The following is a 143002-nucleotide window of genomic DNA, read 5'->3' as shown; positions in this document are numbered from 1 at the left end:
AAAAGCGATAAAAATACAATTGACGTGATACAGGACCTAGTACAATTGCTACCACAGGCAGAAAAATCATGAAGTGGCCCACCAAGATCCTCAGCAATTTTCAAGCGGTCCATGGGGTAAAACAAGTTTGGGAACCTCTGCTTTAGCCTATGCCACAACTCTGAGCTTTTAGGACAAGTCACCCCCAAAAACCCAGGAAAACGACGTACCGGACGCTCCTCATGCTTGGCATGTACTTCAATGTAGTCACCCATCACCTTCACCTTCAACTCCTCAGGTGAAAAATGCTTCACATCCAGCAACACAGAGAACTTGTCTTTGTCCAACTTCACCTGGGCAGAAGGAAACAATAAAATCAGAGTTTAACCATGCTTCTGCAGTCCAGCTGGATCTACATACTGCGATGCTATGGTGGACAAGCCAACACCATCTTATTGCCTTCTTTGATTCATTTAACTTATATCCCCCCATTCCTCGCGAAGGAGTCCAACTTCAGGTAGGTACAGGGCAGGTACCTACACCACACTTGCTAGCTAGTACTGGCCATCATTTGAAGAGGCCACCTTCTGGGCACAGTCTAATTTATTGAACTGACACATTTACACAAACACACATACAATTCATAAGCGCACACAGAAAAAGCAACCTTGCAATAACAGCAGCAGAAACTTTTGGCAGCACAACTTGCAGCAAAACTCATCAGCGTAGCCCCTCAAAAGACTGGAGGGAAAGTATTTTTTTTACCTGGCCCCGAAAGATGCCAACAAAGGCACCAGGTGGACCTTGGTGGCTCACAGGACCGCACAAGAAGCAAACTTTAGTACTCATAGATCTCCAGCGCCTGAAGGCTGCCAAGGTATTTCTGCTCAGAACTCTGGAGAACTGCTGCCAGTCAGAGTTGGCAATCGTGGACTACTACAGGAAAGGGGAACCTCAGGTGCGGGGGCTAAATGGCCATCAAGACTCCCAGGCTACGCTCCTCACCAGCCCTGGTTTGCACTCTCAAGTGCTTTCACTTGGCTGGAATGCGCCCTTGAACGGTGGCAACGTCACAGGCTTTCATGAATGCAGGATGGAGAGACAGATACGAGATGCATGTAGACCACTGTACAAAGACTGAGAGTCGCCCGCTATTGCCTACTGCTCCACTCACCGCCAGCATGTGGCCCCCAGGTAGGTGACCACAAGGCAATGCAGCCTTGAGCTCAAAAAGGGTATCTGCCCCAGGCCTATTGAACCAATGGCTTGACTTAGTGAAAGGCTGTGCTTGGGACTCAGAAACCCAAATTCCATATCAAGCAGCATGCATGGAAAACCTCAGGCAGGCCTGGTGGCCAAACGCAGCTCTCCAAGCCACTTTATCTGGCCCTCTGGACTCCCCACACCCTCCTTGAGTGTTTTTGCCTGACTGGAATAATGCCTCTTGCATGCCTGGAAGGAGAAGAATGCAAGAGTGTGGGCAGAAACTAGCTGCAGTCCTAGGTACACTTATTAGGTAGCAATTCCCACTGGTATCAGTGGGACTGCTACGTAAACATGCATAATATCCTCATTGCAACCTTGCTACGTTTGGATTTCTTTTGAAGAAGCATGCCAAAGCCCTGCAAAAAAACCAAACATTACCCACAAGCACAGTAGGTTGGAAATCTAAGACAGCAAGTGCCGTAATAACACATAGTCCAGAGGGTCTGGATAGCCGGCCTCAACATACATGTGAAGCAGCAGCTTGCTTTCCTCTTCCCTCCCCATTCCTTTTTCCTTTAATATTATGTCTTATTAGATTGTGATGCTGCAAATAGCAACTATCTTATCCAAAGACTGGAACCTTGGGCCCGGGAGCCAAGTGCAGCCCTCCATTCAGAACACACCCCTTACCGGCCCTGCTTTGTACCCTCTTTTGAGTATTTTTGCCTGGCCAGAATGCATCCTTGAACTCTCATAATGGTTTTTGCTGCCCGGGACGGACGATAGAGCAGGTCTACAAGTGCATGCAAAAACTAGCCTACTGTACAAAGTAAAAGTCACCTTCACTGCTCTGCCCATTCTTGCTGCTGGCATGTGGCCCCCAGAAGGCTGTCCAGAAGGGAATGTGGCCCTTGGGCTGATGATGGTTCCCCACCCCAATCCTATCTTTTAATTTGATCAGTGCTTAGAAAAAAAGTTAGGCACTTTTTAAAGTGCTAAACGGTAAGGTACAGCCAGCTTACAGTCCGTGAGTAGCAGTCATGTGAACCACCCACATCCCCCAAAGGCTAAACACAGCCTTTTAGAACACAGAGGAGAATGCTCCCTATTTTATACCCTTCCTTGCTGGTGTAGGAGCATGCAACTTTTCCACCTAGGACCACTCTATATTTAGATCTGGTGCACTAAGAACACAAACAATCTCCCTGCCAAGGACCATGACAAAGCACATTGCAAAAAGCAAACGCAAGACAGAAAAAGAAAGCGTGCCAGTAAGTTTTGGGGAGTCCAGCAGCAGCAGAACAAGGCCAAGATTACAGAGTTCACCCTCAGACAAGGCTCTTGTACGAGAGTACAGGATTAACACTGCAGCCATTGACATTCTGCAAAGAACCTCCTCTTTTCCCCATCTTATTGCATATTTGAGAGCGAGTGTGGTGCAGTGATTAGAGTGTTGGACTAGGACCTTGGGAGACCAGGGTTCAGCTCCCCGCTCAGCCATGAAACTCACTGGGTAATCTTGGGCCAGGTCTCCTCTCTCAGCCTAGCCTACCTCACAGGATTGTTGCAAGAAACAGGGAGAACCACATATGCCACCTTGAGCTCCTTGGAGGAAAGGCAAGATATACATGTTACAATATTACATGTTAATTATTACTTATAAAGTAGATTACTTAAGTCTCTGGGGAGGGACCACAGCTGCTTTGCATGCAGGAGGACCGAGCTGCAATCCTTGGCACCTCCAATTACGAATGCCAGCAACTGGTCTGGAAAAAACTATTTGAATTTGCCAAAGCTGTGCAGAGCTGCTATCAATAACACCCAATGCTAGGGTAAATGAGACAGCACATCTAATACATGGGCTATCTATACTTATGCAGAAGCTTCCAGGTTCAATCCCTGGCACCTCTATTAAAAAGAAAGCAGATCAGATAATGGGTGATATGGAAATCCATCTACCCAAGACCATGGTGTGTCACTGGCAGTTAAGAACAGGCAATGCTGGGCTAGATAGAAAAATACTCTGATCTGGTGAAAGTCTGCTTTGAACGCTCCCATGATGGCAAATAACTCAACATTCCAAGGCACCTGTGGACAGAGCTCTAGGAGGACGGGGCATCTTCTGCCTAGCCAGCATCTCAGGGGGGTTTAGAGCTTAGAGGGACGAGTCACGCATGCCAGCCCCTTCCCTCCAGGACAAGACAACCCAGCTGGCATTGTCTCCCCCAGAGGGCCAGCCAGAGCTGGCTGAAGAATGTTACCATAATAGGTAGCACAGCCCGCCAGTCCCTTGGCACCCTTTCCTATTTCAATCGCTCACCTTCACCAATCGGCAGCAGCGCCGCTACTTTCTAGTCTCGACCGTTCCTACGGGACGCTCAACACACTATTCCCACAACATATCCTAAATTGCCAAAGGCTGCCAGGAGTTAGTACTCCTACTAACTTTAATACTAAGAAAACTTCCCAGCAATCCCCGACGAGGCGGGGACCTGTTCAAAGTTGTTCAGCCACAAGCACTCTGCACATACTCAGAGACACGCATTCAAACCTAGAACACCCTCGAGTATTACGAAACTATCTTTCCAAGCTTATTTTTACAATACCTAACACACACACAAAAGAACTAAAGAATCACCCTACCTCCGAAAGCCCCGTGTCTGGAATATTTGGCATCGGCAAGTTAGGCATCTGCAAGTTGGGCATCTGCAAGCTTGGCATACGCATGTAGTAAGGGCTGAGCGTGGCGGAGAATAAGTCGCTCTCCAGGAGCCCCTCGCCGAACCTCTGGTCGAACAGACGCGGAGGAAAGAGCGAGGGGAAGTGACAGGATCGGCGCATCCAAGGGTGGTGGATGGCAATATCCATGGCGCAGGCAGGGAAAGACAGAGCAGCCAACAGATAACAGCACACGGACCACAACAGCACACTCAGACGCCGAGCTTGGTCCGCCGCGGCGTTTTTTATACCTGGGGAGGACCCGCCCCCTTGGAAGCCGCTAGAAGTGCTCCAAGTCTTCGGAACAGAGCGAGGGCGTGGAGGGGCGGGACCTCGGGGACTCGTTTCTCTTTATGCTCCGCCCAGACGCTCCCGTGTCAGCCAATGGGCTGGGCCCGAAAAGGCAGAGGCGTGTTAGGGGGATTGATTGCTCAGTGGCACTCGAACGAGAAGTGACAGTGGGTCTGGATCGGCTGCGTCTGGTCATAATTCTATTCTAGAACGGGCTTAAAAAGAAAAGAGCACGAGGGATCTAGGTGTTTCTCGTGCTTTCCAGGCTTTGTTCCCCAAGAGCCACATACGTTTATTCCGCTTTTGTTCTGCTTTAAACAGTCATGGCGTCCCCCAAAGAATCTTGGGAAGGGGCGTTTGTGAAGGATGCTGATTGCTGTTGGGAGGCCCCCATTCCTCTCGTTGTTGTTGTTATATGCCTTCAAGTTGATTTCGATTTATGACGACCCTATGAATCAGCGACCTCCAATAGCATCTGTTATAAACCACCCTGTTCAGATCTTGTAAGTTCAGGTCTGTTCTGTGTGTTCTATGGCTTCCTTTATGGACTCAATCCATCTCTTGTTTGGCCTTTCCTCGTTTTCTACTCCCTTCTGTTTTTCCCAGCATTATTGTCACGTCTTCTCATTATGTGTCCAAAGTATGATAACCTCAGTTTCATCATTTTAGCTTCTAGTGACAGTTCTGGTTAAATTTGTTCTAACACCCAATATTTGTCTTTTTCGTGGTCCATGGTTGTGCAAAGCTCTCCTCCAACACCACATTTCAAATGCGTTGATTTTTCTTTTATCCACTTTTTTCACTGTCCAACTTTCACATCCATACACAGAGATCGGGAATACCATGGTCTGAATGATCCTAACTTTACTGTTCAGTCTTTGCAGTTGAGGATCTTTTCTAGTTCTCTAATAGCTGCCCTCCCCAGTCCCAGCCTTTTTCTGATTTCTTGACTATTGTCTCCATTTTGGTTAAGGACTGTGCTGAGGTATTGATAACCCTTGACAAGTTCAATGTCCTCATTGTCAACTTTAAAGCTACATAAATCTTCTGTTGTCATTACTTTAATCTTCCTGACATTCAGCTGTAGTCCTGCTTTTGTGCTTTCCTCTTTAACTTTCATCAGCATTCATTTCAAATAATTAGAGGGGCTCACTGTTAAACCACTCTGGCAGTTGTCGTTCTCTGACAGGAACAGAGGTCTCCTAACAACTCTCAGCACCCTTTGCAAAAAACTACACTTTGCCGGATTCCTTAGGGAAAAGCTGTGACTGTTTAAAGTGGAGTAACAGTGGAATAAATGTATGGTGTTCCTGCCTTATGACAGACAAACCAAGCCCCATAACACTGTTTGTACAAGCGGGCTACTTGTGAGTGCAATCTAACTGTAATGTGTGAATGTGACACCTGGTTAGAAAAAAAATCACAAGATTAATTTGTTTTCCTTTTGTGTGTCTTGTTGCCCCTCATTTCAGATGTTAACTTGACACACGGGAAAAGCAAACAATTGTGAGACGAATTACACCAATTGAAGAAATGGGGGATCCCCATTCCCCTTTGAAAAAGGATGTGGTCATGCATACACCATACATTTAAGGTGCATTCCCCTTCCAAAAAAATAAATAAATCCCAGGTTTACCCCTCACAGAGATACAATTCTCAGCATCCTTAACAAACTACAGTTCTTGGGATTTTGGGGTGTGTGTGTGCTTTAAATGTACTGTATGTTTCAGTAAGTGAAATAAGCCTTCTCAGGTCTCTTGAAGTTAATGTTTGTGTATGATGATGAGCTGTAGTTAGGGACTCCAACCTCTGCCAAGTCAAAGAAGAGAAATGGATCAGCGGCTTCCACCTTTGTGACCTGGAGATTTACATAGGTGCTAACTAAGCCTTTAACCCTAATTCAACTGTCTGTAACCCACATTCACTTGTTTCCTCCTCTTGCCCCTCCCCCCCCGCTTTGTTTCCCATTTGGCCTGAATAAAAAGTTCTGGAGAACTCGAAAGCTTGCACACTACTTTGTGAAAGTAGGTTTCACCTTCACCCTGCCTGCAGTATGGAGATAATACTACTGACCAATTTACAGGTCAGGATTATCCTAATTTACTTGTTAGGATTAGTGAAATAATGTCAATGACGTATTTTGAACATTCAAAACCATTACAGTAGGGCCCTGCTTTACGGCGCTTCGCTTTACAGCAATTCGCTAATACAGCGGTCTCAATTAGACACAATTAGACTAAAGCCCCACTCATACGGCGCTTGTTCCGCTTTTACGGTGGTTTTTGGGCATCGCACACCATTCTATTCAATGAGTTCCGCTTTACAGCGGTTATCGCTTTACAGCGGGGGTCCAGAACATAACCTGCTGTATGAGTGGGGCCCTACTGTATATAAAGGCTAGCTACGACCATTATTATTTTTATTATTATTTGCAAAAAATAATATAATAATAATAATAAAATTTTATTTCTAGGCCGCCTATCTGGCCGAATTAACGGCCACTCTAGGCGGCGTACATAGACTAAAATATAACATAGAGTAAAATATAACATATAATACTAAACAAAACCCCAGTAGTCTATAGACATCCCGAGCAGCAGGTTCACACACACATACACACACACGGTCTCTGGCCCCTTCAGCAGTTGCTGCTTTTGTAGCTGGAGAGAGACAGGGCCCCGCCCTTCCAGGCCAGGTGGAAATCAGCCAGAAATGCAGGGAGCAGGTCTTGCAGAAACTCACACAGGTAGATGGTCTCTGGCCCCTTCAGCAGTTGCTGCTTTTGTAGCTGGAGAGAGACAGGGCCCCGCCCTTCCAGGCCAGGTGGAAATCAGCCAGAAATGCAGGGAGCAGGTCTTGCAGAAACTCACACAGGTAGATGGTCTCTGGCCCCTTCAGCAGTTGCTGCTTTTGTAGTTGGAGAGAGACAGGGCCCCGCCCTTCCAGGCCAGGTGGAAATCAGCCAGAAATGCAGGGAGCAGGTCTTGCAGAAACTCACACAGCTTTATCAGAATAGACCTCAGACAAAATAGATAACAAATAAAAAGGTTGAAATCAAATGAATAAAACACCAGCACGCATATGTACAAATAAGAACCGTCCCTTCCTGTCATGGACACAATAAAGATTACCTCAGTCCATCACCAGACCAATAAAATTAAGTCTCTGTCATCTTTTCCTCCATCCAGATCAGAGTCCCCCAGGTCCAGACATGAAGTGCCCCCCAGCAAGTCCCAGAGCAATAACTTCACAGCAACCGTCAGCCAGACATGTCTTTGCAGTTCTGTGGGAGGATGGCCTTGTTCCAAGCTATGAAATGATTCAATAAAGCAATGCCAAATGGCATAAAATCTGTCTGGCGCTTCCTTGCCTCTTAACACCCGCAGATGATGCGTCAGTCGCTCTGCCACTGCTATATGCCAGATATTACAAACGATACCATAAGTCCAGGGCCAAACCCTCCAGTGTCTTCCACTTTTGTGCAATGGCCAACCATGCGTCAACAATCAGGAATGGTTAATGAGTCTTTGGATTTGATGCATGCATTTTTTTACCTTCAAACATGCGCAAAAGGAGCAACTGAGGGGTGAAGTTCACCTGCTCATTCAAAATGGTTAACCTTTTCCATGTCACTGCAGACCCCCAATGAACCCCTGTTGGGCATTCCCACCATAAATCATCCCCTTACTCCCACAATTCCTCCAGCAGTTCCGGGATGTCCCTACAATCATATGGAAAAGCTAAACCATCAAGGTATGTTATTAAGAGTGTTTTCCCAAAGTTATGTCAGCTGGTATAGCACAGTGGGGAGGAGAGCCTGGCTGGGAGTCCAGAGTCTGTGAGTTCAAATCCCCGCTCGTGTCTCCTGGGTGTCAAGGGCCAGCTAAAGATCACCTGCACAGTGAGTGGCTCAGGGGCAGAGCTTGGAAAAGTTACTTTTTTGAACTGCAACTCCCATCAGCCCCAGCCAGCATGGCCACTGGATTGGGCTGATGGGAGCTGTAGTTCAAAAAAGTAACTTTTCCAAGCTCTGCTCAGGGGTTATATGCCCTGCCACCTGTGCAGCCGTGGGCAAGCTGCATAGTCACAAGAAGCCCAGTTGCCCCCCAGTTGGCAGTTATGGACAAGGAAGGGGCTAACTTGTGCAGTTGTGGCAAGCTGAGCAGGCCCTAGCCAGCTGGGGAGGACTAGCCTCAGAGGGAGGCAATGGTCAACCCCCTCTGAATACCACTTACCATGAAAACACTATTCATAATTAATTAAAAAATATCAAAGGTACTCTGAAGCTGACTTCAGTAGTACAGTCTCCCAGATTTTGGAAAATGGAAATGGCTGAGAGGCAGTGACTAGTCCAAGGTCACCCAGTAAGCTTCATAGCTGTGTAGGGATTCAAACCCTGGTCTCCCAGGTTGTAGTCCAGCAATATAACCACTACACTGGCTCCCCAGATTTTGCCCCACCTATATTCATCGAGTATTTTATCTAAATCCATCTCCCATTGCATTTTTAAGACATGCAGCATCCCTGCTGAGACATCCACTAATGTGTCATATGACAATGATTTTTATGATATATGCCCCAAGCCTAACCACAGAAACTCTATTCCACTTGCTCTGTGTAGATACTTGCTTGCCTTTCCTCTGCTCAAGGCAGGACCCTGAGCTCACTGGACCAATCCTACAAGAACCAGATGCTCAACATAAGAAGGTTCACGCCCAACAGGATTAGCTACTTCAGCAGCCTCTTCACTTGTGCTGGATTGCTTGCAAAGGATCTTGGGGGTAGCTTTCATAAAGCAGGATAAACCAGAATGCCAACTGGGAAAGGAACCATACATTTAAAGCATATCCAACCCACATTTAAAGTACATGACTTCCCCCAAACAATTCTGGGAACTGTGGTTTCCCCCTCCCCGAGTTACAAATTCCCAGAACCCTTAACAAGCTACCATTCTCAGGATTCTTTGAGGGAAAGTCAAGTGTGTTGGATGTGCTTGAAATGTATGTTGTAGGTCTGCCCGCACTCCAAAACATTAAGCACGGTTAACTCATTGATTAAATGTAGGAATGGGGGGCCTGTGGCTCTCTAGATGTTGATGGACTACAATTCCAATCAACTCTTATCATCCCTGACTCATTGACCAAGTTGGGTGGGCTGACGGGAGCTGGAGTCCAGCAGCATCTGGAGGGCCACAGGTCTCTGCTATAGGGAATGCCTAAAACAAAATGAAATGTTGGGGCTTTCCAAAACTGAGGGTTTTTGTACACTTTTTAGATACCATTCAGGTTCTCAACACCTACATCACCCAGTTATTCCACACTTGACTCACAGCTGAATGCAATAATTAACTTGGTTGGAAAGTATTAGGGTTGCCAGGTTCCAGGCCTGAGACTGATCCTGTATCTTTAGGAGAAGACAAAGTCAGCCAAGTGCAGATGTTCTTGCAACACTGTAATGGGAAAAACCACAAGGTGGAATTCTCCCTTTCCCCTGCACAACTTTTAAAAATACAGAAGACCTCTTGGAGGCTGGGCCTGGGAACCAAGAGGTCTTCTGTATCTTTCAAAGTTGTGCAAGGGGAAGGGAGAATTCCACCTTGTGTTTTTTCCCATTATGGTGTTGCAAGAACACCTCCACTTGGCTGACAATCTCTTCTCCTAAAGATACAGGATCAGTCTCAGCCCTGAACCTGGCAACCCTAAAAGTATTGTGTTTGAGCTTCCCTCCTTGGTATTCAATCTATGATGATCCACAGATATAGGAACCAGCCGACAGATTGGCTAAATTGCATTCTGAAGTGCTTCCCTCTTTGCCGCTTAAATGCAGCACTCATCCCGGTCTCCTACCTCCACCTTTTGCTGAGCACAGTTAAGTCTTATCAAGTAGTGAAATTGGGTGTGGTGGGTCCACCTTTCAAATCCCACATCACCTGTGAAGAGGGTTAGCACCCCAATCTCCCTTACAAGGTCTTTATTAGGATAATTGCAGTGGCACCTGGTGGCTCCGATGTCAGTGGGGCAGTGAATCCGCTCTGGATTTTAGTCTGAACTTTCAAGGAGCTGTCCAAGGTGTTTCCAGAGGATTCACTATCCTACTGACATCAGAGCCATCAGCCTCTACTGGATAATTGATATAAGAATAGTAAAATAATACTTTTTTTTTGTATGCCAGAATAAACATCATCTGTGATATAAGAGCACAATCCAACCTACGTTCAGCACCTTTATAGTGTTATTGATTAGGACTTATGGTGACCCTATGAATCAGTGAACTGCAATACCATCTGTTATAAACCACCCTGTTCAGATCTTGTATGTTCAGGTCTGTGGCTTCCTTTATGGAATCAATCCATCTCTTTTTTGGCCTTCCTCTTTTCCTACTCCCTTCTGTTTTTCCCAGCAGTCCCTGCCAATTTCAACTGGGATAAATTTAAATATATACATAAATGTTCTTATTGAAATCATTAGGGCATGCAAGAGTCCCCAAAGCATGTATACTTAAAAGTGGCTGGTTATACATTACCTGCAGATGAATGCAGCTAAGAGCCCACAATGCAATCTGAAAAGTAAAAAAGCAGCTTGGAGAAGGCAAAAAGCAGTAAGCAGCAGGGTAGGGGGAGGAAAGAAAGAGGATACTTTTTCCCAAGCCTAGGAGCTTATGTACAGCCATACTACCCTGAACACACCTGATCTCGGAAGCTAAGCATGTCAGGCCTGGTTAGTACTTGGATGGGAGACCACCTGGGAATACCGGGTCCTGTAGGCTTAGAGGAACACAAGGGTAAAGCAGCTCTGAATACCTCTTACCATGAAAACCCTATGAATATATCCAAAAGATTCATAGGGTTGACATAAGTCATAATCGGCTTGAAGGCATATAACAACAAAAGGAACTTATGAAAGCATGTATAATGAAAAAGAAGGTGATGCGATCCTAATGCTGGAACATATATCTGTGTCTTTTTGAGAGGGGGACAAGCTTTATCTATTTATTACTAAATTTGTATCACACCCTTCCTCTCAAAGAAGCCCAGGATGACAAATGTCAAAATGTTAATACAATGTCAAGTGAAATAAAAATACATTTTAAACACTGAAAAACAATTTAAAGCCATCTAAACACATTTCAAAACATTCAGAGCATCTAAAAGCAATCACAAGTCCTCACAGTTACTAATATCAAGGTTTCCATAGCCAGTATCCATCAGCCATCATCAAATGCCTGGGTAACCAGGAACGCTTTAAATTTCTCCTGAAAGTTGCTAACGAGGGAGACAGATGCACCTCACCAGGGAGGGCATTTAACAAATGGGGAACCACCACTGAGAAGGTCCTATCACAGCTCAACACCAACCAGGCAGCAGCCAGAGGTGGTGCCACCAGCAGGGCCTCTCAGGGCCCGAGATGGTTGATACTGTGGGAGCTGTTCCTTTAGGTACTTGGGTCCCAAGCTGTTTAGGCTTTGTATGCTAGCATTGACTCCTTGAATTGGTCTTGGTAGCTCACTGGCAGGCAGTGCAGAGTTTTCAAGACCAGTGATGCATGATCCCACTGGGCTGTCCCATTTACCAATCTCTCCACTTTATCTGTCTTACTTGAGAACTCAGAGTCTCCCCACACACACACTTCATGAGGATATAGTGAATTTTGAAACTCTGAATACATGTATATTTCAGGGATGGGATCTGGCCTGGCCTGACAATAAAAATACCATAAAAATGTGGTGTTGGTTTATAGAGAATGTTCTGATTTGAAATGTTTTTTTTTTTTATCCTTAACACATTTACACCCCACCTTTCCTTCAAGGAGCTCAGGGTGGTTTACAGAGTTCTTCCCCCTCCATGTTGTCCTTGTAACAACCCTGTGAAGTAGGTTAGGCTGAGAGGTAGTGACTGACTCAAGGTCATCCAGTGAACTTCATGGCTGAGCAGGGATTTGAACCCTGGTTTCCCAGGTCAGAATCCTAGCCAAGGGAACAGCTTAGTAGCCGCTTATTATTAGTTTTACATTTATATCCCGCTTTATCTTTAAGGAGCTCAAGGGGCAGACATGGTTCTACTCCTCCCCATTTTATCCTAACAACCACCCCACCAGGTAGGTGATGCTGGGAGACAGTGACTGGCCCAAGGCCACCTAGTGGGCTTTGTGGCTGAGTGGGGAATTGAACCCTGGTCTGCCAGGCACCTGGTTGGCCACTGTGAGAACAGGATGCTGGACTAGATGGGCCACTGGCCTGATCCAGCAGGCTCTTCTTATGTTCTTATGTTCTTAGATCCTACTCCAACACTCTAACCACTACACCATACTGACTGAGAAACCACACCACAACCTCCTTGTTCGCTTACTACAAAGCTATTGTGCTGTTTCCATCAGTCAGACCTTGCCATGCATATATTCTCAGAGAGTTTTAAAGAGCGGCAGCACAATTCTGAGCAAGGACTGCTTGTTCAGCTGCCGCTGGGGCAAGCTAGGGCAGTTACCAGCTTCATGAGAAGGGCTGCTGGAAACAGCCACCCAATTATGCTCCAGCAGGATCTAAGAATACAGAAGAACAAGGTACTTTATGTTTAGACTATTCAGTTGGGAAAGGGGTGTGGGCTGTTACTAAAACTCCTTCCCGATTACATCAAAAGGCTGGGGTGATGTTCTCATCTCTGTTAAATTGCAGGTGTGTTGCTGTTCCAAGTATATAAGCTGAACAAGACTTTTCCCTTCCCCGAAGAAAAAGAAGCTCAATAATTTTCCTCTACTGACAGTTCCTCTCCCACTTCTCCCCCCCCCCCGATCTCCCATCTTTTTCTACTTCTCTTCAGTTCCATTCCTATAACGGGGTGGGGATTAAAGCACAAATACAAATATAAAATCAACTAAAAGCCAGAAAATTATAGAAGCAGCATAGAACAGTCAGCAGGATTTTAACAAATGCACCTAAAAAGCTTGAGGAAATAATTTTTAAAAGTCTTTTGCCTAACACTGAAAGGGGAAAAAAAAGCAGGCACATGACAAACCCCTCTGGGGTTCTCTTTTGGCAGGGACAGTCCCATAAATACTGAAAGGTAACTTCATTAATTGATGCAATCTGCTGCCACAAGATGCAGAGAAGGCCACCGCTTTCAGATGGGATTGGGAAAGTTTATGGAGAACAGGGGTATCAGCAAAGACATAACAACCAAGTGGAGCCTCCAAATGCAGAGGTAGTATATCCCTGAATACCAGTTGTGAAGTATTGAAGGAGAAGGAACAACAGAGGAGGGCTGTTGGCTTTGCATGCTGGTTGTGGGTTTTCCCAGAAGCATATGGCTGACTGCTGTCAGAAACAGGATCTAGATCAGGGTTAGGGGACCGTTTTCAGCCCAAGGGCCGCATTCCCTTCTGCACAAGCTTCTGGGGCCACATGCCAGTGGTAGGTGGAACCAGAGGCAAAAGCAGGTAGAGCAAATAATATAGATCCTACCTTTGTACAATAGGTTAGTTTTTACACACACTCGCTGTCCTCCATCAAGACAGACGAGAGGCGATATCAAAATTCAAGGACACCTTCCAGCCAAGGAAAAACACTCAAGAAGGACGGAAAACAGGGCTGATGAGTGGAAGGGTAGCCTGGGGAGAGTTCTGAGGGCCTGACAGAGAGACCTGGAGAGACACATTTGGGCCACTGGCCTGAGGTTCCCCACCACCACTTTTGGTCCGATTCAGACTTGTCTTATGTTGTGTATGGCCACCTATACAAGGGACTGGAGATACATTTGTTTCAATATCCATCCCCTCCCTAACACCACCACCACATGCACAAAGCAGTCTAGAGCAGGACTCCCCAAATTGTGATCCAGTGGTCCACAGGCTTCAGTCAGGTGGCCTGCAGTGTGCCTGAAGAACACCTACAATTTGATTTTTGATGGAATTCAATAAATGATGGAATACAATAAAAAGAAAAAAATATAATTAATGGCATAGCACATTACTGTTGCTACAACAGGCAGAAAAAATCATTAAGTGGTCTGCCAAGACCCTCAGCAACATCCAGGTAGTTCATGGGGGGGAGTTTGGGAACCACTGGTCTAGAGAAGGCAAGGAGGAGGATCTTACTACTCAAGTCCCCAAATAAGAAAACTATGTATCAAAGACAAGCAGGCTTAAAACACCTAGCAGCAGGCATTCCATCAGGCTCTGTTGAAAGAAACAGCAGGGCCGCTCCATCGGCTCTGTTGAGACTGAGATCATACATCTTTCATTCTTCCTCTGAACTGTTTCCAGCATAGCTGGTGGTTATTAGGTCCACAGGTTTCTAGTGTTTGATTCTGAGGTTTAAATTTTTTGAGGTTTAATGTTTCAGAGTTGTGTATTTTGTATATTTTTATCTTTGTAAGCCTCTTTGAGACCTAGATGGTGAAAAGTGGGTGTATATGTAATAAATTTAAAAAAAAAATTAACTTTAAGAGTGAGTGCCAGAGTTTGCTTTCCCCCCCCCCTCCTTCCTCCCTTTTCTTTTTGTGTCACGTCTTTTAGATTGTAAGTTTGAGGGCAGAGACTCCTGGGTTTTGTTTCATTTTTTTTAATTGACCTGTGAGCCAGTGTAGGAGCCTTTTGAGGTTGAAAAGTGGAGTAAGCAGGAACTTCCTTCTCTGTATCATTCATTTCTTCCTATTCCACAGAGGTTATGAAGCGGCAAAATTTGTAGATGACACAGAATGGTTTCCCAAGACAAGTCCCAGATCTGAGCATTTTAGGCTGCACTCCTCACCCCGCTTACCTGGGAGAAAGCTCCATGGAATTCAATAGGAGTTACTTTTGAGTAGACATGGTTAGAGAAGCATAGGAAGCTGCCTTATGTTGACTCAGACCATTGGTCCATCTAGCTCAGCATTACCTACACTGACTGGCAGTGGCTCCCTGGGGTTATTGGCAGGGGGTCTCTCCCAGCCCTACCTGGAGATGCTGGGGATTGAATCTGGGACCTTCTGCATGCAAGGCAGATGCTCTGCTTTGCCCTTCCCTAAGGGCTAGGACTTCACTGTTAGAGCATGAGTATCTGTATGATGTGACAAGACAGCAGGAAAAAAATATATCCTTCTTTCCTTTTGCCTGAAATATCCCAGATTATCCCAGAGAAGGGTGTGGTAGGTAAGTCATACTTTTATTTGTCTAGTTACAAGCCATAACAAAAGAGAAAGTACATTTAAAGCTGAGCCACAAATTTAATTTCCTAGCTTAATCTTAATTTCCTAGCGGCTGGCGCAAACACACAAAATAACATAGATTTCATGATCAAGCAGCAAAGAGCATATAGGAAACTCACTAGGTGTGACAAAATTGTTCCTGCAACAAAACTCAGACAAGTGTTCTTTAGGAGGACCTTTATAAAGAGGACATTGAGTAATGAATAATATTATCTGTAACTGTTTCAAAACACACCAATGCTGTTCCAAGGGTAATTTCTTATAATAGCTATTCAAAAAAGCAGAGGGCATGACATTAAATCTGAGTTCTGTTTTCCTAAGTGGAGCAAAGGTAATTAGATCCAAATAGTTAGCTTTCTGATTACAGTAATACCTCAGTTAACACAATAGATACGTTCCAGGACATTACTTCTTTAACAGAAACTTTGGTACCAGAGGTAGGAATAACATGGAAAGAATAGGGATAAGTTCCTACATCCGCTCATAGATGGTGGGGGCAGCTTCAACAGGGACTTTAAAGGGTCTTAGTCCCTCCCCCTCCCCCTCCATTGTGGCCCACCAAGACCATCAGTGGTTGCAATAACGGACTGGATGAAAGCCAATAAGCTGAAGCTTAATCCAGACAAGCCTGAGATGCTGTTGGTGGGTGGTTCTAGATGGGGTCACACTCTTTCTTTGAGGGTTCTTCTGGATCCATTTGCTGTCACATGAGGCACAATGGCCTTGGTGGTGCAGAGTGCCTTCCATCAGCTTGGGCTGGTGGCCCAACTATGACCCTATCTGGACAGGGCCTTGACTACAGTGATATATACAGTGACCTCAAGGTTTGATTATTGCAATGCACTTAACATGGGGCTGCCTTTGAAAATGGTTCGGGAGCTTCAGTTAGTGCAGAATCTGGCTGCTTGACTGTTAATGGGTTCAAGGCAAACAGATCATATAACACTAATTCTCTTCCAGTTGCACAGGCTGCCTATACACCTCTGAGCCCAGTTCAAAGGGCTGGTTTTGACCTATAAAGCTCTTTGCGGGTTAGGACCCCAGTATCTTCTGGAATGCCTTTCCCGATATGAAACTTCTCAGACCCTTAGGTCTTCTTCTGAGGCTCTTCTCCAGGTCCCACCGCTGAGGCAGACTTGGAGAGTGGTGACAAGGGAGAGGACCTTTTCAGTTGTGGCTCCCTATCTGTAGAATGCGCTCCCCAGTAAAGTCCACCTGGCACCTTCGTTGACATCTTTTTGATGCCAGGTAAAGACTTATATTTTCCCCAGGCTTCTGATAGACTAAAGTGAGACTGTGTGTTATTAGCGTGCTGCCAAAGCTTCCAGTGGCTGTTATGGGGGGTTGTTGCTGTTTTGTTTGGGTGGGAAGGGCCGCAGCTCAATGGTACAGCACCTGCTTTCAATGAAGAAGGTTCCAGGTTCAATTCCCAGCAACGCCAGGTAGAGCTGGGAAAGATCACTTGCCTGAAATCCTGGAGAGTCTCTGCCAGTCAGTGTGGACAATACTGAGCAAGATGGAGCAACGGTCTGACTAGGTGTAACACAGCTTCCTATGTTCTTATGTTTTATGGTATAATATATTTATTTGTGTTTTTAACAGTGTCATAAATTGCTTGGAGACCTTTGTGTTACTCATTAGGAACAACAACAATTTATTATTATTATTATTAAGCAATTTTCAAGTGGTCCATGCACAAATAAGTTTGAGAACCACTGGTTTAGACATACTGTGTACACATCATACATTTAAAACACATGACTTCCCCCAAGTAATCCTAGGAATTGTAGTTTGTCAAGGGTGCTAGGAATTGTATCTCTGTCAGAGGTAAACTACAGTTCCCAGGATTCTTTGGGGGAAGTCAAGTGCTTTAAATGTATGGTATGTAGGTGGGATCTTAGGCTGCAATCCAATACTCACTTACCTGGTAGTAAGTCCCATTGAACCCAATGGACCATACTTCTGAGTAGACATGTACTGGATCGCACTGTTAGTCAGTTGGCTATCAAGGTCTCTGGGAAGTGTATGTAAAACAGCTATTCCCTTGCTGGAAGTTTAAGGGTGAGCCATAAATGACAGAAACCAAATGTAAAGGCAGCAGAGTTAGCATTCTGCTATGAACATTTAAAAGCCAGACTTGTATTTTAGCCTGGACAGAAAGCCAGCACACATTTGCAGGGACATTAACAGCAGGAGTGCCAACAGATAAAGCCAGCGGTTTATTTAGAAAGGGGAGCCCTTTTACTTTTACAGAAAACATCACCCCTCCCCCCATCCTTTTTCCTGCCCCCTTCTAGGTTACTCATGATAAGCTGTTAGGGGCTTACACAGGCCTGCCCCCTTTCCACTCCATACATCTCAGAGGGTTATAAGTTCTAGTCCCAAAAACAAAACATTAAATGTCCTCAGCAGCCTCTCTTTTAATTTACTAACATACCTGGTTGTCCTCCAACAGTGGTATGCAACGCCAGCCCTACTCAAAGTATATCCATTGAAGTTAATGGACATGAGTAAGTTAGGTTCATTCATTTCAATGTGTCTACTTTAAGTAGGACTTAGTTGAATACAACCCTGAGTATGTAACAGCTCCTTTATTTTTGGTTGGACCTGTTTTGCTCCCAATTTGGCAGGCACTCAACCACTCAAGTTTGCTATTAGAGGGAATACTGGGAGATGGGGAGACAAGACGGCATTTCCAAAGAGGGGCAAAGCCACAAAATTCAGGACCCCTCCCCCTCGGAACCACTGAGTTTTGTGAACCACTGAGCTTTGAGAAGAAACCCCCCCACACACACACAAAACAGGAGAAACAACAGAGTCCTAGGTACCTTAAATACTAACAAATTTGTTATAAGAAATAATAAATGTTTTCAGTTTCTTGCAGCAAAACAAAAGGGCTTTGTTTTGTTGGCACCTTAAAGCCTAACATGGCTATCGCTCTGGAGATGAATGAAATGAGCATAACTGTGTGTACAACCAAAGGGTTAAGAGGCAGATTTCTGTGAGAGTCAGCAGCTAAGAGGAGATGGGATGACTCAAAGGCTCTTCCCCGGAGGAAGAGGCAGCTGAAAACATGTACTGGCTGCAAGTGGCAAGATCAAGTGACCAAGGAACAGGAGGAGAACACGTTGCCAGGGTTAGGGCACCATGACACCAATGTGGTGGGGTCTACCTTAAGATGGTGCTTTGCAGTGCACCCATTTACCTGGTAAGCAATGGTAGCTGGTGCCCATTAGAACTGGTGGGGCAGAAGGCAGGGAGGCCCAACAGTAGGTGGAGCCAGAGCCAATGACAGGCAGAGTCAGTTAGTGCTAGATTTGCCCCCATCATCCTCCCTGCTAAGTTGTACATGGGCAACGCTGAGACTAAGGAGGGGAAGTTGGCAGGTAGTGCCACCACCTGGACTGGTTGTGAGAAGGCAGGCAGGTGGGGGTTTGCTAAGAGCTGACTGAGGTTGGTGGGGCAGTGTCCCACTTGCCCTAGTAGGCCACCCTCCACTGTTTGTAAGTAAAGGGTTTTTAAATATATATTTAGTTTTAGGGCAAGAGGGATCCCTAAGGTTTGGCAACTTGCCCTATTAGAGAAATTGTCTCACAGGTTAAAATTAATTAGAGGACAACGTAAAGAAGGTTCATTTTTCTCAGTTTGGTTTAACTTTATTGACTATACTAATAGATGGGAATGTGGAATGTCGGTTTCCATAGCATATGCTTCAGTTTGGTTGCAACAGGGTGATTGACGGAAATGCATCATCTTGGACCAGGGATTTTTAGTTTTTGTTATTTGCTTCAGTTCAAACCGGCAGGCTGAGCCAACAGGACTCAAGTTCAAATAACTTAGTCTGGATCCAACTCAATAGGTTTACCAGTCATGTGACATTTAAAAGTACTAGCCCCAAAATAAAAATTAAGAAAAATTAAATTACCGTAGATTTAAAGCGCATCCAACGTACATTTAAATCATGACTTCCCCAAAGAATCCTGGAAACTGTGGTTTCCCTCTCACAGACTACAAATCCCCAACAACCTTAATAAACTACAGTCCCCAGGATTCTTTGGGGGGCATCATATGCCTTAATGGTGCATTGGATGTGTCAAGAACTTGTCAAAAGCTTGAATGTGACATGGCTCTTATGCATGGAATTGTGGGATTTCATCTTGTTAGAAATGAGGCCTCTGTGTGAGTAGACAATTTTGCTGTTTCATTCCTCAGCTGCAGTTAATTAGAAGATCTTTGAAGGCCCTGCTTATCTTTGGGAGTCTAGTAGTCAAGGTCAGCTTGGCCTGGGGCTAGAGGGGCGGACATGCCTGTTAGACCTCATAAGAAAGCCCCGATTGGCTAATTAGTATGGTCTGTTATTAAGGCCTTTTCCTTAAGTACAGAGAGAAAATCTTTAGCCTTTGTTCCCCTGGAATCCATCTTGCCTATGGGTGGATCTCCATGTGGGTTTCATTTTCATCTACTGCCCAACTTAGCATCTCTGAGGAGATGCTGGAACTCACAAGCTATTTCTTGTGAATATAGGTTAGCTAATTTTCTTATTTTGTTTTGTGATAGAACTCTTAGTCTATTTGTATTTTACCTGGCCCTGTTTTTGGTGTGGGTTTTAAGGAACCATATTGCGGCTATTAATTGTGCACTTATATTTTATTCAATAGCGCTTCTTCTTATTGACCTCTATGTGTTCATTATAGGAGGGGAATTTTGGCTCTGCATCTGGTACCTTGGCCACTGACTACTGTGGATTGGGTTTACTTGGGGCTCCAGGACGTGGAGTGCCTGTTTGGCTCTTCTCTTGTGGAATCCCTGGCAGGGTTATTCCTGTGCTCTGGGCTTCCCCTGACTCAGTGGTCAATCAGACTAGTGGGTGGTGGCAGTCTGCCTACCTTGCAGGGTTGCTGTAGGATTATTCATATTTTGCCAGGATCCATTGCCCTGGGTGGGGAGTTGGGTCCTGGGACTGCCCGGTTGGGCCATAACAATATGAGTCAGGAGGCCCATAGTGGTGGCTGGTGCCCATTGGGACTAGTGGGTCAGAAGGCAAGGAGACCAATAGCAAGTAGAGCCAATGAAATGCAGAGCCACCTCCTGGCTGTTGTAAGTAAGGAGGCAGACAGGTGGGGGCTGGCCGAGAGCAGGCAGAGGTTGGCAGGGCACTGCCCCATTTGGCCTAATGGGCCAGTGTCCACTAGAAACCCAGGTGATGGAACCAGCCACATGCCTGAAAGCTTCTGTGACTGGGCTCTGAGCTTCTACAGATGCTGCCACTTTTTATCTGGCTGGTGTACATCAATTCACTGACAAAAGCTGAGCACAGACACATCGCTTGCTTGTTCCTAGAGACAGCCTGGCAACCAAGAGGTCTTCTGTATCTTTAAAAGTTGTGCAGGGGGAAGGGAGAATTCCATCTTGTGGTTTTTCCCATTACAGTGTTGCAAGAACACCTGCACTTGGCTGACTTTCTCTTCTCCTGAAGATACAGGATCAGTCTCAGGCCCTGAACCTGGCAACCCTAGTTAACACACCCATCCCTCTTAATTGCTCTCTTGACATCACTGCTCTTCAGCTCACACCACCTTCCCCACCCAGACTGCACAGGAGAGAAAAGATACAGCAAGGTGCTGTTGCCTAGCAAGCAGGGATTCCACCCACCCCTTTTCTGAGACACCAAGATCGTAACCAGCGTGTGGGGAGGACTTAATTGAAAATGCAGAGCAAACTGTCTTGGCTCCAGGGAACACTGTACTCATTGTTTCCTCTACTGCTGATCACATCATGCAACATCCCAATCAGCTGACAGAGGTGTAGGAGACTCTTGCACGGCCAACTTTCCCCCTCCCTTCCTGGATCCACTTCTGTCCCTTTAAAATAGGAACTCAGCATGCAGATTTTTAAGCAAGTGAAGTTTTTTTTCTTGTTCTCACTTTTACCTCTATGCCAGGAAACCTTGATTTTAGAATCTAATGTTTGTATTGCACTTGGTTAACCCAATGCAGGCTTATTCTGCTTCAGTTGCTGCAAGTCGGGGCTCCACAACAAAGAGGCCCTTTAGGGTGCGATCCTAAAGCAAGCAGGAGGGGGAATCCATGGCCTTCCAGATGTTCCTGGACCACAACTCCCATCACCCCGACTAGTTGCCATGCTGGTTGGGACTGATGGGAGGTGGAGTCTGAGTTCCCCAACTCTGCTGTACAACTTACTTAGGGAGTAAGCCGCTTTGAACACAATAGGACCTATTTCCGAGTAAGCACACACAAAATTGCACTGTTCAGCAATGATTGCAGCCAAATCAGAGTAGAACTGGGCCTAGCCAGGCATTTAAAATGGTGCTCCCAAGAGGCACACGCATGAGTAAAGGGGCTTCATTAAAGGAGGAATCTGGGAATGAGCGAACAGTGTCCAAGGAGGAGGAAATAGCATTATTTATAGGCTCCACTCTTAGATTCTTAAAAAATCCTCAAATTGAAGTAAACATACACACACAACTATAGCCTTCACTGAAATCCACAGGACTTAAAGCAGGGACAGGAAAGCTGTGGCACTCCAGATGTCACTGGGCTAAAACTTCTATCTTCCATTACTACTGCCATGCCAGCTATGGCTGATGGGAGTGGGAGCTCACCAACACCAGGAGGGTCACAACTTCGCCATTCCTGGCTTAAAGTCTAGGTTGGTTCCAGCAGCAAGTAGAAACGTGTATGTGTGAATGGCATACACAGAGAGAGGGGGGCTGCATCTGGCCTACCTGCTATAGGTATGCAGCATCCAACCACTTACCCCACCCCAGGTGATGTAGCCAATAGGCCCAAAAGTTCCTTATCCCAACTTAAGCACACAGTTAAGTATTTAAGCCCCATTAACTCCATTGGTATTAACATATGTCAGATGTTTATTTCCAGTTCACTGGGTAAAGACACTATGTGAAAGGGTCAGCCTGAGTATGCTGCAGTGACCAAAACAAGCTGACAATACTAGGCTTCGGGGCATTGATATCTGCAAGTGGCAAGGCCTTTGGAGCTCCCAGACACCTCCGGCACTGCAACAGAAATTCACAAGTTTTCCCCCATCACCACTTCTCACAGGAAACTGTGCTACAGTCTGTGAGAGGTTGTTGACAACTTCTCCCTGCTGTCTTACTTCAAAGCATTAGTGACCAAAGTGTCTGAGAAAGCTGAGCATGCAAGTCTCAGCCTGGTTTGTCTTTCCTTCCATCTCATGCGATACTTTGGCTTTGGGGGGTGGTAGTCCCGTGAAACCACTGATGATCTATGTAGATAAGCACAATCTCTGTGAAGAACAGCATCGCTACCCAAGAAGCCAATTTGCAGTGACCAAGCAGCTGAGGCAGGGATAGCAGATGTGGCGCCTGGCTGTTATGATTGTGTTTACATCCTGCCTTTCCTCCAAGGAGCTCAAGGTGGCATACGTGGCTCCATTTTATCCTCACAGCAACCTTGTGAGGTAGGTTAGGCTGCGAGGCAGTGACTGGATCAAGATCACCCTTGTTGGACTCCATCTCCCATCACCAACAACCCAGCATGACCAATGGTAAGGGGTCATGGGAGCTGTAGACCAGCAGAGGGCACCACATTGGCTGCCCCGGAGCTACAGTTCGCACTAGCCAGATCCTTGATTTGAGCAAAAAGAGCCTCTCTAGCACCACCACCCCACCCCCAATTTCTGTCTACACCACCACACTGCGGGCAAGCAGACGTAGATAATCCCAGGTTTATTGATCACCTCTGGCACAGGGTGTGGTCAGGGCACATTGAGTGGAAGAGGATTCTGCATGGAGAGGCAGCCCTGCCACAGTTCGCCATGGCATAATCCCACTCTGGTTCTGTAAAAGGGGAGATCACAAAAATCAGCCAGCATGCCACTCGGGGAGTCCACACCCCATCAGTCACCCTAAAAGCTCCACGCTGATGCCATCAAAGGGAGAAGAGATTTGTCATGGGGTGCCCAGGGGGATGGTGAAGGAGAGGTAGTCGCCAAGCTCGCCCCACTCTGCCCGGCGTGCCTGGAAGATGCTGATCCACGTGGTGAGCACGATTACCCAGAAAAGAAGACCCACGGCTGAACGCTGGACATCTGGAATGAAAACAGATTGAAAACAAGGGCCACAGCCACCTCCATTTAAGCACCGCTCCCTGTCCTATTTGGCACTGCCCAAGCCAGAGGCCTGCGCTCTACCCCATTCTATCACATGCCCAACCACTTCCTAGGACCTGCACCATTGCCACAACTCACAGCGCTTGATCTGTAACTGCTCAGTGTACGTCGGCACCAGAAAGGCCTCTCGGAAAAACCAGAAGACGTTCACCAGCCACAGGAAAGGCAGCAGAGCAAAGCCACCTGGAGAGGAGAGAGAAAGAAACTACTCATGTTGATTTGATTCATTTCCTTCCAGGGAGGATGCCTTCACCTTTTCTGGTATTTTAAAAGAGGGTGCAACAATGAAAAAGGTCTGTAGCCCCCCAAAAGAGGCACTTTCCCCCAATTGCTTTTCCTACTGAAAAAACAGCTGCGTAACATGTAAGAAAGTAGGCAAAAATATAACATTTCCAATGAGACAGTAAAATTTGCACACATCAGTTCTTACGGCAGCAGAAATTCATACATTCTATGCATCTGAGCAAACCAGTGCCAGAAAACCTAGTTTAAGGAATCCATATTATTTATTTATTGAATTTATATCCTGGCCTTCTTCCTGAAGAAACCCAGGCAGACATGCAATGATGTCCACCTGCTTGTATGACAACTTTTGGTTTCTCTTTTCCCTCCAACTCCCTATGCACCCTCCACATCTGTTCCAAAGGGTTCCCAAACCCTCCAAAAGAGATTTTCGGGTGTTCACAGCGGGTTGCAGGGAGGAGAGACAGGAGAAGCTGCCTTGCATGAGCAGAGGCCCACCCCTTGACATTTTCATCCCACCCACCACCCACTCCATGACTTAAAAGTGCATCACTCTGTTATACTATGCAAACAGTACAGATTATTCTTAAAACTTCTAGACCACTTTTATACATAAATTGGATCCACAAGACTGCCTTGTGCACCATTAGTGAAAAAGTGGGACATACATTTTCATAATTAGATAAGTAAGGCAGGTTGCAATGAAATAAATGCAGCAAATTTGCTCACTCAGAGATCAGGATATTAGTGGTTGAGGGGTTAAAGTGTCATATCAGAGATCCAAGTTCTAATCCCAATTCAGCCATTAAGTTCACTAGATGATTCTGGGCCAGTCACACACTTTCATTTCAACCTACCTTACGAGGATTGTTGCTAAAATAAAATAGAGGGGGAGGGCATGAGAATTATGTACTCTGTCCTAAACTCTATGGAGAAATGGTGGCAACATAGTTGCAAAATAAGATTATTCTTTCACAAACACACACAAAAAGATGAACCCAACCAAAGTTATGGTCTTTCATCCTCAGGGTTATACAGCTGCTGCTTTCTAAGCCTTGGGAAACGTGGTCTTTCAAATGTTACTGGACTGAACTCCCATTGACCCTAGCAAGCATGGCCAATGCTCAGGGTCCATAGGAGTTGTCGTTCAGAAACATCTGGAGGACCACATGCTCCTAACCCTTGTTCTAGGTCAGGGGTAGCCAACATGAAGCCCTCCAGCTGTAATTGGACTCCACCTCCCTTCACCCCTGACCTCTGGCCATGCTAGCTAAGGCTGATAGGAGTTGGGAGTCCAACAGCATCTGGACTGAACCACCCTGATTACCCCCATTAGGATGTGGCAAATATTGAGACAATAAATTTACCTTGGATGGAGCAGGCGGATTTCCCAAGACCTCTTATATACCAAATTCATCATATCTCCAAGAACTTCATGAGACACTCCTGCTTACCACCCTTCCCAAAATAAACTTCTTTCAGCATCTCCTGAAAGCCTGGGTACCCCTCTGGATGTGCACTCTCTAGAGCAGAAGTGGCCCACAAGATATTCTCCAGATGTTGTTGAACTCCAGCTCCCACCATTCCTTAACACTGACCATGCTGGCTGGGGCTGATGGCAGCTGGAGTCCAACAACATCAGGAGGGCACCATGCAACCTACCCCTGCTCCAGAGAAACCCTTAGGGGCCCTCAAAGCCTGTTGCTTCCATCCTTCATCAGTGAGTGGAGATTTGAACCCAAATCCCCAACCGTAGTGGAACACTGTAACCACGACACCACTCTTGTTCAATGGTGGGCCCCCAGATGCTGTCGGACTACAACTAGCTCGGCCAAGGCAGACCCAAGGTTGACGAAGAGCGCACTCCACCAGGTTGTCTCTCCTTGAAACGCCAAGGGCCACACTCACCCAAGTAGTATTTTCTACAGAGGCTGAGCTTCTCCTCGTTGGAAACCCGCTCTAGGTTCATGGTGCTGCGCACTGCTGCCTCACCCCAGACGTGGGGCTAGGAGGGAGAGAGGAGCCTCGTATTCCCCGCTGCGCTAGAGAAGACAAGAGAACGTGGGGACGCCAGAAGAGCGAAGCTCAGGAGTTAGGCCCTCGCGACCCTTCTGCTTCGAAGGTAAACACTCATCCCCTGACTCGGGAAAGGGTTGCAGCTCAGTAGCACAGCATCCGCTTTCGCATGCAGAAAGTCCCTGGTTCAACCACCGATAACCCGCAGGACTTCCTAACCGAAACCCTGGAGAGCCGCTGCCAGCCAGTGTAGGCAGTACAAGGCTAATGGACCAAATGGTCTGATTCAGTATCAGGCAGATTCCTATGTTCTCCCCGCCTCCCAAAAAAGATGGGAGAGGCGTTGTAGGTTCCCCCCACCCCGCCACAAAAAAAACACTCACCCTTACAAGCAGCAGTTGCTGCTTCCTTAAACTGGGGATCCACAACACGGAACTTTGGGATTCGCAGTTAGCAGATTGCCGCGAAGGCTGCTGGGAACCGCCTCGCTCTTCGAAGCACAGAGATAGGAAAAGGGTAGAGTAACAATATAAACAGAGTAACCATACAAATAGCTAGAAAGGGAACCTTGTCATGCTTTTTCGTTTGTCTCTCCACACGCGTACAGGGCGGATGGAATATTTTAAAAAACCAGTGCCGATGGAGTACATTATCCCCATGTTGTGTATGTATGTATGGAAAGGGAGTGTGGCTGCAAGAGAGCCACTTATGACAGCCCTGCAATGTAGTTCATTGTTAACACTGCAAGTTAGAGACGAGGCTAATGTCGATTGGAATTTCCAGCCCAAAATCTTCGTCAACAAAAGCACCCCGCACAGATTGCACCAATCCCCCCCCTGGCCTAAATCCAGTTGCAAGCAGAAGCTTTGAACGCCCGGGATTTGCATGTAGATGCGTCGCGATTTTCGATGTTTGAAAGCAAAAATTCTACGTGCAATAAGACCTGAGTTACTTAAGGAGCACGACCTCCTGTTTTTGTTGCTACATTTTTGCTTGAGAAAGGACAACCGGCTGCTGTCACATGGACGCTAAAATCCTGAATATCCTAATTTGCTAACGGGCATCTATTTTTCCGACCTTCGAAGACGAGGTTTCCTGCGTTCAAAGACAACTCAGAATTGGCGTGTTGGTTTATAATTTAAAGTCTATGGTCCGAAACAACGCCCTGCGCAGAGCATGCTAGGATCTGTACTATTTGCTGCGGATAAGGGGAAGGGGAAATTCTGGGGTCAAATGCATGCCGGGAGTTGTCGTTTCAAAATTTAACCCTCTCAGTTCGCCAAGCCACGCTGCACAGACAGAGGGCAAAGTAGCGGCACAACCAGCTCTTTCTCTTTTGTGTTTTTGAAATAAAGTGATTTTAAAAATGAATCGCTGTGGTGAGGCGAAGCTGTTTCTTTCTATGACGCGTTTTAGCCAACGACTTCAAGAAGACGGTGAGAACTCGTTGGGATTTTCTTTACTGCAGAACTCAAGTCCTATGTGCGCTGTGTATGTGTACGTGTGGCGTGTTATGTGGGGTGTCTGAGCAGTGTGCAGGAGCATAAGGTGGCTGGCACTACCCACTTTAGCTTTGGCCACACCCACAATTCTGCCACGCAGCCCTCAGGTTTGCCGACAACAAATGCAGCCCCTCCCGTGGAAATAAGGTCTAGAGCAGTGACCCAATGAAACAGCATCTGAGAACCCCAAAAACCTATTGTCTTTTGTCCAACCTTACTATCACAATCTGATTTCAATACAGAGAATCTATGTCTGAGCATATGTGAAGTACATTTTGCTTAGGCTTCTCACCTGTTCCTTATTTATATATGTAAGATGCCCCATAATTTGAAAAAGCAATCTTAATCAGTAACAGAATTTTGCTTGTAAAGTTTTCATATGGCAACCTTTCCAGGACTATCTCCACATTTAAAGGAGTTAAACAAGGCTGCATTTTAGCTCCCACACTGTTCAACCTTTACATCAACTCCTTGGTCAAGAATCTGACTCAAATACCCTCCCATCATCCTATGTTGCAAACAGGCCCATATCCATTCTTCTCTATGCGGATGACGTAGTTTTGCTATCTCTCTCTTGTACTGGCCTCCGTCGCTTATTGAGGGAGCTCACAAAGTTTTGTGATAAAGAACTTCTGGTCGTTAGTCATGACAAATCGAAGATAGTAGTATTCTCAAGGAAGCGGGTCCAGCATCGTTGGCACCTGAATGGGCTTCCCATAGCCCAAGTAACATCGTATAGATATCTAGGGGTTACTTTTTCTTCCACGGGTTCCTGGCTCCCCCTAGTTAAAAGCGTTATCGCAAATGTGTATAGGAGCTCGAAAGCCTTACTCGCATTTTTCTATTCTAAAGGGGAACACCACGTTCCATCTGCCATTCGGGTATTCGTGGCTAAAGTTATTCCCCAGATATTATATGGCTCCCAGTTTATTGTTTATACCAAGTATCTCTCTTATGAAGCCGTCCAAACTAAATTTTTACAGTCCGTTGTGGGTACACCATCTTGTGTTCCTAATTTCTCATTACAATTAGAAGCGGGGCTTCCTTCGTTGGAGGCTCGAGCATGGATGCTCAGGTTGAAGTTTTGGCTGAAAATGCTGTTTTGCCCTGTAGGTTTGGCTCGGCTCATCCTATCGGATGTCTATCAGTTGAACTGGAAGAAATCCCTATGCTCAAAACTCTTGGGCTTGGGTTTTTCACCTGCAGCAATCCATGCATTAGGTTTCTCCAAAGCGAAGACGGCCATCTTCCAGCGCATTCTGGACATTGACCTTCAGAATCTGTCCATTGCTGGCGCCATGCGATTGCTTCCTGGGGAGGGTATCAGGCTGTTTAAATTAAAATTCTCGGCCAAAGCAATTTCTGTGACCAGAGATGGGGATTCATCCACCTTCATCTGAGTGAGACCTTTAAAGGAAAAGGACCAGTCTAAGGGGGACGGCTCTTGAGTATTAATCATCTCTGGCCTCTTATTAGATATGAAGGGGAAGAAATGTTATTTTTGGTTGATCTTTTTGCTCCCCATGCTGTATAGGGTCTTTGCCTGCCGTCTGAATAAGAGGGAAAGGGGAGGTCTGTTCCTTCCTCCTCTTTTTAGCTTTCTGTGAAGGTAGGCTTTCAAATGAGGATGGAATCCCTAAAGCTTTTCTTCCTTTCCTTGTTAGAGCCACTGAGGTTTAACAGCCTGGCTCGATCTAGCTGTGCTATATCCTCTGTTTGGGTGGTTGTCCTCCTCCATAATCATAAAAGAAAAGAAGAAAAAGTAGCACAGGCAGCTCTTTGAAGATGTCGACAGTGGAGGGAAGCCAAGGCCGTTGTCAGGGTGGCTTCTAATTATCAAGCTGAGCCTCGTTATCTTCATTCCACTGAGAGATATTGGAGGGAGGGAGTCTCTTGCAACTCGTTTGCAGAGATTCCAGCCTCCCACTATTGATATTAATAGTATAAGAGATAGAAGGATTCAATAGCGGTTGCAGAGAGATGGTAAAACTCACCCCGCGCCATTGAACACCAGACCGGAAGTCACCTTCAGAATCATATCTCACAAACCGCCCCTAACCCCGGCCTCAGATTCAGCTTAGGGGGGCCTGGGCCTGCTACATACCTGGTTTCCCTTCCCACTCCCAGACTTAGGAAAGCTTTTATGCTGGCCAAGTTCAATGTCCTTCCATCGGCTCTTTTAGACGGGAGATACCAGAAAATCCCATTGGAAGCACGAGTGTGCCCCTGTGAGGCGGGTGTTGTAGAATCGGTGGGTCACGTTTTATTAGCATGTACTTTTTATAGTGACCTTCGTGTTTCTTTTATCTCCCCGCTATTAAAAAAAAATTCCAGGTAGGGATATTATATTTTATACTAAATACCTATTGTCTGACCAATCTCCTCATATTACGAGAAAGGTAGTGAGCTTCTACGCTGCTGCTATTGCTCGCCGCAGGTCATTGTTAAACAATCAGCTGACATAGACCTGAGAACCAATTTTCAACTAGTCCTGGGTATTGTCTGTGTACGCTTATATAGTCCTAAGGTCGCTGTTTTAATGATGTTTTTTAATTGTATTTTAATTGTATTTGTATGATATGCTGGTCACTTGACCGTAATAAATCAAATCATCATCATATGTAACACATACCTGGCTTACGGTCTCACAATAATGTTCGTTATTCTGGAACTGTATAGGTGGTCACCCTCATTTCCCACCCAAAAGCCATCCCAGGCATTAGGGTGTTTGCAGTGACTATTCCCTAACTGTTGTATTTGTCCCTTGCTATCTATTTGCCTTTGGATTCCCCCCAATCCTTGTAGGAGCTTCCCAAAGTAAGGGGACACTGCCAACAAACTACACAGAAGTTCCAGAGGTTATATGGGGGGCGGTTGCACCCACTCTGCTGAAAAGGACTAGGATTTCCATACTCCTACTACATGTAGAGGCCATTACCCATGGGTCTTTGTAGGCTCCACTCTTAATGTACAGCTCAAATTCATAGCCAACATGGGCAGAGACAACTATATTTCTGGGGCGCCTATGCATCAGCTGCGGAACATGTAAGCCAGTCTGTACCTATAAGTTTTGAAATCAAACCATTTGATATTAAAGAACTGGATGGCCACTGTCTCCATTTCCAGATGGGAGTTTTTACACAGGCACACTTTTGTTTTTCATTCTTCAGGCTGAAGCTACTGCAATAGAAGCCATGTGACAGCCTCGTGTCAAAATTGCGTTTTATTTAAAATTATACCAACAATAATCCAACCCTTTACCGTCTGAGTTGACTGAGCATCTTAAATAAAAAAGTGCATAGAAAATAAACAGGTTTAGAAATTTGTACAAATATTTACATCCTCCTGGGTTTGATGGTTTTTTCTTCTTCTTCTTTAAAACAGAAAGCCTAAGCAGAGCAGGGGGGGGAAATCACAAAATTTAAAAGTACAAAATTAAAGAAAAAGCTGTTCTCACCCCACAATGGAGGGGGGAGAGGGGGTGGGGAATCAGGATTATGAAGCAGATGGGCACAAATAAGGGACAAGGGAGATACCTTTCCCACTCTTGCCCCATCTCTCTGCTTGTCCTAATTTCAAGCCACAGACTCAAAAAACACCAGGGCCGCTACCAAGAGCTTCCTCTCTTCCCACACTCATGCTCCTTGGGGACAAGTCATCTCCACACCTCAAGGAACCGAAGGGATAAGTCAGTCCTGCAGCAGCCCACTTGGAAGGATTGGTGAGGTTAAGCGCCCACTACACCCCTTGGTGTGCCCCCCTCACTGATGCCAGAGAGGGGCTGGGATGAAGGTATGGAGCTTAGAAATCTAGGTCAGGGTCGAGTCTTTTAGTTGAGGAAACGACGGCAGCGCTTAGCCCCACAGTTACAAGGTAGCTTGCTGCCAGCATCCTCAATGGGGAATTTGTAGTCATAGGTGAGCTCCTCGCCTCGGAAGATGCGCCGCAGGGCGAAGATGACAATGTGTTTCTGGCCCTCGACGTGGATGACCCGCGAGTAGCAGTTGGGCTCACAGGAGTGGTTGATGAAGCGGGCGGCATTGCCATGCATTGTGGCATCCACCACATCAAAGTCATCAATGCGGAACATGTAGCAGCCTATGCCCTGCAAGGATAAGAAAGGCAAGAGAAGAGTGAGAAGACTTGAGGAGCCCAGCTCCTCCTCCTCCTCCACTGGTCCTATGTCATTTCCCACAAAAACAGCCAGCTCCCTCCTTCCTTGACCATCAGTACCTTGCTGTCATAGTACTTTTCACGCTTGTCTGTGAGCACCGAACGGATGACAATACCAGAGTATTCAATCACCATCTCGCCTGCATCAATGTTGCGCTTGCAGAACAGACCCCGGCCATGGATGGCTGACCTGGAACAGGAAGAAAATCACATACCCAGTGTGAACTAAGGAGGAAGAGTTAACAAGATGGGCCAAAGGTGAGCCAGCCATTAGGTACTCTCTATACTGGAGTCCAGTATGGGGCAGGGGTGCTGTTCTGTATGAAGTTGCCTCTTTAGCAAGGTCCTGGGTTGTGGGTTCAGGACTCAAGCAAGAAGTAATTGCTCTGGCCATTACCTGTACACGCCCACAGCTTCCTTGGAGGTTTTCTTTAGGTGCCGAAACCTCATGGCCATGGGTAGCTCTAGGCTGGTGGCTCGCCTAAGGAAGAAGAGGAGGCCAGACTAGACTGAGAAACTCATACCAGAGGGACTTGCTATTTCACGGATGATGATGATAATAATGTTTATAATGCCCCTTCCACCAAAGGGCGGCACAACAAACATAAAATAAGAACAATACATAAATCAACATAACTCCTAAAAGCAACTGTTGTCATAAATGACACCTAATGCCATCATCAAAATGAAATAATGTATTCTCCTACAAACCAAGTCCCCACCCCAAGCCCTCTCAACCACAATCAATTAGCCCATTTGTTTACTCCGGCAAATAAAAAAGGAAGCTTTTCAAACCCTTCCAAATATGTGTTAAATCCTCCTCCAGCTGAAGAGCCACAGGAAGGCTGTTCCACAGACATGGAATCAACTCCTGAAAGGTTTGCAACCTTAACAGGACAGTTTGCGTCAGCGGAACAACCAGTAATCCCTGGCCCACAGATCTTGTATTCCTGGCTGGAACATACCCCACCACCGGGATGACAGATAACGGGGAAGATTGGAATGCAGGGCCCTAAAGGCAGGGACCAGAATTTTGTACCTGGCCCTAGGACCAATGAAGGGCCCTGTGGGAAAAGGTGAAATGGGAGTAGCAGCGAAGGTCCAGGACGACCCGAACAGAGCTGTTCTGGATCAAAATCAAAGGATGGAGAGGAAGAGGGCAAAAGACTATTGCAATAATCCAGACGTGAGGTAACCAGAGCCCGAACAAGAAAATGTGCAGTCTCGGTAGTCAGGAACCTGCAGATCCTACAGATATTCAAGAGATGAAAATTGCATGCCTTCACTGTCCCCCCAATAAAGGGGCATAGAGACAAATGATCGCCCAGTACAGCTCCAGGGTTTCTGGCAGCCAGAACAGGGGCCATCATATAGCCCTGAAGACACAGTGAAGGATAGGAAAGAGAAACAGAAGGACGATTGGGCTGAAAGACAATACTCTCAGTTTTTTCCATGTTCAATTTCAGACAATGTGCAGTCATCCACAAGGAAACATCTAAGAGGCAGTCCGTCACGGATTTCCACACATCATCGTTAATAAATTTAAACTTCAGAAAATCTGGGTGTCATTGCATAAATGTGGCACTGAAATCCCAGGACCAAAATCAGAAAACCAAGAGGGAGGGTACAGAGAGAGAACAGCAGAGGACCCAAGACCGATCCTTGAGGACCACTCACTATCAGTGGAAAAGCCTTCGAAACTGAGCCCCAAAATGAAACAGAAAAGGAACAATTAGATAAAAAAGAACCAAGCCAAGATAAAGCATTGCCTCTAATTCCCAAAGATGCCAACTGCAGCAGCAATAACTGATAGTCAAGTGTATTTAATGCTTTGGACAAATCCAATAAAATCAATACAGATATCTAATGCTGAGCTTCAGCCACCAAAATATCATTCATAACATGTGCCAGAGCCGTCTCTGTAGAGTGGCCTGGCTGAAATCTGGATTGAAATGGATCAAAGAGATCATGGGCAGTTAAAAAGGCATCCATTGGGAGGGGGCTACTCTCTCTAAAATTTTAGAAAGAAATGGGAGAAGAGACACAGGACGGTAACTAGCGCACACTGAGGGATCCAAGGAAGATTTCTTTAGCAGAGGACGAAGAAGGGCATGCTTAAAACAGTCTGGGAAACTGTTGGAACTAATTCAAGAGACTTTGTTCTGGGACAGATTTCCAGGAAGAGTCAGAGGGACAAAATCAGATTAAAAAAAAATGTTTAGGGTGGAGCATGACAGTTTCAAAAGTAATGATGCCGCAGAAGGACAGTTGAGTAGGACAAGACATCATCACACAATGTGGGATTGTACAGGAACGGTTCTTTTTTGGAGAGAACATAGGAATTATGCAGAGTCAGACCATTGGTCCATCTAGCTCAGTAATGTCTACATTGACGGACAGCAGCTCCCCAGAGTTTTAGGCAGGAGTTTCTCCCAGTCCTATGTGGAGATGCCAAGGATTGAACCTGGGACCTTCTGCATGCAAAGCAGATGCTCTGTCACTGAGCTGTGGCCCTCCCCAGTATATGTGGTTGGAAGCAGCTCTTTTTGGGTCAATGTGGCTATTTGCTGCCTCCACAGGTGCACTCCCTGATGCACAGAAGAGGCCTGGGATCATTGGGCTTCCTTGGCAGGCAAAAAGCTGATGCTGTGTTGCTGGAAAGCAGCTAATTGCCCTTTATAATAAATTAGGAGGGCTGAGAGACGACGACTACTAGGAAAGCAATGCTTACTAATACAGTAGAAATGAAATCTGGGCCAGGAAAGATGGGTCCCCTTTCTAAGTACTTGGAGAAAAATGATGACTTTGTAGTTCCCCCTTCCATTACTTTTACTCCAGCAAAGATTTTGGTACTGACATGATACAAAGATTACTGTTGGAAATACTTTACTATTGAGGTTCTTACACTCCTAAGACTCACTGGTGGAAGAGGAAAAGGTGGTGCCTTTAAAAGCTTCCGTTGCAGCACATGCAGTCTGGGTATTATCCAATCAACTTCATATTACCACAAAAACCTCCAAATGATGTGGAGTCTGCTCCAACTTCAGGACAGCAGAAGCCAGGTGCGTCTCCTTACCTGGTGGATTTGAGCTGCACTTCATCCTCTTCTTCATCATAGGGGCCTCCCTCAGGAAGCACACGATGCTGGGATGCCAGGAAGTTGAACATGTCAAAGGTGCATTTCCTAGAAAAGAAGGAGAGGACTGTCAATCTTAGAAGGTGGGTAGATTCCCTGTTCTTCTCCCTTTCAAACACCATCTGTAACCCACACAGGACCTGTGGCTCCTGCATTCCCTTCTACTCAAGAAAGAACCCCTTTTCACTGCAATACAACCCAGGCAAGGACGTGATTTAGGACTAAGGCGGGTGAACCTGTGACCACCCCGGTGATATTGGGACTACATTCTGATCTGCAAGCAAGCTTGGGAGTGTATTATTTTTATTTTCTTACATTTATATCCCACCGTTCTTTCATCAAGGAACTTAAAAGTGGCATATGTGTGGTTCCCAGGCGATCTCCCATCCAGGCACTGATCAGACCCAGACCTGCTTAGCTTCAGCAAGGTGGTGGCCTCATCTGCCTTCAGACTGTACCCTGGTCTGAAAACCATTACCACCCCCACCCCGAGGTAGAAAGCAAAGCATTGCTCACCTGACATAGACTTCAGCTCGGGCACAGCCATGAGGGTTGAGAGGAAGCTCCTCCTCCTCACCCTCATGTTGGTGGTACCGGAACTTGTATTTGTGGCAGGCCTTGGCACCATACAGCTGTTCCACCAGAAAGATGATGGCATCGTGGTGCATCCCCAGCAGCCGCACCCCATTCATCCCTGCCAGAAAAAGCAAGTGCCTGAGATTCATGTTGTCCCCAGCCCTTTCCCAAAGCCTCAGAACAGAACCTCCAAGATTCCTTTGGAGCAGCTCTTCTGGGGCAGGTTTATACTCCCCGAAATTATCCCTTTTTTTACCCCCTCATCAGCTCTGAGCCTGCAACTGAGAAGCCGGTTGACTAATACAGGTCGACGTGGGAATCACAAAGTAAGCCCCAACCACTACAGGACTCTCAAGAACATTGTAAGAGCCCTGCTGGATCAGACTAAAGGCCTACCTAGTCCAGCATCCTCACAGTGGCCAACCAAATATCTATGGGAAGTGTGAGTGCAACCTTATTACCTGCAAAGGACAGATGCTTGAGCCGAGCGTTGGTGCGGGCCTCCTGGATCTTCTCAATCACTGCTTTCCAGGCACCTAAATGTGGAGAACGCGTATGGGATTTACTCTGAAAGAGCCAGACACTGGACCCCCAAACACAAAATCATGAGAAGTGCATTACTGGGCAAGGAAGATCCAAGGTGCTGCTGCTTTCCATAGACTCTGCTGGGTTTCCTGAGCAAGGCACAGCACAACTGCAGTTTACATCCAAGAGAAAAATCCAGTCCAGTAGTCAACAATGGGGGTGGGGTGGGGTGTCTCTCTCCAGCCACTCTTTCTGGCAGCATCGCAACAGTCAGCCAGCTGGGAGGCTACTGGACCAAATGAATGTCACCAAAGCTATTCTCTCCTCCTTACCATCTATGCTGTCGGCCTGCACATTGAAGCCATCCTCGCTGGTGATCTCAAAGCACAGGTGGGGCTGCGTTTTGCGGGGCATCTCATTCTCTTTGTCCTCCTGGTTCAGATTGTCCTCGTCTGAGCTGGAAAGATCCCCTGGAGGCAAAAAAAAAAAGAGCAGGAGGCCCAAGCTTTCATCAATGCTGTGGAGTCACCATCTGTGTGAAAGGGCCTAATGTGGGGAAGGGAGCAGGCTTACAACAGGGAAGGTTTTTGTTTTTTTTAAAATAATCCAGTCTCACAAGCCAGAGCCTTCTCAGGGCCAGGACTTGCTTAACTTGCTAAACTCTAGGATGCAAGCTGGAGCACTACAGGTTGTATCCTTAACTCATATTTAAAAGTAGAGTTGTTGAAATTAACGTATAGGACTAACTGTTCATTAATTACAGTTATTTATTTATTTTATTTATTATTATTTGATTTATATCCCGCCCTTCCTCCCAGCAGGAGCCCAGGGTGGCAAACAGAAACGCTAAAAACACTTTAAAACATCATAAAAAGACCTTAAAATACATTAAAACAAAACAACATTAAAAACATTTTTTAAAAGCTTTAAAAACATCTTTTAAAAAGGGTTAAAAACATATTATTGAAGAAAACATATTAAAAGCAATTCTAACACAGACGCAGACTCTAGTAGAACTTGAATATAACCCATTCAGTTGTATCCAATGCTAGTCATATTGGGTTCAAGTAAGTCCTACTCAGAGTAGATCCATTGACATTCATGGCCATGACTAACTTAGGTTCATTAATTTCAATGGGTCTGCTCTGAGTAGGACTTAGCTGAATACAACCCTCTCTCTCTCCCCATATATAGTTTAAGAACATAAGAAGAGCCTGCTGGATTATGCAAGTGGCCCATCAAGTCCAGCATCCTGTTCTCACAGTGGCCAACCACATGCCTATGGGAAGCCCACAAGCAGGACCTGTGGATTCCAGCAACTAATATTCAGAAGTATACCACTTCCAACTATGGAGGCAGTCTACAGCCATCATGGTTAGTAGCCACTGATAGCCTTCTCCTCCATGAATCTGTCTAATCCTCTTTAAAGCCAACCAACTTGATGGCCATCACTGCCTCTTGTTGGGAGTGAATTCCATAGTTTAACTATGTGCCGTGTGAAGAAGTACTTTCTTTTGTCTGTCTTGAATCTTCCAATGCTCAGCTTCATTGAATGTCCACAAGATCTAGTGGTATGAGAGAGGGGGGAAAAACTTCTATCCACTTTCTCCATGATATTTACAGCATTTATATCCTTCCTTCCAGCAAAAAGGCTTTCAGAGCAGTTTACAAAAATCAATTGAACTCAGGTCTCCTTGGTCTTAGTCCAACACTCTAACTGCAGCAGCTCTTAGTTCTACACGCACAGCTCTTCACCTCCAATATAGCAAGTGTGGATGTTTTATCCTTGGTTCTACGTATCAGGAGCCAGCCCACAGCCTCCCACCTTAATACTGACACATTGATCTCCAAGACAAAGCAGGACAGGGCAGAGATCCCAGTACCTGCATATCTGTGCCAGACTGGTTCCAGCACAGGCTGTTGGTTCAGCTCCGGTGTTCCAGGATGGGAGTGTAATGCTGCCAAAGAGGGGGAGTGATCCATCGGAGACCTGGGTGGAGGGGTGGAGAGAAGGGCTGGTTAAAAGGCCTGAAAGAGGCAAGTACCAGGTTCCTGCATTCCCCAATCTCACACTCACAGCTCATTCTCGCCACCAGGGCCTGCCTCCTCTTTGAGTGCATCCAGGTCTAGGACACCCTTCGTTGTGGGAGTCTTCATCCGTACCCTCCCGATGCTGCAGGGCAAAAGGGCTGTGTTAGCACACGTGCACACAAAACATACTGACCCCTTTTTGCTAGGGGGCAAGAACAAAACCTTTTCTCTTCCAAGAAGGAAACGAACACCGGGGCTAACTGGAACAGAGCCCAGTATAGCTGTTTGCAACCTGCCGTGCAGATGCAAGCGACTGAGGCTAGAGACAGACAACAGTCAATTCAGAGTGTTGCCGGGCAGTTGGAGTTTTGCTGCTCAGCTGCCTTTTGCCCCAAAGTAAACAGGCCTAGCAGGTTTGGGTACCGTTTAACAAGAGGTGAGAGTAAGAGGAGAGAAATGTGCATAAGCACCATAGGAAACAAAAACCTCACTCGAAACACTTTCATTTAAAATATTTATATACTGTCCTTCATTGGAATTGCCTCCCAAGGTGGGTTACACCCACCCTCCCACCCATCCATCCACCCATCCATCCAGGTGGTGTATAATATTAAAACAAAAACCATTTTTTTAAAAAAAGTAAAGTAAAAACACAGATTGCCATGAAGGTGACAAAAAAAAAGTTTTCTCCTGGTGACCAAAAAAAATCATGTCAATGCCAGGCAAGGCTCCCTGGAGAAGGCATTTCACAGACTGGGGTGTGTGTGTGGGGGGGGGGGACAGCTGAAAACTGCCTCTCTTTCTAGTTGCTATCAACTTCACCTCTAACAAAAGGGGACAGAGAGAAGGTCGTTTGGTGCTGCTGATCTGAGGGTGCAGGTTGGATGGTATGGGAGAAGCATTCGGGAGATTATCAGATTCCACAAGTCCCTGGGGATGGATCCCAACTGAAAGGGTTCCTCATCCCCACAGTGAGAAACAGCTGCAGTAAGACTAAAACTTTAACAGAAAATGACCATGACAGTGGGTGAAATGCAACCTAACCACCGAACCATTCTTACAAGTTTATTGTCTATCTCTGGTTACAGAGAACAAGAACCAGAGTGTGGGACTCAAGACAAGATGGAAATAACAGTCCAGCGGATTTTGGTGCTGGTGAGATGGGAGGCAGTACTCGTCTCTGGAGCTTACCATACAACCATAGCTCTTCCTAATGTATACACACACTTGTGCACACACGAGTCCACCACAACCAGCAAATCTCAAGATTGTGCACATGAAGATCTGGTGTTGGAGGTATTACTTGCAAGCTTATGGTAGAGAAGAAATATTGTAGGTAACATCTCTTGCTAGACTTGTGGGAAGCCCTATACGGAGATGCTGGGAATCCCAAATCTTGCTGCCTCTTCCTCACCTCCCTAACGCAGCACTGAGCATGGCCTTTGTGACTGTGGCAGTATTCAGACCATAAGACATGCCAGGATCCACCCAGTAAAGCTGAAATGGAAATCTGGAAGCTCCAATTCCATTGGCAGCTGTAGTCTATGCCCCAACTAAACCAAGAATACAGAGGAGCTTTTGTGGGGGAATGCAGCATGGGGAAAAAAACATGGACTCACTAGTGGTGGCTACAGATCTCTTCAATCACCACAGCTAAGAGATGGGCTTCCTTGTCATAACTAGAGAGATCAGTTTATCATTAGCCCCATTAAATGTGCCACTCCCCCACCCCAATCATCACAACCTCTAGCCCTGAGACCTCAGACTACTAAATAGCTATTGCTTGGACATCAGGACTGTTCCTTCAAAATACTAGCATGGCCAGAACAAAACAATTCTTCCAGGCCTAGTACAATATTTTACTCAATGAATAACTGAGTTGCAACAGGGCCTTGTAAGGCTCTTTCATCCAATATTCTTCAGCCTTTTCAGATCCGGGACCCATTATTATTATTATTATTATTATTATTATTATTATTATTATTATTATTATTATTATTATTATTATTATTATTATTATTATTATTATTATTATTATTATTATTACTACTACTACTACTACTACTACTACTACTACTACTACTACATGTATATACCGCCTCATAGCCAAAGCTCTCTGGGCGGTTTACAACAATTAAAAACATTAAAAACAAATATACAAATTTAAACCCACATTTTAAAAAGCAATTTAAAACCACATGCTAAAATGCTGGGAGAAGAGGAAAGTCTTGACCTGGTATCTTAAACCCAAACATGCATTTGGGAACCCATTACTTTTAATATTTTACTGTGTATTTGCAAGCTGGTAGAGCTGCTGTTGCAATGCACCTTGGATCAGATCATGGCCTTGTAGTGAGTGCTGCCCACAGTCGAAGGTCAATGCAACCCTCTGCTCAATGCAAGAAATCCAAAGCTGAAGTATCTCTAACACATGTCCAGACTCTGCTTAAAGATTTCCAGCAAGGGAGAGCCCTCCCTCACTTCCCAAGGTAATTGGATTCACTGTTGAACTGCGCTGTTAACGAAGGTTAAAATTTACAGCCCTCTTGATCCCATTCCTAGCCATCCCCCAGGGATTCCACTATATATATTTTAGAAGTCCCATGCTATTGGGGGTGGGGGGAGTGTTGGTAGCTGAAACATTCCCACCCTCCCTGAATTCCCTGTGCTGCCCTGCCCATAGCAGCCTCATCAAGAGCCAATCTCAATTGTTTGGGAATTTAACTGTGATAATATGAGTTTAGAATGTGGATTTTGCTTTTTTTAAAAAAATTGTCCCAATCCCCTTGTTCCTCCCTTGTTTAATGTGTGGATCTCATCTCATGGGCAGAACTGATAATAGCTGTACTTACCCTGAGCCTGCTGTACTGCCAGAAATGCAGTTATTAGCCAAGTGATCTGTCTGCGATAAAGGCAGCGTTTCCTCTTCACTGACCCCATCCAATTTCACCTTCTTGAGAGGCATGCTTCCGACAAAGGTGGAGACTCTCTTGACACGGATGGCCGGGCGGGGGCCAGGCAAGGACACCAAGCCAGGAATGCTTAGCACTCCAGAATTCACAGCCATGGGCTGAAGGAGACACGTCTGCTGGAGTCCCAACGAGGGTGTCACCAGAGCTGGAGCACCCAATGCCAACTGACTGCCACCAATAGCCCGAGATGCGGTGCCCACAACATTCATCATGGGCACCATGCTGAGCACCGGACCGCGGATGGTCCACGTGGGCAAAGGGCTAGGAGGTAGGCCCAGAGGTGCCCGTAAAATGACTGTGCCAAGGCTGGGCATGGATGCAGGGGGTGGTGGTGCTGGGTTTGGTACACCCTTACAGCTGGAGGCCTGCTCCCCACCTTGAATGTTCAACATGCCTTCCTCACCCTGGACTTTCACACACACCTGCCCCAGCTTGTTCACAAGAATGATTCTGGAACCAGGTAGTTGCTCCTCTGGTCCCAGTATCTTAACTTCAGGGGTGCCTGGCACTTGGGCGCAGCCGAAGGTGAGGGTTGGGGTCAGATCCGGAGCAGGGTTGGGTCGGGCTGACTCGGTGCCATTGAGGCTAGCAGAGGTAGGGGGTGCTGCTGGTGGTGTTGGTGGCGGCGGCGATATTGTCTGGTTGAGGCAGGAAGACAATGGGCCCTTGCTCTCGGGTGCGTCCATGTTCTTCAGCACAAAGTCCACAATGTCGGAAGGCAAGTCCTCAGGAGCAGGAGCGGGGCCAGCCAGCTCTCGCTCTACCCTTGATTCTGCCTGCTTGCCCTTGGCTGGCGGATGCCCCCCCGCCCCATCCGCCTCACTGTCGGTGCCGTCGTCTATGCCATCGAGCTGGTGGATGTGGGGCAGGGGAAGGTCCAGCGGGTAGGGAGGTAGGGGCGGCTCTCGCGTCACCACCGTGCGTGGGAAGCGGAAGTAGCGGCTGGCCTCCCCTTCCTCCTCGCTCTCACCATCACCCAGACCATCCAGCTGGGGCAGATCCAGGCTGGGTGAAGGGCACGTCCGTGGAACTCCCAGCTCCTCTTCTTGGAAAGGTTCGTCCAGGAGGCTGTCGTCAAATTCTAAGTCGGAGACGTTGAGCTCAAATGCCAGCTCTGGCGGCACAGGCGGGGGTGAGGGAGGGGGTGAGGTAGGGAGGGGCCTCTGCCCCTCAGACCCGGCTGAGGTAGAAGTATGCCTGAAGCCACTCCCGGCCAGGGGGTTGTCTGGGAGAGGCGGCATTGCCCTGAGAGAGGTGCTGGAGGGACTAGTCCTATTAGCAGTGGCTTGCAGAGGCAGGGGGGACCGGCGGGTGCGGGGGACACTGCTTGGAGACAGAGGGCTGAGGCGCTGAGGACGGCGTGGAGGGAGGAAGTCTGGGTCGCCCACAGTCAGGATGTGGTGGGACATGGATGATGTGCTTCCTGTAGAGGAAAAAACAGGAGGAGCATGTCAAGGCAGGTGTAAGGAGAGACAGATGGACACACTGCCGGTGGTGACTGGAGCCCATGGGGACTGGCAGGGCGCAAGGCAGGGAGGTAACAGTAGGTGGAGCCAGAGACAATGACAGCAGAGTCAGGAGCTAGTTTTGTCCCCATCCTCCACCCTGCTGAGTTCTACAAGGGCAACACTGAGACTTAGGGCAAGGTCACCCCCTGGACTAGCTGTAAGTAAGAGGGCAGGAAGGTGGGAGCTGGCTGGGGTTGGTGGGGCAGTGTCCCATTGGCCCTAACAGGTCAGCCTCCCCTGCACTACCTACACAGGGAACAACTCCCCCCATGAGGAAAGGTTACCATGTTTGCAGCTTTTTAAATTAGGAAAAAACTCTACATGAATTAAGGAGGGACATGATAGAAAAATGTATACTATTACGCATGGTATGTGGAGAAAGTGAATAGAGAAGTTTTTCGCCCTCTTCATATTAGAACCTGGAGTCATGCAATGAAGCTGAATGTTGGGAGATACAGGACATCACAAAAATAGAGAGAGAAATCCCACAATGCTGAGAGAGAATTTATTTCTTAGGAAAGCCCAATGTGTTTTCGCCCCTAATGTACTGGGCCTTCGTCAGGGGCCGTGAAGAAGACAGTACACTACACCAATGCACAAAAATGGCAAATTATAAATCACAACAAAAATGCAGCATTAAAATACAAGCACTTAATACATCACTAACTAATCATTGGAAAATATTTTGTAAGTACTTGCATAAAAATTTCTGTAGAGATCTCTAGTAGCAAAAATGCTTAATTTTATAATGGCAGCTGCAAGAGGAAAACTGAAGACATACAGATATATATATATTGCAAAGCCTGCAATTTCAGATGTTCCTAATTTAAACTAATTAAATCTCTACAGACATTTTTATGTAAATATCTACAGAATATTGTAATTTATAATTGTCCATTTTTATGTAGTCATGTAGTCTTACTGTCTTCTTTATAGCCCAATGAAGGCCCAATACATTAGAGGTCGAAATGCGTTGGGCTTTCCTAAAGAAATAATTTTTCTCTCAACATTTTGGGATTTTTTTTTCTCTTTCTTTGCTGACCGTTTCTTGTTTCCAGTTCTTCTCCTTGGGAGATGGAGGGCAGACAAAAGGAACTGCTTCTTTGCACAGTGTGGAATTCGCTGCCACAAGATGTGGTGACAGTTTTAATAGTGACAACCTTAAAAGTGGATGAGACAAATTCAAGGTGGCTTTCAATGATTACAAGCCATGGTGGCTACATGCCACCTCCAGAATCAGAGGCAGCCTGCCTCTGAATATCAACTGCTGGGGGGCAAAAGTGAAGAGGGCTGCTAGATTCCTGCCTACTTGTGCGCTTCCCTCAGGTATCTGGATGGCCACTGTGGAAAATAGGATGCTGGACTAAACCGATCCTGACCCAGCAGGGCCCTTCCTACGTGCCCTCCAGTCACTTTCTGTACACCACTCATGGTCTTCTAAACCTTTATTGCCCCCCCCCGCTTGCTTATTCTGTTAATTGTTCAATGTTAGGCACCAAAGGTACCCTTTCTCTGGTCAGGAATTCGCTTCATCAAGAGGGCTACTTGATTATTTATTTATTTGATTGATTTATGAATTGCTTCCCATGAAACATCTCAAAGTGATTTCAACGGTACAAGCATAAACAGTATAAAAAAAATTAAAAACATTGAAATGAGATGGGGGGGATGCACCAAGACCCCAACCCCATTCTTCCCTAGTAACACTGGAAGCTGCCTTATATCGCCCCAAACCATTGGTTCATCCAGGTCAGGATTGTCTACGCTGACTGGCAGCAGCTATCCAGGGTTTCAGAAGGGTCTCTCCCAGCCTGCCCGGAGATGCTGGGGATTGAACCTAGAACCTTCTGCGTGCAGATGCTCTGCAACCGAGCCATGGCCCTTTCCTTCCCCAGTGTGACTTCTCAGGAACTTCCCTGACTATAGGCTGCTGTGCTTCTCCATGAGCCCTGCTCTTACCCCAAGAGTTGGGCAACATGGCAACCTGTCTTTGGCCCTGGAGCATTCTGTTGCTGGCCTTCATTTAAGACTGTGTGTGTGTATGTGTGTCACATAAGTTGCAGGTGTCCACCTGGAAGGTACTCACCAGGAGAAGGCAGTGGGCGGGATGACACCCCACTTATGGGCCGCCGAGTGGGGGAGTAGTTGGGCACTTTGATGCGAGCCCCGGAGAGAGATTTGGGTTTGGAGGCAGCAGGCTCTGGGGGTGGCAAAGGCCCTGGGTTCTGCGCAGGAGAGTGACGCTCCAGTGGTGGCATGGGAGGGGGCACATCCTGAAGGTGCTCATCTCCAAGATTAGGATCTGAAAACCAGGAGGTAATGTGACACAGACAGAACATGGCAATGGCAGCACTCAGAAGCCAGTGACCTTCATTGTGGGCTTTGTGCAGAGAAAAGAGAGCATGGAACAAAGGGAGTTGCGGTATTCCAGATCAGGTTACTTGCCCAACTCGTCTAGTCTAGTTAACTATCTACTTTAACTTGCACTGGCTCTCCAGGGTCTCAAGCAGAGGATTTTATACCTAGAGGCAACATAGCAGAAAGCCCCTCATCCACCCATCCCCAGTGTCACATATCTGCCTAACACTGTCCCACAAATGCCTGCGTGTCAAAGGGTTGCTTGAAGACAGCTGTGTGTAACTCTGTAGTTAGTAAAAGCCCAACTTCTCCATCAAGCAAAGTAGAATTCTGTGACCTGTAAACATTATGCAAATTAGAATGTGCATATATTGGCTTATGAATTCTTCTACTTGCTATGAGGAAGGGCAAGGAGCTAAGCAGGATCCTAAAGTCCCACCCTCTGATGGCCAAAAGCCCTGCTCAGCCTTGCCACCCTACCCTGGCTTCTGAATTTTCAACAAACATTGCATGCTTACAAGCCTATCTTTGCAGTAATAAGGGTTAGAAAAATAATGATACATTTTATATCACATTGTGCACGGTGATTTACAGAACACAAATGGACAGATCCTGACCCAAGGACCTTACAGTATATAGAAATGTGCTCTCACTCTCTCTCACACACACAATGCTGAATTCTACACCCAATATTAATTCTTCACGGGAGCACACCAGAGACAGGGAACCTGTGGCCCTCCAGTTGTTCCTGGACTATAGCTCCCATCATCCATCACAACTGGCCATGCTGATTGGGGCTGATGGGAGGTGAAGTCCAACAACATCTGAAGAGCCACAGGTTCCTTATCCTTATCCATAGCACTCTGAACTGCAGCAGAGAAAGGGGTCTAGTAAGCTACTTATCAAAAAGGGATTGTTACTTACACCGGGGAAGCAGCTAACTACGAAACTGACCTAAAAGACTTGCTATTGTCCCCTCGTCACCAGACCAGGCTGGCTTCAGAACATCCGTCCTTACAAGGGGGTTGGAAAGCTTATTATCCAAATTGCGTCCCTCTCACACATGGGAGGGGTGAGATGACATCCCAAAAGCTGGTCTACCTATACTTTTCAAACCATCTTACCCGTAGGGCCAGCAGGGCCATGGACAATCGTGTGGTTCTCTTCCTGCACTCCCGAGGCATCTGGCTCTTCTTGGCTCAGCTTCGGCCGATACTCCAGGACACGGCACGTATACCAGCATCGCTTGCGGGCATCCACTGTGCTCCAATAAATCCGGGAACACCTGCGGTGTGCATGGAAGGCAAAGGCAGACCATCAGACTCACCTTCTGGCTGTTCCATAGCCCTTGCTCCAAGCAACCAAGTGCCCTCTCCTCCTTGAGGGCAAATGGCTGTGCAGCAGGGCATTTAGATTAAGGATGAGAAACCTGTGGCCCTCCAGATGTTGCTGGACAACAACTCCCACCATCCTTGACCGCTGGCCATGTTGGCTGGGGATGATGAGAGTTGGAGCTCAAAAACACAGATGGGGCCACAGATTCTCCATCCCTGGGGCAGGCAATTTATAGATGGTTCACTGCCCTAGAGCAAGTACCTTGCTTGACAGTCATCATGGATGGGGCAAATTCTCCATAAACAGATTCTAAGTTCTGCTCCAACATTTGCGAAAGCAATTTGTTCACGTTTGACATGTTTCTGAGGATATCTCAGTGTTCCCCAGCCAACTGGCCTCCAGGGGTTTTGGACTGCACTTCCCATCAGCTGTGCTGACTGGGACTGATAAAACAGTTGTTCCAAAGCTACCTGGAAACCATGAGGACAGGGAAGGCTGAGGTAAAGCAATTCCTACAACTTGAGAGAGAAAAAAGTAACAACTTCCTTCATTTCTGCTACCTGCTCCAACACTCCTGACCAGTGGGAGGGCAGCAAGGCCCAGAGATATGCAGGTCAGCCTTTGGGTGACATTTGAGCTTTTTTGCCAGGTGGACACTGTGGGCATTTCTAAAAAAGCAAGCATTGAAAAGTCAAGGGAGGTACAAGCAGGAAAATGTTTTTACAGGTTGGGTGAAGAGCAGGTATATTTGCCCATCACTATAATTGCCAGGGAGGACATTGAACTTATCAAGGATTATCAATACCTTGGCACAATCATTAACCAAAATGGAGACAATAGTCAAGAAATCAGAAGAAGGCTAGGACTGGGGAGGGCAGCTGTGAGAGAACTAGAAAAGGTCCTCAAATGTAAACATGTATCACTGAACACTAACGTCAGGATCATTCAGACAATGGTATTTCCGATCTCTATGTATGGATGTGAAAGTTGGACAGTGAAAAAAGCTGATAAGAGAAAAATCAACTCATTTGAAATGTGGTGTTGGAGAAGAGCTTTGCGTATACCGTGGACTGCAAAAAAGACAAATAATTGGGCATTAGAACAAATTAAACCAGAACTGTCACTAGAAGCTAAAATGATGAAACTGAGATTATCATACTTTGGACACATAATGAGAAGACATGATTCATTAGAAAAGATAATAATGCTTGGAAAAACAGAAGGGAGTAGAAAAAGAGGAAGGCCAAACAAGAGATGGATTGATTCCATAAAGGAAGCCACAGACCTGAACTTACAAGATCTGAACAGGGTGGTTCATGACAGATGCTCTTGGAGGTCACCGATTCATAGGGTCGCCATAAGTCGTAGTCGACTTGGAGGCACATAACAACAACAACAATTGCCAGGTAATGACATAATATGAATGGGCTGTCAACCTTCCCCTGAACATCTCAGAAGCAGAAGCAGACATTTTAGCACTAAGACCTCAGGCAGAGACATGTTTTGTGCTTTTAAAGAAAGGCAGGCGACACCTGCTGAAAAACAAGTTCCCCAGGGGGCACTTGAGCAAGGATCTTTTGTCCTTTACAGAGACAGGAGACTCCTCCCAAGTCTGGCAAAGCACTGCAGAATTCAGTGGAAGACTCTTCTATGGGTCTCGCTAGATAGCACAACACAAGAAGTCAAGGAGACAAGACTGTTGGAGAGGAAAGGAGAAAGGCAGCTGGGGTTTCTGCAACTGTCCAGGTTATTATGAAGCTTTTATGAAGAATCTACATGGATGCCGATGGTTTCTAAGAGTGGATTATGACAGCCTGGAAACGTGTCTTTTAATAGATGATTTTGTGGCCAAAGTTTTTGCTGCTGTTTTATTGGGTCTGTTCCGTGGATTACTGTATGGCTTCTGTTGCAATGTATTGTTCTTTTTTTTCTGATGTTATGTCATGCTTTATGCTCTTAAAGTGTTGTAAGTCACTTAGAGACTTTATGTAGCAAGTGACTAATAAGTGGAATAATTTGCCACCCTGGGCTCCCTTTGGGAGGAAGAGCGGGATATAAATTTAATAAATAAATAAATGATGATGATGATGATGAGACTCAATGTGGTGTAGTCATTAGAGTGTTGGATTAGGATCTGGGAGACCAGAGTTCAAATTCCCTCAGTCAGTGTCACCTACTCTCAGCCTCATACTACACTGGGTTATTGTGAGGATAATATGGAGAATCATATCTGCCATCTTAAATGCTGCTATAATTTTTTTTTAAAAGCTAGCACTTTAGAAGCTTACTAGGTAGGAACCTGTTTTGGACTACAACTCCCATCAGCCCCAGCAAGCATGGCTGTACTTGCCTGGGAGTTGTAGTCCAAAATATCTGGAGGGCGCCAGGCTGGCAAGGCTGTTACCCATGTGGTGAAACAGCAGAACATAGTGCTATTACCCCCTTGCCTTAGAGCTCCAAGTCTTGTGTAACTGCATGTGTAGTAAGAGATATTAACTAGTGAGCAGTATGTGATATCTAGTTGGCCACTGTGAGTTATAGCACATCCCAAACCACATCCTAATGTAAATGGGCTGCCTTTCAAGTCGATCCTGACTTATGGCGACCCTTTGAATAGGGTTTTCATGGTAAGCAGTGTTCAGAGGGGGTTTACCATTGCCTCCCTCTGAGGATGAGAGGCAGTGACTGGCCCAGGGTCACCCAGTGAGCTTCATGGTTGTGGGGATTCCAACCCTGGTCTCCCAGGTCGTAGTCCAACACTCTAACCACTATGCCACACTGGCTCTCACATCCTACACAACCCTCATTCACATCAAGTGGTTAAAATGGCGATCAGTGCAAGCATTTTTCAACCAGTAAAATTAAAAAAATGAGGTGGAGAGAGAAAAGAGCCTGTAAGTAATTTGTCACGCCATGTGTACAGACGCATACACACCCCATACTTTGCATTGATCCATCTGGAATGTACACCACACCCTGGTTTCACACTCATAATCAGCATGGCAGATTATAATCTCTTTATCCATAAGAAATGTGCTTCAACACACATCTCCTTTCTTAAAAGACTTAAAATATTCAATGCAGAAGCCAAGGGCAGCTTCAGACCCTAAATACATTTTAAGGCTACCTCTTAAGATTAGTTTATATCCAGATATGCAAAGCATGAATACAGTAGGGCCCCACTCGTACAGTGGGTTATGTTTTTATACTGTTGAGAATTTTAATGTTTTAATGTATTTGTATGTTTTTATTCTGTACGTCGCCCAGAGTGGCTGGACAACCAGCCAGATGGGCGACTAATAAATCTAATAAATAAATAAATAAAATAAATGTTCCAGACCCCCGCTGAAAAGCGAAAACTCCATCAATAAAATGGAGCCCGACGCCCGAAAAATGCCATAAAAGAGGAACAAGCACCGTACGAGTGGGGCCTTACTCTAATTGAAAGCCGCCGTATTAGCAGAACACCAAAAAGCAGGCCACTGAAAAGCAGGGCCCTACTTTATAACAAACGTGTTTGCAAGCAGGCAAATCAAGGAGCTGCTCCCTGGCAGTGTTTTGTGTCAGTGTGTGAACAGCCAACACCCCCAGCTTGTCTAAAGGACACCCTAAGGTTAAGGTGCAAATCTGAGGTTAAGGTGCGAAAGCCTGAGCCTTTCTCAGATAGGGGAAATCCAGGAATCCTGTACACGCAGAGAAGGCAGTGGCCTCACCTTCCATGCATGGGGTATCCTTGGTTTTTGACTGCTGAATGTGATTTTAGCATGATTTTAGAGAAAAGCATGGGCTGAACATGATTTTAGCATGATTTCAGAACTGGGTCCTGCCCTTCAGCTTGGCCGGGTCAGAGTTGAATGAACTGCCATAAATGCTCTAAGGACTCCTAGAGAATTTTAGTTGGCAGAGAATTTTAAAGTAGCCTCTTATAAAAGGAGTTGCCCAGACCTTTTCTTCTGGTATCCCTACCAAATGCCATCCTATGTACATACATCCACCTGGCTCCATGGTGAAGATCCTCAGAACTGTTTGTACAGGATTATGATTTTTTGCCACTTTGATGGGTGCGAAGCTATAGCCAACTTAGAAGTAGATACTCACTGGTAGCCTACAGGAAAGAGGCGTCCCTCACACTCTGACAAATCCGTCAGCATCCCCAAACTGTCAATCTTCATAGAGCCTGAAAGCAGAAATACATTGAGCAAAGAGTCGGAAACAAAAGGAGAGGCAGCAGCATCAGGCAATGGGTTTGGGATGCCATTAAGGGAGGGAAAGCAGGAGAGAAACAGAACTTATCAGACCTAACCGACAGAGCCCACTAGGGAGTTCTGCTGTGGAAGCTTCTGTTTCAGTGGGTCTCGTACATGACAGTGTCCCAGTAGATGATGGTGCCCCGTGATAATTAATGTGCAGACACAGGGGAAGATAGGAAAGAGTCATTTAGATTTTCTGCCTCAGGTACCAAAATCTCTTTGCTGGCCTTAGTGGCAGTTGTGACAGAACACATGTATATATATGAAGTTGCCTTACACAGAATCAGACGATTAATCCACACAATTCAGTACTGTTTACACCTGGGATCTGCAACGTGGTGACTGTGGGCACCATGAAGGCCTCAGACATACACCCCTTTGTGCCCACCAAGGCCCCTGCTCCTCCCAATTTATTTTATTTTAATTGAGGAATTTTGGGGGGTTATTTGTTTGGCAGGAAGGGCACCACATGTTCTATTTGCCTGCGTTTTATTTGTTTTGGGTGTATGGGGGGTGTTTGAACATCACCAGTTTTTCTTCTGGGAAATGGGTATTTATGGTGTACCCAACAGTTTAATAGATTTCTAAATGTGGCCTCAGGCACAAAAAAGTTGGGGGGCCCTGGGGCTATACTGTCCAGCAGCAGTTCTCTCACACAATGGTCTTCCCTATTATTTCCTGGGGACTGATCCTGGGACCTTTTTGCATGCAAAGCACATGCTTGACTGCTGAGCCACAGCCTCTTTCCACCTGCAATGGACCTTACACCATTAGATAGGAAGAAATTATAGCCACTTTTGCTCATCATTACAAGTTCAGTTTAGATCACCATTGTAGAAATTAAGCAGAACACCTGCACTCAGTCTACAAGGGAACCAAAACTAAGAAAGCAAGTCCCTGGGTTTCATCACACACTGGTCTAGCCAAGATGCGGAAACATAAGATGGGGACATGCAGACAGGGGCTGGCTTGGCTCTCAATGGCACCCACTGAGTTCTATGGGATTGGCTGCAATATGAGGTAGTTTAAAGCGGACAATAGTCTCTCCAATCCTCCCAACCCCACCCAGGCACTGGAGCAGGGGTAGCTTCCATTCCAATGATTTCCAAGTTTAATTTCTCCCATTTAAATGAGGTCCTTCCTCTCTATCTCTCCTCGCATTTAGAGTCAATGGCAAGCACTTTGCTGGCATTTGATGTAATCAGGACAGCCGCCGCCAGAGCAGAGGTGTTATGAATATGAGTTGTAAATCTACTCTCCACTTACAGATCATTCCACTCCATCTTGAAACAAGCTGGCCCTCCTATTCCTTGCATGTTCAACAGCAGAATCGCCAACTGCTAGATGAGAAAAGCCTATCTACTCTGTATCTTGGGGCTTCCAAGGCAATTACCTATCATCATGTTGATGGTGTCTGGCTCCAGGCCCACCATGAATTTCCTCTTAAAACTGATGCCCTCAAAGTCAACGTAGACACGGCGCAGGACATCGAACCCATCTTCAGCAACTATCTCCTAAAAAGCAGACAACATAGCCAAATAATCCTCTTAATCCTATTCACAGATCAAGCATTAGAAGACAGCCCTTGTGAAATTGTTTTATGTCTGGAGTGGATGACTCCAGTTTTCAAGATGCAGGGCATAATAAAACTGTCCCACCAGTAAGAACGTAAGAAGAGCCTGCTGGATCAAGCCAATGGCCCATCTAGTTCAGCATCCTGTTCTCACAGTGACCAATCAGATGCCCAAGGGAAGCCTACAAGCAGGACCTGAGTGCAAGAGCCCTCTCCCCTTCTGCAGTTTGTAGCAACTGGTATTTGGAAGCTTACTGCCTATGACTAAGGCCATTGATAGCCTTAACTTCCACGAATCTGTCTAATCCTTTCTTAAAACCATCCAAGTTGGTGGCCATCACTGCCTCCTCTGTGAGTGAATTCCATAGTTTATGCACTGCATGAGGAAGTAGTTTCTTTCGTCTGCCCTGAATCTTCCAAGATTCATCTTCATTGGAGTTCTGATGTTACACAAGAGGGAGAAAAACTTCTCTCTATCCACTTTCTTCATGTCATGCATAATTTCATAAAATCATAGAATAGTAAAGTTGGAAGCTTATAAGGTATTGAGTCCAACCCCCTGCTCAACACAAGAATCCAGCTGAAAGCAAATCCAGCAGATGGCTGTCCAGCTGCCTCTTGAATGAGTCCAGTGATGGAGAGCCCATCATCTCCCTATGTAATTGGCTCCAATGTCATACTGCTCTGTTAGGAAGTTTTCCTGATGTTCAGCCAAAATCTGGCTTCCTGTAACTTGATTTCATTATTCTGTGCCCTGCACTCCGGAATGATTGAGAAGAGATCCTGGCCCTCCTCTGTGTGATAACCTTTCAAGTACTTGAAGAGTGCTATCCCATCTCCCCTCAGTCTTCTCTTCTCAAGGCTAAACCTGCCCAGCTCTTGCAGTCTCTCCTCATGGGGCTTTGTTTCCAGTCCCTGGTCATCCTTGTTGCCCTCATGTGAACTTGTTCCAGTTTGTCTGCAGTACTCAAGATGAGGCCTAACCAATGCCAAATAGAGAGGAACTAGTACTTCATGCGATTTGGAAACTATACTTACATTAATGCAGCCTAACATTTTATACACTTCCATCATGTCTCTAAACTAAACCTTTTCTCTAAACTAAAAAGCCCCAAATGTTGCCACCTTTCCTCATAAGGGAGTGGCTCCATCCCCTTGATCATTTTGGTTGCCCTTTTCTGAACCTTTTCCAGCTCTACAATATCCTTTTTGAGGTGAGATGACCAGAACTGTACACAGTATTCCAAATGCGGCCACACCATAGATTTATAAAATGGTATTGTGACATTGGCAAATTAGTTTTCAATGCCTTTCCTAATGACCCATGACCCACTCACCCAGAGACAACAGGAAGCCTCTTTGCCTCCTTCCCTTACACAGTCCCACTTACCGTCCCATCCAGGAGGTCAACGTGCTTCTGGCAGAAGACTTTCTTGTCATCCTGGAAGGTGCAGTGGCGGAGGCGAGCGCACATGAAATGGTAGTTGCTGAGACACGCAGACAGGCAGCAGCCGACGGTGGCCCCTGTGCGCTGACAGTGCTCACAGCGCTAAGGAAGGGACAGGCATGTCAAGGGCATGGAGGCCATGCCATTACAGTGGGGTGAGGGTTAAAGTGCATGGCACGAAGTGAAGACACAGAGGAGCAAATCAGGGAGCTGAAATGTCCCCAAGGAACAAGCTCATCCATCTGCACTGATTTGATCAAGATGCACTTTGTGTGGTATGTGTGCTCAGGCGTATTTGTATACACACATGCTTCTTGTCCCTGCCAAACACTCCATTCCTTCTCCCCTTTTCATCACCAAGCTCACCCTACATGTTGATGCAATCAGCTACAGAAAGCAGCAATGTCAACACGGCAGACTTGTTGCAACCATCTAGTTGCTTAATAATCGCCGCATGTTGCTCTCGCAGCAGTGAACACTTGGAAGCGTTTTTCAGTGCCATCCCAGAGGGGAAAAAGTGTTAATTCTTCATTCAAGTAGAGTTTCTGGATAGGAAGGTGGGTCTAGGGAACACATACTCCAATCAACATATGAGAATGGGCAGCTACACCACTACCACATCTGCAAGGCTATTCTACGCTGTGCACGTGTCTGGAAATTACTGGAGCAAAATTCAGCACACCAAGAATCTCAGCAATTGACTTTAAACAAAGATTTTTTAGCGCCAACAACTGCAAAAGTATGGCTGAAATACTGGGAGCGTCGGCTGAAGACAGAATGGAGCTCAGTGGGACTTTTCAGGAATTTAAAGGGGGGGTAGGCTAGTTCAGTGTTGCACAGAAGTTGTGGAGAATCTCAAGCTCAGGGCTGAATAACCTCCAGGCTTCTCTGTTCAACCCACAGGACTTGCCTGGGGCCATACCTCATCTGCCCTGGCCACAACCCTCGCAGGCCCTCTTTGAGTACCACTGCCTGGCTGGAATGCGTCTTGGAATTGTGGTAATGCCTCTTGCTTGGCTGGATGCATCTCTGTGCGCGCGCGCATGTATACGCATACACGCATACATCATCATTCATCATCTGACTTTTGTATGGCTGAAACAGCGCCTACTATACGAGGGTAAGAGTCATGCCTTTTGCCCACTTTTGTCTCCGGTCATGCCCACCACTGACTTGTGGCCCCCAGGAAGGTTGCCTACAAGGGGATGTGGCCCTCGGAATGAAAAAGGTTCTCCGCCCCTGTTCTATGGTGTCCTGCCTCTGCTATTTTTGCTCGTGTGACAGATTTCTGAAGTGGTCACGGTGGTCACAAGGAGGGTCTAGTCCTGCTCTTTTCTGATGTACTTTGCAGAATGGAGAGAGACCCGACTCACCATTTGCCGACCCCGGGCCACAGCAGCATGCACATTCTTCAGGGAGCCATCGTTCTCCTCAAAGACCTCGGCTGACCAGATGGCACAGTTGACATGAGTCCACTCATTTTGGCCGATGTACAGCAGCCTCCCTGCGTCCTGAAGGGTAGGTAAAGAACTTGTGTTAAAAGGAAGGGGAAGGCGACACCTCAGGATCTACCCATTAAAAAGGGATTTGCAAGGGATACAAAGAGCCATCTCTCTGAAATGAGGCAGGACTCGGAGGCTAGATTTCCTGGTTCTGTTCGATCCTCTCTTTAAACTACCTTCTCCACACTCAATAACACAAAGTCAGACTTGATAGCTCCCAGCATCCTCCCATGGTTCTTTCCTTATTCCCCCTCAAGGAAGGGCAGGTGAATTCCAATATCCAGTGGTTAGGACACTTTCCATTTCCCATCAATAGCTGCTAGTCCTGATGGCTACATACTTCCAGGTTGTGAAACATCATGCCTCTGAATACCAGTTGCTGGGGAACGACAGCACGAGAGAGGTCTATTGTGCTCATGTCCTGTTTGTAGGATTGCCAGAGACATCCGATTGGGCACTGTGGGAAACAGGATGCTGGACTAGACAGGACTTTGGGTCTGATCCAGAAGGGCCTTTCTTATGCTCAAATCAGAACAGGGAGGTCTAGTCTTACCTTAGAGGGAGCGTCACCGTACTGGAGGCACAGGGCACACTGTCTCTTGTCCTCAGGGTCAGCCAATAGCTGCTGTGGCAAAGCATGCTCTGTGTCTTTCCCAGCTACAAGGAGAGAAGGAAAAGAGGTAGGTGTTGAGTTCCAGCCACCAGAGAGCAACTTCCAGAGAGGAGCCAAAGATCTTGGATAAGGAACCTGTAGCCCTTCAGATGTTGCTGGACTCCAGTTCCCATCATCCATTACAAGTAGCCATACTGGCTGGGGACAGACTCCAACGCTGTCTTGGGGAGGGCACAATTTCCTGCCCCTGATATAGAGGGAAGCAGAAAAGAAAGGAGGCAGCACAGAGGACATGCCTCAATCACAGAGCATATGGCTTTGCATGCAAATGGTCCCAGATTCAATCCAGGGCATCTCCAGAAAGTGTTGGGAGAAACTCATCTGAAACCTGGAGAGCCACTGCCAGTCAGTGTAGGCAATATGGAGCTAGTTGGACCAATGACCTGACTGAGTATAAAACAGCTTCCTATGTTGGAGTCTGCATGCATAGAGATAGCTCCTTCACCTTGAGGCCTTTTTTCCCCTCTTCAAAACCAAAGCCTTACCTGTCTTTTCAGGCCCAGTGGAAGTGAGATGGCTGTTGGCAGTTGGGATGACCTCCTCAGGCTGCCTCCACTGAGCATAGATGTGGTCAGAGGAGGGAGGCAGAACAGCATTAGGAAGCATGCCACTGTTGGGGGGGGGGAAAGAAGCCATCAGGGGCTGCAGAGGCTTTCTTCAAAGGAAATCCCTAACTGAATAGTCTGAAATAGGCCACAGAATCAGGCAGGGACTGAAATGTAAAAATGGAGACAAGGTGTGTGTGTGACAGGATCTAAACTCAACCATGGGACATGTGGTCCAGTGAACAGATAACTGGCCTTGGCACTGGGAAGCACAGGGCCAAGCCTGCACCTTTCCCATGAATTTGCTGTGCAGCCTCTTATCTGTCAAGCCTGAGTTCCCAGCCTATAATGTGGGAATACTGACTCATCTCAGCAGGTTTTTGTGAGAATACTAATTGTCCAATGTCACTTTACCAAATGTGACAAGTGTGACAAGAATGGAGAGCAGCACGTGCTGTGTGTATTCCATTCCTGTGACCCATCCAAGCCCTTCCCTCAATTCCTTTAGGAATAGCTAAACATTTCAGAGAAAACTGCTTACGTACGGTGATTTTATTTTTTTTAGTGTTTGCCCACAGCTATGAAGCATAGGGGTATCTACGTTTAACCCCCACCCCTCTGTAGAGATTTCCCAAAACATTGTCAGAGTTTCCATATTCTGAGCTGCACACAATGTTCCATGTAATTCACGGTGTGGCTGAAGCCTCAAACTGCCCCAAAGTGGCACCAATCAGAGAAGCACTCCATGCTCTCAAGTGCCGAGTACTCACTTGGGGAGGGTTCTGTTATGGGTCCAGTGCTTTGCATCCTGAGCATCAAACCAGCTGAAGAACTTTTCCATCAGCTGGAAAGATAAAAAACAGGCACTTACTAGGCTACTCAGCAAGGCTGTGCATAATTGCAGAGGAAGAAGCCCTCCAAGCCAGGGCAGAGCAGTGCACACACATGGATGTCCCATTCAAGTCGTTTGGGATTAGGTCAATCCAGACCGACACCCCACCCCAAAATCCAGATCGTACAGAGTACCTCGATGTAGACCGCCTTTGCAGTAAGGCCGCTCTGGTCCTCTTCCATGTGCCCCAACAGGACCCCCACCATGTCCTCATTGAAGCTGTGCTGCAAAGAGAGAAAGCAGCTCAGCAAAGGTCAGAGGCCTTGCTCCCATTTGTCCAGCTCCAGCCCGGAATCCCCGCTTCCAACACTCACCACGGACGAGTAGTGACCCTGTTCAAAGAGCTTGTTGACAGTGCGCAGGTCACAGGGCCGCAGGTGAACCTTCACGCCGTCATCTGGGCAGCACTGGTAAGAGCAAAGAGTTAAAGGGAATGGGATGCTGCCATCTATGCTACACCCTCCACCCCACCTCTGCCTATGGCACATAAAGAGCTTTGTAACATTAGGAGCCTGTGCTGCAATAAATCAGAAACATTTCCCATAAGCCCCCTTCTGTAGGCAAGATCTTCTTTCCCCCCTTTCATCATGGCAAACAACCTTCAGACCAATAAGTCATCCAGAAGTGTTCCCACCTGACCACAGAATGTGTAACCAGACCAAAGGAGAAAGGAAGGAGTGAGACTGTGTGTCTGATGGTTTGTGAGCAGGGCTGTAGAATGTTGGTAGAAATCCAATAAAAATAAAATAAACCAATAAAAGCTTTGAAATTAATAAAAATAAATTTGACAGATTTCTAGGATGAATAATGAGAGACACATAATTTTCTAGGTTAGGTTCTCTGGAGAAACAGTAGTAACACAAGAAAGAAGCAAAGAAAGAACACAATCAAACATACAAAAATGTAATTTTCCATCTTTGGAGATGCAGTCCTAATTGCAGGTGCTGCCACCACTCACCATATGCTCAGAGGCACGTTACCAAATTCTTCCAAGCTACACAGGAAGTGGATTGGACTGTGATAGGCCATCCCAAACTGTCTTTGCATTTTTACAAATTTGTAGGGCGCTACAATATCTCAGAGAGGAGGTCAGGTTTCCTGCTTCCCTGGTGCATTATAGCTGCCCAATTTCCCTGCTTTTTAAAGTTTGATAGAAATATCTGTTGGCTAGAGGTATGTTCTCAAACTGCAAGGGTTTTTTGTCTGTTAGTGAATCTTTTCCTTAAAAAGAAGGGCAAGATTGTGTCCATCTTGTCAGATGCCACACAGACATGGTGTGTGATGGCATCCAGCCCAATTAGACTCAAAATATGCCTTCAAAACTGCAGCTGGGCCAAGATAGTATCTTTCAGTATGACGACAACATCAGAGCGAAGATCGAAAAATACCTGGCTCGCTGTTCTTATGCATGCCCTAAAGAACAAACCTGGGCACACTGCAGCAGGGGAGTGGCACATTTGGAGCTCAGCAGCCCCTGAAGCACCTGCCGGAGACCCTTGCGCAGTTCTGAGCTGAGGACCTCTCGCCACTTGGCCTTGTCACTGCCACAGCAGGGCCGGCAAGCATAGATGACACTCTCGGGTAAGTTGGACAAGATCTCATAGCCCTCATCTAGAGGAGAGGGAAGGAACACATCAGATATGTCTAATTCTAGCCCAAAGACTGTCAAAATCATCGTCAGGCCACCATGCTGCACACTAATACTAGCAAGCTTTGCAGCCTTACACCGTCAAGTGCAAGGCCCAGCCAGGAAGTAGAGAAGAGAAAATATCACAAGCGGCAGGTAACTGAACAGAGGCTGTGACTTGCATGTGCCTCTCATTCGTTTTGTCTTCTCTGAACCCTGCCAGAAGTCTTCTCCCGCCCCATCAATTCCCCCATACAAGATGCAGGCAGGCAGACATATCTGGAGGAGGAGAGAGGGGGAATTTGTGACGCAGCAGACCATATTGCTTTGGGCACAGAACAAACCTGAAAGCCCCTCACACTTGGCATGAACCCAGTGGTCACACTTGGCGCACTGCATCATCTTGCTCTCATAGTCATTGTCTTCATAGCAGTGCAAGCAGATTGGGCAGTAGTTACCTGGATGGGAAAAGGGGGGGGGAAGAGACAGAACAAACCAATCTCTTCTCTTCTTCTAAAGGCCAGATGAGATTCAAAGACCTCTCACCACCACCACCACCCTCCAAAAAGGGCTGTATATTCATTTTCCATTTATTTATTTGCTCCGTTTATATCCCAAACCTTCCAAGTCCAAAAATTGTATCAGGGAAGCAAATAAATATAACACCATGAAATATAATATCAATCTATTTTGGAAAGTTGTTTGTTTGCTATGCATTTGGACACCTCTTAAGATATCACATCCAAATTTTGCTGGACAGTTTCTGAGATCAAGGACCAAGTTTTTGTCTATGTTTAGATACAATTTGACACCATTTTGAATCAAGATGGCAGACTGAACCTTTCAAACCTGTACTGATTTTAACTCCAGTTTACATGATGGCTCCTGAGATCAAGGACCAAGTTTTTGTCTATGTTTAGATACAATTTGACACCATTTTGAATCAAGATGGCGGACTGAACCTTTCAAAACTGCACTGGTTTTAACTGCTGATTTTTAAACTGTACTGATTTTTTGTCGTTTGTTTCTTGGAATTCCCAAGCAATGCCAGGGACAAGGCTGCTAGTAAATATAAAACCTAAAACAGAACAGCAGAAAAGACTACCAGTTAAAAATGGCAACCTTTACCTCAGCTGCTTGAAACTGAGAAAGAAAAATCTAGCAATTCTAAAAGTTCAGGAAAAACAAAAATGTTTTTGCCTGGTATCTGAATGCCATCAGAACAGACTTCAGGCAAGTCCTTCTGGAGAAGCCATTGCAAAGGTGAAAGGCCACCATCAAAAAGGCTTTTTCTTTCACCAGTAGTCACCTGCCACAGGACGTGGGAAGATCTGGAGGACAACCTAAGATAATAATGCCAATGAACGGGTAGACTGGCATGGGACAAAGGAGAACAACAAATATTTGGGTCACAATGTCATGTTCAGCTTTGCTGGCTAGGGCCATTTAAAAAAAAAGGTACATTCTGTGCGAGTGTAGGATGCAAACCTATTTGTGGAATGTTAGCTCTGCTCAGTAATATGCATGCCTCCTCCTGCCAGCCCAGTGCCTTACCTGACAAGGTCACAATGAAACTCATGGCATTTTTCAGATGATTTCACTGCACTCACCTTTATTATACAGCACGGAGCAAGCAGAGCACAAACTGTAGTCACTAGACCACTCAGTGTCCCAGTTCTTCCCTGGAGCGGTCCCACAACTCTTACAGCGGATGCAGGCTGAACAGATCTGAACAGGAAGGGGATGAAAGAGACCGATTAGCAGCTGAAACACAAGGACAGCAGAGTCTGCAGAACTAGAGGGTGCAGGGAATCTGCAAGACGCTTACCCAGCCCTTCCTCTTACGGAAGGGTTTAGTGGGGTAGTTGGGTCCAAGGCAAGCCAGATGATAGCAGTTCCTGCAGCGCTCACATTCCAACAGTTGCTGCAGCAGGTTGAGGAAGGAAGAGGGGAGGGAAAAAAGAAAGGTATTAGACACACACTGTATGGCAAGACTGCACTGCAACTCCTCACAGGTGCCATAGAACTCCAATGAGAAATACAAAGAACATATACAGGGAAGAAGAATAAAGCAAAGCAGATATCTACAGATCTGCGCGGACAGATGTGATCAAAACACAGGGAGAGTAGAATGTGTCCATTGGTTTCATATGTAGAACTTATCCATGAAAATCAGGATTCTTATAAACAAAAGGGTCATGGCTCTAGATCTCATGCCAAGGATGGATCTCCTTAGCATTTTATCCAAACATATCCCCAGCCAGTCCTCCATGATGTTGTGGGTATTATTTCACCTGCCTTCCATGTATAAAATCTTGAGGTCATCTGTTCCTCTCTTTCTTTTTTGTACAGCCAGGGCACCACAAATCTTTCCTGGTCCTGCTTTTGGTCCACCTTTTCCTTCCTGTGCATACTGCTAAAAACCCTTTGCTCACACTCTAGTTCCAGGGCATTTTGTCCAGGGCATTTTCCTTGTAGGTAACCTTTCAGGGTCTGAATACCAGGAGTGGGAGGGGCCATCCCTTCTCTCTCTCTTCTCTCTGCAGCTGTGATTTTTGTCAGGATCATAGTGTGTTATAGCCTTGCCTTGGCACCAATGGGAGCTTCTTCTCTACACCTAATTGCCATGGAGGGGGCCAGGAGGGGAGGCCATGGGCGAATCCAGATCCAAAGACACAGCGGGCCAGATCTGACCTGCAGACTGACCGCTCCCCATCCTTACTTTAGTTACTTCTCCTTTCATCTACTGCAGTCTTCCCCTTGCTGAGAAGCCCTCCTGCACCTCTCTTCCACTCAGTACTCTGGCTAGAATAATCTATATTGTATTCTGTTTCCGGCATGCCTGGAACACTCAACTAATATATTCTGCACAGTGCCCATACTGTGCCAAGGTCTAAGTCAGCTTTGTATTTAACAACTTCCTGATAGCCACAGATGATCAGTAATCACATGCCTGTTAACGAGCATGCAGGTAGAAGAGGGATGGACTGCTCCATCCCTCCCACCCTCCTCTGATTCCAGCCCCTTGGTTTTTGAGCTAGCTGTAGAGGAATGAAAGTCTCTTCCCTTCACGACCATTATGGAAATGCAACAAGCTAGCAAGAAGAGGGACGGACAGGGAAAGGCAGTAGCTCAGTGGCAGAGCATTTGTTTTGTATGCAGAGGGTCCCAGGTTCAGCCCCCAGCATCTCCAGGTAGGGCTGAAAAATTCTCCCTGTCTGAAACTCTGGAGAGCCACTGCCAATCAGTGCAGACAGTACTGAGCTAGATGGACCAATTGTCAGATTCAATATAAGGCAGCTTCTTCCATGAGCTCACTTGGCAGAAGATAATGTTTTTTTACTCACTTATCTCCATGCTGTCTATGGAAAAGGGGGGCTTTCCTTCTTCTATAACTAGCATAGAAATGCAAACTAGTAACCTCTTAGGCTAGTAAAAAAAAACCTTCCCTGCAAGTTAGTTACTAATATTTCCAAGGTTGCAGTTAAGTCTAGCAAGTAAATAACCAGGAATGTGAACGTTAAGCTCTTTCCCTCCCCATTTTAATTCTGCAGCACAGACAAACAATTATGCAGCCTGCATAAACTATGCAAATTAAACACATTTGCTGATGCTTTATGACTGGTTCCTCTTGCCGTGGAAAAAGGCAAAGAGGATGTAACCTCCCCCCCCCTGCTCTGAAATCCTGCCCATCCCAAGATATCATCAAGCATTATTGCCTTCATGCGTCAAGAAAATGGTTTCCTTGCTTTAGGCCTCTGGGTAGAAGATGGCCTCTAGATAGAAATTGTTTCTCACTAAGTGAAATTATCTTATGGAGTTGAGGCGCCTACGTTATCTTAAGTTTGCTGTGCTCCAAGGTCAGGGATGAGACCTGCTAATTGGGAAAGTTGCTTCAGCTGTGGGAAGGCAATATGCCAAAGTACCAAAACATTCTTGCTTAGAAGCCTTCTGATTGGTTAATGAGATTCATCCTGGTTGTTATCCTTTTCAGTATAAATCTAGCCCCATTCATGACTTTGGTGCCCCACCTGATACCTCTGGAACGCTTTGGGAGGACATCTGTGACATGCTATGAGCTTTGTTCCTATGGGATCAATGCTGTTATGGTATGTATAAAGCTAGGACAAGTTAGTTTTATTGTTGCAGCTTATAATTCCCAGCTGGATTTCTTAAATGTATCCTGGTTCTTCTTAATTCTGCTATTTTTAAAATCATTTAAATAAATCTGCCTCATTTATCATTGGTGTGAGTCTTCCTAGATAAACCTTTGGTACTGAATCTAGCTCCTCACCTCTTGGTTGCCTGCTTCTGGGTGGTTCTGTTAGCCTAAGGCTCGGGAAGCAGAGTCCTGTTTTTAGCTCTTGCTTCTCTGGCATCTTAGGGATAGCTGGTAAGGGCTGGGAGTCTCCTGGCCCAGGCTGGTTGGACAGGAAGAGTGATGGCAGCATACCTTGCAAGGTTGGTGTTAGACCCCGGACATTAGGCTGAACCACCAAGGATTGGTTCCTGGATTTTGGGGCAAGTCCTTGACACCAGGAAGGTTATTATTTTTTTTAAATGAGAACTCTGAAATACCAAAAATGCTGAGTTCTGGCCATATTTCTGCAATTAGGCAGTTCAATCACAGAGCATGAGCAGCCCCAATAAGCAGCCCCAATAAGCAGCCCCAATAAGCAGCAGTGTTACTTTCCCAGTAACCCACACTGAGCCATGCCCGCTTGCCTTGGATGCCTTGTTTTTTCGACCACAGACGTGACAGAATTTGCAGCGACGGCAACACCAGCTTTCCTCCTGCTCGGGCAGTGGCTGTTCATCCTCCTCTAGGCAGAAGATGTGGAAGGGATCGCAACACACCTGACAGAACACAAGCTGCAAAGTGCATGATGGGCAGCTGCATTAGTCATCTTTTGGCAAACAGAAGCCAGAAACTCTGCAATTAGAAGCCTCTTTTATTTTAACCCCTAGGTCCCCACCTCATTTCAGGCACAAAGAACACAGCTGACCCTCTTCACCGCACAAATGTGGGGTCCTAATTTTTTCCTCCACCAGGTTGCTGGGGTACCGGAAAGCCCAAAATTCAGGCATCCTCACCCCCACTCCTCCAGACGCACCTGATGGAATCCTTTGCTAGCACAGAGTAGGCACACCATCTGTGTGGAGACCGGCACCGAGGTGAGGATGCTGAGGCCGCCCATCAGCCAAACGTTCTCCAAGTCACAGTCTTCCTACAAGATACCCAAGTGAGGGAAAAGTTGCTGTGAAAGCTTTGGAGCTAAAGGGACCAAGTTTTTAAATTGAAAAGGATAAGAGATCAACTAGCTCAGATGTGGAGAACCTGTGACCCTCCTAAGTGCTGCTGGACTACAACTCCCATCATTCTTGATGGAACGCCTCTCTCAGTACGAACCCACCCATACACTACGCTCAACATCAAAGGCCCTCCTCCGGGTGCCTACTCTGAGGGAAGCTCGGAGGATGGCAACAAGGGAGAGGGCCTTCTCAGTGGTGGCCCCCAAATTATGGAATGATCTCCCTGACGAGGTGTGCCTGGTGCCCACACGGCTATCTTTTTGGCGCCAGGTCAAGACTTTCCTCTTCTCCCAGGCATTTTAACATGTGTTTTCAATTGTTTTTAAAAGATGTGTTTTTAAATTTGTATATTTGTTTTTAATGTTTTTAGTTACTGTAAACCACCCAGAGAGCTTTGGCTATGGGGCAGTATATAAATACAATAAATAAATAAATTCCTGACTTTTGGCCATGTTGGCTGTGGCTGATGGGAACTGGAGTCCAACAACATCTACAGGGACACAGATTTCCCAAGCCCTGATCTAGTCCTCTGGGAGGGGTTGTGCTTCACCATACCAAAGATCCTACATTCAATCGCATACAGCAGGGCTAGTGCCTTTCATTGTAGGCTATTACTGAGCTAGCTTCCTATGTTCCATATAACACTTAAGGGAGAGTCCATACACCCATCTGTTATCTCTCCTGTCATCCCCCACCAATATCAGCCTATGTTAGTGTATCCCAAGCAGACAGCTGGTGCAGTACAGAAAAAGGACCTTAAAGGAAAAGATATATTGAAAGCCAGGATGCAAACAGCCTCTGTGCAGCTAAACCAATACTACTGTGAGAAAGATTCCTTCCCAAGTCCCCCAATCCCAAGGTAGACAGAAAGGAACAGGAACCCTACAAACCAGAGGGAAGGGTCTCCAGCAGGGTGCCTGTCGCTACCGCTTTTGGCTCATTCCAACCTCCCAGTCCATCTTCTCCCCCCCTCCCTGATGCTTGTGCAAAAGCAGTGCTCCAAGGCAGCTAGAAAAGCCAATAACCTCCCCCCCCAGCAACATAAACACACCCATGGTACACAATCACCCCTCAACCAGAGTATTTCTGGCAACTCCATCAAGTTAGACAAAGTTGTGCTTTGCAGATTCCATGTCCAATGGGTATGGGTTATATCCTCAGTAGCACTAAGTCATGGGCCCACTAGTGCAAGGATGTCCACTTGTGCAACGAGACTCCCCCCATCTCTTCTAGGGGTTTCCCCAACCCTCCAGAACAGATGTGGGGACAGCACAGAACACACAGGGGGGAAGTCCCATTGTGTAAGCTGCTAGGACACATTCACTGGATACCACCCTGTATACAGCTGATTTGTGAATGAAGGGTGGATTGGGGGCAGACTTTAAGGCATTCTGGCTGATTTGCAATTGGATGATCATCCTATCACCTGAGCAAAAGGGGGGGGGTGTTCCCAAGAGGGAATTAATGTTTTGATCCACCATTTGCCAAACAACTTATCTCTGGCTTCAATATCATTGTTTCAAATAGGTGTCTCTCAGGCAGATACTCCCTGCTCCTCACCTTGAAATCAACTCTGAGCCGGTGGATGCCGTCTGTGGATTTTTGTTTCCCATTCCAGCCATTGGAAAAGGATGGGAGTATGCCAGACGATGGGACATCCTGGAGAAGGAAAGGACAGTGGCAAGTTAACAGAGGGAAACAGGAAATGCAATATGTGGCAGCTTCCCTTAACTGGGTGAAAGCTAATGTCTTCGGACCAGGAGGGCCAACTAGATTAGGAAAGAGGATTTCTGCTGTATTTAAAATCCTATACACTAATAGTGAACTCATTCTCCTGATGTAGCCAAAACAGCAACCCCCCCCCACACACACATATATAAGGTGGAGATAATCAGCAGGCTCTGGGGAGCCCCAAGGTTTGCAACCACACAAAAACACTTTAAGAAAAAAATTACAAGGGGTAAAAGGCTACAAACGAGCCCAATGAGGACTCAGTATGCTCAGCGGCCATGCAATCCTGGGTGCTGTGGGCGAGAGGACAGGCAGAGGGAACAGAGCACAATTAGCTTAAGCTGTGGCCCTCCAGGTGCTGTTGAACTCTAACTCCCATCAGCCTTAGCCAGCATGACCAATGGTAGGGATGATGGGAGGTTAGTCCAACAGCATCTGTAGGGCTATAGGTCAGCCAATCCTGGAACACAGTATTCCGAAAAGAAGCACTTCCGGCTAGCTGGCTGAACCTTGAATAAAAGCACTCTGCACTGTTAAGCGTTTTTCTGCAGCTCTCATTTGTATGTATATGGTGCTTTTCCTATGCTCAAAGCTATTTGTATACAAAGCCTTGTTTTTCAAAAACAGTAAGCAAACAGAAAAACCTCATTGAAAATCAGCCGCCGCCAAAGGAAGTCTGAACAGTCTACATGTTACCTCAGCAGCCTAAAACCCTTTGAAACAGGTAGGTTTGAAAGGCCACAAGAGAAGAGCTACTTCTGAGATTCTGCCTGGATCTTCAAAGCCACAGCTTCATTCCAAAGACGACTTGAGCATTTGCCCCACTCCCTACACACAGCGCTCACTCAAAACAGCAGAGGGCATGCTGAACACTTTACACTAAATTCATGGGCTGTGTTGTCCTCTGTTGCCCCCACACAAAGAGCTCTGGATGAGATAAAATGTGGAACATCATAAAAATGCCCCATCTTAAAACCCAGCTAGCATGGACACTATACCCTTTACTTACTCCTTGGCAAAGCCTCACCTTCTCTGGTCTCTTTCTGGCCTTCAGCTGCACTACAGGCTGGAGGGGGGTTCTGCGGGGTCGACTCTGCTCCTCCGAGTCCATGGGAAGCAGATCTGGAAATCAAAGAAGGAACTGCAAGTCAACAAGCTATTTCCTTCCCAGCCAGCTTTGATCAGTGGATGCGGTCCTGTTATTTTTCTCAAAAGCACAGCAACTCACCTAGCCTTGTAGAGGAGGGCTGAGGAATCTGTGGCCATCCAGACGCTGTTTGGACTCCAGCTCCCATGCACCCCAGCCAGCATGGCCAACAGTTGGGAATGATGGGCCCTATAGTCCAACAAGATCTGGAGGACCAACAGTTCCCCCATCCCTACAACATGCTTGGGAGTTAACATTTGCCTTGTTAGGAAGGAAGGAAGGAAGGAAGGAAGGAAGGAAGGAAGGAAGGAAGGAAGGAAGGAAGGAAGGAAGGAAGGAAGGGAGGGAGGGAGGGAGGGAGGGAGGGAGGGAGGGAGGGAGGGAGGGAGGGAGGGAGGGCTTAGTAGTGGTGGGGAAGAATTCCTGCCTGACTCCATTTCGAAGTCTTCAACTATGGCACATTCTGGGAACATCTGTTCTTCACCAAGGTGGAGAAGGTGGACAGAGTCCTGCCAAGCCCATTTAATAGTCCAGGGCTGCTTGCTTGGCCCAAGGGCTGTAGAATAATAACGGCTGCTTCACACACAACGAAACTCCAACAGAAAAGCTGGAGTGCAAGTCCTGCATGCAGACCCCTCCACACACCAGCCATAACTGTTGTGGCTTCCCAGGCTGCAAGTGCACACAGCTAATTAGCCCTCTGTCCAATCAGTGCACGTGGCCACCTACGTGCAGGACTCATAAACCCCTACTTGGATGTCACGGGCGAAGCAACCTTGAAGCTCTCTCTGTCTCACCCGAGTCCCGGGAGGATTTCCGGCGATGCGTTGCTGAGCCAGATACTGGCTCCGCGTCCGAGTCGGAGGATTCAAAGATGTCATAGGAGGGCCTCTGCTTGACGCAGCGCCGGGCTGACTTGCGCTGGAGCAGGGAGTCTTGCTCAGCCGTCTCCGTGGCTCCCAGCATGACCTCCCAGGGGGCTGGGAACTCCTCTTGAGAATCCTCTGAATCCCAGGGAACGATGGGTTTCACTACTGTACGGCCTGAAGACAAAGGCATGGGTGAGCGGAGTCTCACAATCAGCCTCCAACAGTACGTGGATGCTAACCAGGAGGAACTAGTTTCTCCCATTCCCCTCCGCCCTATCACACACTCTGCAAAGGTGCTCATGCATGCAAGAGAGAACCAACCACTAATATTGTTCATATTAGCTGGTGCAAGAGCAATGCAGTACAGTGCAGTGGGTTAGAATGCTGTGTTAGGTTTGGGGTGACTGAAGTTCAAATCCTCACTCAGCCATGAAGTTCCTTGGATGGCCACCTCTCAGCCTAAGCTATCTCACCAGGTTGTAAGGATAAAAGGGAGAGGCAAAGGAAGAACCATGTACATCCTTTACCCTAGCCTTTTGACACCTGAGATGCACGTTTTTAGGACTCACCCTATCCTTGTGCCTGCAATTTGTTTGAAACTTTTTTAAAAGTGCTGTATTATAAATTGCTGTGACCCTCTCTGGGATCTTAGGGTGAAGAGTAGGTAATAAATCAAAATTAAAAACAATTAATACCTTGCGGTCTCTGGAGAAAAGTTAGGACACAAATGTAACAAAATGAACAATACATCTTGTAGCAACTTTCACTTTGCTTAGCTAGCTGGAGTTCAACAGAGCAAGACCACTTGGGATTTCACCTGTGGCAAAGCCTCGTTAGCCGACTTACCATAGACAGGGATCATATTTCCCCTTTGCAACAACTGCTCAGTCCTCTCCCCTCCTCCAGTAATCTGGTGCACAGAATATCTGCCTGTCTCTGACATAAAAGCTGTGCGGAGGCGCCACCCTGCCTTTCTCAACAGGCTAACAAAATTGCTTCCTTGCTCAGGCAGAGAATTTGGCAGCCTCTTTAACTGCCTCATTTCCAATACAAAGGAGATTTAAGCATTCACCTGGCCATGACAGTGTCTGGCCCATTGTTCACATCACAAGGCTTTCAGGGTGTCCCAAGAAAAGCTTTGCTACATTCAGTTCCAGAAAGAAGGGCAGCTGTGGAGCAGCACAAGACACATGCTTACGCAGAAGTAAGTTCTGAGCTTAGACCCATTTAAATGTGCATAGGATTGCAGCTCTAGTTTGTTATAGCAAACATTAAAAAGGGAATCTTCTGCCCCCTGAAAGACTAACTGCTTGAAAGATTAGTCACATATGCAGACAAAGTTCCATGAAGAGGCTCCACGAAAGCTTATGCTGCAGAAAATCTCTTGTTGTGTTAGTCTTTTAAAGGTGCCACAAAACTCTCTTTTTTTGCGTGTTTGCTATGTGAAGTAATAACCCCAATGCCTTTCTTTTTATTATTCCACCCCTTTTCCCTGGATCTGTGATTCATTAAAGACTCAAAAATCAACATTCTTGGGGGGGGGAGAGCAAAGATCCCTGCCTCAGTTTCCACATTAAACTGGTGATGGGGGAGGGAGGAAAAGACTCAGAAGTTCAGGGGAAAAGGAGGTCACACTACAGGGCCCAGATGTTTAGGGTGAAATTCCTAGCTGTTCTCCCTTCGCACAATCCCAAGAAGCTGAAACAGAGAGGAGTCAGGGAGTCTTGGCTCCAGCTACTAGATCCCATCTCTGCCCAGAGCAGATCCAAGAATCACCAGCCCACCTCCTTGCTTTCATGCCCACCCATTCTCCCCAAACCCACACTCAGCCTCCTTGCCCAGATTATCTGCTCACATAATCAATGCTTCTTCAGTCTGCAGGCAAGCAATGCCATTCTCTCACTCACACACACCAGGCAGGCTCTTTGCTCTGCTCAGGAGCCCTCAGGTGTGAATGGCTTCTGTTGGAGAACCAGGCCCCACCCCTTCCTGATTCCTGCTCACTTCCCCTCTCTCCCCCTCCCCATTCCCAAGTCTGGCAAAGATCACATCCTCCCTCAACTGCATTGTCATAGACCTACCTGTGATTAACACACACCTCTACTATCTTATGTGTATAGGAAGAACAGTCTCATCTCTGTTGGATGAAGGGGGAGTAGCTGTTGTCCAAGGACAGAGATGAGACTGTTCTTCCTATACACATTTTAAAAACTCAGCAGGCTGCATTGCCCCTAGCAAAATGGGGAGGAGAAAGACAGAAGCTATTATAACTCTCTCCAGTGACTCCTCCACGGAGCAACTGATGGTCCAATTATAACATACCTTCAACATGCATGTCCTTTTACGGCGTATGACTTGTGTACACACCATACATTTAAAGCATCCCCCCCAAGAATCCTGGGAACTGTTGTTTGTTAAGGGTGCTGGGAAATGTAGCTCTGTGACAGGTAAACTATCATACTCAGGGTTCTTAGGGGGTAGAAATAATGTGCTTTAAATGGATGGTGTCTTTAAGAGGACAGGTCCCTGCCCTGAGGAGTTTACAATCTAAAATTCAATACAGGGGGAAACAGAGGTAGGAGAAGGAAGCAGAGGCAGAAGGTAAAAATGTGGTAAGTTTAATTTAGAAATTATTTTATATAAATGGGTATTGGCCTAGTTACAGTATGACATAGGAACTGTGATGGAAGGGAATTGAGAATTCACTAATAGGGGGAAAATTGTGGTTTAATAACATACCTCTAGCCAACAGATTTTTCTATCAAACTGTAAAAAGCAGGGAAATTGGGCAGCTATAGTGAATGCACCAAGGGAGCAGGAAACCTGACCTCCTGTCCGAGATATTGTATTGCCCTACACATTTGTAAAAATGCAAACACAATTTGGGTTGGCCTTTCGTAGTCCAATCCACTTCCTGTGTAGCTTGGAAGAATTTGGTAAACATTTAATTTTAATCCTGGAGGTAAGAAATGGGATCCTGTGCAAGTTTGCTGAGAATGGATTGATCATTTATATGCTTGCCCTGCAATCATGCATAGGATAGGTGAAACTGACCACGTGGGAGAGGAGATTTGATCATCTGCATGCTCTCTGAGGTCAGCGGGATTTACTTCTGTGCAATCATGCTTAGGATGCTTAGGTAGCGCAGGAGTGGGCAGGAGAGGAGGAAGAAGGAAGAGGGAGAGAAGAGAGGGGGAAGGAGAGAGGAAAGGCCAGTCTGATCATTTGCATGCTTATTGAGTTCAGTAGAATTTACTCTTGATGCAATCCTGTGCATCCTGTGCAATGCTTAGGATAGATGAAACTGACCTGCGGGAAGGGGTGGGGGAAGGGAAGAAGGTGGAGGGAGGAAGAGGAGGGAGGGGAGGAGATTGGGTGGATGGGCGGGCACTGGGCAGAGGAAAAGCACTCTTCCTTTCTAAAAGCAAAACAGTATCATTATTTGTTGGAGTTTCCCCCACCTTTTTATTCTACGGCACTAAGTGCAGTCTCCCACCCAAATTTAAACCAAAGCTGTCACCGGCCACATTCACATCAGACATTTATTTCATTTCAAATAGTCATGGCTTTCCCCAAAGAATCCTAGGAAGTGTAGTTTGTGAAGGGTGCTGACAGTTGTTAGGAGATGCCCTATTCTCCTCACAGAGCTACACTCCCTAGAAGAGGGGCTGACTGTTAAACCACTCTGGCCACTGGAGCTCTGTCAGGGGAATAGGAGTCTCCTAGCAAGTCTCAGCACCCTTCACAAACCACACTTCCCAGGATTCTTTTGGGGAAGCCATGACTATCTAAAGTGGAATAAATGTCTGGTGTGGGTGTGGCCTCCGACTGTCCTAGGCAAACATCTGTTAGTCTGGCTTTTAGAACACTGAGAGTTGGTTCTTACTGAGCATACGTGAGCTATCATAGACTTCAATGTTAAATTTCTTAAAATTAATTAAAAATCAGCCAAGCATTTTTAAAACTTTTAAACTGCAGAAGATGAAGATCAGAGCATGAGGCATGGTCAGTAATAGGATTATAGGTAGTCTATGAGCATGGCTGATTTTTAATTAATTCCAACAAATTATGAGACCACTGACAGAAAAAAGTCCAAGAGGGATCTGGATTTCTTTCTCTTTCTACACTCTGAACTCTCGATTCTCTCTGAGTGTTTTGTATATCACTATGAAAACTTAGAGGATTGTTAAGCAAGCATTTGAGTTCAGGACTATAAGTTTTGTTAGATTTTGTTTTGAAATGAGCTTATAGGAAGCAGCAGAATGGCATGGGGGTATTTTCAATTTAACATGGCAGAATGTGAAAAATCCATGCTGGCTATAGTATACAGCCACTCTTGTGGCTGTATAATAAAAGAACAGTTCACATCATAGCACAGTATGCTTACTTTCTCTGTACATACACAAAAATAAAGGCATTTTGAACAAATCCTTTATATGCAGGTAGCCTAACTTAGGGCTCTGAATCAAGAAGCCCTCAATTAAAATCTTACCTTTTGCCCCACTAGGTGACCTTCGGCAAGCCACCCACTTTAAGCCTCAGCCCTCCCTCTCCTCCTATCTGCAATATGGGGGATGATCGTACTTATCCTGCCTCACAAAGTTGTTGTAAGAATGAACAACAAGGTAATGGATGCAAAGCACTTAGAAAGCAGTATACAAACAATAGATAAAAAGAACATTTTTAATCGTTATTTTCAGAGTGTTAAAATTTCCATATAGCAGAGGGTCCTACAGAAATCTGCCTTCAGAAAGGGTACAGAGGGATCAGGAAGAGCGCATGGCTAAACAAGGTGGAAGAAGATCTGCACCATTTGGTGATTTGATAGCCAGATTTGATAGCCGTGGTTTTCCTTGTCAGTGATGAAGGCTAAAAGTCATTGCAGGTCAGGTTCCATGCCCCCAGTGGTAGCACAGCAATATAACAGCCCCAGAGGTTACAAAGTGTGTTTGTTTTCTCTCCCCCCCACACAATCCCTCATTTGAAAAAAAAAAGTTGAGAACCATGACATCATCTTTTTCTTTATCTTGGGGATGGATACAAAGCAAAGCAGGGCCCCAGATGATTGACTGAGAAAGATCCAAGCCAAAAGGCCACAGTACAAAAATCTGTGAGGCAGAAAAGCAGTGAAGCAATACAGCAACTTTTAAAATGTCCCTATTGCTATAGTGTCCTTTGTACCAGCAGTGGTAGTTCACTCTTAAATCCGGTCTAGTTGCCGTATTCTGCAGCAGTTCTTATGCATCCTGGAGAACCAGTATTCGAGGGGGATGAGGAAGGAGGGAGTAGACGGTTCCAGGGTTCAAGGTGTAGCCTGAAGGTATGTGATGCAGCAACTATGTTGAAGCTAAGCAGGACCAGGACTGGTCAGTGTCTGGATGGGAAACCACCTAGAAATTCCTACATGCACTACCTTAACTACCACCGAATGAAAGATATCCTTCCAAAGAGAAACTGCTGAGTGGAACAGTCCTCTATAATGGAACAGGCATCAGGTTTTGTTATTCAATGCAGGAGCATTAAGGGACAGATGTTTTTCTCTCAGCACGAAGTGAGGGGGTTAAAGGAAAATCTAGGGCAAGGGTAGAGAACATTTGTGGGCAACCTTCTGGAGGCTGCATGGCAGTGATGGGCAGAGGCAAAAGTGGGTGGGGCAACAGATGTGACTTTTACCTTTGTACAGTAAGCTACATTCCAGGCAAGCATTCAAGAAGGGGCTGGAGCAGAGCTAGTAATGAGGCGTGGCCGAAATAGGGGCTGTTTCCTTGGAAGAGCCTCAAGGGTTGGCTAGACGGAGCTGGAGGGCTGCATTTGGCCCTTGGGACTGAAGTTCCCAACCCCTGATCTAGGAGACACCATCACAATTCAATCGCGGTGGAACCACATCGGCAGGCAATATGCATAGGAGTCAATAGAAACAGAGTCAGGAGTAAGTTAAGCTGGGTCACCGGACTAGCTGGTGTCCGCTCAACAGAGGATGAAAGCTCAGTAGCAGAGCACCTGTCTTCCAAAAGGTCTCTGGTTCAATCCTTGGCATCTCTAGTTAAAGGGATCAGGTCTTGGGGTGATGGGAGAGAACTCTGTCTGAGACCCTGGAGAGCTGCTGCTGGTCAGAGTAGACCAGCCTTCCCCACCCTGGTGCCCTTCAGACGCTTTGGACTACAGAAATCCACCCAGCACGGCCAACAGTCAGGATGATGAAAGTTGTAGTCCAGCAATATCTGGAGGGCACCAGGTTGGGAAAGGTTGGAGGAAACAAGCAGTTTTGCCCGTGTATCAGGCAGCTTCCTATGGTCCACATGAATGCAGGTCCTTTACTTTGGAGGAAGGACCATAGCTCAGTGGTAGAGATGGTGCAGTTTAAATAGATCTTTCTATTCCTACAGGAACTATCAGAAAAAAGGAAAGAGGTTGCCAGCCAGTGGAGCTACAGAGAGCATCCAGGAGTGGAGCTTGGCAGGAAAGGAACTAAGGAGAAGGGTTACCCATCCCATGGGGGGGGGGTCTCCTAGTGTGCATATTCCTGCCCAGGGGAGTGAGCAGAGGGGAGAATTTCTCCAAGGAAGAAAAAGGGTAGCTTCCTATGTTAGGAACTCAAATGTGAATTTGCAGAAAGAGCAACTGTTATCAAAGTATATAATTTATTTACAAAATCCACTACAAATTTTAGCATGCTTTCCAAAACTTGGATCCAATAATTGGAAGAGTCTGTGTGTGTGTCCTGTACGTGCCCTGAGCCGTTCGGGCTGGATAGGCTACAAATCTAAACCAACCAAATGAAAAGCTGGGCCCTAAAGGAATAATGAGCAGAGTGGTTAAGAGGAGCCAAATCACAAAGAGCCCCAGTTGCTACCATGGTTGGATGCCATCAGCACAGGTTTCTACTGGGCAAGGAAGGCTGTGGAAGGAGCCCTGATTCACAGTTGTGACTATAGGCAGGAGCTCACTCACTGTCACATACACACAGCTCTGATACTCCTGAGCAAACCGCACCAGAGGCTCACTGAAGGATGCTTTGGTACTCACTCCATGCTGGAGGTTGGAAGGAGGATGCTGGCTCTGTTCCAAGCAGTATGGGGCATGTCCCACTGAGACAGATCAACAGCTATAGTGTCATGGCAGTATCCAGTGGCACCAACTGAGTTTGAAGCCAACTGTCTGGGGTATCTACAGTTCTGCACAAGTGCAATCAAACCACAAAATACAGGACTTGGCTGCTAACACAAACAATTGCATCCAACTCAGTCCTACTCAGACAAGACCCACTGAAATCAATGGACCTAAGTTAGACATGTCCATTAATTTCAATGGGTCCACTCTAACATTGGATATAACCGATAAGGGATTCTCATCTTTCCCTTAAAACATGCTCAAGCTATATTTCTTACTGCAGTTTTCAAAAGCATACTGGGTAAAGGAATGCCCTCCCCCCACCAACAGCCTGTGCTTGGGAGAGTGGGACTTCCTTCAGCATGGTTACTATTTTATTTATTTATTAAATTTATATTTCACCCTTCCTCCCAGTAGGAGCCCATCTCTTCCCATGAGCACTACATCAGCCTTGCAAATAAGCCCACAAACATTACTAGCCTGCAGTTTCTCCTTAGCACCAGCCTGTGTTTCCATGCCAGCTCTGGAGGAGAGGATGATGCTCCCTTTCTGCAGCCAGCACAGAAATAAATGCAGGCCATTAGCCTCTTAGCAGGCTGCTAAAAAGATTTCCTTCTACCAAGTGGCCTGATTATGGGGGAGGGGCAGAGAAATCTGTCAGTTCTCTGCTGGCCTGCCACTCACCTACATGGAATTCCTTGTCACCTAGGGCTACCAGGAGAGTTATTATTATTTATTACATTTGTATACCGCCCCATAGCCGAAGCTCTCTGGGCAGTTTACAACAATTAAAAACATTAAAAACAAATATACAAATTTAAAAACACATTTTAAAAAAAACAATTTAAAAGCACATGCTAAAATGCCTGGGAGAAGGGGAAAATCTTGACCTGGCGCCAAAAAGATAACAGTGTTGGCGCCAGGCACACCTCATCAGAGAGATCATTCTATAATTGCAGGGCTGCACCATACCCTCCATTCTTTCTCCATGCCCCCCAATTTCCACAAGCCTCAACATTTCTTCCCAGTCGCTGACAAGAGGCTTGGACACCAAATTCCAACTTCTCCACAAAAGAGTACTTGTGTAACAATATGTAACAATTTAATATGTACGTTTGCAAAATATAACCTACCAATACACAATGTGAAGAATAATCATTAATAGTAGCAGAAGTATTAATTCCATTTGCACCCCACTTTCCCACAAACTTTTTATGCCCAAAGTGGCTTACAGGAAGATAAAACAAACATAATTGATCATTGATAAACAGCTGAGATGTATCAAAACACACATTTTCAAAATCTACAATTAAGACGATGAAAATAGCAACCTCGGACGAAAACAAAACTTTATAAATGGCAGACCACTGAACATTAAAAGCCTGTCGAAACAAATATATATTTTCAGAGCCTGCTTCAGCGCAGGCAGCTTGGATGTTTAGTGTTGAATATTATCATCCATCCCAATATGATGTAGAAATCAGCGCTTACTGTGATTCATGATTTGATATTCAGTACAGAATTCCTGCAGCCCCACCACGTCGCATATGTGAGACTGGACCCAACATGGTTACACGCAGGTAAAAATATATTCACAGTGCCCTTGACCCAAAAGATAATATATGATAGAGGAACAAAAGACATAAAAAAGCAACATATAATCACACAGCCAATTCACAGTAGTGCATAATCAGTCCACCCACTCAACTGTTACCTTTCTTAGACAGCCGCTCCACCCGCCGCGCTTCAATCTTGTCGCACTTCCGATACCTGCCAGTTAGCCAGACATGACATTGTCAGAGCAGAGAAATCATCCACAGACAGACTCTTCTTCAGCCCGGTTGCTCAGGAGGCAGAGGAAGCTCTGACCCCACGCCCTCTGACCAAGGCAGCAAGTATTAGGCTTTGAGTATGTGGCCTTACTCCGAAACGGACAGAAGACTGTTAAGCTAGCTGCTGGCAATGACGGCTGGCTGCTGAAGTACTCCTCGGAGGGGAAGATGGAGCCCATCATGTCCCCTTGACATGAAGCGACAGTCACTCTGCCAGAAGAGGAGATGCATACATTCTACAAGAGGAAGCATGGTGAAGTGGCTGGAGCTTTGGGCATAGTAATCAAGGGGAGGGAGATCACATGCACTGATTATGACTGTAAAGGAACGTAACTCAGTGGCACAGCATCTGCTTTGCATGCAGAAGACCCTAGGCTCAATTCCTGGTGTCACCAGGTAGGGCTGGGAGGCACTCCTGCTCGAAATCCTGGACAGCTGCTGCCAGTCAGTATAGACCATACTGACCAGTGGTATGATTCAGTATAAAGCAGTTTCCTATGTTCCTATTATTTTATCATCATTAGGAAATCCAGGTTCTAGTTTTAAATAAAATGTTTCTAGCTCCGTAGCTATGGCAAACACCAGGAGCCTCCAGACTATCAATATTTTGCAGGAGGGATTCAAGTGCATACTGGAAAATTGAGGTTTGCACTATTAAAAAGTGGATTAAAGCATTCTGTTGCCCTAGTCGGGTCCCATGCTATGGTCTGAAGGCACATGAGGCCAGCCCCCTGCTGATGCTAAGCAGGGTCAGGTCTGGTCAGTGCCTGGATGGGAGACCGCCTGGGAACTATATGTAAGCTGCCTTGGGTTTCTATCATGAAAAGAAAGGAAGGATATATATGTAATAAATAAATACATAATAAAATAGTGCAACTAATCCACTTTTAAAGAGAAATAGACTTCTGCAGTTAGGAAACTGATGGGGAAATGCATTGAAAAGTGAGGCATGAGCAATTTATTAAGAGGTAGGACATATAAACACCCCACAAACAAATCCGGACGCATGCTCATTGTCGCATAATCTCCCTGCAAACAAATCAGAACAAATACTCGATATAATCTAACCTCTGCGTAAGCTTTGTGCAAGCAAATCAGGATGAATGTTCAACAAATGGGTCATCTGGCTGAGCCCAGTGTCTGAGAGCTCAATAATCATCCTCTCTCCTTTCTTGCATGGCAGAACTGCCTCTGCTCAGATTCCTTCTTCTTCTGCATAATGGTTAAAAAAAAAACAGGAGTCCCATCCTCCTTGACATCTGTCCACCCTTCTGATGAGGACTCAAGCTAGGAAAAGGGAACATAGCTTCCCAAGGCTATTTGGCACAACTCCAGCCTTTTTTTTTCCTCCAGGGTTGCTAGTTTCTGTCTTTGCCCTTGGCCCCACTTAGACACCTTAATTTACTCACTCCTTTGTTCTGGGCTGCCCATGCATTCAGCAGCAAGAAGAGATGAAACCAAACTGCACGCAAGAAAGTGGAACGACTGAGCTCTCCTCACCTTGAACGGCTGGTCACAGAAGGGGAATATTTTGCAACCCACGACCAGCATTCCCTAATGGGCAACTTTCTGGGGGCAACATACCAGTGGCAGGAGGGGCCAGAGGCAAAAGTGGGTGGAGTGTGGCGCAATGAATACAGATTTTACCTTTGCACACTAGACTAATTTCTACATACACACACCCCCTCTCTATCCTCCATCCAGGCAAGCAAGAATTGTCAGAGTTCAAGGACACATTCCAGCCAGGCAAACACACTCAAGGAGAATGGAAAAAAGATCTGATGAGAAGGTATGTGGCCTGGGGAAGGTTGGGGGGCTGATAAAGTGACCTAGAGGGCCACGTTTGGTTCCCAGGTCTGTGGTTCCCCACCACCATTCTAGATCAAATCCAGGAGGGCTTGGCTTATTTACATATGGCCACCTATACAAGGGACCAGAGCTACATTTGTTTCAATGTATAACCCTCCCAAACATCACCATATACACGAAGCAGTCCAGAGAAGGCAAGGAGCAGGATCCTGCCACTTGTGACGCTTGGGAGAGTCTCAAGGGCCAGACAGAAACTACATTAGGCCCCTGGGCCTGAGATTCTCCATCTCTGCAATACATCAACTACTGCCCTGGGGCAAAGACGAGGAACCAAATACTTATTCCCTCCATATCACTGACAAAGCTGGTGCCCTCTGGAGATTTTGGACTACCACTCTTACGAGCCCCAGCCAGCACAACCGTGGTGACTGGGCCTCATGAGAGTTGTAGTCCAAGACATCTGGAGGGCACCCGCCTGGCAAATATTATAGCTAGTTGTTGTGACTGAGAGATGTCTACAAGGCCAACACCTGTCCTGGGAGATAACAGGAAACAACACATGGGTGGGATTCTAGCAGTTAACCAGCTTTGAGGAGGTGGCTGGATGGAGTTAAATTATTCCATTAAAGGGCACTGAGAAGTGATGGTCCAGCTGGTGGTAGACCACAGGCCAGAGCTGGTTCATAAGTTGCCAACTGCCTACAGCCAAATGGGTGGCACTGGAAACTTACATCCAGTATTTTAAGCATACATGTTGACAGCTATACAAAAAACCAAGCCCAAGTTGAGGGACTACTTCCATCATGAGCTGAGTGAGATCCAGGTGCTGAGCCCCACACTCTTAACTCATGAGGAATTTGGTGGGAGCTGCTTCCTGATATGGTACCAGGGAAGAACAAGAAGGGCAGGAAATGCTGCCTGAATTATCCTGATTCTATATGGGTATAATTTCTGTTCTTGCACTAGATTTCAGTGCAACTGTATTTTAAGAATCTTCTGTAAGCCACTTCGACAACATCTTGAGGCTACAAAGCAGGATATATGTATTCTAAATAAATAATCAAACCAACAAATCACTTCCAGATTTCACTAGAATATTGATCCAACTCTAGTCAAACTTTTAAAAGGGATCTACACATAATGTTGTGCCAGGACAGAGATGTGCATTTGAAGGGGCATTCTACTAAAAGCACAACTGTGCTTTGACAAAGAATCGGCACTTGGATGGGCAAATTTAAGACTGTGGTTCCTGATCCAACAAGAGACAGAACATTCTGGTATGTAGATCTCTTTAGTTGGAAACGGGACAAATGTCTACATGTTTGCAAGCCGAACTTCCCAGCCTCAAGGGCTAAAACCTTGTTTTTCAAGTGATGACTGCCAAGACACTTATGAGGCCAGATTCTGCAGCCAAAACCAAGCTATGAGCTTGAGCTGTTATAGCATCCACCCAGCCCTGACTATAACCAGTAGACATCACTCTCATCTTGGCTACACAGAGAACTCTTTTGTCATTGCTTTTAATTCCCAAGCTGCATAGAAGAGTAAATTTGATGGGCAGGGTTGAACTGGGAACTCCTCGGACATACTCACACACAGCACTGCTTCTTGGTGTTTGGCCCACCAAACTTCGGCTTGTCTAGACAGTTGATGCACTCCCCGCAGTCTTGCAATTTCAGGCAGCCCTTGCACTTCCCACAGCGTGTCATCCGGTTCTTCTTTCTGTGGTGGTGGGAGACATGGCGACGCACAGGGGGTGGCGCAGCCTTGATGGTGGTATCTACCTTCATTTGCTTCTGGTGGCCACTTTCACTCTCTGAGGCTGAGGAGGTCTCTGCATGGGAAGGGAAAAGTCAGAAAGATGACCAGACTGCAGCTCTGAAACCACCATACCCTCTAGTTCTGCACGTAACTTTGAACTTCAACCAAATATTTCTGTGTGCACAAGGAAAGCCGCGTGCAACCAACGTTAATCAACTAAGGAATGCATCCTGACAGTGCATTCCCCCCTCTTCCCCCCACGCACCTCTTATATCCATTCTAGGGGTTCCCCCAACCCTTGGGAGCAGATATGGATGAGGGAAGGATGGGAGAAGTTCCACTGCAGAGGACATTTTAGCTGGCTACCGCCCTCCTTCCCAGCCATTGGCTGATCTGCGGTGATATCATGCAAATTTCTTTCTCCTATTGGAGATGCATTTTCAATGTAAAATCCAACTATTGTGGGAGAGGCAAAAAATTGGTTTGATTGGAGAGAAAAGCTTACAGAGGAACTGTGGGTGGAAAGACCAGGTGCTGTTGGCAAGAAAGGGACTCAAGTCCAGCCAACCTTATAGTTATATGTCCTATAGGAGACATCTATACAGAGGCTCCCATGCTTTACTTTGTAGCTTTGGCATTAAAGCAGGGAGTATGGAACTGCTACTCCCAGAGTAGGAACAATGCAGCACAAGAGAGGTCTGTGCCAGTTTCCCTCCTCCATTGTGAGCTGCAGCCTCGCACCCATCTGGAGCACAAAATAGGTGGGAGAGCAGCTATACCCAAGTATGAGCACCATGAGAGTTGTATGTGAACTGGACTCCGTACAAACAGCCTGTGTAAGATGTCTTTACAGGCTGCTCCTGTACATCAGCCCCATGACTGTATTCCCTTGTGGGGACCCATTTGGGGGCCACAAGACAATGGTGGACAGGGCCACAGGCAAAAGCGGGCGGAGTAATGGATGCAACTTACTTTGCACAGCAGGCTACATTCCAGTCAGACAAAATGAGAGATCTGTACACACACATCTCTCCTTCAGGCAAGCAAGAGGCATCACCACAGTTTTAAGGACACATCCCAGCCAGGCGAAAGCACTCAAGCAGGGTGTGAAGCAGGACCTCGTCTGGCCTCAGAAGAGTCCCAAGGGCCAGACGGAGAGCCTTTTGGTCCCAGGGTTCCCCATGCTTGCTATACATAATCAAAAACCCACTTCCTATAAAGGGTGGACAGTTGCCATTAGTGCAGACATGTCAACTGTGCAGAAGATCTTTTCTAATAAATTAATAAAATACCCATCAGGTTGGGTAATGCATTTGTGTGCGGGAAAGGGAGGAAGGTTGGTTGTCTGCATATTGCAGAGCCTAACAGAGAGAACCAATCCATCTCTATGGACACTCTATTCTCCCCCATGGGGCCCCTCCCCTCTATCAAGCCTAGCCAAAATCCACAACCCCAGAATATGGCATTCCAGCAATTCTTTCCAGGATCTGTGCAGAGCTACCCCAATTGTCCCTGTCTTCCTTATAGTTCCGCTGATTATCCCACCAAGGATCAAGACTTAACTTCTTTGTCACATCACCACAGTAGTACATGTCGCATATCAATATGCCCATTAATAGCGCAGTGAGCTTGCAGCTCAAAACTCCTCTAGTTATCATTTCCACCCATTAAAAGAGGCCACAGAGCACACAGGAAGGAGTGCTTTTGGACAATCTTTCCACACAACCACTCACCCTCTACTGTGGGCGACGCAGCTATCTCCTCCCTTTCCCGCAGCGGCAGGGCACTGAGGCGCGGCACATCCTCCGGCACCATGGCACGAGATTGCCCCAGGGCCACTGAAGCGTGCCGGCACACGTGCTTGATCCGAGGGCCTTGCACTGGGGACTCCTGGCCCTTTTAAGGGGAGAGTAAAAGGACTGGTCATTAGCATGAATGGTAAGCAGCAGGATTGGCCCTTATAAACCATTTCTCAGTAAATCTGCTTCACCTAGCACAGTGGTTTCCAAACACACACACACATACACCCCACCAGACTACTCAAAAATTACTGCGGGTATGGCGGGCCACTTATGATTTTTCTGCCTGTTATTTAGCAATTGCAATGCACCGTTCTAGAAGCTAAAATATTTTTAAATAAATTCTACGGAATTCACATTTTAATACAATAAAATACAGTAAGAAATAAAAGCACTAACATTAAATTAAAAATGAATATGAATATTTTAATGCAATAAATGTGCCTGTTGCGTTAAACAAAGTTTAATTCCCACTCTGAGTCACTTTCTTTCTTTCGCACGTGCTCTCTCTTAGCTTCTTCCCCTCTGTCTTGCAGCTTCCATTGTTCCCAAGTATTGATTTTCCACTCCTTTCATAAGCCTTGTCGGCCTTTTTTTCCTACTCGAGACCTTTCTGGTCTTGTTGCCAGCCACAGCATTGCTCCTCTGTAGAAAACAGAGCCGCCTCCCTCCATCACGTCGGGTTCATCACATTCTCTAGACTGACAGAGCAGCTGTTAAGCCCGCTGTTCTACACATATGTAGCTCCACAGAATCTCCGCTGCAGACCACCTGAATGAAGCTCATGCACCACTGCTGGTCCACAGACCACACTTTGGGAACCTTGACTTTGCCCTTGCCAGGAATACAGAGATGGACTGCTAAAAGCCACTTGTAGCACAGGCTGAGTGAGGCAATCCCAACATGGTATTTCCATGTCTCTACATACACTCCATTGCTCTAGAAACCACCAGCACCCAGCACTAATTGTTTAGTGATGTCTCTGTACATACATGCAAATATAGCACCAGTTACCTGCGTCCTGTCCTCTTTCCTGTTCTCTCCTGTCACATTGAGTTCAGCAGTCGCCTCCTGCTCAGCAGGGACCTTTGGAGCCTCAAAGAGCTCAGTCTTGATGCTCTGACACCCCTTACAGGGAAGAGACACAAGGGCAAAAGGTTTTTGTTTTGTATTTGGAGCCCTTTCTGTTTATACCAAATGCCCCAAGCAACATTGGCCTCCTTCCCATCATAATGGCAGCCTAGAAATCACAGCTTGGTTTCCACAAATACAGCACAATGTGTGTCTATGCAGGAGCATACACATCTATGGATGGCCAATGTGTCTTCCTCCAGATGTTGTTAGGCCATAACTCCTGTCAGCCCCAGTCAGCGTTGCCAATGGTCAGGGATGATGGGAGTTGGAGTCCACAACTTCGGGAGGGCATCATGCTGGCTACCCCACAGAGACACAACTGTATTGCAAAGCACCTAACATAGCCTCCAAACAGTCCAATTGTTGGTATCAAGAATCTAAGCTCTTTGTGGAGAAAATCCTGAAAGTGAAGGCAATTTGTCCAGGACTCATGAAAACAAGAGATGCTTCATTGGGGGCTTTCTATAGTAGAGTGTTACTTCTACTCTTAGCATAGATACTGAACCCCACCATGGCCTTCAGCATCTCCCCCTCCCCCATTTTGCTCTGAGTGTTTCAGGAACCTCAGCTTTCCTTCCCCAATCTACATCAACAAACAAAAATCAAGGCCCAAGGGGAAAAATGTTAAACCATACAACCAGAAACAAGCATAAGCACCTGAATTCATGTAAATTTGCTTTCTGGCTGCAGAACAGAGAACTTCATTTATCTAGAAATTTCCTAGTCATTCAATGAATGTGAGATTTAGTTTAATTAAGCACATTAACTCCAGACTCTTTACAAATAGAAACAAAGTATTTCCAAGAGTCAAGCACAGAACAGGATCTGCAGCACAGAATTCAGTACTGAGAAACTCTGGGTTTCAAACGTTTTTAAAAATCAAGTGTTCAGCTCTTATGGTTACAGTCAGAAGCTTGAAGGTGTGTAGTCAATACCTGATGAGATCTCTGAAGAGTGTGTGCACGCAGGTGCGTGTGTGTGTGCATGTGTGGCGGGAGGAAATAGAAGCAGATTTTGCAATGGTCAGGAATTGGGCTCCAGTACCCTGCCTAGCTTTCAGTCCGTTCACTGACAAGTGGAAGTGAAGTTATGCAAAACAAGCAGATGTGGCCAAACGTGCTTACTCTGCATAACCTACACAGGTCACCATTTTCCTTGCAGAGGACTTTGATTACTTTAGCCAAGTGCATTGCCCTGGATATGGCCATGTCACATGTTGGCCTCTTTTTGAACTGCCGTGCACGTTTTGTATTTTATTTGGGGGAAGGGCCATATCATGGTGGCAGAGCACATGATTTGCATACATAAAGGTCCCAAGGTCAACCACCAGCATCTCCATGTAGGGCTGGGGAAGACTCCTCTCTGTAACCCTGGGGAGTGTACGCTGCCAGTAAGTGTAGACAAAAACTAAGGCAGCTTCCTTTGTTCCTCTATTGACCAGTATCTTACCAACTCAGTCCCAAGGGTTCAGCGTGGGTTTAGATTCAGTGGCCTGGTTTGGATTATCATTCCAGGCACCATAAACCTTGGTATATGAAGTTGGGAACAAATGTTGAGGCCAAGTACTCCTTCCTCGTCCCTCCCCTCCTCCCTTTGCATGTTGGCTTCAATAGCCTGGCTAAGTACTAAGCCAGAGTTCCCTGTTAGGTCCAAACTTTAGCTTACTGTCAGTTAATGAACCATTAATCCAGAGTTCCCCAGTTTGGACCTAATGGCAAATTCTGGCTTAACACAAGTCAGGATCCACACACCGAAGTCATTGTGTGATGCGGAGGGGGGAGCGTTTAGCCCTGGAGCTTGTTCCCAGCTTCATAATCCATGGTAACAGGGTCATCCACTGTGACCTTAAGTTCTTCCATGGTTTATGAAGTCTGGTACGATTGTCCAACAGGGCCAACACAACCCAGCCTAGTTCACACTCAGTTGAGAAACCAATAACTGAGACACTGCAGACTCCAGAATGCTTTAGGGTTCTTTAAAAGCACAGTGACAGAAGCTCAGCTACAATGTATACTGTAGGTCAGGAAAGGTATCACCAAGGTCAAGATGATGACAGTGCAGTTAACAAAGCAGAGTCAAAGAAGCTCTTAGAGGCAAGAAGGTTTCCTTCAGAAAATGAAAGTCTTGTCCAAAAGGGAAGAACAAAAAGGAACATTAACTTTGGCAAACAGAAATGCAAGCCCTTCCCTGTCGTACAGGCCCAACTTGTCCCAAAACACTCCCCAGTGCCCAAGACAACCAAACTGCTCCTCCCGACACCACCATCTCATTCACTCATTGAGGCTACACAGCTGTGCCTGTCTAGCTGGCCCTGTGTGTGGAACCAGGAGCATTTCAGAAAAAGATACCTTGGAGGTCCTGGCTTTCAACATCCTACCTAGCAGCCTAAATTTTGCTTCCAGGACCTTACAGCTACATTTGCCCATGACACTGGTGCCAACGTGCACCATGACCCTGTCTCCTCCCAGCACTATTTAACAGGTTATCTAGACAGGTGAAATCCATAACCTTTGCAACCAAGCAGGCAATTAAGCCCACAATCTGCATGCCTGCTGCATGCCCAGTTATCTATGTTCCTAATGACTGAATCACCCCCTGCCAGGACCCCTCCACCCCACCTGGAAGAGTATTCTCTGCATGAGAGGATAACTGCCCATCAGCCAAGGAATTGGTCTGTTCTAAGGGATCACTTCCCCCATCCTCAGAGGGACAACTTCCTTCCCCAAGACTTTCATTCTCCATGACAGCAGGAGAGTTATCACCCTGGGAGTGGAACACAGCTATGAGGTAAAGGCCTCATTTATCAATCCCTTTGCCTCTCTCAGCTTCTCCAGGTCAGCTACCTTGGCCTCAAGTGAATGAATCTGTTTCCTGAGGAACAGCAGCTCACCGCACTGAGGACACACCCATATTTGTAATTTATCTATTCTGACCACTTTTTATGTTTTTACATTAGATTAAAGTTGTATTCTTCTCCTATAATATTCATATATTTCTTACATTTTTCATTCCTACACAATTCAGTCCTAGAGTTTAGTTTTGCAGGTTGGGGGAATTCTCTCCTTTCTTGTGTTATGCCAGTAACCAGTGTTAATACCCATTTAAAAATATATATCCAGGGTGGATCTAGGAAATTAAAGGCTGGTTAGCTTAACGTCTGCTCCAGGAAAACTGATGGAAAACATTATTAAAGAATTGCCAAGTATTTAGAAGAACAAGTCTTGCTGAAGCAGAATCAGCATGGCTTCAACAAAGATACATCCTGTCTAACTAACCTTTTAGAATTCTTTGGGAGTGTCATTAAGCATATGGATAGGGGCAGTCCAGTAGATATTGTGTACTTACAACTTTAAAAAATCTTTTGATAAAGTCCCTCAGACTCCTATGTAAGCTTAGCAGTCAAAGGATAAGAGGACAGATCCTCTGATAAATCAGTAACTGATTGAGAAATGGGAAGCAAGAGTAGAAATAAATGGACAGTCCTCAAAACACGAGGGATGTAAGAAGTGAGGTCCCTCAAGGATCAGTATTTTTAACTTGTTCATAAATGACCTGGAGTTAGGCATGAGCAGTGAGGTGGCCAAGTTCTCTGATGACACCATATTGTTCCGGATAGTAAGAAAAAGGGATTGCGAGGAGCTCCAAAAGGATGTCTCAGAACTAGGTGATTGGGCATTAAAGTAGCAAATATGATTCAATGTAAGCAAGTGTAAAGTGGAGCACATTGGGGCAACAAGATCCTAAATTTACGTACTGTATATACTTATCGGGCCTGAACTGGCAGTGAGCAATTTGGGGTCATGGTGGCTGGCTCAATGAAAATGTTGACCAAGTGTGTAGAAGTTTGGCAAAGTCCATGCTAGGAATCATTAGGAAAGGGACTGAAAATAAAACAAGGGTATTGTAGAGCTGGAAAAGGTTCAGAAAAGGGCAACCAAAATAATCATGGGACTGGAGCAACTCCACTATGAGGAAAGGTTACAATATTTGGGGCTTTCAGTTTAGAAAATAGCCAAGTAAGGGACACACACGATAGAGATGTAAAAATTAGGCATGGTGTACATAAAGTGGATAGAGAGATTTTTTTTCTCCCTCATATAATACTAGAACCTGGGGTCACTCAATGAAGCTCAATGGAAGATTCAGGATAGACAAAAAGGACTTCTTCACACAGTGCATAGTTAAACTATGGGATTTTTCTACCACATCGTGTAGCCATGGCCACCAATTTGAATGGCTTAATTAGACAAATTCTTGGAGGATAAGTCTATCAATGGCTACTAGTCATTGTACTACCTCTAAGGTCAGAGGTAATCTGTGCCTTTGAAGTACCAGTTTTTGGGAAACTTAAATGGAGACAGTGCTGTTGCACCCAGGTCCTGCTTGCAGGTTTACTGTAGGCATCTGGTTGGCCACTGTGAGAACAGGATGCTCAAGTACTGGAGCCTTTGGTCTATCTGATCCAACAAATCTCTTATGTCATATCCTTATTTGGATGGCCCAAGTATCATAACTTCTTTGTGAAATGATCTTATTTCAATGCAGGGATGGGGAACCTGTTCTCCTCCTGATGTTGTTGGACTCCAAATCCCGTCATCTCTGACCACTAACCATGCTGGCTGATGTTGATGGGACTTCAACAACATCTGGAGGGTCATCTCTGTTTTAATGGATTGGATAACCTCTGTAGGCGCTTATACTGAGTTAACATTTCTTTACCCACTAAAAGTTCTCTTGATGAACTGCACCTAGTACCATTATGGGCCATTGATGTTAAAACACAAAACAAAACAGATGAAGCAAAATCATCAAATGAGATCCCAAAGACTACCTACATTTTCTTCTAAAATTCATTGTCTCGCTGTCATGCCAAAGCCTTCCCCAGCCCCCCAGTCCCAACAATCCCTGAGGCTTCTCTTACCGGAATCAATTTGAAGTGCTTCTGTTGGTCAATCTTGTACAGCTGCACCTTGGCACGAGTGAGCAGGCTGTATACTTTATCCATGCTTGACAGCTGGGTTATAATGGGCTTTGGCTCCTGTGGGGGAGGCTTCAGTTCTTCTGAGCACAGGCTAGCTGGTTCTGCCTCACTCTCTGAACTCTGAGCTGCTGCCACCACTTCCACTTGGAGTAATGGAGGCAAAACCCTTCGGATGGCCACCTTGTGTACTACACCAGGAGAATTGACATCCTCCATGGTGATCAGCTCTTTGCCCTGAGCCCCAAGTGGCCTAGAAACCTCTGGGAAGAGGGGCAGGGCAAGGTGATTCGTCCTTCCCAACAGCCTCTTGCCACTGCGGGTCACCACTGGCTCATAAGGGAGCATGGGACCCTCTTGCTGCGGTGCTGGGAGGTCCCTCCTGACCTCAGGGGAAGCAGGCACTAGTTCAGATTCCTCAGGAGACACCGTCAGAGACTCATAGATTTTGAGGTGTGCCTCACTAGGCGTGAACTGGGGTGCCCGTAGCAGGGGGGTTCGCTTGGCTGGGGGAGAAGGGGTTGGGGCTGGAGTAGTGGGCAAAGGAGATGAATCTTCACAAGGAAGATGAAAGAGGGCCTTGACCATATCCTTGGGGGACGATGTGGGGCTCAGTGAGGTCCATCGGAATGTGGGCTCCCGAAGGATGGAACGGCGCTTCTCAGGCAGGGCAGGAGCAGAAGAAGTAATGTGGGGCACACTAGGGGATGGTGGAGGTGATAGGGCCTTAGATGTATCTTTATCAGGAGAGCTAGGGGCTGGGGGAGTCAGCTGGAGGGGAGCCCCCAACAGCGACAACGGTGGGTTCTCCTGCTTGTCTGGGCAAGGTCCTTCAGCTGCAAGGCTTTCCACAGGCTTGGTTGTCTTCTGTGGAATCTCATCCATAAAGCGGCGGGGGGTCCGAATGAGGCGCGACGAACGGGCGCTCACCACAGGCATGATGAACTGGCGAATATTTTTCAAGAAAGTGGCCTTGTGAGCTGGGACCTCTTCAGGGCCACCAGGCTGCTGTGCAGCTGCTAAAGCCTCCTCCCTGGCCTTGGCTGGCAGCTGCTGAGTAGCTATACGCTGGGCCCGCTGGGTAGGGGTAAGGGGTGGACGGCCACGACCCCGTTTCAAACACTGTGCCCGTGTGGAATGGGCAATGCTGGAAGGCCTTTCCACAGAAAGGACTCCTGTCACATCACTCTGTGGGCAGGGCTGCTGGTGCCCTTGTTTCCAGGATATCCCATTGGGTGAAGCAGGAATGCCACTTGCTGGTGTTGGAGTCTCTGGTTCTGGCTTTGAAGCCTCCAGCTTCAGGGCTGGAGCCTCTGGTGGTTCCTCTGGTTCTTGGGCAATCACCTCCAGTTGCGGTTCTGGCTTTTGGACAGAAAGTTCTGGCTGTGGCTCTGGATCACGGACAAGAACCTCCGATTGAGATTCTGGAGCAGAAGTCTCCTCTTTTTGTTCTGGTTCTGGGGCAGACACGTCTGACTCCGACAAAGGGGCCTCCGATTCAGATACGGATTGGGAAGGAAGGGGTGAGATTTTCTTCTTCGGCACAACACTCCACTTCCTCTTGCGGCCCCTCCTGTGTCCAGTTTTTAGTCGGACGTGAGTCACCACCAACTGGCCAGATTTGTGCCGCTTGGCCTTCGAGAAGAACTTCAGGATGAGTGGTGGCTTCTGCAAAGGCTCCAGGGGCTGAGGGGATAGGCTAGCCACTTGGCATGGTGAGGGCGACTGAGTGCTGCTGTTGGGTTCTGGGATGGAATTTGGAGCTTTGGTGCTTTGACAAGAAGGTTTGGGTTTCATAACAGGTCTCTTTGTGAAAGAGCCCCGTGGCCGGCCTCGTGGCCTGGGCGACACAACAGAGTTGAGGTTCTTTTCCGTCTGTGATGGGAGGGCAGGGGAGACTGTGGATTTTATGGAATCGCCAGGCTCTGGGCCTGATTTAGTCTGCTCAGGAAGCATCCTGCCAGCTTTGGGACCAGACTCTGACAGCCGACCTGTCCTTGCTGGAGACCCCTTGGTCCTCTGAAGCAGCTCAGCCAAGACCTTCACCATCCGTTCCCGCTGGGATTCTGCAACTTTCTGCTTGGCCAACCTCTTGGAAGGGGTGTCCTCAGCAAGCCCTCTCTTCTTCCTGCCACGCACAGGCAGAGTTGCACCTGTAAAGAGAGAAAGAAAGCTTGGCTGTGAAAGTGTCTCCACCACAGTGTCAAAAGGACTTGCAAGCCATCTATGGTTTTTAGCCCAAAAGGGCAGTTTATGCAGTGCCAGCCCATTTATAACATGCTGGGAAATGCTCCTCTAGACATCTGAAGATTGCTCAACACTTCCACTTGCAGATAGTTTTGTTAAGACAGTCTTGTGATTAAGCACTTGGCCTGGTCAGCTAAGATGAGCGAATGATTGCTTTCAGGCAGCCATGTGTGGCTCCACTGGCAGCACGCACACAGAGACTGGCAGCACCCACAGTTCCCTACTTAGCAAGAAAACACAGCAGGACACTAAAAATGGCCTTTTGTTCAAACAGTGAATAGTAAGACGTATTCTCCACTTGCAAGGAATCAATCTTTTAGTGTGGCAGCACCTTTGCTCTGGAGCGCCCTACTAATATCAGGCAGGCACTTTCATTGTCGTGTTTATGACACTTACTGAAAGCTTTTTTGTTTAGGCAAGCCTACACAGACATGTAATTTTATTTTATTTTTATTACATCTGTCTACTTGTTTTTAAAGTTTGTTGATTTTACTGATATTTTCTTAAACGTATTTTATATAAACCGCTTAGAGGAGTGGGTTTTTTTTTTAATCAAGCAGTCTATAAATTTTGTTAAATAAATAAAGTTGCAGTTTTCTCAGATTCCCTTCAGCATCTCCCAAAAGGCACCTATGTGGAACCTGTGATAATACACATATTTTTAAAAACTTAAATCAATCAAATCAATTGGTTAGTAGTCAGATGGTGAATTAGCTATAACATTGTTTCATCACTTGGCAGCCCTAGTATCTGGTATACAGCCATGTAATTGCCATCCAACCCAACTGAGCTAAGCCTAATGGCACAACCAAAAGATGGAAAGGACCTGAGAAATGGGTTGAGGGGATAAAATGCAAGCAAGCATCAATGCCTAGTTATCCTTGGAGTGAGCGAGCAGACCACATACCAAAAACTTTTGATTCAGCCTCACCAGAGAAGCTACTTATTCAGGGGTGGCTCTGTGACATCAGAAGAGGTGGTGGTTACAGTGATTAAGTGCCATACATTGGTATAGTTTCTGGAGAACTATGGTGCTTATATGGAATTGCCCTGAACTATCTATTCCTCCTGGGTTGAAATATATACCACTTTCATGTGCCATTGAGAGCCCTTTAAAAAACTTGACATTTAAAGTAATTAAATAATGCTTTGTCTGGGGGGGGGGGTTAAATCCCAAATTATCACACACTGTCTAGTTTGTTTGTTTGTTTATTTATTTTACTGCATTTATATACCACCCCATAGCCAAAGCTCTCTGGGCAGTTTACAACAATAAAAACATTAAAAACAAATATACAAATTTAAAAATACAAGGATTAGAAACAGCCTCACCTTGAAAAAATGAAAGATGGAGCTACATCTTTCAGAAGTGCCATTCTAGCTAGCTTTTGAGGGCTGCCTAAGGGCCAAACTACACTTTTATGTTAATAGCACATTTATATATTGTATGACCTGGAGGCCCTGCCAGGAAGCTGCCTTCTACCAAATCAAGACTGTTGGTCTGCTTAGCTCAGTATTATCGATGCTGGCTGGCAGTGGCTCTCCGGAGTTACAGACAGAAGTGCTTTCAAATCCTTTCTGGAGATCCCAGGGACTAAGCAGGGACCCATTTACATGGAAAGCACACACTCTACTGCAGCCCTTCCCATCATCCTACCAGAGTGAGCATGGAAGGCAGGGTCCTCTCAGGGGTGGTGCCGCAGCTCTGGACTATTCTCCTGATGGAGAGCCATTGCGCTTCCTTTTATTTATTTTAGACAGTTGTCAAAATCCCTTCCACATTTCATAACATGTAACTTTGTATCTGTTTTAGTTCAAATTTATTTATTTTATTTATTTATAAAAGTATTTATATACTCTCCTCTCAGAAATCATCAGGGTGATATACAGCAACATAAAAAACCTTGACAAGCAGTACAGAGCAATCATAACTGGCTGCTCGAGAAAATTTTAAACAACTGCATAGGCCTGTTGGCATAAAAAGTCTTCAAGAGATGCCTGAAAGTCAAACGTGAGGATGCCTGCCACATCTCTACTGGAAGAGTATTCCACAGCATGGGACCGGAGACACCAAATGCCCAACTTCTGGTTGAGGCCTGTTGGGCCTCTGCAACACGGGCAACTAAAAATGCTCCTCTGGATTATCTCAGCGATTGGGCTGGAATATAAGGGCTCAGGATGTCCTTATGGTATCCTGGACTGGAGTTGTCAGGGCTTTGTATAGTAACATAAGAACCTTGAACCTGGCCCAGTAGCACATGGGCAGTCAGTGCAGATGTTTTAGCAGAGCTGTCCAAATTGTACTTTGGTTGCTGCTTTTATACTGTAATTCTTTATTTTTCTCACTTGCACTTTGAGAGGTATTTTGTTGCTGGCATTGCACTGCTTATTTTCATGATGTAAAGTTGATCTGGGTGTTCTGCTTTTTGGTAAGAGAGAAGCATACTATCTAAACATTGTACTACCATAATATTAGTTTGGCCCTCTGGCAGCAGAACATGGTGTTTTGTGTTTTTAGTCTGGCTAAACTAGTTTTTGTTCAACAGAATTTCTTAATGGGCTTTTTATGTGCTGTTCTTCTATGTTGCTATTGCTGGGTCTTCAGAGACTGTGGGTGCTTCAGGCCACTACCCAGTTTGCCAGACAGGATCCAGACAACCACCAAGAAGCACCTGCAATGAAGCCCTTACCTCTTTTAGACCGCAGAGCAGCACGCAGTGAGCTCCGAGAGGCATCATCCTCTGAATGGAAGCCCAGGAACTCCTCCTGCCAGGCAAGAGAGACGGAAGTGGGGTCACGGGAAGTGGGTGTCACTCTCACCTCAGACACCACCCAACCCTATGTTCAGAGCAGATCACCAGTGTGGCCATGGTTAAACCCCCCTCCCCCTGCACCATTGCATAACTCTGGGATGCCTCCCATGCCTCCCTGGCCTGCATGACCTTTCAGAAAAGCGGGGGGATATTATTCATAACATTTCTAAGGCACCCTTTATTCAAATAGATTCCAGGGCAGTGTACAATAGACAGTACACCTGGGCAGACCTGTATAAAAATGTGTTAGTGGCACAGCAACAACACACTTGTTCAAAAATAAAGTCTGTAGAGTTACTCAGTGCCAGTCAGATTTGTCTAATGCAGCTCCTGATGAGAAAGGTCTGCATCACAGAGCTGTTTCAAACATCAGTTTTCATATGGAGAAGCAGACACCAAAGCATGTGTTTATCTATTGTGAATGGCAGATGTGTCCAAAATGGCCAGCTTCCCCATTAATACCCAAAGGAGCAGGGATCAAAATAGTCCCTACATGTCACTTCTGCGATTACTACAAGGCAAGCCAGCCTTTTAAATGCATGCGCTCTATTCACACTGTATATGAAGGAGCGAATTGGCCAACACTGGACTCTGCACAGACACCCAAGCACTATGCATCAGTTTGCCCACATCTATACAAGGAATGCCGAGTCAGACATGGAAGGCCACATGGAGTGCATTTTGGACTCATCCTTGGATATGGAGAGTACAGTCAGAGGAACACAGGAAGCTGCCTTATACTGAGTCAGACCCATTGGTCCATCTAGCTCAGTACTGTCTATACTGACTGGCAGCGGCACTCTAGGGTTTCAGACGGGTCTCTCCCAGCCCTACCTGGAAATGCTGGGGACTGAACCTTTTGCAAGCAAAGCAGATACTCTACCACTGAGCTATGGGTGCTACAGGCAGTTCCAGGTGTGCTGCCCCCTCATCTGGGCCTCAGTAACCATGAGAACCCCCAGAAATAGCCAGAAATGTCACCATTTTCTGTTGAGCACTCCTGAAGGTCCAAAAGACATTGGCACATTTCAGAGGGAACTGTACGGTGCTGCTGGACAGGCTGGAGGTAAAGGCAGGTGGGGCACATATGGCAAGCAAAAGTGTACTGAAATCAGATGTACACCAGTTTGGGTGCAACAAGTTTTGGAGAAGATCATCAGGGAAGCACTGGAGTCGCTATTCCCACTGGAGTCACTATTCCACTTGCCTATTCTTTGCAGACCTTCACATTCTTTTATATAGGCAGCTGTAAAGTGGGTGGTTATTTCAATGGTTTCTAAATTCAAATTCATTTCCTTCTACATTCCTGTGCAGCTGTTCTTGAAAGTGTACACACAAGGGAAGCAATCCTGGTACTAGATAGTCACTGCAAGCTGTGCATATGCTCTAGATCAGGGCTGTGAAACCTGTGGCCCTCGAGAGGTGGTTGGACTCCAGCTTCCATTAGCCCCACTCTGCCTGGCCAAAGGTCAGGGATGACGGGAGCTGTTAGTCCAGCAACCTACGGAGGGCCAAAAGTTCCCCATCTCTGTTCTAGATGCTCCTGTTCAATGGTGATTTAGACATGGCAAATGCACAAACCGAGCAATGCCTACCTAGCAAATGCTTCATCTCTTCTCTCCACTGTGAATGGAGTATAGCTGTACTGGAGTGCAGAAGGAATAAAGTTTATTATTCAGCATTTGGTCACTGCTTGTTCTAGAAAGAGCTTTCAGCATTTTTCCTCTAGGAGCAGTCAAGGGGGAAGCACTGCAGACCACACAGTGTACTATTGCAATAGAGAACAATCCTCAGGAAATGTGAAATTCTCACAATTTGAGAGAGATCTTCATTTCCTCACTATTCTTCTCCACTCTCTACAATGATGCGAGATAGAACTCCTGGTTTCATTCTGAAACTCTCAGTTTGTTTGAGCTGACAGCCGAGAACAAACCCATGTTCAGGTAAGGCAGGAGAGAACAGTTTCCCCACCCCAGTTAAGAGACACATTTCCACCAGGGTAATTTGCTGGGGGCTGCATACTGGCAGTGGATGGGGCCAGAGTCAAAAGTGGATAGGCTCCCCCCTCTCTCTCTTTCTGTGCCAGTCCCACGTTTCTTTTATCCCCCCCCCGCTACTTGCATGAGACGCAGGTTGCCCACCTGTGAGCCAAGAACTCACTACGCAAGAGTCGTGCTGCTTCTCAGTCTCTATTTCTTTTTCTTCCCCCACCTCTTGGGGGGGGGGCAGATAAGGAATAACAGCAGCCTGCTTCATAGGGTAATTGTGAGAACCACAATGTAAAGCACAATGACCATTACGTAAAATCTCCATTAAAATTAGTTCCCAATATTCCATCACGTTTTTATTTATTTATCTAAAACATGCGTGTTCCATTCCTCAGCCAAAAAAAGGCTTACAAATGTCAGTGATAGCATCTGGTTTGTTCTGACCAAGAAACAGAAACTAGGATAGGACTATGCAGTTAAGCACAGACTTTATCCTTAGTAGCTGGATCACCTGGCAAGGTTTAGCAACTTTTGTGATCCCATTTTATACCTTTTTACTCCCCCACCCTGAAAATGAATGGCTGCCATCCATTTATATGAGAATACAACTGGGACTAGGGCCACAACCCCATCATGCATTTAAAGCATTGTTATACCAGTTTAACAGTCATGGCTTCCCCCAAAGAATTTTGGGAACTGTAGTTTGTTAAGGATGCTGAGCACCGTTAGGAGATCCCTAATGCCCTCACAGAGCTACAATCCTCAGAGTTCCTTGGGAAGAGAGACAGACTGTTAAACCACTTTGGAGATTGTAGCTCTGTGAGGAGAATAAGTGTACACAGGAAGCTGCCTTATACTGAACAGACCATTGATCCATCCAGCTCAGTAGCTGTCTCCACTGATTGGCAGCAGTTCTCTAGGGTTTCAGGCAGAAGGCTCTCCCAGCCCTAACTGGAGATGTTGGGGAGTTAGGACCTTCTGTATGCAAGGCAGATGTTCTACCACTGGTAGATAAAGATCTGGCCCACTAAGCCAAAAAGGTTCCCCACCCATTATACAACTTTGACGGCAGTTGGGCCTGCCTGCCTACACATGCATGGTCTAAAGAACCAGACATCAGGCAGACTAGCCCTATTCATGTGTTACTCATATGTAGAGCAAACCTGTGTCATCCAGCAACATCTGGGGACTAAAAGGTTGGGAAAGGCTGCCCTAGGACATACCCTTCATTAGTCCTACTCCACTCCCCCCTCAAGTGCTTATCTGAATAAGCACTTGAGGGGGGAGTGGAGTAGGACTAATGAAGGGTATGTCCTAGGGCAGCCTTTCCCAACCTTTTAGTCCCCAGATGTTGCTGGATGACAATTCCCATCATTCCTGACCATTGGCCATACAGGCTGGGGCTGATGGGAATTGTAGTCCAGCAACATCCAAGGACACAAATATTGAGAAAAGTTGTCCTAAGGAGAAATCATAGCCTAGGGAAACGCCTGAGGGCCAGATAGAGAGGCCTGTAGAGTACCCCCAGGCCTGAGGTTCCCCACCCCTGTAGTAAGGACACCTCCAACCCTGGGTGGCCAAGCAATCACTGCCAGGTTGGCAAGTCGACTTCTCCTTCCATACAGCAAACCCACCTATCTCTATGACAGGTATGCTGGTTGTGTGTGTTATTTATAAATAAGACTCACTGAGGCTGCAGTGCTTGATTAAAACATTTGAAATGGATCTGATGAACCGACTAAAAAGGTGCCCCCAATTAACTGAGCAAATTCATTTTAACATGATTATTTTAATACTATTCATAAAAAAATGCAGTTGGCAAGCACAATATTAAAGGAAGCATTCCTTCCTGCTTCTAGAAGGGTACCTGTGTTAAAATAAAATTTTAAAAAATGAAGAGTCATGTGGCACCTTATAGACTAATGAATTTATTATGGCATAAGCTTTCATAGACTGGAATCCACTTAGTCAAGATGCATGAAGTATAATCTAAAATTGGCAGACATATATGCACATATATTGGGGGAGGGAGAGGAGTGAATCTAGAAGGAAATAATAAAATGCATAAAGAATAGAGACAATTACAAAATAGTTACAGTGACCATTAACAAAACAGAGTGGCAATAATGCAAACTTCCTGGCATTAGTAAGCCAAGGTCATATGCACACCATACATTTAAAAGACATGGTTTCCCCCAAAGAGTCCTGCAAACTGTAGTTTATTAAGGGTGATGGGAATAGATGAGTTTCAATCTTTTTAGCCAGTTACTGTTTTAATTGTTTTTAAAATGTTTTAATTACTTGTTTTAAATTCTTTTATTGATAATTTTTAATGTTTTCCGTAAACCGCTTAGAGGGTTTTTTTACAATCAAGCAGTGTATAAATTTTGTTAAATAAAAAAATGTAGCTCTGTGAGGGAAAAACTACAGTTCCCAGGAACCTTGGGGGAAGCCATGACTGTTACAGCAGTATAAATGTGCTTTAAATTTATGATGTGGATATGATCTAAATAACACGTTATTTAAATGGCACATAATCACAGCTATACTTCATGATCTGATGGACTTTAGTCCCCAAAAGCATTTACATAATAAATTTGTTAGCCTTCAAGGTGTCACAAGATTTCTTCCTGTGGGAGACAAAAACACCTCTCCCAGAACACCTGCTGCAACACATGCATGCGCATCATCTAGAAACAGAGGAAATATGCTTATTGTTGCATTCTACTGCTTTGCTCACATGCAAACTTATGTAGATTTTTATTTTATTTTAGAGCATTTGTATCCTGCCTTCCTTCCATCATGGAATTCAAGGCAACATACGTGACGTTCCCAGGCAGTTTAGTTCCAGCAAGGTGGCTGTGTCATCATATGCCCTCATCAGACCATTTCCTGGGATTGATTTTAATCTATTAACCAACTAAAACTCATCTGATTAATCAGCCAACATTTATTTAATGGGATGGACAGCTTTACTGTAGGAATAGCTAACTGCACAGTTCATGGTGTGAAGGTCACATTGTTCATAGATCACAGGACATGCAGGACTGGGTTCATGAGACTCTACCGTCACAGAGATATTACACATTTAAATGCACCAGTGTGGTGAGATCTTCTTGCACACATGCAACTGGCACTCCAAGGGTAGACAGCTCATCTAGCCTCTTTCCCTGATGGAACAGTAAGGAGATTATGTAAAGATGCTTCCAAACACGCTATCACCCACATGCATGCCCAAGCCGGGACAGGCTGCACAACGCCTCCTGCTGACCATCTGAACCAGATCTTAACAACAGCAAGAAGATGAACCAACCACCCTGATACTTTGTGAGGGTTATCCTAGGATGTTTTAAACAGAGATAGAAAGGGTCTGTCTAAATGTGCCAGCATTACACTGTTGGTATAGGTTACCAAATGGCTTCCCAACTTTTGAAAAAACATCTTTATTTCAGCACTTTTTCCTACCAGTTCCCATGTGTCTGTCTGATACAATGCTACTCAGAGGAACAGGTAATTAAAGCTAGGTCTTACCTGGCTGCAAGGAAGAATGCCATTAAGACACCCTTCAACCTCAAAAGCCTGGCCATTTCTGATCCTGGTCATAATATGGGCTGCTATACCAAGCATAATTAACTCCTTACTGTAACATTCACATTATCAAGCACCACAGTAGTTACTACCAGCAGAACAGCCTTCCACAACCTGATGCCTACCAGATGTAGTGGACTACAATTCCTATCAATCCCAGCCAGAATGGCCAACAGTCAGGGGTGATGGAAGTTGTACATCCAGAACGTTAGGAGGGGAAGACACCATGTTGGGGAAGACTGCTGTAGAAACGTGCAGGTCTATGACACAAACTCTATTCTCAGAACAGGCCAATGGAACAGGTTTGTAAAAGACTTGCCTGGTCATCTGTGACAAGTAAGAACTTTCTCCACATGACCAGACAGGAAAATTTTGCAAATTAGTAAAGTGTTTTTTCTTTTAAGTTGAATTCTTTACACAATTGGCTAACATAGGGGAGCATGTAAACAAGATCAGCTTTAGTGGGCTAGCCACTATCGTGGAAATATTTGCAAGCCTGCAGATGTAATCTGTCCAGTAAGTACCTGGCATCATTTATTCTACTTCCAAGAAATAACTTTAAAAAAAGGTATTTGTAAGAATTCTGTTGGCACAACAAAAGGAAGAGCTGTGAAAGTTGCAGAGGCATGGAGAGAATGAGTAGTCAGATTGGATAACAGGCAATCTTAGCAATGAGCTATGGACAACAAAGCAACCCTAACCATTCAATTACTGAAAAAAAATCCTGCCCACAGCTCCTTTTGGTTTGAGCCTTCCACAGCTAACACATTTTTTATCTTTTCTCAGCTACCACAAGTGATGCAAAACAAGAAAGCTGCTATCCTCAGAATGCCTAGTGCCACCGATGTATAGCTGTTCTGTGGAAATGTGAAATATACCTGGATCTGGCATAGGTCATGCAATCGCTGTTGCGTGCACCAGAGAAGCAAAGATGCTTGTACATTACCAGTGGCAAGGGGTCACAGACAGTATAAAGAAAGGCAGGGGGTTCAATTGCCATTGGTAGTATTCACTCCTGGGAGGTTAGTTATTTAACCAACTGTGGAAGCACAAAATATAGGCTCTTTATGTGCTTCCATACTCAACAAGGGGAAATATATGTGTAAACACTTCAACGCTGCTATTCTTTTACCATTAGTATTTGATTGGTTTTGGGGGTTTGGGGGTGGAATTCTTAGTGCTCATATTGTAGGGATTACCTATACTTGCAGGAGAAGCCGGTGATTTTATGCCCAGCTGTAGACACGATGAAGGGATCTGCTCTTCTCTGCACTGCCTGTAAATTAGAGGGTGTTTTAAAAGCAACCTCAGCTGTTATTCCCAGTTTACATCTCCTTTGTCATCAGGCAGCATACAAGTCCCACATTTTCTAAACACTGTGACCAATTCTTATTGCCAAAGCAATAAGTGGCTTCCAGATTTTCTTTTGGCATTAATTTGTCTGCTCAGGATCACCTGTGCATTGCAGAAGATTCTGGAGTGCATTCTGTGGTGTACTCCGTTTACACAAAGTGTCCATTTAGGGTGTCATGGCTGCCCTAAATCAGGGGTGAGGAACCTTTTTTCAGCCAGATGCCTGCACACCCTTCTGGGCAACATTTGGGGGGGGGCATGCCAGTGGTGGGTGGGCCAGACAAAAGCGGGCAGAGCAATGAATATAAATTTTCCCTTTGTACAGTAGGCTAATGTCTTCACACTCACAGTTCCATTTCTATTCTCCATCCAGGCAAGCAAGAGACATGATCAGAGTTCAATGACATATTCCAACCAGGCAAAACATACTCAAGGAGAGTGCAAAGCAGGACCAGGAGGAGGTATGGCCAGGGGAGAGTTCAAGGGCTTGAAAGGCAACATTTGGCCCCTGGGCTAGAGGTTCCCCACCCCTGTCCCAAATGGACCAAGTGCGCACCCTAAAATGCATCCAACACTCCCTTGTGGTTGCACAGTTTACATTACAATCAGTGGTGGTGGGAAACCTATCTTTCAGAAAAACCTATAAGCAACCACTGATCTTACTACTGAGAAACCCAGATCAAGATTCCTTGGAATGCCCTCAAAAACCACAACCCAACAGGCACTGGAGGACTACAGTTAGTAGTGTCTGTGCCAGGGTTAGCAGCCTGTGACCCTCCAGATGTTGCTACACTACAACTCCCATTCACCCCAGCCACTGGCCATACCAGTTGGAGCTGATGAGAGTTGGAGTCCAGCAACATCTGGAGGGCCATGGATTGCCCAGTTCTGGTCTATGTATTTGGCCATGTTCACTGGGGACATACAGCCACATCACGAGTAAGAGATTAATTTAACCCCAATTACCCAAGTGATTTTCATCAAGCCCTACTACACAGGATGAAGCCACTCCCTTCCAGTGCATTCTTGCCCATCCCGCCAAAATCTTTCCAGGCCTCACAGCATAAATCTCTGGTCACTATTTGCCCTTGTGTGCTTTTAGCCAGGTTTCTAGCAGCCAGGTCAAGTAAGAAGCTTTTTTAGCTTGGGCCGCCACCCCCATCCTTCTCCGATACAAGCGTCTCAGGTGTCCCTAGAAAATAGACCATCCCATTCTAAGAAGCCCTGATCTTTGCCAAATAGTTCTCAAACCTCTCAACTTAAGGCCTGCTTTAAATTTTATTTTGTCTTCTGTCAGGACTTGTCCCTCCAGTGCAGGTGTTGGGACACTTTGGCCCTCCAGATATTGTGAACTACAATTCCCATCATCTCTGGCCATAAGACATGCTTGCTAGGGCTGGTGGGAATTGTAGTTCAGCAATATCTGGAGGCCCAAAGGTTCCCCACACTTCCTTTAGCATCTTCTAGAAAACTAGATGCTAGTCCAGCCTTTCCCAACCAGTGTGCCTCCAGATGTTGTTGGGCCACAACTCCCATCAGCCTCAGCCAGCATTGCCAATGATCAGGAAAGATGGGAATTGTGGTCCAACAACATCTGGAGGCACACCGGTTGGGAAAGGCTGTGCTAGACACTTCCAGGCTTCTTTAATCTGCAAGGGGACCAAAATCTACCACTTAGAAATTATCATCCTGGGTCATCCTCTGAGCAACAGCAACAATAAAAAGACAACCTGTAAAGGCCTAGTCTGATGTGATGCCTGCAACACAAAGGTGGTGGTAAACCTGTGGTCCATCCCAAACACTTCATAGTGCAGGTGGGGGTTCACATGGCAGAATGCTCCTACAAACACACACAACGTCCTGCCACATAGAAAACTAGCATGCCAAGGAAAAGGCAAGGGTTGAATCTTTCCTCCAAACATCCAAGTTTTCTATACAAGACCATATTTGTTTTTTCTTAATATAGAGATTCAAACAAGCTGCCTGCCACCACACAGCAGATTTACCACCCAATGGCAAGCTAGGCCAAAGTAACAACTTACAGCAAAATACAGTCTTCCTGTTTCCTTATGCTGTTCCATAAATCATAGACAACAGACCCAGACTGGCAATTTGTTTGCACACTGCCTGAAATCGGGCACACCTATTAGCTGTGCCTGGACACACAGCATAAAAGTGTATGGAAACAGGCTCAGCAGCACTGAAAAGGTCATCCCATTGCAATACCAGTACTTCTCTTGAAGGCAATAGCCCCCCCGCATGTTAGCAACACACATACAGGGCATCACTTTCCCAATTACAAAACAGGTAATCAATGTCAACTTCGTCCAGATCTCATTGACAGAGAAGGTGCTGAATTCTGGAAGCCAGGCTTTTCCAGCTTGTGACAGTAGTAGCCAGACTTACAGGATACAAGTCTTCCAAAACTGAAACTGAAAACCTTCAGCAGAAAACCTGGACCTGAAATTTAGTTAACTGCTACTTAAAGAAAGAGCAAAAGCTCAAAATGTAACAGTTGCTTAAATACAGCTCAGATACTAGTTAGTCAATCAGCTAGCCGAGAACTTGCCTCTTACCTCAGTTTCACTCTCAGCCTCTGCTAAATGTGTCCCATGCTACAGGAATTTAACTTTTAATTCTCTTTTGCAAGACACTCAGAGAGACATACAACAACTGCAGAACAAGTTGTGAGTGAACAGTTAAAAACAAGCAACAGCATCGGCCAGCCGTAATTGCCTCCTTTCTTGACATTTCTTTACACTCCTTTCTAGCAGATTTCTCCTGGAACCGTAGAGTCATCCAAACACCCATCCTCCCCACCTAGAAAAACCCGAGCCAATCCATTCTTCCAACACAAGCCTTCCATCACAGTTCTATCGATTTCCCCCTGTCAAGTAGCAACCATTTACTTCAATGCAGCTTCAAACCTTCCAAGAGTTGAAGTTACCTCCCCAAATTGCTGGAAGAAGCTGTATGGCAAAGGCCGTCTCTGGTTAGGCTAGTTTCTCCAAATTGTATAATGCTGCATAGGCAGGGTTAGAAAACATGACTTGAGGATGGAGAAGGAGACAGCATGGCAGGTGACTAAGCGGTCAGAAGATCAGCTTTCGAGGGCCAAGGTAGGAACAAAAGAGCCATATGTTTGATTACACCACACACACACCTAGGCCACAGACTGGGCCCTTCCTTCCAAAACCACCTTACAGTTTAAAAGCACCTACTGAAGAAGCAGCTGTATGTGAACCACAGAGAAGTGCACAGGAAAACCTTCCTGTCTCTCCCCCAAAGGACAGCAGCATTTGTTCACCATGACTACCCCACCACGCCTGAAAGAGAAGACTGCACACAAAGGAGAAGCAGGTTCTGACAGCACCCCTACAACATTAAGTCAAGCCGATTCCCCCTTGTCAAGTGCAATCTTGGGTGTGTTTGCCTGGAAATAGTCTCATCAGTTTCCATAGGGTTTACACATGCACACTGAGGTCTGCAGCCTTAAATCCCACATGGCTGGTGAGGATGGGCCCTACAGGATCACCATGTGTGCCGTCAGATGACCTTATCTCCCTACTGAAAGGCCCAGGTCATCATCACAAATCAGCTGGATCCCCACCAACAACACTACCCCGTTACACGATTTCCTGTCAGGGAAGGGCCTGTAAGCTCAGCCCAGGAAGCAGAGCCCGGGATTTAAGGCCAGCTTTGACTCCAACTCCTGACAGGACTCCAGTGATCCTGCCCTGCTTGCAGATGAGCTACATAACAGGGATCACATCAGCCACAAGCTTCCCCTTCCCTACTAGAACAAACCAGTTGAATCCACCCACTCCCCACAACCAAGAACACGAGCTCCTGTTGGATAAAGGCATCTAAGCTCAGCCCAGGAACGAGCAATGGGAATCAAGGCCAGCCTAAGGTCCAGGTCTGGAGAACGAGATGGATGAGGAGGCGGAGGACGACTTCGATACTCCTGCCCCACTTACCACCTCAGCCCCATGGCACGGGCGCAATCGGCGCCACAAGCCTCATAGGGGCTCACCCCACCCCATAGCACAGGGAGCGCGCGCTGCGGCAGTGCCACAGCCACCTTCCCTCCCTGTCACAGGGGCCAAGCTCAGCACCAGCTGCAGGAAATCTCACCGGCTCCTCTTCGCTGCTGCTGCTGCTGTCACCCAGCAGGCCCTGCAGGCGGCGCCAGCTCCGGCTGAGGCCCAGGAGGCTCCCCAGGGTGGTGTCCCCCGCCGCCGCCGCCGCCGCTGCTGCTGCCGCCGACGCGGCCCGCTCTCCGTCCCCCGAAGCAGGCCACAGCAGCAGCCGCGGCGCCAGCAGCGACACCCGCGCGCGACTCCCGGCCCCTGCGCCCCGTGCGCGGCACCCGCCAGGCCGACCGGGGAAGCGGCCCCTCGGCACCGAGGTCCAGGAGGAGGAGCCGCTGCCACCGCCTCCCGTCGCAGCAGCAGCCGCCGCCGCCATCTTTAAACACTGAGAGGAGCCTAGGGGGGCCGGGCCGCCACAATAACAATCCTCCACAAGAGCCTTCAGCGCCGAGCGCGGTGCAGCTTGGGAGGCCGAGTCTCTCGGCGGGCAGCTTTGCCGTGCACATAGAGGGAGGTCGCGAGGGAAAGGGACCGCTGTTCCCGTCGGGCGCCGCGGACCGGAAGTGGCCCTCTGCCGCCGCCGTGCATTATGGGAAGAAGAGTCCTCTACGGAGAGAACCCTGTGGCATAAAGCGTAGTGGGCAAAAGGGAGAGACTACGTCTCCCATGAGGCGCCACACCTGAGTTAAGCCGTCCTCCGTCATGGTGGGCGATTGAGTCGGTTGTAATGGTTGTTCCCACAGGAGTCGAGTGGGTCTGGGGATCTGCTTGTATACCTGAGGGATAAGGTTCGGATTTAATCCGAGCTTTAAGGCCCGAGGCGGCTATTTGCGACAGAACCCGTGAAATGTTGCAAGAGGGGGGGCTGAAAGAGAGCATAAGGAATTAACCTCCTTCGTGTTCAGGGTGAGAATTAAGGCGCGGCAGCAAGACTACGATTCCCAGCATACAGTGCGAGGCCTGGCCCCGTGTAAAATGCACAATGGGAGCTGTAGTCTGTGGCTCTTCCATCTACTGGACGGCGCGGCCCGTAGAGTACTCTCACTTGTAGAAATCCCAGACGGGGCAATAAATAAAAGGCGCTCTGCCATAGCAAGCAGTGTTTAGAAACAGTGTTCTGCAAAGCGTCACCAGGACTCTGTAAGAAGGCGCGAAGAATTTAGAATCTCAGACAGTTCCCCCTCCTCATTCTCCACTTGACAGATTCATGCTGTGAAGAGACGCAAGTCTACACGTCGCATCCGGCTCTGCGCTTCAAAGTTGCCAAAGTTTGAGAAGAATGAATGAAGATAGCGCGCGAACTCCAGCCTAAGCAAAATAAAAAATTGGTGCGATGTGATGAACTCGGCAAACTCTGGATGCCGCCAAGTTAGCACTCTTGTGCATTTGTATGATTTGAAGCTGTGTGAGTGAAACAGAGAACGTATGCAAACAGGTCTACCTTGCTGATGTAGCGAGAATTTAGAATGAAGCGACGGAAGAATCAGTAGCACCTTTCCCGTCCCGAAGAAGCAGATAAACCTCAACGCAGAATCTTTATCACACTGTTGGATACACAAAATATTACGAGAACGAGGGATAGACATGCGTACGGGGGGAGGGGCAGAGAGGCTTTCATTTTCTCCATGCCTCCGAATTATTGCGTCGGAGAAACGCAGTATTTTGAACAAGCTGAAACATTTACTAGTGGGTTTCATTTTCAAAGGATCAGCCAACTCCCAGACCTGTCAACCGTCATGTTGAAACGTATATATCTCTCTGTCTTGGGCTACAGGGGATAGTCGAATAAGATGCTACAATGGACTGCACCTCTGGAGGCCGCATTTGTAGGATTTGAGGCTGTGTCGGAAGATAGAGACTGCATGCATATAGGCCTAGCCTGATGATGTAGCGAGGCATGGGTTTAGAACAAGATTACAGAAGAAACAGTACCAGCTTTCCCGTCCAGAGGAAGTAGATAAACTTTATAACAACTGGGGACCAGTTTACCTGTGGGATCTCTTTACCCCATATGTGTCCTCTCCATGGTTTCGATCTGCAGTTCTGGCACTGTTACAGGTGCCATATAATACTTTTTCTGCACTTGTAAGAAATCAATCTTTTAGTATGACAGCACCTACTCTGTGGAACTACCTGCCTATTGACATCAGGCAGAGCCAGGTGCCTTCGCTTTACACTTTTTGGTGTCTGCTTAAAACATTTTCATTCATAAAAGCCTATTGTGGGTTGTCATTAGTTTTGGAAATGTTTTTAACTGTCTTTTGATTATACTTTTAATGTTGTGGTTTTTTAATGTAAACCACTTTGAGGTTTGTTACAATCAAGCAGTACATACATTTTGTTAAATAAATAATAAATAAGCAAGAAAATCCTCAGCCCCAAACTCCAATTCCCATGATCCTTTAAAGGAAACCGTGATTGCTTAATTGGTATAAAATCAACCAATGTATGTTTATAGTGGAGCTATACCTAAGAGGTGGAATAGTCCCAATTTTGGGGGGGCGGGGCAGGGCAGGGCTTGGCGGGGTGCGTATTTTTTCCCAATACATTTTCAAAATAGTGCTTCCTAACTCTGGCTAATGTCACCAAAGACCAGTCAGAAAGAGTTTACCAGATGTCAGACACTGCTAACTCAAGTGTTAAAGCATGAAGCCTTTTTTTTAATAAAAGCCTTAATATCCACTTATCCACAAATAAGCCCCATTGAACTCAGTAAGACTAACTTCTGAATAGACGTGTGCAGATGGCACTGCAAGGCTGCAATGCAATGCAATGGACTGCCTTCAAGGTGATTCCAACTTATGGATTCCAACTTATGGAGAGAGACCTCGGGGTTGTAGTGGACAGCACGATGAAAATGTCGACCCAGCGTGCGGCAGCTGTGAAAAAGGCAAATTCCATGCTAGCGATAATTAGGAAAGGTATTGAAAATAAAACAGCCGATATCATCATGCCGTTGTATAAATCTATGGTGCGGCCGCATTTGGAATACTGTGTACAGTTCTGGTCGCCTCATCTCAAAAAGGATATTATAGAGTTGGAAAAGGTTCAGAAGAGGGCAACCAGAATGATCAAGGGGATGGAGCGACTCCCTTATGAGGAAAGGTTGCAGCATTTGGGGCTTTTTAGTTTAGAGAAAAGGCGGGTCAGAGGAGACATGATAGAAGTGTATAAAATTATGCATGGCATTGAGAAAGTGGATACAGAAAAGTTCTTCTCCCTCTCTCATAATACTAGAACTTGTGGGCATTCAAAGAAGCTGAATGTTGGAAGATTCAGGACAGACAAAAGGAAGTACTTCTTTACTCAGCGCATAGTTAAACTATGGAATTTGCTCCCACAAGATGCAGTAATGGCCACCAGCTTGGACGGCTTTAAAAGAAGATTAGACAAATTCATGGAGGACAGGGCTATCAATGGCTACTAGCCGTGATGGCTGTGCTGTGCCACCCTAGTCAGAGGCAGCATGCTTCTGAAAACCAGTTGCCGGAAGCCTCAGGAGGGGAGAGTGTTCTTGCACTCGGGTCCTGCTTGCGGGCTTCCCCCAGGCACCTGGTTGGCCACTGTGAGAACAGGATGCTGGACTAGATGGGCCACTGGCCTGATCCAGCAGGCTCTTCTTATGTTCTTATGTTCTATGAAGAGGAATTTCATGGTAAGAGGTATTCAGAGGAGGTTTACCATTGCCTCCCTCTGAGGCTAGTCCTCCTCAGCTGGCTAGGGCCTGCTCAGCTTGCCACAGCTGCACAAGCCAGTCCCTGCCTTGTCCACAACTACCAGCTGGGGGGCAACTGGGCTCCTTGGAACTATGCAGCTTGCCCACGGCTGCACAGGTGGCAGGGCACGTAACCCCTGAGCCACTCACTGTGGGGTGATATTTAGCTGGCCCTTAACACCCAGGAGACACGAGCGGGGATTTGAACTCACAGACTCTGGACTCCCAGCCAGGCTCTCCTCCCCACAATACCAGACCCCAATGAACTCAATTTACCACTGAGCTCACAGGTAACATACGATCAGGCTGAAAGATGCTAACAGCACAATCCTAACCATGTCCCCCAAGAAGGAGTTCTATTGAATTCAGTAGCACTTGCTTCCGAACAATAGAGGCTGGTCCATTGGTTTAATGGGGCTGCTTCACTTCTTAAAAGTCAGGGGGTGGCTCTGTCATCTGCTCTGGCTCCACCTACAGTTTAAAGCTCATTACTTTCCCCAAAGAATCCTGGGAACTGTAGTTTGTTCAGGGTGCTGGGGATTGTAGTGCTGTGAGTGGTAAACTACAGTTCCCAGGATTCTTTGGGGGAAAGTCATGTGCTTTAACTGTATGGTGTGTTGGCAGCCTGAGTCTCCCTGCCTTCCCCCCTACCAGTCCCAATGGGCACCAACCACAACTGCTCCTAGTAAGCATGTGTAGGATTGCACTGTTTGATACTATTCTGAGTAAATATATACAGGATTACACTGTAATCCTTAAGAGGCTGCCACAAATAATTCTTTTTTTAAAAAAATTACAATTTGACTGTCTTTCTTAGTGCTATGTTCTTTTTGCCCTGCTTGTCCCACAGACCCACGGTTGCTACACACTGCAGTTACATTTTAATCCTGTTCCCTGAAATTACAATGTTACACTAAGACTTAGTGCACACACAGACTGAGATTCTTTGAACTTGCTCTCTCAAATGGCTTATTTTATTTTTATTTAAAATAATTGATCTCTTGTTCTTTTCTAAATGGGATCAGAGCGGCTCCTCTTCTCCCAGGCATTTTAAAATGTGTTTTTAAATTTTTTTTAAAAAATGTGTTTTTAAATTTGTATATTTGTTTTTAATGTTTTTAATTGTTGTAAACCACCCAGAGAGCTTCGGCTATGGGGCGGTATACAAATGTAATAATATAATATAATAATAATAATATTGGCCAATAACAGTGCCACTAAGCAAAGCAGTACAAATAATCAATAAATGCAACAATTTAGAAGAAAGTTCAAAACAGGAGTTATACCCAAGTGAGCATGCAGCCCTACAGATAAATTTTTTTAAAAAGTTTTAAAAAATGCCACCACTTAAAAAAAAACTTTCATTTAAAATATTGATATCCTGCTTTTCCATCTCAAGGCAACCCCTAAATGATCTTTTTAACAATTTTAAAGCAGTATAAAATAGTCTACATATTAAAAACAAGCAGTTAGTAATAAAAAATTAGCAATTAAACTGTAATCAGCAAATGCCTGGGTAAATAAACTGCTTTAGAATCAGAACATTACCCAAGGTGGAAAAGACTTAGGAGGTCAACTTGTCCAACTCTCTGCTCAAATGCAGGGTCAACAATACAGGATGCAATTAGAGCAGGTGTGAGGAATCTGCGGCCCTCCAGATGCTGTTGAACTACAATGGCCATCACTGCCATCAGTTGTTCTTGCTAGGGCTGATGGGAGTTGTAGTTCAGTGGCATCTGGAGGGCCAAAGTTTCCCCACTCCTTCCAGCCAGTGGAGGCTGGTCCATTGGGGCAAATGGAGCACTGCCCCACCAATCTCAGTCTGTCCTCAGCCAGCTCCCATCTGCCTGTCTTCTGTCTTTCAACCAGTCTCCGTGTTGCACCTTGTAGGACTCAGCAGGGAGACAGATAGGGACAAAAGCAGAATTAGTTGGCTCTAATATTTGCTCTGTCCCTTCCTGCCATTGGCTCTGGCTCCACCTAGTTGGCCTCCCTGCATTCCGCCCTGCCAGTCCCAGTGGTCACCCACCTCCTCTGCATCCAGCCTCTGCCTACATACCTCCAGCAAAGGAGGTACCCACCGCCTCCTGACACAGTCTATTGAACTGCTTTTATCGTAAGGGAGCTTTCCCCAGTCTTTCACTGGAATCTGCACTCCTGCAGTTTCCACCCATTCTTTTTAGCCTTCAGCTGTTATGTGAAGGAAGTATCAAAGGTGCCAGGCAGTCCTCTTTATGGAGGGTGTTCTAAAGATAAGGTGCCATGATGAAAAAGGTCCCGCCTGAAGGCAGGTGCACCTGATCATTTAGTTAGAACAGATATAGCCAACCTGGTGCCCTTCAGATGTTGTTGGAGTCCAACTCCCATCTACCCTAGCCAGCATGGCCCATGATCAGGGAATGGTTGTCAGGCACCCCTTTGGCTATCCCCGAGTTAGACAATATCTGTGCAGCCCTTCAGTGCAAGACTCCCTGGCAGTTTCACACACTGAAAACAACAGGCTGCATTCAACTATTGCTCAGAGTAGACCCATTGAAATTAATCTGCTTTGCATGTAGAGGTCCCAGGTTCTTTTACTGTGACAGCACCTACTCTTTGGAACTCCCTACCTATTGACATCAGGCAGAGGCAGGCGCCTTCGCTTAACTCTTTTTGGTGTTTGCTTAAAACATTTTTGTTTAGACAAGCCTATCCAGGCATGTATACGGGAAGACTGGGGAAATCCCGTTTGAATCCCCAGAACAGCTGCTGCCAATCAATGCTGACAATACTGAGCTTAGACGGACCATTGGTGTGATTCATTATAATGCAGCTTCCTATGTTCCTGTGGCCTGATTAACGGACCTTAATGTACCAAGCGGTTAGAAGCACTCATGTCATTTGTCACTATAGTCATGATGGGAAGCTAACATTACATTGTTTCTCATATGCAATCCACATCTTTCCGCTAAGGAACAGAGCAATATTCTACTCTTGAAATAACTGGATCACTGGAAGCTGCCTTAGACCAAGCCAGACCACTGGCCCATCTAGCTCAATATTGTCTACACTGACTGGCAGAAGCACTCCAGGGTTTCAGGCAGGGTTCTCTCCCAGCCCTACCTGGAGATGCCGGGGATTGAACCTGGGACCTTCTGCGTGCAAAGCAAATGGTCTACCACTGAGCTACAGTCCTTCCCCTGAACAGTGATGCTTGCCTGGGTGGAAAGATGTGTTTGTCCAACTTCAGCATGGCTGGTGTGTAGCCTACTCTAGAAAGGTAAGAGTCACATCCGTCGCTCTGTCCACTTTTGTCTGTTGTCTCATCCATCCCAGGCATGTGGCCCCCAGGAGGTTGCCCATGAAGGAATGTGGCCCTTTGTCTGGAAATCTTCCCAAGCCCTGTATTAGTTAGAGGAGGAAGTGTAAAGACAGAGATTGTGGCATAAGTCACCTTCAACTATCTATTTACAAAATGTGTGCTTCCTTGGAAGTAAATCCCACTGAGTTCAATGGAAGTGACTCTAAGCATTCAGGAGCACACAGCCATTCTTCAAATGCCGATCTGTATGCCTTCCCTGCTTTTCATTCAATACAGTATTTTATTGGAACCTGCTCTGAGAGCTTTTCTGTGGAAGAATGCATAACTAAAGCAAAGAAATAAATGGGAGTATATAGGCACAGATCTCTAAATGAGATCTGTGTCTGTAAACCACCACATCTGACTAAGAAGCCATCTCCGTAAAACTCAACATGAGAGAGAGAGAGAGAGAGAGAGAGAGAGTGTATGTATGTGTATATATTATGGCTTATTTCTATGCCACCTTTTGGCCAATAGGCCCTCAAGCCGGCTTACAAAAAATAAACACAAACATAGAAATACATATCAATAAAAACAGTACAATTTAAAAAAATTAAACAAGATAATAACATAATTAAAAAGCAACAATAACAACTTTCAATGAAAATACAATAACAAATCACACTTTCCTAACATTTTCCTAATAAATTCCTAACAATTAGACGTCTATTAGTTCTGACATCAAAACATGATACCACTGAGGTGGCCTGCTGGCATTGCATCTGCCAGTCCTAATACAGGGAAAGAAGTAGGAGCAGTCCAGCTTTTTGCCAACATAGACGGTGTCCACGGTAAGCAGGGCTTCAACTTGATCATGGGGACTTCAACTCCCATAATTCCTGACCACTGGCCATGCTGGGTGGGGCTGATAGGAGATGGAGTCCAGCACTTCTGGAGGCCACAAGTTCCCTATCCTTGCTATTCAGAACGGCCTGACACTGAATCCTAGGACGTCGAGGTGAGTAGGGTTGCCTCCTTATTCTTCGCGGGGGGGGGGGAGTGCTGCACGTATGCCTTCCAGCAGGCAGAAATATCACATTTCCTATTTTAAAAGTCTGCTGCACCTGTTGGATTTCTACAACGCGGCGGGAAAATGGCACGGGGGGGGGAAGGACGTACTGATGTGGGAGGGGGTGAGAGTGAACCGCTACAAGTAGATAACAGCAGGGATTGCAGTCCAGGAAAGAAGCGTTCCCCTCTGGCCGCTGCCTCTCCAGATCCAGAGAAAGATTTCGGCGCCTTGCGTGGCCCAGTCGCGCCGCTGTCAAAAGACAACGACGCCCAGCCAGAAAGTAAGATGGCAACCTGAAGTGGGAGGGGGGGCGGTACAGGAAGCTGGTCTGGAGAAAGCTGGCTAAGCCCGCTACACCACTCCCCCTCAACCTACCCCCCGCCCAGGGCAGCTGCAGCCGATCGGCTCTGGGCTATGCCAGGCAGCAACCACGTTTGCAGCGGGGCGCTCTCAGGGTGGGGCGTGAGCAGCGTCGGGCCAAGCCTAGCATGGAGCGAGTGAGTCAGGTAGGAAGCTGGGAGGCCCGCGGGCCATGAACGCCCCCTCTGTTTCTCCCCCCCCCCACTCTGCTCCTCCCCTTTCGGTGGAAGAGAGAGAAAGATCTCCCTCCCCTTCGCTTCTCTTCTCTTTCTCTCCGCAGAAAATGTCTGGGCTGCAGCTCAACTTGGGACCCCTGAAGGAGCCGCTGGGCTTCATCAAAGTCTTGCAATGGGTGAGTCCCTGCTGGCCGCCGCCGTGGCAAGCGGGGATCTGGATTAGTAGCTGGGGCGGCGGCCTAGCAGGGGGAGATCGGGGGCCTTGTGGGGGAAGGGGGGTTACATCCCGTTTGGTCACTCGCTGCCATTCTTGGCGGGATCTACCCAACTCCCCTCCCCCCCGCAGGGATTGGCAGAGAGCCCTGTTTTGGTCTCCCGCTGACATTTCTTCCTGCAGTTCCACCCGCTCCCTATTATAAACACAGGCGTGGCCTCCGGCCTGCACTTTTCCAAGCTAGCTTAGAGTTGTAGGGGGTCGTGTTTTTCAAACCGATCCCTCTCCAGAGATCTATTCTGGGCGGTTTGTGCACACTACGCCCCTTGCATAGTTGTTGCAGGGCGGGGACGCTTGTTCTATTTCCAAACAAGCCATGTGCTTGATTGAGACTGGGAATCTGCCCTGGGAAGGGAGAGACCATGCATTCACATAACGTTTAAATTCTGGAATCTGGCATATTTGTCGCCTTCTGGTTTGGGGGCCTCATAGCCAGTTCGGCAAAAGGCAGACTCGCCGTTCCATGCGTTACGTTGGAAAGAGGAGCGCGTATGCCCGAAAAAAGAGATCTGTAGCTTCAATCCTGAAATGTACCGAGCTGCAGTGCGATTACTTGGTGTAAACTTCCCGGAGTGTAGGAGGCACGTGTAGTTTAGATCAGTGGACCGTGGAGTACAATCTGATCTTGATTCTGGCTCTCATGGGTGGGGTAGGGGGGCAACTCTTAATAGTGCAGGTTGCGAAGGATTGCTTTTGGCCAAAGAAGCTTATTCGGGTAGCAAAATAGAACCCAGCGACTGTATTTGAGGTCGGCCTCTGAATCAAGGCCCTTTTAAGGGCCTCGCCTGCAGGGAGTTGAAAATGGAAACGGACTGCCTTCAAGTCGATCCCGACTTATGGTGATCCTATGAATAGGTATTTAGAGGGGGGGGTTACTATTGCCTTCCTCTGAGGCTGAGAGGCAGTGACTGGCCCAAGGTCACCCAGTGAGCTTCATGGTTGTGTAGGGATTCGAACCCTGGTCTCCCAGGTCGTAGTTCAACACCTTAACCACTACACCACACTGGTTCTCTCTGCAGGAAGTTAGCATTCCCTTATTGGAAATCCCAGAGAGCTGCTGCTGGGCAGAGTAGGTGGCGCTACACTAGATGGGCCAGTGGTCTCATCCAATACAAGGCAGCTTCCTGTGTTCCTAGCAGTGCAAAGGGAACAAATGGAATACTGTACCGTATTTTGTGTAGCATGGCTTACTCCCCGGAGCCACTGGGAACTGTTGTGCTCTTCAGGGATGGACTCCTAGGCTGAGGCCTGCTAGATGTATAGATGGGCTTCTGGTGGTGGGACAGGTGATTTGACCCTTCTTAGAGAAGTGACTCTAGGAAGCCATCTCCACAGTAAGGGGGAAAGCCCATGGTACAGTACTTTAAGATGGTATCTGGGACTGGAATGGCTATATCTCAGTGGCAAAGTCACACAGAAGGCCCCAGGTCCAGTTCCTTCCATCTCCTGGTAGGGCCGGGAATAGCTCCTGCTGGAAACGCTGGAGGGGCAGTCACTGTTTTCCCAACCAGTGTGCCTCCAGAGGTTGTTGGACCACAACTCCCATCAGCCTCAGCCAGCATTGCCAATGGTTAGGAAAGATGGGAATTGTGGTTGAACAACATCTGGAGGCACACTGGTTGGGAAAGGCTGCAATGTAGACAGTACTGAGCTAATGGTCTGATTCAGGATAAGAGAGCTTCCTACGCAGAGAGGTTTTTTTTTTTACACAAAGGAGTGCTCAGTCACACAGTTCTTCTACCTGGTACAGACCTGCAGAATGTAGGTGGGCAACAGCATGCTTGAATGTTTCTATGTGTAAAAATCAAATCCTAGTACATGGGAAATAATCATGTTAGAAGGCTAGGCTAGGATGTGTCTCCCTGACCCACAATAGCTTTCCATGGGTTAGGTTTCGTTTCATTTCGGGACACACTTGAGCATTCAGTGGTTCCATTTCTCCCATCTTCATTTTGAGTCAAGCAGCCCTGCAGAAATGGTGCCACATGCTATTTTGAGCATGTCTTTACTTTCAAATGTATGAAAAGTGCTTCAGGTGGTCTGCATAAAAGTGTGTGTAAAAATCCATAAAGCAATTCAAAATAACTTCTTAAAAAAGAAACAGATCAAAAGGCACAAAACAGCCCCCAAACCATTAGTAAACCCAACATGTCTGTGAGAGTTACACAATGGCTCTATCCTGCCCTTGTTTATTGGAGGAGTTGGAGAGCTTTGGACCCGAGTGGGGCAGGGGAAGAAATAGTTTTGCATGTCTTCTTGATTATAGGCTTTTCAATAATCAAGCTGTAGAGATTCTCAAAGTTGTAAGTAGATCATGACTGCTTTGGTACACTTTTCTGAAAGTTAAGAACGGGTTTGTGAGTCTCTGGCTACTATGGACAGTTCCTTAAACTAGGACACAGAGGGTAGTTTCATATTTGGGGCTTAAGTTAGTTTGTGCTCAAACATACAGGCCGAGTTTGCATGTTATGCTAAGCCAAACCATGGCCAAGTGGGAATGACTGAGCATGTAAGTACTTGGAAGAAGAACCATGGCTGCTTTGCTCCTCTCCTGATCCTCCTCCTCCTGCTGCACTATCCAGAGCTAAGCCATGGTTTGGCTTAACATTACATCTGAACCTGGACTTGCAGTTTGTCTCTCTCCAAACAAGCTATGGGCTGTAGCCAAAGTTTGTTCTTGGCTTACTTCTCATGGCTTGTCAGGAGGAGACAAACCACAAGCCAGGGTTCTGATGTAACACTAAGCCAAACCATGGCTTCTCTCTGGATAGTGCAGCAGCAGAATTGGAGGGGAAGCAAAGCAGCTGTGATTTTTCTGTTGGCCTGCTTGCACATATACACTTAGCCATGGTTTGGCTTAGTGTTACTTGCAAACTGGTCCACACACGCAAAAAGACATACTCTACAAACATTACATCGTAAGGACTGCAGTGATATATTCACTTAACCTGGGAGCTAGCCCCATTAAACTCAGCAGGACTTTCTTCTAGGTAGATATGAATGGGATTGTGCTGTAAAACATATAGTTAAGTTTAGAAAAATCATAACAATGCTCCTACTTACGATTTCACCCAATACATTAACCTAAAAATATACATCCCTTAAAAATATACATATATAATGCAGCATCAAAATAATCTATATGCAGTTCATTTCTAATATATTGAATTGCAGTTCCCATTTTTCTAATCTCAGTGCATGTTTTTATCTACTCTGCAATACTTAACTTAGCCTAATTGTCTGAAATGTATGTTTATGCACCTATTTATTAAATTCAATTTAAAAAAAACTGCACAAAATACTAAAAGGCTGGGGAAATGAAAACACTTCTCTGATGTTGAAAAGGAAAACAGTTTGTGTTTCAAATGTGGCTACAATGAGAGTAAAAAATATGCCTTTGCTAGAAAGTATTTTCAGTTTCCGTTTCCTGCGAGGCTCTGTTGTGTGTTTCATTTTGAATGGAAAAGCACAAAGTGTGTATGTTTACACGAGTTGGTGTGAGGGAAAGCAGGTCCACTGCTAGATCTGAGTGATTTGCAGTAGTTTGGTAAAGATTCCCGACTCCCAATTGTTTAAGGATAGCAGCAGCAAAAAAAGGCGTATGCTGCTAGCAAACCCTGATCTGTTGTAACTCGGATATAGATTTCTACTTCTTCGTGAAAGTTAATCCAGTGCAACAAGCTATTGGGTCTGCCCCTTGAACCACCATTTTGCATCTGCCTCCGCCCATCCTAGGTGTTATTTTGCACCTGGCTCCAATTGGTGTACCTTGGAGATCTAGTGCAAAAAAGAAGATCCCATGAGCCTAAAGCCTGCCCACCCTCTGTTGTAGATAATTGGAACTGAGGTCAGAGAAACTGAGATGTTAAGTGTGTTATATACTGCAATCCAGTGCTTTTCAATTTGTTTTGACTACAAAACACTTTAGTCCTCTTCTGCATTCTCGTCAGAGTGTCATCAAGAGGCAGGGGGTGGGGTGAAGCTAGGGGATACTGTATTTGAAACTCGTTACAGATTTTATTTGTTTGTTATTCAATTTTATCCCGCCCTTCCTCCCAAAGGAAACCGAGGGTGGCAGATACATACCATGCAGCCTTTTGATGAAGCTTTTCTCTGGCTAGCAAGCTAGAAACCTATCTCTGGCACAGACATGATACCATAGGACTGCCTGTCTGTAGCAGCCAAGGATGTCCTTCTAGTCCAGTGGTTTTAACCTCTTTGGGGTAATGGACCCCTTTGAAAATCTAATGAAAGCTATGGATCCCCCAGCAAATAAATAAATGAAATCAGTTTTATTGCATGGGAAATTGGGTGTGTGTGTGTGTGTTTCCCGCCTGGATCACAGACTGCCTTAAGTCTGTCCATGGACACTCCCCCAAAACAGGCTAAGAACCTCTGGTTGAGTCCAAAACTGGGCTGTTCCCACCATGAGGCAGAGTGAGGCCACTGCCTCAGGCTGCAGTTGTGGCAGTTGGGGAGTGGTGGCAAGGTTTTGAGGGCAGCTGCGTGGGCCATGGGCCCTGCCCTATGCCCCCTCACCTAGGCTGTCCCATTGCAAGTGCTGACCTAAGATTTAGCTGTCAATCCAGCTAGCTTCTGTTCATGAAATGGGGAGAGGGTGCCATCTTGGCCTTTGCCACAGGCAGCAAAATGTCTTGGGCCAGCTTCAGTCCAAAACTCCCCTAAGTACCCTGTAGCAAGAAAGAGGAAAGAGCTAGTAGAGACAGGAAGAGGGGAAGTGACATTTTTCAAGATGCAATATTTGTTTTAAAAGTAGGAATTCTTTGATATGCACATTGGTAGACAGAATGAAATGCTGAATTAATTGTTTTTATCCTTTTCTGATTAAAGGCCCCCACCTCATTGCCTCTTTTCCTTCTCTGGTTGCTGGAGGAATGCCTAAATCCTGTTTTGAACTGTGTGCTACTGCAGAAACCTCTTTCAGCAAGTTTACCTGAGTTAAAGAGTGCACATAATGTTTTCTCCTTGGGGTTCAACTTCAGAAAAGGGGGGAAATGTGTAGGAAAAAGAAAACCATTTGGAATGCGTATGATGGAGAGATTTCTGTTCATTGACTTGCTTGTATGGAAGAGGGGAGAGAGGGTGTCTAGCAGAATTACTGTTGTCTCTGCTGGGATTTGGGCTGCAGAAGACAACAGTAACTCCTAATACAACGAAGAGAATGTCGGAACTGTCAGAATGGAGCTGCCCTGTGACTGCAACTTGCAGCCTGTTTGTAAGCATCTTTACTTGGGAGCAAGCCCCACTGACTTCATTGGGACTTAGGCTGCAATCCAATACATGTCTACTCAGAAGCAAGCTCCATTGGGTTCAATGGGACTTACTCCAAGGGAAGTGTGTATTGGATTGCAGTCTTACTCTCTTAAGTAAGTAACTGGGGGATTGTAGTCTTAAAGCCAGGTCTAATGAAATACTTTGCATCCCTGTCTCTTGGAATAGCTTGTGAGGATGTATGTGCCTCGAACCCTTTCATCTGAATGGGTCATTTCTGTAGTAGCATGTTTAAATAAGATCCCTCAATGCATCCTGGACTGCTTTTTGAGTCATCATTATTGACAAAATGATCTTAAGGGCTGAACTCCTCGTTATTTAAGTGCACATTCTAATAAGTGTGTTTAGAGTTAGCCAGCTGTGTGTGTGAGAGAGAGGGATCCAGATCCAGGGGTGTAGTCATTGAGGGTCGCAGGAGGTCATAGACCCCTTACTTTTTGGGGAGCGTGGTTCCAGCCAGGTTCCTATGTGTGAGCCAATTATCATGCAAGGGGAGCATGTTAGCCACTGAGAAGAGTCCCTGACTTTTCGTGCTGCTTGGAGCCAATCGGAGTGAAGGAGTGAAAGGAGGGGAGTTGGCCACTGAGAAGACTCTTCTCAGTAGCTAACACACAGCCTCACGTTTCATGCTGATTGGCTCTTATGGATATCTGTAGTAGTGGAGGGTAGACTTGGAGATGACACAGAGAACAAAGGAGGTGAGGGAAAGTGGAAACGGTGTGGCTGTGAGGGGGCATGGCTGTGACTATCATGAAAGGACCCTACACTTCTGAATTTGCCACTACTGTCCAGATCAGGACTGGAGAGCAAAGTTTAATGCTCCTGCATGTCATTTTCCCCAACAAAAATCGCCCTTTGCTCCATAAGATGCTATGTGTAGTAAATAACATTGGGTGTGCGTATGTGGATTTTCGGAGGGAAAACGACCAAGAGGAACCCTCCTCCGCCTGCATTGTGAAGTGGTCCAGATCTTGATCCAACCCCCTTGCAGCTGCTTTAGTGGGCGGAAAGTCATTTCTAAGAATTTTTTTGCCTCATAGTGGTTACGTCTGCCTGTGTAACTCCACAAGCAGTATTGCAGATGCAATATGGACTCTTAACACTTCTCCTGAGACTCTTCTCGTAATATTTTTGAAGAAGATGCCACACTCTAGAAAGCAAAGATATGGGGGTTAACCCACTCTTGCTGAAAAGTCATCTCTAACATTCCTTTGCTGTTTGAGGGAAACCCTCTGTGTGGTCTGAACTTCAGAACAGTAGGTGGTATGAACACCTGCAAAAATATCCCCCAAGTAATTACATTGCTGGGAAACTAAGAGTGGTATTTCCCCAGCCAAGCTGCCTTTTTGTGCTTGAATTATCTGGAAGAGCTATAGCAGAGGGAGCATCTGAAAACAGCCTTTGCAAACCTGTTTTGGACTACAACTCCCGTCAGTCCCAGCAAGCACAGCACAATGTGGTGCTGGCCAGAGCTGATTAGAGTTGCTGTAGGGCTCTTCCACTTGACCTGTTTTTGGAGTATTCATCCCGATTTGATTGCAAAAAGCTTATGCAGAGGTTAGACAACGTCCAGTCTTTATTGCACATTTGTTCTGATACGTTTACAGGGTGGTTATACAGTGATGCATTCCTCCTGATTTCCTTGTAGGGTGTTTACATGTCTTTCCATTAATCATTTGTTCATTTCAAACTTTTCAGTGCATTTATCTGTCGTTTTCCAAATAGCAAAGAGTCCATTTTTTAAAAAAGATTTGTTGCGCAGAGCACTTTAATCAATTTTATTATTTATTTATTAAATTTGTCACTTTTCTTCACAAAAGTGAACCCAGAGTGACTTACAATCAAAAAGTTAAACCCAGTATAAAAACAAAAGAAAAGGTTAAGAAACAAATATAACAGCGGTGGAACAACCCACCCCTTAAAAAGAAGCTACAATATCAAGAGCCCTCTAAAAGCCCTCCAAGGTTAGGAGCCAAATGCCAGGGAGAAGAGAGATATTCTTGCCTGGTGCCTAAAAACAGATAATGATGGCTCCAGACGTGCCTCTCTGGGGAAAACGTTCCATAAACGGGGCCACCACTGAGAAGATAAACCTAAAGTTCTGGTATGCCTTTAATCCCTCCCCCTAAATACTAGTAGTCTGGAGGCACCTGTAGTTCAAAACATCTGGAGGGCACTAGATTGGCCAAGGCTGATCTAAAATAATATAATGCAGACCTGTGAGAAATTCAGTGTGTTTTCAGATGATATAAAAACCTTTATACTGGTGTTTTAAAAAGTAGATTCTCGGACCTAGGAATCAACGGTATGTATATATATATTTGCCCTGCCCTGACTGTGGCTCTTGTTTCTCCAGAAGTAGTTACTTTGAGGTTTAAGCTGCATGATGAGGTAAATATTTCGTTAGAGGTAGGAGGTAAACCAGAGTGAGGAACCGGAAACTGGAGGTTCTCAGATAAGAGCAATTCCCTGCAGGACAGGAAATATCAGTACCATATATTTTAACTCCCTGTGTTACAAATTGTATGCTTTTGGTGTTTTAAGTTGTTTTTTACCAGATCTGTGGCTGTATAATAAAATGTGCATTGTATTTGTAATGCTGAGCACACACCATACATTTAAAGCCCCCCCCCCCGGGTCTTGAGGACTGTAGTTTAAGGGTGCTGGGAATTATAACTCTGTGAGGGGTAAACTACAGTTCCCCCGGATTCCTGGGGGGCGGGAGAGAGATGTGCTTTAGAGGTGTGGTGTGTACGCAGCCGAGAAAATGGAGGGAGGGAGCGTTCCTTCCAGGTGCCACTGGGGAATGGTTTACAGATAGAGCAGCCAAAGTCTGTCTGTCTGTCTTAAAAAAAATGAAAGGTAGCATTCTTGGGATTCCGTATGGAATTGCAAGCATGCCAAATGGGGGAACGGAGAAGGTACAGTTTCTACCATTTTGGTAGGTCGTAAGACTGGAAAAGTTTTGAGTTCTGGTTTAAGGGTTTCAGATACTAAAGTCACCCTGTTGGTTTGACGCCGTTTGGTAGTTTTTTTTGTCTTTGTTTATAACTGCTATGTGCTTTGTGTCTGTGACCATTTTAAATTGGGCCTGAAATATATGAATATGAGAAGGGCCCTGCTGGATCAGGCCAGTCACCCATCCTGTCCAGCATTCTGTTCTTGCAGTGGCTAACCAGATGGCCCAATGGGAAGCCTGCAAGCAGGGCTTGAGCACAACAGCACTGTCCCCGCTTGGGATCCCCAGCAACCTATGTTTCAGGTGTACTGCTTCTGTCATGGGAGGGAGGACATAGCTATTGTGGATATTTATTTATAAGATTTTTCTTACCTGCCCTTCACTGGGAGGTCCCAGGGCAGGTTTCAACAAATAGAAAATAAATTTGAAAACGGAAAAAAACCACTGCAATTTTAAAACACAGGAAGCCAGATTTCAGCTGAACATCAGGAAAAACTTTCTGACTTAGTGTAGTATGACAATGGAAGCATTATCTAGGGAGGTGGTGGGCTGTCCGACCCTGGAGGCATTCAGGAGGCAGATGGACAGCCACCTGTTGTGTATGCTTTAACTTGGATTGTTGCATTGAGCAGGGGGTTGGACTTGATGGCCTTGGAGGCCCCTTCCAACTTCATGATTCTATGATTTAATACACCAAATACGAAATAAGCAAATGAATACAGATTTGACCCATTTAGTTTCCTGCTTGCCTTGCTGACCCTCGTCTCTGCAAGAATAGAATGTCATTTTTGTCTCTCTTCTAGTTTAATACCCACCCATAGGCTAGGCTAGTGTTGTTCTGCAAGAAGATACTTCCATTGCTTCTAGTAATTCTACTTACATTGGGTAATACTTGTGTAAGTATTGTGCGTGGAAGAGGAGGTGAGGAAATTAACAAAGTGACAGAGGTATTCCTCTGTTGTCTCCTTTCTGTATTCCACAGAACATGAGGTATGGGTCAATGCACTATCCCAAGGATGGATATGGTTGTGAGACAGTTCTATGGAGCCTGTTCTTGCTAATTCAGTCTTGTAGCGTTACACATATGACTTCAAATCTTGCACCATGGGGGGGGGAAACCTCTACTCTCAAAATAAGTTAAGCCCTTACACTAAATATTGCATAAATGCTTTCTGAGTTTGCATGCCTTCAACATGACGGCTTGAGTTTCTTTTCAGGTTTCTCATTGTCTTTTGCAAGGTGAGGGGGGATGGCAGGAAGCTAAGATTTCAAAACAGAAACCTTCTTCTTTGCAAAAGATTTTTATAATGAATTCAATCTGTTTCAAGAATCCTCTCCCCCCCCCCATTTTATTTTTAACTGAAAATAAAAAATAACTTATTTTTAAACTGGTTATGTGGATGATAGCAGTCAGCCGATCTGGAGTCACTGCTACCAATCCAAAGTGACATCAGATGTTTTATGGGAAAAAGGGATAAGGGGGAAGGGTTAAGAAACTTCCCCCAGCCCTTGTGGGATTTTTGCTTTTGCTTGCTGCGTCCGTGGCTGCATTTTAAAGGGTGGGAAATTAGCAACACATGGTTTGCCCCATAAGAACATAAGGAGCAGCCTTAGGCCAAATCGAACCATTGGTCTATCTAGCTCAGTATTATCTACACTGACTGGCAGTGGATCTCCAGGGTTTCAGGAAGGGGAGCAGTTCCCAGCTGTACCTTGACGCACCAGGGACTGCACCAGAGACTTTTGCAGGCAATGCATATCCTCTGAGTTATGGCACTTTTTAATTTATTTACTTACGGGAGCGTAGTGTCAAATTCAGAAGTGCAGGGTCCCTTCATGATAGTAATGCCATGTCCCCCTCTGAACAACACCCCTCACTTGCTTGTTTTCTCTCAGCATCTCCACACTCCTCAGTCCTTCCCCCATACACCTTAACAACAGATGTCCCTAGGAGCCAATCAGCATGAAAGGGGAGTATGTTAGCTACTCAGAAGAGACTTCTTAGTGGCTAACTCATCTCCTTTCACTCTGATTGGCTGCAATCAACAGGAAACGACAAGGAAGCATATTAGAAGATTCTTCTCAGTGGCTAACACATTCCCCTTTCATGCTGATCAGCTCGTAGGAGATGTAGGGACCCAGCTGGGACACTGCTCCCCAGAACCCTGGACGACTACACATCTGCTTATTTTACTACATTATATTGAGATTTTTTTTACCCCGCCTTCTAATATAGACATATTACTCAGGGCAGTTAAAATCCCACAATAATAATACAAAAGTATCAAACAGTTCAAGGTAGAGATGGGCCTTGCAGATAAAACACAAAGATCCATTCATTTCAAGGAGTCTACTCTGAGTAGAATTCAGTTGGCTACAACTCACAATCTTTAGATAAAAGACCATTTTTGGATAAAAGCAACTATCTACTTGGAAAGACAGAAGCCAGATGGAATAAAATAACCTTCACTGAACATGAAGATGGCAGCTGTGTTGTCATTTGAGCCTCATGGGGCAAAACGTGGGTGCAGCCACCGAGAAGACCCTTTCCTCTTATAGGCCCTATATGGTACATTAAAGGGGAATAGGGGATACAGAGAAAGGCTTTCCATGAGAACTCAGGGAGCAGGCTGGCTGGTTCAGGGGGAGGGATTACCGCCCAGGACTTTGAGTTATGCCCAGAAACAAGCTGGTAACCAGAGCAGCTGCTGTAGGATATGTGTAATATAGTCCCATGGGTAAGCGCCCACTTACATACTTGCTGCATTCTGTGCAGTTCGTGAAGGCTTTTCATAGGTAGGCCCATGCAGAGCACGTTGCTACAAGACAATCTAGTTGGAACTAAGGCATGTGTTGCTGTGCTCAGGTGTCATATAAATTGGTGGAGTGGGACAGCTTACCCTGACCAAAGCAAGGGTGTGTGTATGCTGGGATTATGCAGAAGCACAGCAAGTTAATCCTGGGCAGGAGCGATGAAGTACCCGGCATTACAAAGCTGACATTTAATAGAACAGATGTCAAGAACCTTTGGCCCTCCAGCTGTTGCCGAATGGCAGCTCCGTCGTCCCTGGCCGTTGGCCATGTATGCTGAGGCTGATAGGAGTTGTAGTTCAGCAAGATCTGGAGGGTTAAAAGTTCTCCACCCCTGTTACAGAACGAGAGCTGGCAATTTTAAGAGACCAGTTTCTGCATTTCTTTGATGCAGCTGCCATGACCCCGAGACTATCCTTCTCTCCATGATAAAATGTGCATGCTGACATAGTAGCACACGCAGATGATGGGTTGACCCAAGTGGGTCAGTCCATGTGGAACATATCTGGCACAAAAATGTCCTGTGCTGAAAGGTTCACTGTAGGCTCAGGGCCTCTCAAATGAGGAAAGAGCTAGATTTCTGCAAGGTTAGGCCTTTTCTCAGAAAGCTGGCTAGCATCTGACTGAGCAGGTGAAACAGAGTGGTAGGTCACAAAGGCAAAACCAAGATCAGCTTGTTCTCTGTCAGTCTAGGCGGGTGTGTAGAGAGGTGGCTTATGAAACCGACAGAGCTGAAGAATCGAGGCCAGGCTCTGAGAGTCGGGGAACAGAGTAAGAAGCTCAGTCTGCAAGCTTGTGTGCCATCATGTCATGTTCCACTGACCAAAGCCTAGTCCAGCCTTTCCCAACCAGTGTGCCTCCAGATGTTGTTGGACCACAACTCCCATCAGCCTCAACCAGCATTGCCAGTGGTCAGGAAAGATGGGGATTGTGGTCCAACAACATCTGGAGGCACACTGGTTGGGAAAGGCTGGCCTAGTCTAACCATGGCGCAGAATGAGGTGGCAGGGACTGTAGCTGAAGAGGTAGAGTACATGCTTTGCATGTAGAAGATCCCAGCTTCAGCCCTCGACATCTCCAGTTAAAAGTATCAGGTAGCACTTGTGATGGGAAAGCCCTTTGTTGAAGAACATAAAAAGAGCCCACTGGATCAGGTCTATGGCCCATCTAGCCCAACATCCTGTTCTCACAGTAGCCAACCAGATGCCCATGGGAAGCCCACAAGCAGGACCTGAGTGCAGCAGCACCCTCTCCACTTGTGACTCCCAGCAACTGGCACTCAGAGGTATACTGCTTGGTACTCTACAGAGCAAGTGGTAAGTCAGGATAGATAGCATAGCGTAGTGGTTAAGGTGTTGGACTACGACCTGGGAGACCAGGGTTCAAATCCCCACACAGCCATGAAGCTCACTGGGTGACCTCGGGCCAGTCACTGCCTCTCAGCCTCATGAAAACCCTATTCATAGGGTCGCCATAAATTGGAATTGACTTGAAGGCAGTACATTTACATTTTTAACCAATAGTGTGACCTGGAATAGGGAAGCTTACTAGGATCCAAGCTTCAAGGGGAAATCATCCCATCATGATAATACCGCTTTAAACAGTCATGGCTTCACCCAAAGAATCCTGGGAACTATAGTTAGTTAAGGGTGCTGAGAGTCGTTAGGAGATGCTTACTCTGCTCACAGAGCTACAATTCTCAGAGTGGTTTAACAATCCTCCTTCCTGGAGAACTGTGGAAATTGTGGCACTGTGAGGAAAATGGGGTCTCCTAACTCTGAGCACCCTTAACAAATGACAGTTCCCAGGATTCCTTGGATGAAGCCATGACTGTTTAAAGTGGTATGATACTGTTTTAAATCTATAGTCCAGATGGGGCCTAGCGACCACCAACCCAACAGCCCTCAAACTCTAGAATTATTTACTGAATTTGGTGTGGCATACCTGTGAGATTGGCTCTTTTTCAAACAAGCTGTCAAGACCTTTCTCTTCAGGCAAGCCCTTTTATGAGCAAGATGTTGCTTTACTGCCAGATGTCCTGTTAACAAATGTGTTATTGATGTTATTACTGTAGTTTTATTGGTGCTTTCTGGGTTTGTTTTTCTTTCAGCCAGCTTTATTTGCTATAATTTTGTCAAATAAAAGTGTTAAGATTCCTCAGGTGGTAGACTGGATGGTACAAATTCAGATTGCAAATGGGAATTGTAGTTTTGAATGCTCCCTACCACTGCTCTTTTTATACTAGTTTAAAAAATAAAAATAGTAGCGGTAGGGAGAATTAAAAAACCAAAGCAACTCCCTGCAGGTGGAAAAACTTGCAGATTAGGGTCTGGAATGGGTTGGAGCCTTTCTTTCTGAGCTGCCAGAAGAATGTTGTTGTTTTTCATAAAACAGCATAATACTGGGGAGTGTTAAAAATGCTATCCCCTGCCTGCAGTCCACACTACCACCTCAGGATTCTGTCTATTTCAGGGGTGACCTTCCAGATGTTGCTGGACTACAATTCACATCAGCCCCAGGCAGCAGGGCCCAAGGATCAGGAAAGATGGGAGTTATAATACAACAGCATCTGGAGGGCCAGCAGTGAGCCACCTTGATCTGTCTATTTGTATCCTACCATTCCAGAGCCTAGAGACCCCTCCGTGTGGCTTACAACATTTAAAGCCATGATCCCTAGTTTGGGCATAATTCCAGGCCAGGGATTGTGGTTTACTCTGCCCTAGCATTAATGGCAAGCCATGGTATATCACAAGGAAAGCCAACACGTGCCCTCCAGATGTTTTGGATGACAGTTCCCATCAGCTTCTCGGCCAGCATGGCCAATGGTCAGGGGTGATGCTAGTTGTAGTCCAAAATATCTGGAGAGCACAGCGTTGGCTTAACCTGCTTTATACCTTATAGTGATGTGTAAACATGGTCAGTATGGCAGCCTTACCCAACCTTTGGGTCCCCAGATGTTGCTGGACTACAATTCCCATCATTCTTGACCATTGGCCTCACTGGATGCGGCTGATGGGAGTTGTGTCCAACAACATCTGGGGACCCAGATGTAAGCCCACAGGCAGGAGCTGTCTTCTTGTTTAAAAAAACAAAAAATTGTGTAATACTTGGAAACTTTAAGTGCCTTAGAAATTAATTACAGTAGGGCCCCACTCATACGGCAGGTTAGGTTCCAGACCACAGCCAAAAAGCGAAAACCACCGAAAAGTGGATCAGCTGTAGCGCTGCGGTCTGGAACCTAACCCGCTGATCATGCCAGAGGAGGGGAAGATCAGCTGTAGCACACTACAGCTGATCTTCCCCTCCTCCAGCGCGATATGCTGGAGTGCGGGAGTCTGATTGCCCACCAGGAGGAGAAGATCAGCTGGAGCGCGGGAGTCTGATGACGCCCGAGGAGGAGAAGATCAGCCATAGCGTGCTACAGCTGATCTTCCCTTCCTCCGGTGAGATCTCCAGCTGATCGCTCCGCTGGCACCGTAGAAGTGGGGCGCCGAGAAGCAGGGCCCTACTGTACTACTACCACTATAATCATAATTAGACACAGGTGTGATAAAGCTTCTTGAACGAAGACAGGCTGTGGTTTTTCACAGATTGGCAGTGGCTCAAGGGATCAGGTCTGCAAACAGGCTCCGAGAAAACCTGTAGTTTTGAGTTCATCCTTGACTGATAACCCTAACAGAGCAATAAGAACATCTCATGGCCTAAAAGGGCTCATAGAATGGATATATTTCCTCCTCTGTGGTGTACTTGCAAATGTATCCTGAAAAACTGCACTGATGCATTTTTATTTTATTTTTTGTCTTGGACTTTCATAGATTTTCTCCATCTTTGCATTTGCCACCTGTGGGGGTTACAGTGGAAAAACCTCCATTGATCTCATCTGCGTCAATGGCACAAACCAGAGTCTTATAGCTAATTTTTCATACCCTTTCAGGTAAGAGCATTTGTCCCTTCCAAGAATGATGACACAAAGAGGGAGGCAAGGTTCTTCACTGTCCCCTTAATCTCATCCTCCAAGCCGTGCCAAGAAAGGGCCAACGTGTTCCTTCTTCAAAGCAAGGGCTTCTGGGCAAGATGGCCAGGAGAGTGCCAGATCTGTCGTAGTCTGTCACAGCAGCTCAAAAAACTATTTTAAAATTAGAATTTTTTAAAAGGTAAAGGGAAGAACCATGTTTGCCTATGAAATGCAGACTGAAATGCTATGTGAGGGTTAATTTTGCCATTTTTCTTGTTTGTGGAGAATCTGGTGACTTGAAAAGTAAGTTTCAATACTTTTTGCTTTTTACCACCCTGAATTCAAGGTTGTACAACGTTTTGCTCGGCCCTGGAGTCCACAGCTGTGCGAAGTTGTGGGACAAGACTTACTACCTGTCAGGAGACTATGCCTCCTCTGCGCAGTTCTTCGTCACTTTTGCAGTCTTCGTGTTCCTGTATTGCATCGGTGCCTTGGTGCTGTACCTGGGCTATTTGCACTTGTATCGGGGTGCTGGTAAACTCCCCATGATTGTAAGTTGGCAACATAATGCTTCCCCATCATTTATAGGACTCAGCAAGAGTGTGTGTGCTGCCTACCAATTGTATGTTGAGTCTATTTGCACTGTGTGTTCTGGGCTCCCCAAGTGAGAGCTGTAAATAGGCTGTCATTATCTGGAATGAGTTCCCCCCCCCGCCCGAAAAAAAAATGTTTAAAATAGTGATTGCCATTCTTAATAGCTTTAAATTCAGATCCTTACCTTTTTATGGACTATTTTTGTTTAGTAATGGATGGTGGTGGTAGCAAGCTTTCAACCTGCGCAAGCCTTTCCTTTAGAGGAGGGATGGGGAATCGGTGGCCCTTCAAACGTTGTTGAACTCAGTCTTGGCCAATGTGGCCAGTCGTCAGGGATGATGGGAATTGTCGTTCAACAACTCCCAAAGGGTAAACAAGCTTTAGAGACAGGGCGTGAAAGGTATCTGCACAGCTTTGGAGCTTGCCTCATAATCATTGATATTTTAGCATACAGAATGCCCTGAAAATTTTTTATATTACCTTTTCTTTGTAATAACTGAGGGGGAGAGAGTGGGGAAGAGAGATGGCAGAGAGAGACTTTTTTTTTTTTTTTTTGCTCTGGCCCTGCCCACTGCTGGTCCCTAGCAAATTATTCCCCAGGGAATGTAGCTCTTTACAGAGAAAAGGTTCCCCACTCTGTGCTAGGCCATACTAAGTATTCTACCTGTTTAAATAACAGCGTTTCTTTATCAGATTATCACTTTTTTCTTTTCCTTCTTCTGTGCAATATATCAATAACATAAAGATGTTGGGGAGGAGACGGAGGGGATTTTTAAAACCCTAAAAATTACTCAAAAGTTAACTTCTTAATTTGCGAGTTCTTTTTTTAAAAAAAAAACTGTTTTCATCCAAAACGTGTGGGTGTTTTGTATACTTTTGTATGCATGCCCTGGGTGTGGGGTCCAAGGCCCATACCTGATCACTGGATGTATCTGAGAGGTTATCCCAATGCTGGGGGAGTGTGGTGCACCCCAAAAGTTCTAACTATGATGCAATATTTCTTTGTTCCTCTTCTCCTTGCCGCTGGGATTGCAGGAGCTCTGGTGAGTGTGATATCCCTTCCGCATGTCAAGTTGCTTCCTGAACATCAAGGCAGGATCCACTCTGCCCACCGAGTGTCTATGGGGCCGTTTAAATTGTTGAATTGTTTGGGGCATCACTCAGTGGCAGAGCATGTGTTTTAGGTGTACAAGGCCCCACGTTCAGTCTTAAGACATCTCCGTTAAAAGGAGCAACGGGGCAGGACCGTAGCTCAGTGGCAGAGTATCTGCTTTGTATACAGAAAGTCCCGAGTTCAGTCCTCAGCATCTCTAGGTAGGACTGGGAAAGATCACCTGCCTGAAATCCTGGAGAGTCTCTGCCAGTCAGTGTAGACAGCACTGAGCTAGATGGAGCAATGGTCTGACTTTGTATAAGTCACAGGTCAAACACAAGAGAGAGAACTTTCATAATGCCTCCTGCAGAACACTTTCTGATTGAAGCAACTCACAAGTTCAGCTGCTGCATCACGGAGCAGTAATAAAAGGTGTATGTAACCATCAGCCCCATGTAACCCTTAGCAACAAGCTGGTTTTGTGATCAGGTTTGTGCACCTTCCTCCATTCCCCGAGAACAGACTCTGCCAAGAACTGTCGTATTTTCTCCTGATGCAGGACTTTGCTATCACAGTGCTCGTCTCTTTCCTGTGGCTGGTGAGCACGTCGGCCTGGGCAAAGGCCCTCACAGACATCAAAGCATCCACTGGCTCCAGCCTTGTGCATGAACTTGACCCTTGCAAACTCCACACTGGGTTATGTAATTTCAAGGAAATCAGAAGCTTCGGTTCCTTGAATGTCTCTGTGGTATGTATGCAATATCAGATGTTGGGGAAGGGGGAACAACTAGGGATAGCTGCCATCCTCATGTTTTCTTTGAGATCTTTCCCAAGGGCACCTGGCCAGTCACTTTTGGAGACAGAATGTGGGTCTAGATCAGGGATAGCCAACCTGGAGCCCTCCTGATGTTGTTGGGCTACAGCTCCCAAGGGTCTTGACCATTGGCCATGGTGGCTGGGTCCAATGGGAGCTGAAGCCCAAAGAACATTTGGAGGGCATCACATGTGGCTATCCCTGGTCTATATCAACTCATAAGGCAGTTGTGCTGTATGTATGTTCTCCAGAGTGTGGGAAAGGGCCATAGCTCAGTGGCAGAGCACATGCTTTGAATGCAGAAGGTCCCGGGTTCAATCCCCATCATCTCCAGGTTGGGCTGGGAGAGATCCCTGTCTAAAATCCTGTTTCGACCTTTTAAAGCTGTTTGTAACTTGAGGCCACTGTATCTGAATAGATCTGCCTGGGTCCTGAAGTCATGAGTGGAGGCTGTCCGTTGGGTCTCCATTGATGTGTGGCTACCAAAAGCTGTGGCCGTTTGTCAATGGCCACAGTGGCCCCCAAATTATGGAATGGTCTCCCTGACATGTGCCTGATGCCAACACTGTTATTTTTTTGGCGCCAGGTCAAGACTTTCCTCTTCTCCCAGGCATTTAGCATGTGTTTTTAAATTTGTTTAAATTGTGTTTTTAAATTGTTTTTGTGTTTTAAAATTTATTGAAAAATATATGCGTGCGGTAGCAATTGTAATGCGCTGTGCTAGATGCCGTACGATTTTTAATTGTATTTTTATTGTTTCTTTTATTCATCCTGAATTGCTTGCAGGGTGTTTATATGTCAGTAGGTCATTCACCCCATGCTTTTAAATGCATTTCCCTTTCAGTTTTCCAACTGCAAAGTCCAATTCTTTTTTAAAGACATTTTGTTCCACTTGGGTGACAGAGCATTTTAATCCACTTTAATTGCACAAACCTAAACTTATGGTATGCACCTGAATCCCTTCTGCAAAACAGTGATAGGCTGGAGAAAACCCACTGTTAGTTTTGTTGCTTCTTTCCGAAGCAGGAAATAAGGAAAGACCGCTATCAACATTCTGGCTGTACCAGAGTCCTACATCCCGAGAATAACAGCACTCAGTTTCTTCTTAGGCCTAGAATTCCATCTCTTTCTCCTTTTCTCACTCCTAGGTCATTGGTTTCCTCAACCTGATCCTCTGGGCAGGAAACGCTTGGTTTGTCTACAAGGAAACCAGCCTGCACAACCCTCCAGCGGCCGCTCCTCCAACCCCAGCCAATCCCTCGCCCCATTCGGGGATGTAAGGAGCATGGAAAGCCAACCTCTCACCGGCAGGATGGTCACGGCAGCAGTTTTTTTTAACCCCCTCCCAATTATGCAATTGATGTGTGAAAAATGGATGGGTTTCCTTTTGTGTTCCAAAGCCTGTGTCTAAGAGGAAGGAATAGAGATCTATGTTCTTGCCTGTGTGCATCCAAGCAGATCATGCTACTGTATTGAAGTTTATTCTGTGTGTGGAAAATAAGAACACACACTTCTTGATTTAAAGCTTAGGAGCGTCTGCTGCCTGCAGCCTCTCAGGGCTGGCTTTCAGCATACACTGGTCAGCATACACTGTGTGAACTGAGTTATGTTGCTTTGCATGAGGTGTAGCTGCTTCCTGTGTGTTTACTCAGTTCTGCTGAGTTCAGTGGGGCTTACTCCCAAGTAAGTGTGATTAGGACTGCAGCCTTGGTCTTGCCCAGACATACGCCTTCGGCTGCCTTATAGGCAGGAATGATAGATTACACTCAGAGGTGTTCATTGTTCTTGGGTTACACTACTGTCCTGCTATGACAGGAAAAGGCTAAATGACCGAGAGATACAGTCTCTGTATGTGAAACTCCAGACACCCAAACCTTAGATCTGCAACTCTAGGAATAGTAGAGAACGGGACTAGGGAACCTGTGGCCCTCCAGATGTTGTTGGACTCCAACTCCCGTCATCCCTACCTATCAGCCATGCTGGCTGGGGCTGATGGGAGTTAGAGTCCAACAACGTCTGGAGCTTCCCCACATCTGGTAGAGCAGCCTTTCTCTGTACATAATCTGTATAGACAAAAAAGAGTTGTAAGAGTCGGTGATAACCAGGAGCTCTGCACAAAATATGACATCTGAAATGAATAGCAACTTGGAACGCAATCCTAACCTTTAAATCAAAGTTTAGTTTCTAGGCCTTAACAGGTGGTGGGAGAATGTGAGACTTCAGTGAGGGTAACACTCAGTCTTTCTCCTTGGCCCTGAATCCACATCTCTTTTGCGCTAGCGGAGCCTTTATAGTGCTTCACAAACCAGCTGAACCCAGAATTTCCAATTCCCTTTAAAAGGAAAGAACCAAAGAAGCCATACTTCATACAGATTGTACCATGCAAAATCATAACTATTGGCGGAGTTTGCAAATTCTCATTATCTGGTTAGATTTTTCCAAATGTTGATTTTGTGATTACAAGAGTTTGGAGGCTTGTGTGTGTGCGTTTTAGCACAGTGTTCCAGAACTCCTGGTTACCTCTTGGCTAAAAAGTTGCAATATTAACATCAAGTATTTCCTATTTCTGTGCATGTAGAATTCTACCGTTTGGATTCCTAAGAATCTCAGCTTTGATTATTTAAAAATGCAAAGTTCTAACTTTTATAAATCCCAAAAATGGGGCTCCAGAGCTCAGTGGGTAGATTTGTGGATTTCTAATAACGTTCCCCATTGCTAAACATCCCTCCCACTGCCCACTTCAACAACCTTTGAAATGGTCTCCTGTTATCAAGTTGCTGTTCTGTCAAAATATTCTGAAAAGGTTCAAAAGAAAGCATGCTAATTGAGCAATTTGTATGGAAAATAAGTATATTTGCATATATTTTAATTGTGCTCATAATTTATTGTGAGAACAGTCACAAGGAAATATAATTATATCAGAAGATTTCTCCTATGATCTCTACTCATGCATAGGATTTTGTTTGGGAGGAGTTGTAGTTTTCATTCCTCTTCTGATTGATGTATTTTGCAAAAGCTTTTCATTTCCTCTCAGCAATGTCTTTTTCATCACGTTGTTGATTCATTTGGATTTTCACTGTAAGAAGTCTTGGAGCAAGGATGGGGAACCTGTGGCCCTCCCGATGTTGGATTTCAACTTCCAGCATTTCTGGCCATCGACTGTACTGGCAGCTAGCAAGTATTTTGAAATATTTTGGGGTGAGGGGGATGGCAGGGTCTATGAATTGTCACTATAGGTCATTGGCAACCCACTCCATCCACCATTACATTTAGAATTGGGGGGGTAACTACCACTTTGTCCCTATCACTCCCCCAGTGGGTAGGTGGGTGGCCCTTCAGATGCTGTTGAGACTCTAGCTCCCATCAGCCCTGGGCATGATGGAACTTGTACGCCAGTAACATCTGGGTTCCCCATCCATGCCTTACGCCATGCTGTCTCCACCCTACCTAATCCTTTAATGCTCAAAGTAAAGAATACACAGATTGCCCCCATTCGATTGTGTTGAATGTCTTCAAGACTGAGAGCTAGAGTCTCTCCATCTAATATTCTAATCTACAGGCTACATATACCAAACTTTTACAATGTAAAAGTCTAAACCAGTATTGGCGACCTGTGTGAATTGAGAACTTTTTGACGTGTGAATTGAGAGCATGGCTTGCTAGACTAGGGGTGGGCATAATTCAGGTTTGTGGGATCTATCATTTTTCACTAGTACCCTGGGGTCCGCCACCCACAGTCAGGTGCAATAATGGCTCAGAAAGGCAGAACCATATGCACAGTGGCAACTCTGAAGACAAGGCCAGTTTCCTCCTACATTCCATTGGCTATACATTGGGATGATGAACATATGAAAGAGCAGAGGTTCTAATAGCCTAATTAGAAAATAAAAGTGCCCTTTTGCTGTTCCTATGATCAAAGAGTGAGAAGTCAGAAACCCTTGCTCATTTTTTAAAAAACTCCCCAGTAATCAGTCAGTAGATGGCAACCTACCTTCTGCCCATCCCTAACCACAAACACAGTCAACACTCTCCTGCATCTGCAAACAGTCTGTTTGAGAATTGGTTCACTTCTCACTGAGGAATCCCTGATGAGCTTCCAGTGAATCCCTGGTTTTTCCCAGACTATTTGAAAACCACTGGTTTAAAACATTGAAGAAGAGTTAGGCGGTGCTGATTACAACTGACTCGTTTCCATTTTGGAAAATGTGCTTCCAAAATAGCATGATTTTTTAAAAATCCAATCCTGAATACATAATGGGTAATTAAAATGATAAAGCTTGTAACTCACTCGTTTTGCTTCCAACAATTCTAAATGCATTTTCCTTCCATGAATTAAATTGATAACTCCCCCTCCCATTTCTGTCAATGAATTCATTATCAGATATTCAGTATTAGATATCTTCCCTGGTGCTCCCCCCTTTTAAAGCAGTTCTCCTACAGCGCAATGCACTCCAGGCTCATGAACTGTTTGTGAGTGCCTTTGCCTATAGAATCCTTGTAGCCCAGTTTAAGGGGTGGGAATTGGAGAAGCAGCTGTGGCTACATGGTACACAGGTGCAGTCATCTGGGGTCTTGGGGGGGTGTCTTTGTCCTTTCCTGCTGATTGGAGTCAATCAGAATGAAAGGAAGTGAGTCAACTGCTGAGAAGTCTCTTCTCAGTAGCTAATGCTTTCCTCTTTCATGCTTATTGCTCCTAGGGACGGCTGTTGTTGTGGGAGAAGGTATTAACAAGGATCTCATTCTCAAGCCAAAAAAGGGGGGATGGGAGGGGGCGTGGCTGTGCCTATCATGAAGGGACCCTGCACTTCTGAATTCGCCACTATGCTACTGATGGCACGTGAGATTGATGGCTTCTCCTCTCATTTAAATGTCAACAGGCACGAGCTGCAAAGTTTCAAGTGTCTCTGCTGTGATAAGGGCTAGAAACGTGTGCTTTTCTAAAAAAAAAAAATTGAAAAGCTGAGATGCTCAGAAAGCTGAATTTGTACCCAGTATTACCTGATACGCTTCTATAAAACTGCAGTAGACACACCGCCCTGCTTCTGAGGTCTTGAAATGAATTTACCACAAGCTGTTGCAAGTTCTTTATTCTGGGTTGGTTCCAATGCTGCCATCACACTCATGCAGTAGACTTCTGCTTGTGCAACGGTGCTTTCTTTGTCCCCTCCCCTGCAGCTCCTTCCCCGGTATTCTCAAAATTGGGCAACTCTGTGGAGCAGATGAGGGGGGTGCAAGGAGAGGAAGATGAAATCCCGTTGTGTGAGTAGAATGCTGCTCACATAGTTTTGGGTTTCACATGCATAGAAGCAAGTTGACCTAACCAGTCCCCAATAACATTATGCGTCTTTTGCAGGGGTACCATGCAGCATCCATGTTCTTCATTATTTATGGTTCTGCCTTAAATCTACACTCAAGGTGTTTGGGAATCTGCATGGTGCTCAATGCTGAAGAGTGAGGGATGTGACTTCAAAGGCACAATCCTAAGTATTGGTGCCTTCATTTTTTTAAAAAAAGGTTTCTAGGCCTCATGATTTATGCTGCTTGTCCCCCTAACATTTGTTTCCTGCTTGCTGCAGGTGCGTGAGCAAAATGTATGGCTGGGTGGGAAAAAACTGCCTTGCCAAATAGCCACAGGGAGATGCCACATAGGTTTATGAAGCCGCTATATCTATCCTGCTGCTCATTTTGAATAATCGTTCTCTGAACCTCTCAGGGCTGAACCAAAGTCCTTTTGGGGGCTTCTTTTTTTTACTCCTTATGGCTCCTTCCCTTCATCATTGCTTAGAATGAGTGTGCATGTATTAGACCTGCTAGAGCAGGGGTCTTAGGGAAGGAACGTAGCTCAGTGGTAGAGAATCTGCCTTGCATGTAGAAGATCCCAGGTTCAATTCCCGGCATCTCTGAGTAGGGCTGGGAATAAAACTCCTGTCTGAAACCCTGGAAAATGACTGCCAGTCAGTGCAGACAATAGGGAGCTAGATGGACCAATGAATCTTGCTCAGTATAAGGCAGCTTCCTATGTTCCCTAACAGCAAGCAAAGATTCCGCCTAGCTCATACCAGCAGATGACTCTGACCTACCATCTTTTACAAAACTTGGACCTTGTCACATGGCCTGTGGTCTATCAGTACTGTAGCTGGTTACCCTGCAGTTCCCTTTGGCCAGCTTCCAGATTCAGGACCTATTGTGTGTGGCAGATTGACCCCTAGGCACACAAGTCACTCATATCCATGTGGATTTTCCCATTCAATTCCTGGCTGAAAAACCTGCCAAGTGATTGGATGCAACTGTCAAGAGAGAACTTTTGCCTTGAATTTGAAGAAATTGAGAGATGCAAAAGAGGCTGGACAGAATTGCACCCCCTTTCATATTAGGGGGTGGATGAGAGCGAATTTAGAAGATGCTTGTGCAAAACTCACAGGTGCCTCCCTGGATCCTGTGCTGCTGAATGCCAGTGTGAAATCCCCATAATGACCCAAATGGCATTATCTTGATGTGGCATCATTCAGGGGCATGATGGGAATTTTAAAATGGCAGCACATGAACCAGAAGGAGTGCCGGTGAGTTTTACACCCCTTGAACTTTGCGCTCTCTCTCTTTAAATAACCCAAATGCCCCCCTTTCACCACCACCATATGGGGTGACAGAAATGGGAGGTGAATTTTGTTACAGTAATTTTATTCACCTAACCCATTTGCCAGTAGCCTGTTTCCAGGTTGAATATTAGATACCCCCACCCAACAATGGCCATATGAATTGAAAGAAATGCATAAAGTGGTTGTGTAGATAGCCCCTCGATTTGTTTTGAATGCTTGTGAAGCTGTTAAAAACACTGAATACACTTCACTCCGCAAATATGTGCAAATAATGCTTCCTGCTTTCTTAGTAATGCTACAAAGAAGCACTTTTTGGCTGGACAGAGAAGAATGTTAAAATATAGCTAACATCCTTTCCCCCCACCCCCACTTGGGGACATGTTATACATAACAACCTCACAATTTTTTAACACTTGATACTAGATCTTTGCAAAATCACCTCAGATGCAGATAGCACAAACAAATTCAAACACACACGTATTCCTCTTGTAAAAAATGCTGGCTGTGCCTTTTCTAATCTATTGCCAGGGAGCTCTGGACGTTACATGATTGTATGGAGCTCTATTCCAGATCAGTTGAGCTCATGTGGCGTCATTACAAATGATATCTTTCATTTTTTGCTAATCTCTGGGCTTGCGTATCCTGAAATGGCAGGATATGGAGGCTAAATGCATTTATTCTTTTTTTTAAAAGGCACACTTTTAAACTTTTAAAAATCTCTCACTGCAATTGTTTGCAATACCTGTATGTGTTCTGTACACACAACCAATGTAATTAAAAATTGCTCATTGAATATCACTTGCTCCAAGTTGCAAACGCCTCCATGCTTTCAGAGTTTGTCAAGAGTATGGTTGGGCTTGAGCTCGTGTACATGTTTCTGTGCATTTGCGATATCTTGATAAATCTCAGGTTTTATTTGAAAGGGTGAGGGGAAGCAAGTTTCTAGCTCTCATGGTGGCAAATACAATTCTAGAAATAAGGGCAGTGGTTAGCTGAAGGTGGAAGTGAGGTAGTCGCCATCTTCAGGACTACTGAGCAGATTCAATTTGATCGCAGAATTCACTCCTATGACTGCCAGTAAGTTGGCAGTGTAATTGTATCTTCTGTGTTCATCTTATAGAAGAAAAGGGGGGGATTGGACTGGGTCTGTTTTTTGACATTTTGGTTGCTTAATAAAGGTTTTGCCCTAATACAATTTTGGAGTGTTTCTTATGGGCCAACACAGCAACTTTTACCTTTTTATGTGACTTGAAAAAACCAAAAACAAACTTGTGGCTCTTTAAAGGCTAACCAATTTATTGTAACACACCATTTATGGATCAGAAGCCATGCCTCTGGCAAAGTAGGCTGTACACAACCCACACAAGCTTTTTTAAAAAATGTTATATTTTTCTTTGATATTTTCCATGTTATATACCCAAACTGTTTTGTGTGATACTTTCTTTTTTTTGCCATGCAGGGATTCCCCCCCCCATAATGAGAATAATTGCAGCTGCCCTTCTGGAGTGTGCAATTAGTTTGCATAACCCATTTCTGTTCAAGGAAAGCAAGGAATGAAAGGAGAACACTTGCCTAACTGGTCTTTCCAGTTACAAGGTGGGCCCAAAAAAGCCTTGCTATTGTGCTGGCAGTGTATGTTTTGTGTGGCGAAGTTGGAACCTAGCAATTGGCAAATGCAGAAGCCCAGCTGGAGGAATTTTGAGGCTGAACAAGCTTGTCTGCAGTGGAAGCTGGTCCATAAGGGCAAAAGGCACTCTGCCCCATCAACCTCCATCTGCCTTCTTAGTTACAACCAATCGGAGTGGTGCTGGTTGCCATTGACTGGCTCAACTTATTGTTGGCCTCCCTGCGTTCTGCACAATCAGCCCCAATGGGGGCACCAGCCATCCCTCCCTGTCACTGAAGCACAATCTGCCTACTACAGCTGATACGGGTATAACTGAAAGAAAAATTGCTCTTTGGAGTTAAGAGCTAAATAAAAGTCGTGTTGTTTCATGGGATAGCGCCCTCCAAAGTAGCCACAAAAGCAGGGCCGGCACCATACTGATGCAGACCTTTGGGCACCAGACTGCTGTGCCCCCCCAAATGTGCACTTGCACCACCTCTTGCGTCATTGTGTCACTGTGCATGCCTGCCATCACCCAAGCTGGCAGCCGGGGTGTGTTGATGCCTCCACCGCCATCTTGGGTGATGGGAGGCATGAGTGCGCAGCACACAATAAGTGGTGCAACCAGGCCTCTTTAAGCACGTATGGTGTTGCCTGGAAGCTCCCGCTCCATGATTCACACCACCATCCAGTTGTGCCCTGCAACCTGATGCTGGCAGGGACTGCAGAGCTGGAGCTCCTTCCCGGCCCCAGCTGCATGGGCCCTCAGCCAGTGACCAACCTGGCTGCCTGCTGGTGCCAGGCCTGCACACAAATTTATGGTGCAAGATGATGTTGTTACTTTGATTTCCTACCCACTCTTCAGCGTGAGGACCCAGGGCAGGTTGCAACAATATAAAAAAATCAATATTGTAAACCGTGAAAGCAAATTATAATGAAGAGAATGTGGTGATCTTGAAATATATGGATTATAACCAACGCTAGCCGCACTCAGAGGAGATCCATTGCAATGAATGGCCATGATTAACTTGGATCCATTGATTTCAATGGGTTTACTTTGAGTGGAACCTAGCGGGCTACAGCCCTCCATCTGGAGTGTCACGGGCCAGGGTAAAAAGAGGTGCATCTTCCGCATACAATGAAAACTAAAACAATGCAAGTGCCAGATGCACTTCTGTGGGGTGGGAATCCCGCAACTTTCGGGGTTGCCACAGAGAATGGCCAGATGGAGGCAGCTCTACCATGATGTGAGGCAAGTACCTCAGGGCCAAACCAGACATGTCAGAGCAAGTGTGCCCCATATTCACATAAACCAGGGGTACAGGATGGATCCTTTTTTTTTTTTTTTTTCAATAATTTTTATTCAGATTTTCATAAAACATACAAGACGAAATCATAAAACATTCAAAGACAAAAAACAAAATCAAAAATAGTTAAACAAAAAGAAAAAAAAGAAAAAAAAAACAAAAATAAAAAATAAAGAGTAAAATATTGACTTCCCATTTGTCAAAGATCAAATCAGTTATAAGTCTATAATATATAACAATCCTGTCTCTTAAGTCATATTATAAAATCACTTTCCTCCAGTAGTTATCTTACTTAATCATCAAATCTCATAAACATTACTTTATTCTTTCCACAAAAAGTCAAAGAGAGGTTTCAATTCTTTAAGAAATATATCTATCAATTTTTTTTTCCAGATAAGCATATCGATTAATCCATCTCATTACTAATTATGATAATCTTATTGTCATAACCATAGTCAAAATAAACATTTCAATTAATCCATCACATCAGAATCTGTTAGGTTCAGTAATTTCAGTAGCCATTGTTCTATTATCCCTATTAGTTCCATTTTCCATCTTCCATCTTCAGTAGTCTTGTTAAGTCCAGTAATTTCAGTATCCAATCTTCCATTATCAGTATTCCATAATAATCTTGCTGTCAAAGCCATAGTCATATAGTAAGAGTCTGATGGGAATTACCTCTATCCCAAATATTTTCTTGCCATCCATTCTGAATAGGTTGCTGAAATACTGCTGTAAAATCATATCTCTGTTCTTTTTTTCAAAATACACTGGGTCATCTCTTGAAAGTTTTTCCATTGTCACATGGCTGCAGTTAATTCCATAGATTTTCTCTATATTGGGCTCCATCACATCATTCCAGTCCAGAAGATTATCCATGCCATTGATAACTTTATCTCTAGAATCTTCATTAATTTCTTCAGAGATAACATTGAGTTCCAAACAATAGATTTTATTTCTAAAGTCCATAGACTCCAAATCTTGTTCCTGTTCCACGTTTGTTCCAATCTCCGGGATCTCCTCTCTCACAGGGACCCCTGTTCCAGTCTCCAGGGTCTCCTCTCTCACAGGGACCCCTGTTCCAGTCTCCAGGGTCTCCTCTCTCACAAGGACCCCTATGTCTTTAATCTCCTGTGTCTCCAAACAATAGATTTTGTTTCTAAAGTCCATAGACTCCAAATCTTTTTCCTGTTCCACGTTTGTTCCAATCTCCAGGGTCACCTCTCTCACAGGGACCCCTATATCTTTAATCTCCTGCTTCATTTTACTCAATTCAATTTTCAGCTCCTTACAACCCTGTCGCAGGTTTTGTTTCGTTATCTCAATCTCATCCATTATTTTCTGAAACATAGTTATTTCCAGATTCTCAGCCACTTTCTTAATTGCCATTTTAAAAGAAAAATATAGGAAAACCACTTCTTATTTCAGCAACAATTGGGTTAATACTCCAAACTTGGTGACATCACAGTATAAACAGAGCAGACAGCCTTATCTCTCCATGCTTAAGTAAACAAAATGCAGTTCCCAGGATCGAAACAATTAATGGCGGTCGTCAGGAAACAGATTCGTCAAAATAAAATAGACCAAAAAGAGAGTAGTCTCAGACAATATAATATTCTTCAAAATAAAAATCTGGAATAGAAATCCCTCTTCTGTGTATATCTTTAGAATGCAAATCCAGGACAGCTTTTTGCAACAAAAACAGAGATAAGCTATTAATTAGTGAGTAGCAGAGAGGTTATGGCTCCCCAGTGAGATGTCAAAAACCGATCAATCTGGCAAATCTCTTTTAAACAGCAACAATTTAAGTCAAGTAAAAGAAAAATATAGAAAGAAGGGTGCTTGCCTGTTAGTGCGTTCTCTCTTAGAAGATAAGATGAACGTTCGCTTTATCAGATAGAGCTTGTTGTTGAAAATCCGTCCCACCTTCGTCGGCTGGACCTCGTCCCATAAATTAATGAGATCTGGTCGTCCCAACAAAAATAGGCTTTGAGGTTAATCTCTTCGTTTCTCCCTACCCGGGAGAAGTTTAATCAGTCAAAAAAAAAAAAAAATCTGACTGATATATCTGAATAAGCTTCTTTTGAGGCAGGAGCCCGTCTCAAAAGCAGGCACAGGCTAAGTCACCCTTCCCGGAAGTCGGGTACAGGATGGATCCTGTTCTTTACATTAAAATGTGTTGGGGGGCAGGGAAGCAAACCTTACTCCTCTGCCACCTTATCTTGCGGCACTCCACTGTTTAAGCAGTTTCCCTTGAGCCCAGCTGCAGCAACAGACGTGAGCTAGGCTGGGAGAAAATGGTTTCCAACAGAGGAGTGCTGTAATTTTGCACAATATTCTGAATTTTATTCTGAGCCAGGGGTTGCCACTGTGGCACCTGTGGGTGCAGTGGCACTCTTGAGGTCTTCCCCTGACATCTGTGAAACCTCTGAGTCTACCTTCCCACACATACACACACTGCCCCCTTGGTCATGCGGTGGAGATGGTGGTTACCCTTTTCTCCCTTGAAGAGCGCACAAGCCAAAGAAGGAAGTTGGAAGAGTGACACTCTTTCCCACTTCTTCTTTCAGCTCTATATGTGCTTTTCAAGGCCCAGATTAATTCTGACCAATATCCAGATCCTTTGGGGAAATGAAGTGCATGTCTCTGTTGGGGATGGGGTGGGCTGATCTGGGGGAATGGGGAGAGAAATTACCAGAGGAGGGGGCACCCACAGCACTTGCTCAAACATCCAAATGTGTTCATGGGCCTGAAACGTTGGTGACTAAGCTCTAGTGTTAGGAAGGGTTGGAAATTGAGATTTTAAAAAGAGATAAACTGCTGCTACTGGAAGAAGGGTGGGTTTAAATGTAGAATGTGCTTGGGCAACTGCCTAGGCCAGGGGATCCCAAACTGTGGTCTGTGGACCACCACAGCTGTGAGCTTCATTCAGGCGGTCTGTAACATCTGCATTAAATATTCATATTGATTTTTAATTGTATTTAATTGCTGCTTTTATTTCTTATCTTACTGTATTGCAGTTTGAATTCACAACAGAATCCAGCCTGGATCTAAATCCTCTGACGCTCCTACACAAGGGTCACTGTTTCTCAAATGGCCTTTTAAC

General features: G+C 45.9%; 4 protein-coding genes and 1 long non-coding RNA gene across 10 annotated transcripts in view; 1 reads left to right on the top strand and 4 right to left on the bottom strand.

Moving 5' to 3' along the window:
• Window positions 1–4133, bottom strand: part of HSPB6 (heat shock protein family B (small) member 6) — a 6010-nt gene extending 1877 nt beyond the window's left edge. Inside the window, exons 1-2 of the mRNA XM_061596943.1 lie at window positions 3829–4133; window positions 210–332 (exon numbers count right to left, since the gene is read on the bottom strand). Of these exons, the coding sequence (XP_061452927.1) occupies window positions 210–332; window positions 3829–4053 (348 nt within the window). The 5' untranslated portion in view covers window positions 4054–4133. The remainder of the gene's footprint in view (window positions 1–209; window positions 333–3828) is intronic.
• An 18951-nt stretch (window positions 4134–23084) lies between these two features.
• Window positions 23085–26296, bottom strand: PSENEN (presenilin enhancer, gamma-secretase subunit). 2 transcript variants are annotated; one of them, XM_061597087.1, is made up of 4 exons: window positions 26185–26296; window positions 25694–25827; window positions 23621–23725; window positions 23085–23461 (listed from the first exon to the last, which is right to left on the bottom strand). In XM_061597087.1, exons 2-4 carry the CDS (start codon window positions 25752–25754, stop codon window positions 23322–23324), a joined length of 306 nt encoding a protein of 101 aa, XP_061453071.1. In that variant the 5' UTR covers window positions 25755–25827; window positions 26185–26296; the 3' UTR covers window positions 23085–23321. The 2 variants fall into 2 exon arrangements, with proteins under 2 accessions (XP_061453071.1, XP_061453072.1); XM_061597088.1 differs by having other exon boundaries at window positions 25694–25822; window positions 26185–26295.
• Window positions 26297–30508: 4212 nt separating this feature from the next.
• On the bottom strand, window positions 30509–104495 carry KMT2B (lysine methyltransferase 2B). Of its 2 annotated transcripts, XM_061597073.1 has the most exons (37): window positions 104036–104495; window positions 92847–92922; window positions 87853–90062; window positions 82812–82925; window positions 81732–81894; window positions 79831–80071; window positions 76311–76366; window positions 67415–67660; window positions 66498–66592; window positions 65300–65398; window positions 63541–63654; window positions 63152–63298; window positions 60255–60350; window positions 60037–60154; window positions 58771–58884; window positions 58226–58410; window positions 57114–57206; window positions 56934–57023; window positions 56678–56751; window positions 55848–55972; window positions 55243–55346; window positions 54561–54698; window positions 53131–53289; window positions 51561–51681; window positions 50016–50094; window positions 45707–45867; window positions 44311–44526; window positions 40597–42139; window positions 37791–37886; window positions 37597–37703; window positions 36046–36183; window positions 35650–35724; window positions 35129–35306; window positions 34553–34660; window positions 31874–31957; window positions 31537–31666; window positions 30509–31408 (listed from the first exon to the last, which is right to left on the bottom strand). In XM_061597073.1, the coding sequence occupies exons 1-37, from the start codon at window positions 104366–104368 to the stop codon at window positions 31133–31135; spliced, it is 8502 nt and encodes a 2833-aa protein (XP_061453057.1). In that variant the 5' UTR covers window positions 104369–104495; the 3' UTR covers window positions 30509–31132. The 2 variants fall into 2 exon arrangements, with proteins under 2 accessions (XP_061453057.1, XP_061453058.1); XM_061597074.1 differs by lacking the exon at window positions 63541–63654.
• Window positions 104496–104638: 143 nt separating this feature from the next.
• Window positions 104639–109348, bottom strand: LOC133370579 (uncharacterized). The gene is made up of 4 exons (XR_009759165.1): window positions 109256–109348; window positions 106716–106871; window positions 105434–105536; window positions 104639–105300 (listed from the first exon to the last, which is right to left on the bottom strand). It is a non-coding gene; the product is annotated as an uncharacterized LOC133370579 (long non-coding RNA).
• A 2561-nt stretch (window positions 109349–111909) lies between these two features.
• LOC133370981 (synaptophysin-like protein 1) lies at window positions 111910–138178 on the top strand. Of its 4 annotated transcripts, none has more exons than XM_061597994.1 (6): window positions 111910–112005; window positions 112700–112771; window positions 127747–127865; window positions 128233–128437; window positions 130133–130321; window positions 131536–138178. In XM_061597994.1, exons 2-6 carry the CDS (start codon window positions 112703–112705, stop codon window positions 131665–131667), a joined length of 714 nt encoding a protein of 237 aa, XP_061453978.1. In that variant the 5' UTR covers window positions 111910–112005; window positions 112700–112702; the 3' UTR covers window positions 131668–138178. The 4 variants fall into 4 exon arrangements, with proteins under 4 accessions (XP_061453978.1, XP_061453980.1, XP_061453979.1 ...); XM_061597996.1 differs by lacking the exon at window positions 111910–112005 and adding an exon at window positions 112265–112339; XM_061597993.1 differs by lacking the exon at window positions 111910–112005 and adding an exon at window positions 112391–112565.
• Window positions 138179–143002: the final 4824 nt, after the last annotated feature.

This window comes from Rhineura floridana, chromosome 15 (genome assembly GCF_030035675.1).
Source record: "Rhineura floridana isolate rRhiFlo1 chromosome 15, rRhiFlo1.hap2, whole genome shotgun sequence".
Taxonomy (NCBI): domain Eukaryota; kingdom Metazoa; phylum Chordata; class Lepidosauria; order Squamata; family Rhineuridae; genus Rhineura; species Rhineura floridana.
The sequence above is the reverse complement of the archived record's forward strand: the minus strand, read 5'-3'. Positions and strand labels throughout refer to the sequence as shown.

Excerpts from the sequence above, each read along its gene's own strand:
- LOC133370981 (XM_061597993.1), top strand. Across the intron at positions 127,866-128,232 it reads AATTTTTCATACCCTTTCAG|GTTGTACAACGTTTTGCTCG; the intron begins GTAAGAGCATTT and ends CCTGAATTCAAG. Across the intron at positions 130,322-131,535 it reads GTTCCTTGAATGTCTCTGTG|GTCATTGGTTTCCTCAACCT; the intron begins GTATGTATGCAA and ends TCTCACTCCTAG.
- PSENEN (XM_061597087.1), bottom strand. The coding sequence starts at position 25,754 with ATGAACCTAGAGCGGGTTTCCAACGAGGAGAAGCTCAGCCTCTGTAGA. Across the intron at positions 23,726-25,693 it reads CTGTAGAAAATACTACTTGG|GTGGCTTTGCTCTGCTGCCT; the intron begins GTGAGTGTGGCC and ends TCTCCTCTCCAG. Across the intron at positions 23,462-23,620 it reads GCAGTTACAGATCAAGCGCT|ATGTCCAGCGTTCAGCCGTG; the intron begins GTGAGTTGTGGC and ends TTTTCATTCCAG.
- KMT2B (XM_061597073.1), bottom strand. The coding sequence starts at position 104,368 with ATGGCGGCGGCGGCTGCTGCTGCGACGGGAGGCGGTGGCAGCGGCTCC. Across the intron at positions 57,207-58,225 it reads CCCTGCTGCAGTGTGCCCAG|TGCTGCCCAGATGACGGCGT; the intron begins GTTTGTTCTTTA and ends TGCTCTTACCAG. Across the intron at positions 31,958-34,552 it reads GTGCAGCTCAAATCCACCAG|GCGAGCCACCAGCCTAGAGC; the intron begins GTAAGGAGACGC and ends CTTCTTCCTTAG.